At 41.0% G+C, this 144,179-nt stretch overlaps 2 protein-coding genes across 4 annotated transcripts; one reads left to right on the forward strand and one right to left on the reverse strand.

Annotated features, from left to right (window-relative positions):
• Positions 1-24,060: 24,060 nt before the first annotated feature.
• Positions 24,061-61,208, reverse strand: RBM17 (RNA binding motif protein 17). Of its 2 annotated transcripts, none has more exons than XM_080679137.1 (12): positions 61,064-61,208; positions 50,789-50,926; positions 45,947-46,063; positions 42,060-42,226; positions 39,250-39,347; positions 34,095-34,151; positions 32,309-32,450; positions 28,623-28,774; positions 27,269-27,342; positions 26,693-26,791; positions 25,523-25,595; positions 24,061-25,396 (listed from the first exon to the last, which is right to left on the reverse strand). In XM_080679137.1, the coding sequence occupies exons 2-12, from the start codon at positions 50,909-50,911 to the stop codon at positions 25,293-25,295; spliced, it is 1,206 nt and encodes a 401-aa protein (XP_080535263.1). In that variant the 5' UTR covers positions 50,912-50,926; positions 61,064-61,208; the 3' UTR covers positions 24,061-25,292. The 2 variants fall into 2 exon arrangements, with proteins under 2 accessions (XP_080535263.1, XP_080535264.1); XM_080679138.1 differs by lacking the exon at positions 61,064-61,208 and adding an exon at positions 53,397-53,539.
• Positions 61,209-66,985: 5,777 nt separating this feature from the next.
• Positions 66,986-107,724, forward strand: LOC308249024 (pre-mRNA-splicing factor 18). Of its 2 annotated transcripts, XM_080669606.1 has the most exons (11): positions 66,986-67,185; positions 82,916-82,993; positions 83,110-83,136; positions 85,679-85,783; positions 87,849-87,962; positions 93,057-93,203; positions 94,555-94,623; positions 96,015-96,155; positions 96,283-96,354; positions 99,337-99,492; positions 105,611-107,512. In XM_080669606.1, exons 1-11 carry the CDS (start codon positions 67,120-67,122, stop codon positions 105,689-105,691), a joined length of 1,056 nt encoding a protein of 351 aa, XP_080525732.1. In that variant the 5' UTR covers positions 66,986-67,119; the 3' UTR covers positions 105,692-107,512. The 2 variants fall into 2 exon arrangements, with proteins under 2 accessions (XP_080525732.1, XP_080525733.1); XM_080669607.1 differs by lacking the exon at positions 83,110-83,136 and having other exon boundaries at positions 66,993-67,185; positions 105,611-107,724.
• Positions 107,725-144,179: the final 36,455 nt, after the last annotated feature.

The raw sequence follows: 144,179 nt of genomic DNA on the forward strand, positions 1-144,179 counted from the left end.
TGAAAAAGAAGTTCAATATCTTAATCCCCTTTAATCCCTGGGAAGATGAAATATTTCAACACACATAAGCTCACTAAGGGCCATCAAACAGCACAGTGGATGTGATGGCACCAAACAGTTGGAAATGTTATTTCTGTCTTTGGAAACAACTTCTGGGTCTACCCAAAAGTTTTATCATTAGTTAGAGGGGACTAGCTGCTCATAATGAGGGGATATGTGGGTGATCGGTAAAGAGGCAAGTTTTTGTCAGAAAATACGCATTTGTCTAATAGCCTGGAGGAAAAAGTGTTGCTATTATTCTTGCATAGTCTTTGTTATAAAAATAACTAGAGGCCTGGTGCACAATTTTGTGCATGGTTGGGGTCAGGCCGGCTGGCCGAGGGGGAGGGGCCATGGGAGGTTGGCTGGCCACAGTGCACATAATAGCAACCAGTCATTCCAGTCGTTTCAGTTGCTTGGCTTTTATATATATAGATAGTTAGTGAGATGTGGCAAAATGTGGAAATTATAAACCACCCTTATTGCTGAGGTGAATGCATTCATGAGTTTTATTTTTGTTGTTGTTTTGTGTGTGTGTGTGTTTAGAGAGAGTGGAAGGGAGGGGGAGAGACAGAGAGAAACATCGGTGTGAGAAAGACACATTGATTCGTTGCCTCCAAGCTTGCAACCAAGGTACGTGCCCTTGACTAGAATGGAACCTGGGACCCTTCAGTCCACAGGCCAACGCTCTATCCACTGAGCCAAACCGGTTAGAGCCATTCATGAGTTTTTTGTTTTGTTTTGTTTTTTTTAAATATATTTTATTGATTTTTTACAGAGAGGAAGGGAGAGGGATAGAGAGCTAGAAACATCGATGAGAGAGAAACATCAATCAGCTGCCTCCTGCACACCCCCCACTGGGGATGTGCCTGCAACCAAGGCACATGCCCCTGACCGGAATCGAACCCGGGACCCTTCAGTCCGCAGGCCGATGCTCTATCCACTGAGCCAAACCGGTTTCGGCCATTCATGAGTTTTGACTCGGAGTGGTGAACACACAATACAGTGTGCAGATGATGTATTATAGATTTGTACACCTGAAACAATTTTATTAGTGTCACCCCAATAAATTCAATAAATAAAAAAATACAAAAGAATAGGCAGAGAAATAAGCAATTGCTCATATGAAGTCTCTAGAGAATCTGAGTCTTCATTAAAGTGAGAATTATTAGATTTTGTTTCCTCAAGGAAAAGGATGAATTCTGTGGTTAAAGCATCATTCCAATACACCAAGGTTGCAGGTCTGATCTCTGATCAGTACAAACACAAGCAGCAGCCAATGAATGCATAAATAAGTGGAACAACAAAATGATGTTTCTCTCTACCTTCCTCTAAAAGAATTTTTTAAAAATGTGTTTTTATTTATTTCAGGGAGAGGGAGAGAGATAGAAACATCAGTGATGAGAGAGAATCATCAATCGACTGCCTCCTGCACACGCCCTACTGGGGATCAAACCTGTAATTCTGGGGCATGTCCCCTGACTGGGAAGAACTTTGATTTCCTGGTTCATGGGTTGATGCTCAATCACTGAGCCATACCGGCCAGGCTCTTTAAAACAAAATTTTAAAAAACTTTAATAAAAATAGGTGGACAGCTGTAAAAAAAAAAAAAAGAAAAGAAAAGAAAAGAAAATCTTACCTTTTATGATAGCATGGATGGATTTGAGAAAGACAAGTAAGAGAAAGACAAGTCCCATATGATTTCACTTATATGTGGAAACTAATGAACACAATAAAATAACAAAATAGAAACAGACTCATAGATACAGCGAACAGACTGACAGCTGACAGATGGGAAGGGTTTGAGGGACTTGGTAAGAAAGGTGAAGGGATTAAGCAAAAATAGCAACAACAACACACCTCATAGACACAGACAACAAACAGTATGGTGATTATCAGAGGGAAAGAGGAGTGGGGGAGGTAGAAGAGGGTAAAGGGGGGATAAATGGTGACAGAAGGAGACTTCACTGGGAGAGGTGAACACACAATACAGTGTGCAGATGATGTATTATAGATTTGTACACCTGAATCAATTTTATTAATCAGTGTCACCCCAATAAATTCAATAAATAAATAAAAAATACAAAAGAATAGGCAGACAGAGAAATAAACACAGTGAGTCAGAGACGTGAGTAAAAGTGAAGATGATACAAAGTGAGGTGATTGGGAATTGAGAAAAATTCTATCTCCATCCTTGTCCCAGTCTCCCTAGGACTTTTTAAAGAGCTAGAGGTTTTACTTTTAGTAAATATGTCTTCATCAAAAGCAGTCTTCCCTTTTGTTTACTCTGATAATGTCAACTTATTTGATTGTTGCAGAAACCCTACCTCTTTTCCTTCTTTGGAGTGCTTAATAAACACCGCCTAGGAAGGGCATGAGAGAATGCATTTGGAAGAGTAGCACAGAGAAGACTGTGACACCCAGATGCAGGGAGCTGAGGGGCACTGATCCTATGAACTAGGGGAATCTTAGAGCAGGATAGGGAACACTGGAACTTAGACATACAGTTATGCTTGCAAAATTGTAGACATTAAGGATCATAACTTCCCTCAAGCTTCTAAAGTCATGCAGCAGCTATTAATTTCACTTAAAAAAAAAGTCAGTTCAGGAGTTCTTCGGCCATCTCTCTTTAAGAAAAATAAGAATTATACTTTTTAATTAACAGACTATTTTTGGAGCAGTTTTAGGTTTACAGAAATATTAACCAGACTGTATAGAGTTCCCATATACCCCTTCTCCCTCTCTTGCATATTTCCCTATTATTAACATCTTGCATTGGTTTGGCATGTTTACTACAATTGATGGACAATACTGATAATATTAACTAAAGTCCATAATTTACATTAGGGCTTACTTTGTGTTTTACATTCTAAGGTTTGAACAAATGCATGACATGTATCCATCATTATAATATCATACAGTATATTTTCACTGCCCTAATGCTCCACCTATTCATTCTTCCCTTCCTCCTCTTCCCAACCCCTTCAGCCATCTCTAATTCCTACAAACATGGATCACTTTTTAAGAGAAAATATTATCAACACATTAAGAAAGTCATTTAACAAGCACAGTAACTTTTGGTGCTTCATTTAAGGAACTACTTTCGTTATATGCTGTGGGGAAAAATAAGACAAGCCATTCTATGGAAAATTTTCTGGTTGCCTACCTAACATCCATTCACCCTCTTTTTCATAGGAAAAGAACTTCCAAGTTTTAGCAGGACATAGGCTGCCTGAAAAAAAAAAGGCTACATCCCCAGCCTCATTTGTAGCTAACCACTCATTTGACAAAGTTCCATCCAACGCAAAGTAGCAGAAATACTGTACTGCAGTATTAAAGAACTAGGATGTGCCCCATAAACTTTTCTTCCACCTCTCTTTCTCCTTCTTGTAGGGGGAAGGCATATATGATGGATGGAACTTACACAGCCTTCACAGACCAGGAAGTAGAAGGCACATGCTAAGGATGGCAGAGCAATTAGACAGCATGTGTTCCTGATACCTTCACCTGGCCACCTCTGGGCTGCTTATCTTAGAACTTTTATGTGAGGGTCAAAAACACTCGTTTATTTAAGCTAGTATACTGGGTTCAATGTTGTATCCCCCAAATATTTTAGCTCTTCAGAACCTCAGAATGTGGGAAATAGTGTGTCTGCAGATGTCGTTAGTCAGGATGAGATCATACTTGGTTTAGGGTGGGCCCTAAATTCAATATGACTGGTGGCCTTATAAAAAAAGAGACATAAAGACAGAACACCAAGTGATATATCTCTAAGCCAGAAAATGCCAGCGATGGCCAGCAACCACTGGAAGCTTAGGAAGAGGCAAGGAAGTATCATCACCTAGGGCCTTCAGAAAGCACCTTGACACCTTGATTTCAGATTTGCAGCTTCCAGAACTGAGAGAGAATTAATTTTTGTTGTTTTAAGGCTCCTGGTTTGTACGGATTTGCAATGGCAACCCCAGGAAACAGTTACAGCTACTGTTATAGTTTGTTGTCTTTGTAATATGAGGCCTCACTAACCCTTATATTGTCATCATGGAAAATGGACTGCTTTTCCCACTTGATTCTAATTGTCACTGCTCACTCAAGAAATGAAAGTTCTGCTGGAAAATGGCTGATTTCTTCCACTGATTTATAGGTGATAAAGAACTCTGCCCAGAACCTTCCTCACTTCACCTGCCACTGAGATTCAGCAGTCTTCTTTGTGACCACCTTTCTTCACAATTTGATAAAAAATGCAATAGGAGGGAAGGGGGGCAGACCAGGAAAACTAATAAGATTACTCTGTTTACTTTCTAATACATACCAGGTAGGTTCTCTTTCATTCTTGTTCCATCTTTCCTGATCACTCTTCTCCCTTCTCTATCTACCCCTGGACCCACCCATTCTGGGCAAGGAACCTTTGGGCTATCCCAGAAACCAATCAAGTGCTAACTGGGGCATATTATTTTAGACCTGGCTAAAGTAGCTAAGGGAACAAGGCCACGCTCCAAAATTTCAGATATATAATAGCATTAACTCCAAAAAGAAAACAACCAGTTTTAGTTGGATAATTGCCATGTGAAGTTAACTAGGTGAGAAGTGCTTTCAATGCAACTAATAAGATCCTCACTTTTTGCTTCTCATCATGATATAAAGACCAAGTGCCAACCTGAAGAGAAAACACAAGCTTTACTGACAGCGTGATCCATCAATGCCTCTCTGGTGCAGCAACAATGAAGGAGAATGTGTGGTTAAGTTCCTCCTTTCCCAACACTGCATGACTCCATTCATCTGTTTTCAATTACATTAATGCCTCAGGTGAATCCCTGCCACACTTCAAATGTCCCCTTAGGTACAGAAACCCTTTTTTAGTGATGGCAGAGTTAGAAGAGAAACTAAAAACGTTTTAAAAATAAAATCAAAAGTTTCCTTTGAGTTCACTTATATTTTAATTCACTTACTGATTGCTGTGATCTGCATGGCTGGGTGCAGGATCTGAAAGAGGGGCTGATGCACAAATGGAAACACTAGACAAGAAATATGAATTATTAAGGGGTGGGGGCCAGGTGGTGTCTCTTTCATGAAGAGCACACTCATCTCTGGCCGGTGTGCTTTTTATTTACTAGAATACACATTTGCCCTTTAGCGATACATACAGGCTTATCAAAGGTAAAGTTTGGTAAACAGTAAAAGGATTATCAGGTTAGGGCAGTGGTCAGCAAACTGCGGCTCGTGAGCCACATGCGGCTCTTTGGCCGCTTGAGTGTGGCTCTTCCACAAAATACCACGGCCTAGATGAGTCTATTTTGAAGAAGTGGTGTTAAAAGAAGTTTAAGTTGAAAAAACTTGGCTCTCAAAAGAAATTTCAATCATTGTACACTTGATATTTGGCTCTGTTGACTAATGAGTTTGCCGACCACTGGGTTAGGGAATTATCTTGAGCCACCACTATGTCAACAGATGAGGTGCTTAGCGTCAACCCTGCTAACACCCAAGGTCCATCGGCCTTCTGCGTTCCTTGGTGCACTCTCATGTTAGTGGGTGACTTCCTGCAACTGATTAAAAAAAGGTCAAGAATAATTTTTTATTCCTGTTCTTAAGGGAAATGGTTTTAGTTTTTGCCCATTGAGTATGATGTTGGCTGTAGGTTGTCATATATGGCTTTTATTATGAGATATGATCCTTCTATTCCCACCTTGCTGAGTTTTTATCAAAAATGGGTGTTGGATTTTGTCAAATGCTTTTGCTGCATCAATTGATATGACTATGTGGTTTTTATCTCTCAATTTGTTTATGTGATATATCATGTTTATTGACTTGCGGATATTGTGCCATCCTTGCATCCCTGGGATAAATCCTACTTGGTCATAGTGTATGATCTTTCTGATGTACTGCTGAATCCAATTTGCTAGAATTTTGTTGAGGATTTTGGCATCTATGTTCATGAGGGATATTGGCCTGTAATTCTCTTTCATTGTGTTGTCTTTATCTGGTTTTGGTATTAGGGTGATGGCTGGCTTCATAGAATGAGCTTGGAAGTGTTCCTTCCTCTTGAATTTTTTGGAATATTCTGAGGAGGACAAGTTTAAGTTCTTCCTTGAATGTTTGGTAAAACTCTCCTGTGAAGCCGCCTGGCCCCGGCTTTTGTTTGCTGGAAGCTTTTTGATGACTGCTTCAATTTCTTCCATAGTTATTGGCCTATTGAGTTGTTTAGATTCTTCCTGATTGAGTTTTGGAAGGTTGTATTTTTCTAGGAATATGTCCATTTCCTCCAGTTTGTTGGAAGAGAGTTGTTATAGTATTTTTTTAACAATCCTTTGTATTTCTGTGGGTTCTGTTGTTATTTCTCCTCTAGGGATGCCCACTCTCACCACTCCTATTTGACATAGTCCTGGAAGTATTAGCCATTGCAATTAGACAAGAAGAAGAAATAAAAGGCATCCAAATTGGAAAAGAAGAAGTAAAACTGTCCTTATTCGCAGATGACATGATATTGTACATAAAAAACCCTAAAGACTCCATCAAAAAACTTTTAGACTTAATAAATGAATTCAGCAATGTAGCAGGATACAAAATTAATGCCAAGAAATCTATGGCATTTCTATACACCAATAGTGAACTTACAGAAAGAGAGACTAACAAAGCAATCCATTTACCATCGCACCAAAAAAATTAAGATCCCTAGGAATAAACTTAACTAAGGAAGTAAAAGACCTATATGCGGAAAACTACAGGACACTGAAAAAAGAGATAGAGGAAGACAAACAGATAGAAGAATATACCATGTTCATGGGTTGGTAGAATCAACATCATTAAAATATCCATACTACCCAAAACAATCTATAGATTCAATGCAATCCCCATTAAAATACCAATGGCATATTTCACAGACCTAGAAAGAACTCTCCAAAATTCATCTGGAATAAAAAAAGACCCCAAATAGCCACAGCAATCCTGAGAAAGAAGAACAAAGTAGGTGGGATCTCAATACCAGATTTCAAGCTGTATTACAAAGCCACTGTTCTCAAAACTGCCTGGTACTGGCACAAGAACAGGCATATAGACCAATGGAATAGAATAGGGAACCCAGATATCGACCCAAACTACTATGCTCAATTAATATTTGACAAAGGAGGCATGAATATACAACGGAGCCAAGACAGTCTCTTCAATAAATGGTGTTGGGAAAATTGGATAGATACATGCAAAAAAATGAAACTAGACCACCAACTTACACCATACACAAAAATAAACTCAAAATAGATAAAGGACTTAAACATAAGATGGGAAACCATAAAAATACTAGAGGAATCCACAGGCAGAGAAATCTCAGACATATGTCGAAGCAATTTCTTCACCAATACCACTCCCAGGTTAAAGGAAACTAAAGAGAAAATAAACAAATGGAACTACATCAAAATAAAAAGCTTTTGCACAGCAAAAGAAACCATCAACAAAACAACAAGAAAGCCCACTGTATGGGAGAACATATTTGCAAATGCTATCACTGATAAAGATTTAATCTCCAACATTTACAGGGAACTAATACAACTTAATAAAAGGAAGATAAATGATCCCATAAAAAATGGGCTAAATAGAAACTAGAAACACCAATCAGAAAGGATATATGCACCCCTATGGTCATAGCGGCACAATTCACCATAGCTAAGATTTGGAAACAGCCTAAATGCCCATCAGCAGATGAGTGGATTAGAAAACTGTAGTACATCTACACAATGGAATACTACGCTGCTATAAAAAAGAAGGAATTCCTACCATTTGCAGCAGCATGGATGGACCTGGAGAGCATTATGCTAAGTGAAATAAGCCAGGCAATGAAAGAAAAATACCACATGATCTCACTCATTTATGGAAAATAAAGAACATTATAACCTGATGAACAAAAAGATAGATACAGAGGCAGTAAAGCATCGAACAGACTGTCAAATTACAGCAGGGAGGCTGGGGAGTGTTGGGGAGGGGGGGAAAGAGATCAACTGAAGGACTTGTATGCATGCATATAAGCACAACCAATGGACACAAGACACTGGGGGGCGGTGGGATGAGGGCATGTGACAGGGGTTAGGGGAAGCTGGGGGAAGGTCAATGGGGAATAAAAGGAGATATATGTACTACTATATGTAATACTTTAAACAATAAAATAAAATTTAAAAAAAGAATAATTTTTTACCCAAAAGCCACATCAAAAATGTTCAGAGCTCAAAGAAGTTGTTATTAAATAGATATTTCAGAGCCTACTATGTGCCAGCTGGTATTGGGCATATTGGCAGGATAGACATACTTTTTGCACTTGTGAATTTTATGGTCTAGTAAGGGTACAGATTTGCAGCCATGCAAGCTCCACAGTGTGACAAGTGCTATGATATAGGCTGACAAAAGGGTGTAATGGGAACAGAGCTCACACCTAGAATGGAGTGTACTCACATGTATACATATGACATATATACAGGCTGACATAGGTATTAATAGGCATTAATAAACTAAGCATTAAAGCCTGAAGAATAAGCAGAAATTACTCAGGGTGAAGTGGAACAAATGCTTTGAAGCCACATGAGCACAACTACGAGAAGTTCAGTGTGGCTGTCCTGGACCTGAAATGGGGGGGATGGTGAGAGGTGAGAATAGAAAAGTATACAGCACATGAGATCAGGGGTTTTGTCAGATATCTGAAAGATAATCTGGGAAGCTCTGAGTTTGAGGGCACCAACTCAAGTAAGGGGTATATTGGAGGTTTAAAAGTTTGCTGAATTAAATCGGGGGGGGGGGGGGGCAGGGATTCACAACCCAAATACCAGTTGAGGGATGTAGCCTTTTTTGAACAGCTTGTATCCAGCTAAAACTTGGGGCTCTTTCCAAGGAAAGGGTATATAAGTGTATATTAGGGTAAGCAACCAGCAATATTCCATAAGTCAGGGTGGCTTATTATTCTGTTGTTGTTGCTTATTTTGGCTACATATGTATTTCAAGTGCTTAGACAACTGCCTGTACATAGGAGCTATTTAATAAATATTTGTTGAAATAATAAAACAAAGAAAACCTCATTAATATCCTCAAAGAGATAAAGTATAGGGACAAAAAGGAGAGACCAGGATGCCAGGTTAAAAAAAGACAAATAAATAAATAAATAAAGGAAGGAAGGAAGGAAAAGAGACAGTATATCAAAATAACATTTCAAAAAGTTTAAGATCCAATATTTGATGTTTAAGAAAAATAAAACTAAATGAAACAATAATACTCAATAATACTTAATACATAATACAAGATTTAACTTCTCAGACCTTAAAAAAACAAGTTCCTAGATTGAAAGGACCAGCCACATCATGACGTTTCTGAATATTGAGAATAAAGATCCCAAACATTTCCAGAGATAAAAAGGCATGACACATTTATTTATTTATTTAATACATTTTTATTGTTTTCAAAGAGGAAGGGAAAGGGGGAGAGAGAGAAATAGAAACATCAATGATGAGAAAGAATCAATGATTGGCTGCCTCCTGCACGCCCCACACTAGGGATCGAGCTTGCAACCTGGCATGTGCCCTGACCAGGAATCGAACCCAGTGATCTTTTGGTCACAGACAATGCCCAAATAAGCCATACCAACCAGGGCAGACATGTCACATTTAAAGAAAAACCAGAGTAGCATCAGACTTCTCAACGCTAACCATAAGAACTAAAATGAAATGGAGTAATATCTCAGAAGTCGGATGGAACACTGTTTAGAAACCAGCCACATCCTATATAATAAACACCTAATATGCTAAGTGTCCGGTTGTCTGTCCAACCAAAGCATAATATACTAATGATATGCTAAGGCCGCTCAACTGCTTGCTATGACATGTACTGAACACCAGAGGGCAGACACTTCAACTGGTAGATTAGCTTGCTGCTGGGGTCCAGCCAATCAGGACTGAGCAAGACAGGCTGGACATGCCCTGGAGCCCTTCCGTGGTCCCTCCCCAGCTGGCCAACCTCCTCGTCCCTCCCTGGCCCCGATCATGCACTGGTGGGGTCCCTTGGCCTGACCTGCGCCCATTCACAATGTGGGACCCCTCGGGGGATGTCAGAGAGCCGGTTTTGGCCCGATACTGCAGGCCAGGCTGAGGGACCCCACTAGTGCATGAATTCATGCACTGGGCTTCTAGTATAAGTATAAAAATTGAAGATGTGGATAGAATAAAAACATTTTCAGACATACTAAAAATAACAACATTCTCATGAAGTTCCTAGGGAAATATATTTTGTTAAAACAAGAATGTAGCATGCCTGGGCCAGGTGTTTCGAGTGTCCTCCTGTATACCAAAAGGGTGCAAGTTCAATCCCCAGTCAGAGCACGTATGGGAGGCAACCGATAGATGTTTCTCACATTGATGTTTCTCTCGCTCTAAAGCCAATAAACACATCCTTGGGTGAGAACTGAAAAAAAAAAAAAAAACACAGGAGAGAGGAGACTAAAACTAAGGGACCAACACCAAAACAATCCAGAAAGTCTCAAGATGGCAATGTGCAGACCTAGAAAGTGATCTGTTGAATTGGGGCAGAAGGCCAGAGCACTGATGGGGGCATCTGCAGGAAAAATACAAAGCTGATAAGACTAATTGATATAGCTGACCTGGAGAGAAAAGAGTGAATGATAGATAAAAACCAATGGGAGAATGACAAAAAAACCTTAAAATTTTAAGTACATATACTAAACACTTTTTAAAAACTGGGCAATTATTATTAATTCTAGGAAAACCCAAAAGTTATATAAAAATAATCATAATCTATTCCCTGGATCATAAGTGAATTACACTTATGTACTAGTAAGTTAGCAGTGACTATTACTTTACCAAACAAACAAAAAAAAAACATCCTCATGAAGTTCCTAGGGAAAAATATATTTTGTTAAAAATTTGATGTAGCCCGCCCTGGCCGATTTGGCTCAGTGGATAGAGCGTCGGCCTGCGGACTGAAAGGTCCCAGGTTCGATTCCGGTCAAGGGCATGTACCTTGGTTGCGGGCACATCCCCAGTAGGGGATGTGCAGGAGGCAGCTGATCGATGTTTCTTTCTCATCGATGTTTCTAACTCTCTAGCCCTCTCCCTTCCTCTCTGTAAAAAATCAATAAAATATATTTAAAAAAAAAAAAAAAAAAAAAAAATTTGATGTAGCCGAAACCGGTTTGGCTCAGTGGATAGAGTGTCAGCCTGTGGACTGAAGGGTCCCGGGTTCGATTCCGGTCAAGGGCATGTACCTTGGTTGCGGGCACATCCCCAATGGGAGGTGTGCAGGAGGCAGCTGATCGATGTTTCTCTCTCATCGATGTTTCTAGCTCTCTATCCCTCTCCCTTCCTCTCTGTAAAATATCAATAAAAAATATATAAAAAAAATTTGATGTAAATATATTAGAAGAATTGAGGAGGAGAAATGGGACATGAAGAGTTCGGTTTAGAGAGCTGAATAAATCCTCCTCCCATAACAAAAAAATCATTAGAAATGTTTAAAAATAATAAATCAAGAAATAGTACTATAAGCAATGGAGTTAGAAATAGGGAAATAAATACCATAAAAAGACAGTTACAAGAGTGCAACGTTTTTCTATGGGAAACAGGACTGGTGGGGAAGAGGGCCGTTGTAATTTGCTGAGTCTTTGAGCACTCAGCGACTTACTATTCTGACTAAAATTAAAAACTGAAAATAGTTTTTATAGCCCTAAAGTTACTTTTCAACCCAAATTTCAGTAATAATTATGATTCAATACAGTTGGCTCCTCATAAAATACCTATATCCACACTCATCTAGGATGGTTTACTGACTTGCCATTAGTTTATTTCCGAAGTGATACAGCATCAGTATGGTTTTGTTTTTTTCGTTCCTAATAATGACCCTAAAAACAGTACTGTAAATAACTGCCAAGTGTGTCTTTGCTAGCTTAAGACTTTTTTCAAATTATCATATTTTGATTCTATTTGTTCCTTCTGTTTTTCCAAGATAAATCAGTAATAATATTCCCTTAGCAGCTCCATTACTGTGCACCTACTTCCTCCCTTCATGTAACTTCTAGTTTCAAAAGCCACACACCTGTCCCACAGGCTCTGTTATAAACCCTTCTATGGGGGACAGTGCCTTAGCTTATCAGAAACTTTGAAAAGTTTCTGCTTGGACAGGACACTTAAGCAATGGGAGAAAAGTGCAACAAGCAGAGGATAATGGTAGAGAGAAAGAGGTATTTTTAATATCATGTGAGAGTGTAGAGGAGGGGAAAGGTGGTTGCTAAAGGAAAAAAACCAGCTGTTACCAAATCTGGAAATAGCTGGTGTCCTGAAACATATTTAAAAATATCTGCAGACTTTATAACTTTTAAAGGGACAATAATGTAACAACACTGTTTTCCTCTGTTATCATAGTTGTCTGAACCCAAGGTGTTCTACTTATAAAATATTTTCCTAATCTTTCCCATTCTCACACTTTAAAAACAAAGTTTTAAGTTACTTTTAAAACATTAAATCTATTTTGTAACTCTAGCTGATAACAGAAACAAAGGAAGCTTACTAAACAGCATTTCACAGAATAGGGTCTATGTGTTGCTCTTCACTTAGCAATTATCTTAATAACAGAACTGGGTAAGAATACATTTCTAAAAGGAAATTGCTATTTTTTTCTATATTGTCAATATATGTGCATTTATATAAAATGTCATTATTAAAATTACTGGTCTTCAAAAGATCTAAAAATCCTTAGAATATCATGCTTTAAAAAATAAAACAGCCCAGCCCGTGTGGCCCAGTGGTTGGGCATCAACCGATGAACCAGGAGGTCACAGTTCGATTCCCGGTCAGGAAACATGCTTGGGTTGTGAGCTCAATCCCATGCGGGGTGTACAGGAGGCAGCCAATCAATAATTCTCTCTCATCATTGATGTTTCTATCTCTCTTCCTCTCTGAAATCAATAAAAATATTAAAAAAAACACACACATTCAGCCCTAGCTGATTTGGCTCAGTGGATAGAGCACTGGCCTGTGGACTGAAGGGTCCTGGGTTCGATTCCAGTCAAGGGCACATGCCCGGGTTGCGTGCTCGATCCCCAGTGGGGGGCATGCAGGAGGCATCCAATCAATGATTCTCTCTCATCATTGATGTTTCTATCTCTCTCTCCCTCTCCCTTCCTCTCTGAAATCAATAAAAATATATTTTTTAAAAAACAAACATACATGCAGCCTATAATTTAGATACATCTAGACTCTTAAGCTTCTGGTCCAGGACTCAGCACTTCTATATCTTATTGATCAGAGGCCAGCAAATAAAAAAGATAGAAAGGCCAATCTAGAAACAAACTGACTAATAAAAGCTCCAGGTAGAGATACAATGAAGATATTATGAAGGAGAGGAAATTATTAAATAAATATTATGAAAAATTTACAGCAAATGAATTCAAAGAACATGAATTTCCAGATGGAAAGAATTCATCCCTAATGCCCAGCAACATAAACAGATGCTCATCAAGCCGAAACCGGTTTGGCTCAGTGGATAGAGCGTCGGCCTGCGGACTGAAGGGTCCCGGGTTCGATTCCGGTCAAGGGCATGTACCTTGGTTGCGGGCACATCCCCAGTGGGAGGTGTGCAGGAGGCAGCTGATCGATGTTTCTCTCTCATCGATGTTTCTAGCTCTCTATCCCTCTCCCTTCCTCTCTGTAAAATATCAATAAAATATATTTAAAAAAACAAACAAACAAAAAAAAAACCAGATGCTCATCAAGACACATAATCACAAAACTATGGCTCCAAAACCTCCCAGAGACTAGAAAAAGAGATCATAAAGGATGGCATTGATTTTCTTCCCAGCAAAATAGGAAGAGGACAATGTAGCAATGCCTTCAAAATTTTGAGGGAAAATATTTTTTAAGCATGAATTACATATTTAGTCAAATTATCGATTAAGTCTGATAACAGAATTAAGATATTTTCAGATGCACGGTCTCAAAAAAAAAATTTATCTCTCATGTCTCTTTTTCCAGGAAACTACCAGAGGATAAGTTTCACCAAAAGGAGCGAGGAAATCGTATCTAATAAAAGAGTAATATGCAAATTAACCATCACTCCGCTACACCCACCAGCCACGCCCACCAGCCAATCAGGAGAGAATATGCAAATAAACCCAACCAAGATGGCTACGGCCACAGAGAGCAGGAGGGAGGCTTGGGTTTCCCCGGCAATGGAGGAAGCCAAGCTTTCCGCCTGCCCTTGCCGGCCTAGGCCTCCACTCAAGGCTACAAAGTTTCAATGATAGAAGATACATAAATCCCAACAGAAATGGCTGCCACCACAGAGCAAGCAGAAGGCTTGGCTCTGCTCCAGGCTACAAAGTTTCAACTGTAGAAGATAAATAAACCCCAGATACCAGGGCCTCCGCTTGGGTCACCAGGGAGTGTGGCCGGCCTGCAAACCACCACAGGCCCCTCGCCCAGGCTGCCCCATGCCCCAAGGGAACCCCCACCCTGATCCAGGACACCCTTCAGGGCAAACCAGCTGGCCCCCACCTGTGCACCAGGCCTCTATCCTATCTAATAAAAGAGTAATATGCAGATTGACCATCACTCCAACACACAAGATGGCTGCCCCAATGTGGTCAAAGATCCTGCTTTTATGTGGACACAAGATGGCCACCACAAGATGGCCAGCAAGGGAAGGCAGTTGGGAGGGAACAGGCCTGCAAGGGAGGGCAGTTGGGGGCGATCAAGCCTGCAGGGGAGGGCAGTTAGGGGTTACCAAGCCAGCAAAGGAGGGAAGTTGGGGGCGACCAGGCCTGCAGGAAAAGGCAGTTGGGAGGGACCCAGGCCTGCAGGGGAGGGCAGTTGGGGCAGACCCAGGCCTGCAGGGGAGAGCAGTTGAGGGGGACCAGGCCTGCAGGGGAGGGCAGTCAGGGGTGACCAGGCCTGCAGGGGAGGGCAGTTAGGGGTGACCAGGCCTGCAGGGGAGGGCAGTTAGGGGAAAACAGGCTGGCAGGGGAGCAGTTAGGCATCAATCAGGCTGGCAGGGGAGTGGTTAGGGGGTGATCAGGCTGGCAGGCAGAAGCGGTTAGGGGCAATCAGGAAGGCAGGCAGGCGAGCAGTTGGGAGCCAGTAGTCCTGGATTGTGAGAGGGATGTCCGGCTGCCCGTTTAGGCCTGATCCCACCGGGCCTAAATGGGCAGTTGGACATCCCTCGAAGGGTCCCAGATTGGAGAGGGTGCAGGCTGGGCTGAGGGACAAGCACCCCCCGCCCCCCCGTGCACGAATTTCGTGCACTGGGCCTCTAGTAAAAATAAAATAAAATAAAATAAAAATGAAGAAGTAGGATCCAGCACAGAGAATCCAACATGGGAGAGACAAAGAGAATTTTAATAATCCCCTAACTCCCTAGAAAATGGAAAGTTTAGCCTTCGAACACCCTTTCCTATCCCTCTCTAATTCATTCTTTCAAATTAGTCATAAAGCAGCATTAGAAAACAAATTAGCATTTATATTATTACATGTTATTCTCAGCTGAGCCAGTTGTATATCATGGTTTCTTTTGCTGGAAATAAGTCAGAGTATGTAACATATCAATTCTCACATTCCTTGCTTTCTTGCTTTCAATAACTAGCTAAGGACGGCAACAAGTGCAGTTTGGGATATATTAGTATTTGAGGTGGGTGGGGAACATCTAACAGGTATACAGATCTGAAGCTTTGTAATGATACTGAGATAAAGATACATGTTAGTCACAGTAGAAACTAAAGGCCAAGAGAGTAGTTACACTCATCTAGGAAGAGGGTGAAGGGTGAGAGATAAAGGGAAACACTGACAGGAAGAGTGGTCACAGGCTTCAGGAAAGGAGTGGTTAAGCGGTGTCAAATGCCTTAAAAGGTGAAGAAAGAGAACTAAACAGATCCCATTAGATGATCTTTAACAGTAATTGAGGAGGCCTGGTGGAAGCAGAGGTCTAACTCATAGTCCCCATTCCTTAAGTGTGGGATGAATCGAAGGGGTGACAGTAAAGTGTAGGTGATTCTTTGAAAAGCCTAGCTGTGAAAAGGAATAGGAGTCCTGGGAAGTAGACCAAGCTAAAAATTCAAGGGTTTGAGTTTATCCCTAAAGAAGGAAGAAATTTAAGAATGTTTATATGCTTCAAAAAAGTAGCCAGTACAGGAAGAGTTTGAAAATATGGGAGAAGCAAAGACCTTGTATGCATATAGGCATAACCCATGGACATAGACAATAGGGTGGTGAAGGCCTGGGGTAGGGGTGGTGGCAGGCTGAAGGGGGTCAATGAGAAAAAAGGGGACATATGTAATACTTCCAACAATAAAGAATTATTTAAAAAAAAATATGGGAGAGGCAAAACTGAACAGTCTAACCATACAATCCAGCAATCACACTCCTAGATATGTACCCAATTAATGTACAAACTGATGTCCACAAAACAACTGCACACAAATGTTTACAGCAGCTTTACTCATAATTACCCCAAATGGGAAGTGACCAAGATGTCCTTTAATAGGGGAATAAAAAAGTGTGGTAAATCCAGAAAACAGATTAATCACCAATAAAAAAAACAAGCTATAAAACAAAACAAAAAAAAAACACAAGTTATTAAGCCACAAAAAAGACATGGATGACTCTACAAAGCACAATGCTAAGTGAAGAAAGCCAGTCTGAAAAGGCTGTATATTATTCCAATAATATGACATTCTTGAAAAGGCAAAACTATAGAGATAGTAAACAGAGACGTAGTTGCCAGGCATGATGCGGGGGGGAAGATTTGGATACAGCACAGGGAATGTTTTCAGGGCAGTGAAACCATTCTGTATGATACAGTAATGGTGAATACAAGACATTAAAGCATTAGTCAAACCTCTAAAACTTTACAGCTCAAAGAGAAAACCTTAATGTATATACACTTTTAAAAAACTCATTTAGTTGGTTGGGAATCCCAAGTTGAAATGCAGAATGTGACAAATAATTCTAAATGTATTACAAACATATACCTTACTGAAGGATGGGTTCAGGGAATAAAGTGTTGACTAAGTAGTTTTGGAAACAAGTGAAGTCTGTTAGACTATAAAGGCATGATAAACTGTACATTAGGCACTGTACTCAGGTTGATAAAGTCATTTCCCACAAGGATATGGATCAACGATTCTGAAAGTGCTATGCATGTATGTATTGGAATTGAACAAGTAAATGGATGGCAGAAGGTGGGAGTTGGGTTTCTCACTGTTGGAATGGGAGGTTACAGATAAGCAAGGGGGAGGAGGCAAGATGATACATGTAGCAAGGAATCAGAGTTGGAAACATCAGTGTTAACTCATGTTTACCTTAATATACAGATGGTCACATATGCATGGATTATTCTACACATATTTCCTTGCTCTATTAGCTAAGAGGGTCTAGAAGCAAGAACACCTCAATAGCGATGAGCACACTTAATGCTCAGATCTTGGTGCCTAATACCATTCTCCAGCCTTGAAGAAAGGCTGATTCTAGGACTGGGGCAGGAAATAGACAAGATGAGCCTGAGGCATCTTGTAGTACCAGAGAGTAAGGAAGTACTAAGAACAAACAACTATCAAACACTACCCCATAAGGGGAATGTCAAAGGCCAAAGGGATCCAGTTGCCAACTGAAAAAGTTTCCAATAGCCAAAGCTGAAACAACTGGAGCCACAAAATAAAGTAATATTGGAGTAAAAGATAAATATCCCAAAGTTCATACTGATATAAATAATTGAATAAATAAAATAAATGGGGGGGGGGGGAGAGAGAATAGACAAATCTTTCATCAAAATTCCAAAAATATATATAGCTACTCCACCTTAAGGAGGTGGAACGTAACACCCATTCCTCAAGTGTAAGCATACTACGTGTACATAATGACTTTCTTCCAGAGCAGTGCATATAAAGAAAGAGTAACTAACAGTAGAGAACCCGACAAATACTACTTCAGTCAGTTGATCAACGTAAACATCTGTAGTGATGTTTAGTGTTACCCTTGATATTGTGTGATGAAAATGGCATTTCTCCTCTGTAGTCTCCTCTCAAAAAAAACAAAAAAAACATTACCCCAGTATGACCATGAGAAAAACATCAGGAAAATCCCAATTGAGGGACATTTTACAAAATACTTGACTAGTACCAAACCTCTCAAAGTTATCAAAAACAGGGGAAGTCTAAGAAACTGTCATAGCCAAGAGGAGCCTAACAAAATAAGTCTAAATAAATGGAATGTACTAGCCTAAATGGAATCCTAAAACAAAAAGAACTATAGGTAGACACTAAGGAAATCTGAAAAGTGTCTAATCCTATATAATAAAGAAGCAATATGCAAACTGACCATCACACCCTCGCACAAGATGGCCGTCCCCATGTGATCACAAGATGGCTAGCAGGGGAGGGCAGTTGTGGGCAGTCAGGCCAGTGGGGGAGGGCAGTTAGGGGCAACCAGGCTAGCAGGGGAGGGCAGTTAAAGGCAACCAGGCCAGCAGAGGAGGGCAGTTGGGGGCGACCGGGCCAGCAGGGGAGGGCAGTTGGGGGTGACTGAACCAGCAGGGGAGGGCAGTTGGGGGTGATCGGGCTGGCAGAGGAGCAGTTAGGTGTCTATCAGGCTGGCAGGGGAGTGGTTAGGCGGTGTTCAGGCTAGCAGGCAGAAGCGGTTAAGGGCAATCAGGCAGGCAGGCGAGTGGTTGGGAGCCAGCAGTCCCAGTTTATGGGAGAGATGTCTGACTGCCGGTTTAGGCCTGATTCCACAGGGATCAGGCCTAAACCGGCAGTCAGACATCTCCTGAGGAGGCCCAGATTGGAGAGGGTGCAAGCTGGGTTGAGGGACACCCCCTCCACCCCCCAGTGCATGGGTTTCGTGCACCGGGCCTCTAGTTAATCTAGTAATATACATATTCTATAAAATATATAATGTGCCAATATTGGTTCATTATGACAGATGTATCATACTGATGTAAGATATTAATAATACAGGAAACTCAGTGTAAGAGAATTGTGCTATTGTTACAATAATCCTTTGTATCTAAAATAAAAAGTTTATTTTTAAAAAATATGATAGAAGAGTAATAGAGATCAAATCAGAACTAGCCCAGTACTCAAAGACCACAAGGCAGCAATGACAGATAAGGATGGTGCCATTAATCCTGTTTTTCCCCTGCAGTTCCATCTGGAAAGCCCTCCTCTTGCCTTCCAGCTGGCAATCCCTACTCTTCCAAGACCTAGCAAAATCACCTCTTCTTGATTGTCACCTTAGACTTTACCACTCCTAACAAATCTGCTCAGTCATCTCTGAACTCTCAGTACTATATACATGCTAGAGGCCTGGTACACGAATTTGTGCACCAGTAGGGTCCCTCAGCCTGGCCTGCAGGATAGGGCCAAAACTGGCTCTCTGACATCCCCCGAGGGGTCCCAGATTGCTAGAGGGGGCAGGCCAGGCCAAGGGATCCCACCAGTGCACGATCGGGGCCAGGGAGGGACACAGGTTGGCCAGCCGGGGAGGGCTCCAGGGCGTGGCTGGCTCATCTCGCTCAGTCCTGATTGGCCGGATCCCAGCAGCAAGCTAACCTACCAGTTGGAGCGTCTGCCCCCTGGTGGTCAGTGCAGGTCATAGCGAGCAGTTGAGCAGCCTTACTGTATCATTAGCATATTACACTTTAATTGGCTGAATAGATGACCAGATGACTGGACACAGCATATTAGTCTTTCCAGATGCTGGGACTAAAGATAAAAACTGTCCATTAACCCTAAAAAGCTCAGTCAAGCCGCATCTTGTTTTGGCATGTTTTACCTTGTACTGTGTTGCCTTTGTGTGTCTGTCTCTCTAAAATAAACTATAATCTCTGAAAGCAAGGATTACTACCTTATTCACTTTTTTATTCCTAAAAGCAATACCTATACATAAAGCAATTGACAAAAAATGCTTGTTGAATTCAAATGAGCCAAGAAACTGAACACTATTTTAGCTTAGGTAGAGACTACTTATAGGAAAAGCAAACTATGAGAAAATATAGACTGCAAAGTGTTATACTAATAGGTGATTTTTAATTATCTGCAACCCCACCCCGCCCCCGCAACCCCTGCTTCTGATAGCACACATTTTGGGAAACAGATAGACTATATCAGCAAGAGGTAAATTTGCCTTCAAGCCTAAGAAACCACCAGACAATGGCTCAGTTTCTCCACCCAGAAGTTACACCTAGGGCTTTGCAGCACCTCACTAATGTGACCAGGCCTTTCCTCCCACCATCCTTGGCATGGTTAATCACCTGAAGTTCGCTAAATGGCTGCCATGGCTTAACCAGGAAAGTAAAAAGTATTTGAAAAACTACCTAAATGTAACCTACATTACCACTTACAATTCATTGGCTAGAAATGGCACATGGCCATCCCTAGCTCCACATAAGAACTTTTCCAGCCTTTAAAAGATAGGCGTAAGATGATGATGAGGAGGAGTTTGGGGATATGTGCTGTCTACCACAATTGACCTCTCTGGTTTCCCCCAAAATATTCATTGTTCTCCCCATACATAAACTTTAAGGGCACTCACCCCCAACCTATGGAAGATGACTTCAAGTCTCTTCCAGTCCCAAGTATCTGGGTGAAATGCAGTTTTCTTGATAGGTACATGTGGCCCTACATGGTGCTGACTTACAGCTAAAAAGCCAGGTTATCTACCCGTAACCAATGACCTAGCATACAAAGCAGAAAAGAATTAGGATACCTACACATTCCATGCTCAAGTCAACACAAAGATCTTACTCATGGTCTTTAAGCTGAGCATTTTGTCTTGAAGCACGTGGTATCTGGGGCTCTGTCCAGTCCCTTCTCCCTACCTTACTGGCTGTTGTCAATTCAAAGCCATCATTTGAAGTGGGAAAGTAACATCTTCAATCCCATGTTTACAAGACCACAATCTCTAATCTCAACTCCTGCTACAGCTGCTGCTGGGCCCCTTGGTTGTTTCAATTATGGTAGGTTTTCTCAAGTCAGCAGACTCTAAGCCTTGCAATTCTCAGTCCACTCAGACTACACAGGTTGCAAACAGAGTTTCTCTTAGCAAGGCTCTTGTTTTCTTCCCACTGCTTTCAAACCACCTTCCTTTAGTCTGACTTAATTGTTTTCCTGCAGGACTGTGCAGCTTGCAATGGCTCAGTTTCAACACTTTTGTGATACTGTTTTCCATGTATGAGTTGTTTAATCCTCCTTATAATCCTAAGAAGTAGGAATGATTAGCATTTCTATTTTCAGGTGAGGCACCTGGTCACACAGCAAAATAAGCCGAACCAGGATCTGAACCTATGCAATCTGGCATCAACACAGCTGCGTGGTCAGATATATGCCAACATTCTGCAGCTCCCCCATTATTTCCCTTAACAGCAGTCTGGTCTGTACCCTGAAGTCCAGTTAACAGTTTGGCAAGATGTTTTGCTAACTAATAACTAGTTTCACCAACTAACCTAGGATAATGGGTTCTCCTGTCCTATATCTTCATTTTTTAGGATTTGTCATTTGCAATTCCAGTATCAACTTGTTTATTAGTCAGTTGTTCTTAGTTGCAAATAAAGAGAACTCACTCTGCTTGTTTAAATTGAAAATAAATCTACCCTCACTCCCCCCAAAAAACAAATAAACAAAATAGCAAACAGAATCTCTAGACTAGGGGTGGGCAAACTTTTTGACTCGAGGGCCACAATGGGTTCTTAAACTGAACCGGAGGGCCGGAACAAAAGCATGGATGGAGTGTTTGTGTGAACTAATATAAATTCAAAGTAAAGGAGCGGAGGGGAGAGTAAGAGAACCCTCCGCTCTTTCGGCTCCACGGGCCAGATAGAACAGCTGAACGGGCCGGATCCGGCCCGCGGGCCGTAGTTTGCCCACGGCTGCTCTAGACAGACCCCAGTCACATTTGGAGGTTTTATATAAAGCAAGAAAACTAATAAATCACATCTAGAAACTGCTCCAAAGACTTCCCTGCAACACATGTGGCCCTACTACAATACATGCCACTATGAGATGACAAGGTCTCTGCTACCCCTGTCCAAAAACTAAACTACACTGTGCCAACCCTAGACAGTATGAGAATGGCTCCTGTACAAGCTCTGCTCCAAGTTGAAGCCTTGGGGTGGCACATCCTATATAATAAAAGGTTAATATGCAAATTGACTGAACAGTGGAATGACTGGTCGCTATGACATGCACTGACCACCAGGGGGCAGACGCTCAATGCAGGAGCTGCCCCCTGGTAGTCAGTGTGCTCCCACAAGGGGAGCGCCGCTCAGTCAGAAGCTGAGTTTGATGTTATTAAACTCATTGCCAGCTTAGACCTGCTCCCCACCATCACTCGGACATCCCATGAGGGCTCCTGGACTGTGAGAGGGTGCAGGCTGGGCTGAGGGACCCCCTCACCAAGTGCACAAATTTCATGCACCGCACCTCTCATCTGATATAAAGAGCCCAGGACACAGTGCTTGCCTTAGTTTTGAGACAGACTGGCAAAGCAAGTTTCTAGTCTCTATCTTAAGGAAGGAAGTGAATGCAGTAAACTCCCCAAACACAGGAAAGGTTTCCAGAAGATCACAGGTGGGCCAAGAGGGACAAATGTCTATTACACTGAACCTTTAATTTTTAATTTATATTGGAATTTTTATATTCAAGTTAAATTTGAATTTTAGTTAGCTAATATTGAAAATCTATACTAATAAAAGGGTAATATGCTAATAAGACCGGGAGACCTTCCAGACAAAGCCATGGTTGCGGGGTTGAAGCAGAGGCGGTTAGGGCGATCAGGCCATGAGGGGAGGGCAGTTGGGGGTGATCAGGCCAGCGGGGGGAGGGAGGTAGTTGGGGCAATCAGGTCAGCAGGGGGGCAGTTGGCATGCAGGCCAGCGGGGGTGGGGGGCAGTTGGGGGCATGCAGGCTGGCAGCGGGGGGCAGTTAGGGGCAAGCAGACTGGCAGGGGGGGAAGTTGGGGGCAAGCACGCTGTCGAGGGGGGGTAGTTGGGGGCATGCAGACTGGTGGGGGGGGCAGTTGGGGGCATGCAGGCTGGCGGGGGGGTGGCAGTTGGGGGCAAGCAGACCGGCAGGGGGGAAGTTGGGAGTGAGCAGGCCGGTGGTTGGGGGCGATCAGGCTGGCAGGCAGAGTGGTTAGGGGTGATCAGGCTGGCAGGGGGGACAGTTGGGGGCAATCAGGCTGGCAGGCAGAGTGGTTAGGGGTGATCAGGCTGGCAGGGGGGACAGTTGGGGGCGATGAGGCTGGCAGGCAGAGTGGTTAGGGGCGGTCAGGCAGGCAAGCAGTTAGGAGCCAGTGGTCCCAGATTGCGAGAGGGATGTCCGACTGCCCCAAGGAGTCCCAGATTGGAGAGGGTGCAGGCCAGACTGAATGACACCCCCCCACCCCATGCACCAATTTCGTACAATAGGCCACTAGTTAATTTAAAATCTCTCAAGCACTGTTTTGCAGACTTAAAAATTATTCCAATATCAGAAACTCATTGCAAATAATGCACTAAATAATTAATGTAGTCGTGGATAAATTAAAAATAATTAAAGACTGGGGAGAAAGATATTCACCAAGTTGTGTCCATGCTACTAAAACTTAGTTACTTGCATTTTACTTCTCTGGTTGTTGTTCATGAAAATGTTGGGGAAAGCCACCTAAATGCAAATGAACAATAATGTTATTATGCAACAAAATAATAATAATAATGCCGATATAAAAGGTAGTTTGGAACTTATACTTTAAGAACATTAGAGTTTATACAAATTAAATTAAGCCATCATATTAATCACGCAGCATAAGCACAGTTAGGTACTTGTAAGCCAAAAAAGGCATTATTCAGTAGCTATGTCCATAGGCAGACCCATTCAAGTTTCAGGGCTGCTGTTGATTCTTCAGTATTCAATTATGTAATCCTTTTGTGTTTTAATCTTTAACCCAACTTATCTTATAAAATACGTTCATTTTTATCACAAAAACCAAGTGTCGATTAAATTTTACTCAGTAAAATAATACCACAAAAGAGAAAACATTATTCTTTTATTTGTTAAAGTAAAAACATGAGAAAATCCTTTTTTAAAAAGGGTCAGAATATTCCTTAGGTCTTCAAATCAAGTCCATGGAATGTAAAGAAATGGTGAGTGCTTTCTTTCCCCAAAGGGTCACAACACGCTTTCATGTCACAATAACCTAGAGAGACAACACAGGTGCATGACCTTCAGCAATATTCGGGCAAGCAAGGACCAGAATACAGGCACAAGTATATTCTGGAAATACTTCCTGCTCTAGCAATGAACCCCAGTACCAAATATTTTTGTCTCTTTTCATGGTCCTGTTAATTTTTAAGCCACACATACCACTGTACTTCAATGGTACAATTTTCATAACTCTGGAATTATATTAATTGCAGTACAGTTTAAGTAGCTGATGTGGCTGAACTTTATAAATTTTAAAATATATATAAGAACTAACACTACTGCAAATGTGACTCCAAGGAACCACCATTTCCAAAACATTATGGGCACACATTTACAATGTACCCGTGAGGTTTTGAATTAACTTGCCATTTCTGATCTACCCTGAAGACTATGCTAGAATTGCTAGGTTCATGATTTCTATATCCTAAGTCCATCACAAACCCTACAGTCTGACTTAGTTTAATCGAAATGATTCATCCAAACAGGTCATGGTAGGTTCACAATTCTTTAACCATAGTTCGGGTCTTAAAGACTTTTTTTCTACGACCGGAATCATTAAGAATTTCTCTGTTAGAGAAAGCAAACATTTTCACCTTTGGCAGACTGCCAAGATGATAGTTTATTATAGAATTTATGAAACTACAGTAACTTGCAAGTTTTATTAAAAAGAATCAAAAAAAGAAAAAAAATGAAAGAAATGCAAGGGATAACTTAATACAACCCCATATCCGAGAACTTTCTAGATATTTTTAGTGCAAGAAATGCTGTATCACTGGAGCACTTGAGAATTATCATGAAATCCTAGCCAAAAAAAGTTAATTACCCAGAAGTGGTAATAAGAAAGAGAAACAACCAGAGAGGCACACAGATTGTTGTTTTTTTAAGGATTTTTATACTATATTAAAAAAACCACAAAATAAAAAAGGGATTAATCAACATTTATCTTAGCAGTCCTTCCAAGAGTCTCTGTACCCAGCCATGCAGACTGGCTGTCGCCTTTTTCTTCTCTGCTCAGCTTGCAGCTTGTAGCCCGTGCACGCTCTAGTTCTTAAAATCAAACTTGTTCTGCCAAATCCAACACCCTGAATTTATCCAAATTGTAGAAACATGCTTTTACCACCCGTCCACCAAAATACCTCCCATTCAGATCAACGACAGCTAAAAAGCAAACAAAAAGACAGTCAGTTAATACAGATTCTTTTAAGACATTACAAGAACATGTTTTAATTCTAACAAGATCACAATTTCAACTTTTTTATCTTTATATTTAATTATACAACTTACCTTTAATTGCTGATTCAACCCTCTCAAATTCTAAAAATATTCGTACTGCTTCATCATCAGGGGCACCAGGAATCTGGAAAAAAATGAAAGTAAATAGATATTTGAGATATCACTAAATATGAGTTTTCTTCCATTAATGATTTCTGTCAGAATAAGTGTGTCAATTATCAGCATATATGAGTAAGAAGTAGTCAAATACCAATAACTACAAATTGACATCAAAAATTTGTTGAAGATCTGTTTATGACAGGCACAGTGTTAGGTGCTGGGAATACACAGCTAAGTAGAGCAGTCTAATCTTGTAAAGGTCCTATGCCAGCTGACATGTAAACAAATAATTATATGGTCAACAAATGGAAATATGATATGGAAAGAAAGCAAAAGTGAGAGCAGAAATTTAAGAAAAAAAGATTTGTATTCTAACTGCCTCTCATTATAGGTTAAATTCCTTTGTCATACTCTCTACACCTTGCATATGGTTCCATTCCACCTATGTAAACATGTCTCCTGCTAATCCCCAACATGCCCAACCATTCCATTTTGTAGCCCTCTTCAGTCTCCCAGAAGCTGTGACCCTAATCTGAATATCTTTTCCACCTATCCAAATCCTACCCATTCATTTCAAAGCTCAGCTGGCATCTGATATTGTCACAAAACCTTTTGTTGTTGTTTTTTATTTAAATCCTTTTCTCAACTCCAGTACTTATAGTCAATAACTACTGAATCTAGCAACAAAAATATTGTCTATTTTTATATGTGTTTGTTTTGTTGTTTCAACTAACATATCACTGAGAGCACAGAACATCCCCAATGCTCTCAATACAGTATTGGATATATGAGAGGCACTAAATATATACTTGTCAAATGAATGAAATCAAAGGCATGTCCAAGTAACTAAACTATTGAGCATACTATAATCAAAGTCTTTAATCACCAAACTAAACCTCAATCATAAAATGAAATGTTTATTTCTTCTCCAAATAAAATTTGAAGTCCTTCTTGTCTTTATGTTTAAAATTTTTATAATTAAGAGAAGTATAATCAACACCTGTTACCTCCTGTAGTAAGACAATATGTTATTTAAGCACAGCACACATCTCTATTTGTAGAAAATGTTTTGTAACCTGTCAATCACAACAGTTTATAAACATCTAAAGAAAACTCTCTTACTTCAAATATCACACATTTTCCAACTTTGCCATATTTTTCACACTCTTCCTTGGTTTCAACTTCCAAGTCTTCATCTACCTCTCCTGCACCAACCATGTTCTATAAACAAAAATAAAAAAATTCAAGTATCAAGTATAATTTATTAATATATAAATAAGATGTATAAATAACTTTATGGTAGTAAATTCTCTCCATCTCAAATAACACAATAAAAATTTTCATCCCTGTAGTCCCCCAAAATTATTTCTTAAAGAGACAAAAATATACACTAAGCTCCATAGACTTACAAGAGCAATTATGCAACCATCAAAATACATAAACTAAGATAAACATCTAATAATTTCAAATATTTTAAAGTAATCACTATCGTCTTAAATATTATCTTTAGCAAAGAAACATTAGTAAAAAATTCTACTAGTCTTATGTGGAGTCTATCCAAAAGTATCATTTGCAAAAGTATTCTTTTCAGTTTTCTTTATCTATTATGGTATCAGTGAAAAGCATACAGCGATAGGTTAGGGTGGAGTGACACATAAATCAAGGTGGGCAAACAGTTTGCTTCCTTCTGCTTCTTACCCTTAGGAGGACCACTTTAGTAGGACATTTAAGTATTTCAGTTAATGGATTTGAATCTGACTTCTTGGCTGCATCTGTAGGAAAACAAATAATGAGATATAGATATGTTATAGCATTGAGTTCAAGTTACAATTAATAATTTATTTTTAATAGCAACCCTCTTATGTCCTGGAGTCATCTATAATCATCTATGGCTGAGAAAAAATATAGCCCTATCTGTAATGGATGCATATGCCTTGCTTTGGTATAGGTTTTTACTATAATTTCTGGAAATTTTTAGCTTCCCTGATTACCTACAATTTTTGCTTAGTTCACTTCCTAAGGGGTTGACAGAGCACATCAATCTCAGCCCTTATAGGTGAGAGTCTTGGCTTGGGAAGTGGTCAAAGGTCACTAGTCCAATATAATAAGCAGTTAATTAGCCAGCCACTGGCTGACTAATTGCAGATATTCCCACAAATCAGGGTGGCTCTAGGCTGACTGGCTACTTACTAAAGCTGTGTACTGAGAAAACAAAAATAAAACACCAAGTAGGCATAATCTACAAATAAGAACCCTTACAAATTGGAATACAGCAGATATAATCACTAATGTCCTGTATATGGCTCTGTCTTTCATGCTATAAACATATAACCATGGCCCTAGGCCAGTGGTCGGCAAACCACGGCTCGCGAGCCACATGCGGCTCTTTGGCCCCTTGAGTGTGGCTCTTCCACAAAATACCATGGCCTGGGTGAGTCTATTTTGAAGAAGTGGCGTTAAAAGAAGTTTAAGTTTAAAAAATTTGGCTCTCAAAAGAAATTTCAATCGTTGTATTGTTGATATTTGGCTCTGTTGACTAAAGAGTTTGCCGACCACTGCCCTAGGCAGTTTGGCTCAGTAGATGGAGCGTCGGCCTGGGGACTGAAGGATCCTGAGTTCGATTCCAGTCAAGGGTACATGCACGGGTTGTGGGCTCGATCCCCATAGGGGGGCATGCAGGAGGCAGCCAATTAATGATTCTCTCTCATCAATGATTTTTCTATCTCTCTCCCTCTCCCTTCAACTCTGAAATCAATAAAAATATATTAAAAAACAAAAAAAGATAACTATGATCTTATCAATTTAACAAGATTCTTTGCCTAGTAGAAGTAGCCACGAACTTATTTTCTTGAGTACTGTTCATTTTCTGCTGAAGTCATTATCTTTTCTCCTATGGGCCTTCCTATCTCTACATCTATTCTGAACAAATAAAGATGATGAACCACAACACAGGATTGGAATGCATCATAATCAGGAATTCTATTATTCTATTCAAGAAGGCCAGTCCTCTGCCTCTAGACTGCATCTCTCACTGCTTCTGGGGAGGACCCACCTTTCTCTGTGACTTCGCCCACAATGATCTTGCCTCCTCGCTTGCTTGTCTTCTCCACTGACAACGCCGTGCTCAGCCCTTGCTCGTGCTTACCAAGACCTTGGCCTTCCCGAAAGCCATACTTCTGCATGATTTTATGTGCTACAGTGCCACTGGGAGGAAGAAAAGAGGAAGGTCCTTTACACTTAAGGTCATCAGCTATAGCATAAATTGAATTTTATATCATAACACTTTCCTTCTGGAAAGGAGAATAGAAATTCTACAAGGGCTTTGATGAGGTCACACATAATTAACAACAGGCCATTAGACGAAGTTGTGGGGATCTTCAGAATGAAAGATATATAAAAAATACTGGACATCCTGAGATTACCTTTAAGGTAAGGGAAATATTAGTTTCTCTAATGAAATTTCCCCAGTACCTCTGTTACAAAACATTAGCGTTCCTATGTGTTCTAGTACCTGCACTGCTATAGAAATATTTTTTTCAATCACAGTTTGCATTTAATATTATTTTGTATCAGTTTCAGGCATACAGCACACATTGGTTAGACAATCATGTACTTTACAAATTGGTTCCCCAGAAATTTTCAGTACCCACCTGGCACCACACATAATTATTACAATATTATTGACTATATTTCCCATGCTGTATTTTATATCCCCATAACTATTTTGTAACTACCAATTTGTACTTCTCAATCCCTTTACCTTTTCCACCCAGTCCCTTCACTACCTTCTCTCTGGCAACCATCAGTTTGTTCCCCATATCTATGAGTCTGTTTGTTTTGTTTGTTTATATTTATATTGTTCTTCAGATTTCATTCATTGATGTATGTCTTAATACCACAGTTTACTTTTAAAATGTGCCTGTCGAGGAAGCACAGAGAATCCCAGACAAGGTGAACCCAAAAAGGCCCACACCAAGGAACATTATAATTAAAATGCCAAAGATTAAAGACAAAGAGAGAATCTCTAAAAGCAGCAAGAGAAAAGCATTCATCTACAAAGGAGCTCCTACAAGACTGTCGGCTGATATCTCAACAGAAACTCTGCAGGTCAGAAAGGATTGGTAAGAACTATTCAAAGTGATGAAAAGCAAGGATCTACAACCAAGATTACTCTACCCAGCAAAGCTATCACTTAGAATTGAAGGACAGATAAAGAGCTGCCCAGACAAGAAAAAGCTAAATGAGTTCATTACCACCAAACCAGTATTACAAGAAACATTAAAGGGTCTTCTTTCAGAAGAGGAAGAAAAAAAATAAAAAATATGAATAATAAAATGACAGTAAGTAAATATCTATCAATGATTAGTTTAAATGATAAAATCTTGCAATCTACAACAACATGGATGGACATACAGGGCATTGTGCTGAGTGAAATAAATCAGACAGAGGAAGACAAATACCATATGATGATTTCCCTTACCGGTATATGTGGAATCTAAAGAACAAAAGAAATAAGCAGAACAGACATACATATATATATATAGAGAGAAAACTTTTTGCCAGATGGGAAGAGATTTGGGGGGATTGGTGAAAAGGGTAAAGAGATTAAGAAGCACAAATTGGTAGTTACAGAATAGTCATGGAGATGTAGAGTACAGCATAAGGAATAGTCAATAATATTGTAATAACGATGTATGGTGTCGGGTACTAGATTTTTTTGGGTTATCACTTAGTAATACATAATGTCTAATCACTGGGGTGTACACCTGAAACTAATATAATATTGTATGTCAACTGCAATAGAAAAATAAAAATTACTTAAAGCCATAAAAATAAAAATTTTAAAATGTGCCTGTCAAAAAAGTATAGTTTCGCCCTAACCGGTTTGGCTCAGTGGATAGAGCGTCGGCCTGTGGACTCAAGGGTCCCAGGTTCAATTCCAGTCAGGGGCATGTACCTTGGTTGCGGGCACATACCCAGTAGGGAGTGTGCAGGAGGCAGCTGGTCAATGTTTCTCTCTCATCGATGTTTCTAACTCTCTATCCCTCTCCCTTCCTCTATGTAAAAAATCAATAAAATATATTTTTAAAAAAAGTTTAGTTTCATGATGAAAATTACTGCATTTTTCTAAATAGAGTTTACAATAACAGATTTTATGAAGAGATCCTAGAGATCATCTACTTAATCGATGGGAAAATAAACTGAAGCCCAGATTAGTCAACTAGGCTAGCTTAAAGCTGATTAGAAAAAAAAAACAAGACATAATAATTAGAAATTATTTCTATAGGTATTAATGGTAAAATTGTAATTGGGACCCACAACTCGTAGTTCTCAGTCCACTGCTCTTTCTCTAATACCGTAACTTTCAAACTGCACTTGGAGATGCCTCACAGGTCTCAAGAGTGTCCCCAGTGACCATTGCTACTCAAGGCTTGAATCACAAAACCCTGCTTCAACTAGAATTACACCTACATTACTTCATGTTTATGTGATTTCCTTTAAAATTTCATTTGAAACTGTTCTAGGGCTAAAAGGAAAAGACTGAAACTGCTGAATTGCACTACACTGCATCTTTCTTAGGCATAAGTTAAAGAATGAATTCCTGTTTAAAAGGGGATTCAGTAAGATATTTACTTACTGCAATTTTTATCATCAGCAGAAAAAACAACAACAGTTTCATGTCTATCCACCTTCCAGCATACATTCTAGGGCAGCCCAATGTACCTATTTTACAATGATGGGGACTGACAAATAGGGTAACTGTTAGCCTTGTGTCGTTATTGAGCACTTGAGATGAGACCAGTGATTGAGGAACTACATTTTAAATTGTATTCATTTTAAATTAATAGCCACCCATGGCTAGTAGTTACCATAGAGAACACAAGTCTGGGAAATGGATACCAAGGTCAGAAACTCAAAATCCTCTCGCAATGTGGGAACCCCAGCCATCTACTCCAACTCTTGACTAGTCACCTCTCAAGGGCTCTAAGAATCAAAGTATATGCACATAGGTGAGGGCAAATCAGTGTGATTACTATTGTCACAGCATTTCTATCATAGGCAGTGTCCTTCTAAAAACATAGAACAAAGGCCTTAGTGTAACGCAGTTTCACTTGATAGTCTCTCATTGCACGAAAGAAACAAAGTAAACATACAGCATTGTTTTAACCAAAATGCACAGCAAATCCAGTGGGGATTTTAAATTCCACAAGCCACACCTGAAAGTCAACCTTAAATTTGATTTTTACATGCACGCAAACACTCTAATTATAGTTTGAATGACTTAAGTTTTTAGAGCAAAGGTACAGAACCATGACCTTAAAGCAAATGGCCCATTTTATAAAAAAATAAAGATGTCATTCACCCTTTGGAAATAGTATAAGTCAGGTGTAATTCATAAGCCACATTTTACTTGCAAATGTTTTGAAAATAAATGTAAATAATTATGAGAAACTGTTCCTACCTAGAGAATATAATGTTCAGCAATGAAATCATCTGAAACTTACATCAGAAGGCTTTGTTTTGTACAGAATATGATAGCATTGTGCTGCAATACCCTCCATGTGACTCATATTCTCAAGAATGACACCGTGTGACTGAACACACCAAGCATCTTCCTACAACTAGAGTATGCCCTCACTTTCAAATAAACTGCATCTACTGAAAGGGCTGCCAACCCTTCACAATGAGTCTCGTCCTTTTTACACCTGCCAAGACGACAGCACTTGGAACCATTACCCCATGTTGGCGAGGAAGGAATTGCCAGGGCCCGTTGGAGATCTGGGTCTGTCCTGTTCCTCATACACAGGGGGAGGAATGGCAGCTTTAGAAGACTGTGAGCGAGGTCTTGAATCCTCTTCATAAGGAAATTCTCGGGGTACTATTGGATAAAAATAAAATAGGTTTACCAAAATACTACAAAAAAATTCCAAACTGCACTTGTATAAATCAGTTATTTTGAACTAATTTAACTGACATTTTTAGTTTACTATAAAGAGAAAAAACAAAATCCATTTTACAGCCTCTACATGACTTTTTAAAATTAGAGGTACAGTACTATTTTTCTAATTTTAGCTTTGTTCCAGCTATTATCTCAAATGTCCTTTTTATAACTTACTGAAATGTTATCCTTTAACAGTGCTCTAAATGACAATTTTTATCTGAATGCTTAAGAGTTTTGTATGTTCCAGATAGACCCAAATGAAATCTCTTTTGATTCCCATAGCATCCTGTATACCTGTCTTTGGACTCTAATCTATTTCATTAGCCTAGCATAAAATAAAGGTCATTGAGGTTATGGACCATGTACCAGAGCAGTGATTTTCAAACCTAGCTACAGCAATGATTTTCAACAAGGAAGCTTAAAAAAAAAAAAAAAGGTCTGGTTTCAATTGGGTTTATGGTTTGCTAGGTGTTTTTACACAAAAGATATTTAACAAACTTTTTAAATTATCTTCTTTAAAAAGATAACATAAATAGTGCAACAGGTATTAAAAAGCATTAGGGATGTTTATATTTTCTTGGGATAGTTTAGGTATGGTCCAACCCAGAGGATAGGAAAATGACCCAGATGATATAGCAAAGTTCAATTCCTAGAACAGATCATTGGGAGAAGAAACAGTGGGTGGGGCGTTCTGGCAATGTAAGTGAAGGCACACAAACTGTGAGATGAAATCAAAACTAATGGCAGAAAATCTAATCAGGAAGGTACTGCCACCTAGTGGAAGGTCATGAACTTAACAGCCTCTAAAACACAGAGGACACAAATTGTAACTGAGGAAGGAGCTATTATTGTTTTAGCCTAACTCCAAATACGAAATGTTGGAGAAGACAAAATGAATTTAAAAACAACAACAGTAGCCCTAACCGGTTTGGCTCAGTGGATAAAGTGTTGGCCTGCAGATTCAAGGGTCCCAGACTCGATTCCGGTCAAGGGCATGTACCTTGGTTGCAGGCACATCCCCGGGAGGGGGTGTGCAGGAGGCAGCTGATTGATGTTTCTCTCTCATCGATGTTTCTAACTCTCTCTCCCTCTCCCTTCCTCTCTGTAAAACAATCAATAAAATATATTTAAACAACAACAACAGTAGGACGAAAAGAGATAAACCAAAGAACTTATATACTTATATACATAGCTCATGGACACAGGCAATAGGGTAGTAAAAACCTGGGGTGGGAGTAGGAGGGGTAGGGGCTGGGAGGAGGGGATAAAGGTGAGGGGGGATGGGAGATATCTGTAATACTATCAACAAGTAAAAAATATATTAAAACAACAACAAAAAAGCACACCACTGTATAAAAATCCAAGTCTCAGAGCCTGGCATTAAAACTTCTAAAGTACAAGGAATGAAAGGGAACAGCAGTCTCAAGGACCCACACTGGGCCTCAGGGTTCAGGCCAGAGGACAGGCTTTGGGGCAATTTCCCTTTATATTCAGGAAACCTGGCTGATAGAAGCTAAGACTGGCCATGGCTGGGTTAAAGATTTGTATCAAAATAAAAGAAGGGGAGACATAGATACATACACTCTTTGTCTTTCTCTACAAGAGAAGTTGGTGGTGCGATGGCAGCTCCGCCCATACCTGCAAAAATATAAAATTCCACTGATTAAAGGAACATTTCAGATGCCAGACTCTCAAGGACTATGATATATACCATTTGTTACCGGGGCTGACTGGCAGACCCTGAGCGACGGATAAATGATTACTGTCACACACGTTTCTGTGAAAGAGAGGGCTAAGGGACTGCTTGGCTTGAGAAACCAAACAGCCCTGTTTACCTGCCTCCTTAGGCTTTTATTGTAGCAACAGCTTGAACTAAAATTAACGTCTACATACTATCAGCAGGGTAAGCATCCTTGAGATATCAGCAGGGTATCCTTTCTAGATACTATTAGCAGGATATCCTTGAGATATCAGTAGGGTATCCTTTCTCAGTATCCTTGAGAAAACGCATCTGCAGTGTCCTTTAAGCAAGGATGGCTAAAGACTAAACATAAAGATTCCAGTAAAACACCTGGGGGCTCAGACTTGTTTGGAAAAGTCAAGGCAGGGTCTGCCACCTTTGGCAAGGTCCCCCTAGAGGCCCCTGACCTTTCAGAGATGCTTCCTTATAGACTTTCCAACCAAGTCCCATATTTCCCCATAATTTGTCGTATCCCACAAGGAAGGAAGGGAGGAAGGAAGGAGGGAGCGGAGAGGAGAGAGAAGGAAAGGGGGTGGGGGAGGAGAGGGGAGAACGGAGGGAGGAAAGGAAGAAGGGAGGAAGATAGAACTGCTACTTTATCCCTCCAGCTAATATCTAAAGAACTTAATATCTGAATCTAGGATTAAAAATGTAGAAAACAAAAAAGCCAGACAAACACAATTATTTTTTTCATAGTAGGCATTCAAGAGCCCTAGAATCTGTACTAATAAAAGGGTAATATGCTAATTAGACCGGGAGACCTTCCAGACAAAGCCATGGTGGTAGGGTCAAGGCAGAGGCGGTTAGGGGCAATCAGGCCAAGAGGGGAGGGCAGTTGGGGGTGATCAGGCCAGCAGTGGGAGACATTTGGGGGCAATCAGGCTGGCAGGGGGGGGCAAATGGGGGCAAGCAGGCCAGCAGGGGGGCAGTTGGGGGTGAGCAGGCTGGCAGGGGGTGGCAGCTGGGGGTGATTAGGCTGGCAAGGGGGTACAGTTGGGGGCAAGAAGGCCGGCGGGGGGGCAGTTGGGGGTGAGCAGGATGGCAGGCAGAGTAGTTAGGGGTGATCAGGCAGGCAGGCAGGTGAGCAGTTAGGGGCCAGCGGTCCCGGATTGCGAGAGGGATGTCTGAGATTGGAGAGGGTGCAGGCCGGGCTGAGGGACGCCCCTGCCCCCGTGCACAAATTTCGTGCACCGTGACACTAGTGTAGTTAATAAATGAATTTTAAGATAAAAGAACATAACCCAGAGAATTAGAGGTTACTTAAAAAATAGTAACATAGCCTGGCCAGTGTGGCTCAGTGATTGAGCTTCAACCTATGAACCAGGGAGTCGGGGTTTGATTCCTGGTCAGGGCACATGCCCAAGCTGCAGGCTCGATCCCCAATGGGGGGTGTGCAGGGTGCAGCCCAACAATGATTCTCTCTCATCAATGATGTTTCTATTTCTATCTCTCTCTCCCTCTCCCTTCCTCTCTGAAACCAATAAAAATGTATTTTAAAAACAACAACAGTAAGTCCTAGCTTGTTTGGCTCAGTGGATATAGCATTGGCCTATGGACCAAAGTGTCCCAAGTTTGATTCTGGTCAAGGGTCCGAGCACATATCTTGGTTGCAGGCTCCTCCTCAGCCCGGGCCCTGGTTGGGGCACATGCAGGAGGCGACCAATTGATGTGTTTCTCTCACATCGATATTTCTCTCTGCCTTTCCTTCTCTCTTCCACTCTGTCTAAAAATCAATGGAAGAATATCCTTGGATGAGGCTTAAAAAACAAACAAACACAAAACCAACAAGTCACAAGATTCTCTGTTAATCCTCATCTGAGGATATTTTTCCCATTGATTTTTTTAGAGAGAGTGGAAGGAGACAAGGGGAAGAGGGAGAGACACACACACACACATAAGGTGGTTACTTCCTGCACACGCTCCAACTGGAGCCAGGGATATGTGCCCTTGACCAGGAATCGAACCTGCGACCCTTTGGTTCTCAGGCTGACACTACTGAGCCATGCTGCCCACGGTTGGTCACCAAATTTTTTCATATACATTATCTCATTTAGACTTAATAATCTTTGAATTAGGTATAACTGTGTCATTTCTCTTTCATAGGAGAAAATGATCAGAGGAGAATTAGTGGGCAGCAATAGCTCCCAGTGATTCCAAGCTTTTTCCCACAACACAACACACTCCTGGAACTAAACACCTATTTGGAAATGTAGGTACTTCTGTATAGAATCTGTTTTGTGTTGTCACCATTCCTGCTCATGTTTCCTGGACAGAGAACGGTGGACACAAACAAACCAAAATAACTCCATTTGCTAGCTGACAAGAATGGAGAATATAAGGAATTTTTCATTAGGTATAAGCCTTAACATATCTTACCTAATAATAGACAAACATGTAAATTGACCGTACCTCCGCTATGCCCACAGCCAATCACGAGTGAGTATGCAAATTAACCCAACAAAGATGGTGGGTTAATTTGCAGATGCGGGCGCAGAGTGGCCTGGCGGGGTGGGACGCCTGCTATGGGGGGGAGGGAGGAGTGGAGGGAGCTACAGGAGCGGTGCTCCAGCCGGGAGCGGGGACTTGGTGGCTACTGGGTGGCCGGGAACGAAGCCAGGGGAAGGAAAGCCTATTCTTGCACGAATATCGTGCAACGGGCCTCTAGTGTATTATAACTTAATCACCAATGCAATAGTCCAAAAAATAAGGTGTAAGCAAACAAACAAAAAAATTGATTACAAAACCAGTGCTGCAACAGCGTGAAACGTTTCACAGAAGAAATTCCTCCTAAGCCAGCGTACATGCATCATGGTTAACAGGCCTGGACTAGACAAAATACTTAAGGAGAAATAGGAATAAAATCTTGTATTTCTTTTGAAATACTTTTTTTTTAATCTTGCCAAGTGATTACTGATTGATTCTGAGATTAGCTCTAATGAGTTCAGTATGAAAAATTCAGGATTACTAAACATTTGACACTAATCAGGTTAAAATATAAACATCACCTGTTACCAGTAGTACACATAATGGACATAATTCCATCAATTCCCTACTACTCAATATTAGCTTCTGCTAATGTTCAAGAAATTAAACAGCCTTCACAGAAAAGGCATACTTCCTTACAAAAAGGGCAGCCAATCTATAAGCTGAAAAGATGAGACCAATAAGTATTCAACCTATATGCTGGATTCTAAAAACGTTAATCAAAACCAAACATTTCTTAATTGAGATAGCAGATATGAAATGCTTAACATAATACCTGACACAGAGCACACTCAAATGTTAACTTTACTCCCATTATAAAAACAATGTAATGCCTGATAATATTCAGCATGTACTAAGTATTATTTTTCTTTTTTGAGGCATAATTGACAAATAATAATAGTTTCAGGTATACGAGATAATGATTCAATATTTATATATATTACAGAATGATTACCACAATAAGTCTAACATTTGTCATCATACATAATTACAATTTTTTTTCTTGTGATGAGGACTTTTAAGGTCCACTCTCTTACAACTTTCAAATATGCAATACAATATAGTTAACTATAGTCACCATGCTATGCATTACACCCCCATGACTTATTTATAACTGGAAGCTTGTACTTTCTGAACCCTTCACCCATTTCTCTCACCCCCCACCAATCTGTTGTCTGTATCCATTAGCTTGTTTTTCTTTTGTGTTGTGTAGTAGGTATTCTATAAATACATTTAATTCATATATGCATTGAAAGATTAAGAATTCTAAATTATTATAGATTCATTCCTTTCCAACCCAATTAGTATTTTAAAATTTAAACCCTAAAACTTAGCTATACACTTGGGCAGACCAGGCTTGCCAAACTGCTGATCCTAAAATAGAGATCACGTATGTGGAAATATATTCCAGCTTCATGACAACAGAATTCTTAGGTCTTATGTTAAAGATGACTACATTATAATGAGGTTTTCAGGTAGATGAAGATTTCAGACAAGATGAACAGTAGACCTATTCTATATAATTCTATATAATAAAAGCCTAATATACAAATTGTCCCCTCTACAGGGAGTTCGACCAGGGGGCGGGGCCAGCCAGCCAAATGCCTGCGGCCCCTCCCTCGGGCCACCCCGATAGGCACTGGCAGCCAGACCCCACCCATGCACAAATTCGTGCATTGGGCCTCTAGTATTATATAAAGTGCTTCTTCCCTATGTGCCTCAGATTTCCCATCCTTAAAAGGGGGATAAATCATAGAGCCCACTCCAAGTTGTCATGTAGCATCAAGGAGATAATCTATGAGAGGGCTTAGAACAGAGACTGGGATCTAGTAGACAAGTAGAAGATTTAAATTTCTCAACCCTCAATCTATCAACCAAATTGGTCAATTAAATCAAGGAAATACCAGCAATCAAAACATGATGAAGCTAAAATAAGAAGCATTCCATTCTCCCAAGAACAAACACTGCTTAACTGTCCAGTAATCACTAAGGATTTAGTCTTAACTCAATTACAATTCAGCTTGTAAAATTTTAGAACTACAAGGGGCCTTATTAACTAGTTCAAATTCTCTATCTTCCTGCTCTTCAGATGACATTGAAAGAAACCTACGTCCAGAGAAGCTAAGTGATATCCTCAGATTCATGCATGTCAGTGACAAACGTTCTGGAAACGAATGCTTTGACTCTCCATTCAATGCTTAACAGCAATGAAGCTGGACACAGAGAATAGGTCAGTGTGACTATGCTACAGGTAAAGAAAAGTATGTGTCTATATTTCAAGGTATGCTCAAAGTATCTACTTAATAACTATTAGAAAGTGGGTGGGAAGCTCAAAAGAGAATATACGTAAAAACGCAATATAAATTAAGACTGTATGCAAATGTGGATTGCTGGAATTCCAGAGAGAAAATCACCTAAATCAATGTCAACTGAACTATATCAAATTGAATATGAAAAGCAAATAGTGGAATTGCACCTATTGGAAATATAATATTTATGTTCATGCCTTACTTCTTTTTCTCCTTTCTCGCTCATAATCTTCATCTTCATCAGAATCTGGATCTGGTCGCCTTGAAAACCCACTGGCTTCATGTCTGTCTTTACGCCTCCTGTGATAATAAAAGAACCCATATTCATTACAGATGAGCCAATTTAGAGATGTGAACTCAAGGACATCACCTTGACTTTATCTTGGCTAGAAAATACCCAAATCCTCTCTTTCACACTAAACTATTAATGGAAGGAGGGGTGTGTGCGAAACAACTGATTGAAGACTAAAGTAGCTCAAGTATGACAAGTGAGAAAAACCAGAAGATGAACTGAACACATTTAATGGGTATATAAGTAGCAGACAAAAGTATACCTGGTATTTGCCTCTTTCAATTTTAAAGCATATCAACATACGTAATAGTTTAACAATTCTAATTCTCTAGAACAATTTTCAACCAGTGTGTGAGGAGCACACTGGTATACCACAAGAATTTTTAAAACATGCAATACCTGACTATTTAGTCAAGGGCACTAACCTCTTTTCCCTTAGACTGTCAAAAAAAATAAAAAAGACAATACAATAGTCTGGTGTGAGTGAATCAAAATTATACCTATTGTTTTTTGCCAGATCATATTTTGTCAAATTATTTTTTTTTGGTGTGCCACAAAATTTTAGTAATTTGTTTATGTGTGCCATGAGATGAAAAGGGTTGAAAATCGCTGCTCGAGAACATGCCTTCATTGAAATGATTCAATAAATAATGAGTAATACTGTATTACTATTTTATAAACTTTTTTTCCTCACACAACGACATGTTCATTGATATTTAGAGGGAGGACAGGATGGATGGAGGGAGGGAGGGAGAATGACAGAGAGAGAAAGAGAGAGCAAAACATCCATCTGTTGCCTCCTGTACACGCCTCAACCAGGAATCGAATCCACAACCTTTCAGTGTACAGGACGATGCTCCAACTAAGTCACACAAGCCAGGGCATATTTTATAAACTACTTAACAATTAATATGCAATATTTTACAAAGAAGAAATGCAAACACATTCTTATTGCCCATATTTTATTTATCTATTTTTAAACTTTAATGATTTCGGAGAGGAAGGAAGAGGGAGAGAGCAATAGAAACATCAATGATGAGAGAGAATCATTGATTGGCTGACTCCCGCAGGCCCCACATTGGGGATTGAGCCTGCAACCCGGGCATGTGCTCTGACTGAGAATCAAACCATGACCTCCAGGTTCATAGGTCAATGCTCAACCACTGAGCCACACAAGGCGGGCCTTATTGCCCATACTATAAAAAAACATAAATAAAAGATGCATGTGTTGCCCTAGCCTGTTTGGCTCAGTCGATAAGAGTGTTGGCCTGCGAAATGAAAGGTCCCAAGTTCGATTCTGGTCAAGGGGACATGCTGGGGTTGTGGCCCGATCCCCAGTAGGGGGCATGCAGGAGGCAGCCAATCAATGATTCTCTATCACTGATGTTTCTATCTCTCCCTTCCTCTCTGAAATCAATAAAAATATACATATATATTTTTAAAAAGATGCATGTTTTAAAAAAATTCCTTCTGGCACAAAAATAGTTAAAAAGATAATTTAAGTATTTTATTTTTAGTTTGTGATTTTTTTTCATATTGGTATATCGGCTTATTTTTTAATGTTTTTATTGATTTTTTTACTTTTTTTAAGAGAGAAAGGAAGGAAGGGAGAGGGAGAGAAACATCAGTGTGAGAGAGAAATATCAACCAGTTGCCTCCCATACACACCTGGCCTAGGAACCAAACCCAAAACCAGGGCATATGCCCTGACCAGGAATTGAATCAGTGACCTTTTGGTACATAGGAAGATGCTCAACCAATTTAGCCACACTCACCAGGGCCAATTTAAGTATTTTGCATAGTTGACTATTGAAGAGTCATAACAAAGGAAAGAAACTATTGTTCAACATCAGGTTAAAGTTGTTCTAAGGCAGTGGTCGGCAAACTGCGGCTCCGAGCCACATGCGGCTCGCGAGCTGCGGTTTGCCGCTCGGTTGACTAATGAGTTTGCCGACCACCGCCCCTATCCCAGGGGTGGGCAAACTTTTTGACTCGAGGGCCACAATGGGTTCTTAAACTGGACTGGAGGGCCGGAACAAAAACATGGATGGAGTGTTTGTGTGAACTAATATAAATTCAAAGTAAAGGAGCGGAAGGGAGAGCAAGAGAACCGGATAGAACAGCCAGATCCGGCCTGCGGGGCCGTAGTTTGCCCAAGGCTGCCCTATCCGATAGGGGCTTAATCACAAGGAACAACAACAGCCTGTAATTATTGGAACCGAGAGTCTAGGTCAGTGGTCGGCAAACTCGCGAGCCGAAGTTTGCCGACCACTGTTCTAAGGTACTTTTCTAACAACTCACCCAAAATATATACTTTAAATTTTCTGCATCTATACATGAAATTTGCTCTAGACAGTGGTCGGCAAACTCATTAGTCAACAGAGCCAAATATCAACAGTACAACAATTGAAATTTCTTTTGAGAGCCAAATTTTTTAAACTTAAACTTCTTCTAATGCCACTTCTTCAAAACAGACTCACCCAGGCCGTGGTATTTTGTGGAAGAGCCACACTCAAGGGGCCAAAGAGCCGCATGTGGCTCGCGAGCCGCAGTTTGCCGACCACTGCTCTAGACTATGTTTTTTGTTTTAATGCTGGGATACTAAAAAACTAACTCCATAAAAACTAACTTCAGCCTTACAAACAGCAATGAAGTTCATTCATTAACATTCTAATAAATATTTCAAATGTAAAATAGCCCCGAATCCAAACAAGCCTTACTTTTCTCTCTCTTCTATTTCTTTTTGTCTTTCAAGCTCCCGCTGTCTCTGTCGTTCTTCTCGTTGGCGCTTCACTACTTTCTCATAATCATTAGGAAACATAGGATCATATTCATCAGCTAAGGGAATCAAAACTTCTCCTGCAGAAAATCCACTGGGTACAGGATCCTGAGGAAGATAAAAATGCCAAGGTATCATTCTCATGTCTTAAAATTTTAGAATTCAAGTAAAAAAATATGAGGTTTGAAAGGAGACTTGATGACATCTACATGCCTCCTTTGTTTTATAGATGAGGAGACAAATGTCTAAGGAGGTTTAGTGACTTGACATGGTCACACAACTTACCAGGTAGCAGCAAAACCATGATAATGAATTTAGTTCAGTATTAATTCCATAAATATCCTATGGTACTTTTCTGAAATTTCCAAATTGCCACTACTTTTAAGTAATAATTTTGATTATTTATATAGTAAACAATGAATACTTCTGTTTTTATATATCTCCGTGAAAACTTAAAAACCAAACAACCCATAAATAACAATCATTCTTTTGGTCATTAATAACCTCCGGATATTTTTCCCATTGATTTTTTTAGAGAGTAGAAGGGAGGGGGAGAGAGTAGGAGGGAAGGAGGGGAGCGGGGGAGAGAGAAACATTGACGTGAGAGAGACACATCGACTGGTTGCCTTCTACACGCACCTCGACCAAACTTGCAGCCCAGGTACATGCCCCTTGACGGGGAATCTAACCTGAAACCCATAGGTGCTTGGGCCGATGCTCTCTAACACAGTCCAGGGCCCCTTGGGCTTTTTGAAATGCTGTGGAATACATCCCTTCCCTGGTAGACAGCACTTTTTGTGCCGAGTCTGACACAGATGGATGTCATTCCCTTCATGTGTTCATTAATATTTTTTACATATGTTTTTATTGATTTTTTAGCAAGGGAGGAAGGGAGAGGGACAGGAAAATAGAAACATCAATCGGCTGCCTCCTGCACACCCCCTACTGGGGATCCAGCCTGCAACCCGGGCATGTGCCCTGACCGGGAATAGAACAGGCGACGACCTCTTAGGTTCCTAGGTTGACAACCACTGAGGTCAGTGGCCAGGCTCATTAATTTTTTTAAGGTCCACTAAGATCAGGTTCAGATGATAACATTACGCATTTCTCTTCTAAATATTTAGAAACTGGAGCTACTTACTCTTTGAAAGAAAAGAGGTAGTCTTAAAAAAGAAATCAGAAAGACAAAAGGCAGACAGTACAGCTAATTAGAAGATACATGATTAGAAATGGGGCTTTACCCTATGTTGGTGTTCTTGATCCCTATCTAGTTCTGGGAAGCTCCAATCTAATGTACAGCCTAAATTTCCTAAACCTCCATACTTTCTTCTTCCATGTTTTCTTAGCATAACTCTTTCTTATTATCTCTAAAAATAAGAGGCCTTAACTGGTCTCCATAGGCACCTAAAACAAACATAGCTTAGGACTAGTATTTTTGAGTGCCCATTCTGCATCTCTTTCGGGAGGCACACTGCCCAATACTATCAAAGGCAGAAAGGTTGTAAAATGTATTTCATTTTGAACACAAAACTAATATAAGAAGAGCTTTTGCCCTAGCCGGTTTGGCTCAGATGCCTGGGTTGCGGACTCAATCCCCAGCAGGAGGCGTGCAGGAGGCAGCCAATCAATGATTCTCTCTTATCATTGATGTCTATCTCTCTCTCTCCCTTTTCCTTCCTCTCTAAAATCAATAAAAATATTAAAAACAAACAAAAACCCTGCTAAGTTTAACAATGAGCCATCCTTCTTTAAATGCTACAGAGAATAAAGCAGCCTTAGCCGGTTTGGCTCAGTGGATAGAGCGTCAGCCTGCAGACTGAAGGGTCCCAGGTTCGATTTTAGTCAAGGGCACATGTCCGGGGTTATGGGCTCAATCCCCAGTAGGGGGCATGCAGGAGGTAGCCGATCAGTTGATTCTCTCTCATCACTGATGTTTCTATCTCTCTACCTTCTCCCTTCCTCTCTGAAATCAAAATATAATTTTTAAAACACACACACAAATTGGCAATGAAAATAACTGATTTCTTAATGCCACCTCAGGAAGTCCATCCTAAAAAAATAATTTTACATGCATAGAGCACTCTCTATGGAGCTGTGCATTACAGTGTTATGATGACAACATAAAAGCAGGTCTAGTTGGTTCTACAGTTAGGAAACACTTGTATAAATTACAATACATTCACTTGATGGAAATACTTTACAATTAAAAATTGGTTATGCCCTGGCTGGTGTGGCTCAGTTGGTTGAACGTTGTCCCCATGCACCAAAAGGCGGTGGGTTCAATTTTCGCAGGGCACATGCCCAGGGGTTTGATCCCTGGTTGGGGTGCATGTACTAGTAAGAGGCAACCAATCGATGTTTCTCTCTCACATCACTGTTTCTCTCTCTCCCTCTCCCTTCCTCTCTCTCTAACATCAATAAAAAAGTATATATTCTTTAAACAACTGGTTATGAACCCTGCCAGGTAGCAGTTAGTTAGAGCAGCCCAATATACCAAGGTTCCTGGTCAGGGCACATACTAGTACAAGAATTAACCAGTGAATGCATAAATAAGTGGAACAACAAATCAGTGTTTCTTTCACTCCTTCCCTCTCTCTAAAATAAATTTAAAAACTATTAAAACTAAAAAAATTAAAACTGATTATGAAAAAATGCTTGTTGATTAGATTTTTGGGGGTGAAAACAATATTATAGGTTCTAGAATCAATATACAATAACAAAAGATGATGAATCAGCTTCTGAGTAGATAGAGCTAGAAAAACTTAGGTGTTGAGTTTGTGGGAAAAAATGTTAAGTGGCTAAGAATCTGCCCCCCCCCCCCCGCAAAGCATCTCCACTGTGGGGTGCCTGTCCCTCTATACAGACTATTAGCCTATAGTAGTATCAGTTCTTCCAGCCAAGAAATCCTACCAAGAGCTTCAGCTATACTGTGCCTGAGAATAAAAGCAAGGTGGGGGGGGGCAAAAGAATTCCAAACCAGAACAGTCAAAACTGTGAGGAGGATGAGAAACTAAAGAAGGGAAGGGGCATACAGCTGGAACTGTGTCCTTTTTTGGGGGTGGGGGTGGTAGGAAGAGTACCTTGCTAAGAAATAGTCAGCAATAATAGCATATTCTATCATTAACCTTTGGTCATTTCTCAAGCAACCTGTGCGCCTGGTATGTTTAAACTACCGCAGAAATATTATTTGAATGCCATCTATAGAAGAATAAATGTGTATATATATCTAAAGAGTGGGTGTAATTTTAACTATATATTATGTTTAATTCATTTGCCCCCCATTCTGTGTAGTTTTAACTATGATTTGGAATTATTCTTTTCCAGATCTTCCTCATCCTCACTTAACCCATTGACAGAACTGTCCATGTCTGTTTCTTAGTTTTTAAGCTTATGCAAAATTATTGGGATAATAAAGGGAGGGCAGTAGAATTGTCCTTATTTTAATCCACAACAAAAGAATGAATACTAATATTCTTTATGATAGCAAAAATGGGGGGGGGAACTATATATCTAGCATTAAGAAAATTAACTACAGTATACCCTCACAAGGGAATACAGTAAAGCCATTAATATGAACATACAGTCCTATACTTTTTTAGAGATGGACAGTCCCAATATATTAAGCAAAATAGTTTCTGATTTTTCTATAATAAACTATTTTAAATAGCTAAATGCTTCAAACTTGATAAAACAGAGGTAAAAACTAAGTTGAAAATGATATTGACTAGGCTGCAAAGGTCTACTGAAGAGACCGTGTCCAGAGTGACATATGCATGAAATAAGACACAGTTAGCAGGAAAGACTGTCAAGGTCAGAGGACTGGCTTACCTTTAGGCCAGCTGCTACGTGAGGCGGGGTGTCCACAATCTGCCGGTCATCTGAAGAGCCGCCTCGCTTTAGGTCGATTACAGGGGCAAGGACTGTACTTTGTTTTGTTCTCTGGCTCTAAAATCATTGAAAAACAGTTTACTGAAGCTTCAAATTAAAATTCATACTATTTATAACAAAGCTTTTTTGGGGGGAGTCTTTGTGATGAACCTTTCGGATACAAGAAAATCATAATCTAAAATAGCCTTTTAATTCAATTATTACTATAACCACAAACTAGTTTCATTGGCTTTTTTTTTTTTTTAACAAAACAAATTTTCTCCACTGTAAAAGATTTATAGTAAACTTGGTCAGTTTTATTTAAGTTTGCATGTAAAATCATCTCTACAATGGATTCTCCTTTGACCAGGAGGGCAAATCTATAACAGCATGTTACGCTTTGACTAGTGTTGATCTTTCACAAGGAATGAGTATTTTTTTATGTCCTGGGCCAGTGGTAGGCAAAATCATTAGTCAACAGAGCCAAATATCAACAGTACAACGATTGAAATTTCTTTTGAGAGCCAAATTTTTTAAACTTAAACTTCTTCTAACGCCACTTCTTCAAAATAGACTCGCCCAGGCCGTGGTATTTTGTGGAAGAGCCACACTCAAGGGGCCAAAAAGCCGCATGTGGCTCGCGAGCCGCAGTTTGCCAACCACGGTCCTGGGCAAAACACGAGAGTTTTTTCCCCTCCCAGTAGAATATAAAATCCTGTCCTACCTATTTATTATGAACCTACAGAAAAAAATTTTTTCTAAAGAAAACATGATTATTCATATACCATCAAACATTGTTAATATTTTATCATATTTGTTTTACCTTACACCTATATTTTATGTTGAATCATTTGAAGAAAATTTGAAGACACCATGACACTATCCTTAATCAGCTAAAATTATGAACATCCTTTTACATAACCACTATACTATTACCACAACTAATAAAATCAATAATACCCTGTATCAGTTCCTATCCAATTCATATTCAAGTTTTCCAAGCTGTCCCTCAAATGTCTTCTAAATAGTTGATTTTATTTTGAACCAGGATCCTACTAAAAGTCCACAATGCATTTGGTTTTTAAGTCTTCTGATTTAGGAAAAATCTCCCTCCTTGCTGTCATCATTGTAATAATCATTTTTGTCTCCTCTTTTTCCTCTGATACTGTCTTGTAAAATGCTGCACATTCTAAGATCTGTTTGATAAATTCCTGGTGGTCTAGTTTCACTTATTCATCTATGCCCTACAATTCTTGAAAACTAAGTTAAATCTTGATTAGATTAGAGCAGTGCTCTTTGGCAAGAATATGTCATAGGTGAGGTGGTGTGCTTCATGCTGCTTCACCCCAGCAGGCACACAACTCAGGTTGTCTGTTAATAATGCTAATCATGACCAGATGGGTACAGAGGTGTCTACCTGATCTTTTGGTTATAAAGATTTAAGTTCCCTCTCCCTTTGCAGTTTTAAAGTGTTATACATTTTCATTGTTATCAATCACTACAAAAGGCTCAAAATAAGCCACTATCTCTCTTGAATTTAACATCACTTATCATTTCAAGCAAATAAATTTAATCTAATCAATAAGTTACAATTCGCAAGGTAAAAACCAAAGTTTAAAAGACAATGGAGGGGAGTGGTATCAGAATCATACATTTTTCTATCTGATATATGTTTTTAAAATGGAGATACAGATGAAACCACAATTTCAGTCTGTAGGTAACATTTTCTCTACCAAATACCTTTACAGATTTGGTTATGCCAACCTGGTACTGAGTAATTAATTAGTAAATTAAATAGTCTAAGAGAATCAATGAAATGTATCTTCACTTCCCTTATTGAAAAACACAACATTAATTTAGTGGTTAGATCGTAGCAATCGCAAAAGATATTAGAAAGTTAGAAAGTTAGCAGAAATGATTTTATAAGCAACTTTTTATTTTGACCGATTATAAAATCTATTTGAAATCTTAAGAGATTTCCTGAAGTTAATGTATTTGGGTAAGTGAAAAGATGATAAGCATAAATTAAACAGTCTGAAGCAGATACTACAGAGGATGTCTAAGAGTCTAGATTTCATATAAAAACATTATTCATTGCTTATCAGCACCCAATTCTTTAGTTTTCATGTGAGTAAAATAATGGTACAGAAAAATCAGTGTGTTATCCATAAATTTTATGAGTTTTTAATATATTTCTTTTTGGAAGAATCTATTTTTCTCAGTTTTATTTTATTCAAGCTGACTTTTAACCTATTTATAATTATACACTGGCTGGATAGAGAAAGTGATCCTAAAGTACTAGGCAGGAAGAAACAAATTATCTAGGATTTTAAAAGATTGGCTACAAGTAATTCACAAAGCTGACAATTTTTAAACTGTTAATAAAGAATTATCCCTGCCCTGACTGGTTTGGCTCAGTGGATAGAGCGTTGGCCTGCGGACTGAAAGGTCCCAGTTCGATTCCGGTCAAGGGTATGTACCTTGGTTGCGGGCACATCCCCAGTGGGAGGTGTGCAGGAGGCAGCTGATCGATGTTTCTCTCTCATCGATGTTTCTAACTCTCTATCCCTCTCCCTTCCTCTCTGTAAAAAATCAATAAAATATATTTAAAAAAAAAGAAAAGAATTATCCCAAGTAGTTTTTAATTTGTATATCTCTAGAATATTTTTATTCTGCTTTTCTATTTTCTGTTCCTAAAAGTATTTGTGTGTTTTTATAGGATTATTTTATTTATTTTTTATTTTTTTTCTTTTATATATATTTTTATTAAGGTACTAGAGGCCTGGTGCACAAAATTTGTGCACGGGGGGGCGGGGGCATCCCTCAGCCCAACCTGCACCCTCTCCAATCTGGGACGCCTCGAGGGATGTCCGACTGCCCGTTTAGGCCCGATCCCACCATCGGGCCTAAACAGGCAGTCAGACATCCCTATCACAATCCAGGACTACAGGCTCCCAACTGCTCACCTGCCTGCCTTCCTGATTGCCCCTAACCGCTTCTGCCTACCAGCCTGATCACTCCCTAACCACTCCCCTGCCAGCCTGATTGATGCCTAACTGCTCCCCTGCCAGCCTGTTTGCCCCTAACTGCCCTCCCCTGCAGGCCTGGTCACCCCTAACTGCCCTCCCCTGCCAGCCTGTTTGCCCCTAACTGCCCTCCCCTGCAGGCCTGGGTCCCTCCCAACTGCCTTTCCCTGCAGGCCTGGTCGCCCCCAACTTCCCTCCTTTGCTGGCTTGGTCACCCCTAACTGCCCTCCCCTGCAGGCTTGATCGCCCCCAACTGCCATCCCTTGCAGGCCTGGTCACTCCCAACTGCTCTCCCCTGCTGGCCATCTTGTGGTGGCCATCTTTTGTCCACATGGGGGCAGGATCTTTGACCACATGGGGGCAGCCATCTTGTGTGTTGGAGTGATCGTCAATCTGCATATTACTCTTTTATTAGATAGGATAGAGGCCTGGTGCACGGGTGGGGGCCAGCTGGTTTGCCCTGAAGGGTGTCCCAGATCAGGGTGGGTGTTCCCTTGGGGCGTGGGCGGCCTGGGCAAGGGGCCTGTGGTGGTTTTCAGGCCGGTCACGCCCCCTGGTGACCCAAGCGGAGGTCCTGGTATCTGGGGTTTATTTATCTTCTACAATTGAAACTTTGTAGCCTGGAGCGGAGCCAAGCCTTCTGCTTGCTCAGTGGTGGCAGCCATTTTTTGGAGGATTTATGTATCTTCTATAATTGAAACTTTGTAGCCTTAAGCAGAGGCCTGGGCCGGCCAGGGTGTGGGGAAAGCTTGGCTTCCTCCATCGCCGGGGGCAACCCTAGCCTCCTGCTCTTTCCAGCTCCGTGGCTGCCACCATTTCTGTTTGGATATGTATCTTCTATCATTGAAACTTTGTAGCCTTGAGTGGAAGCCTAGGCCGGCAAGGGCAGGCGGAAAGCTTGGCTTCCTCCATTGCCGGGGAAACCCAAGCCTCCCTCCTGCTCTCTGTGGCTGTAGCCATTTTGGTTGCGTTTATTTGCATATTCGCTCCTGATTGGCTGGTGGGCGTGGCTGGTGGGCGTGGCTGGTGGGTGTAGCAGAGTGATGGTTAATTTGCATATTACTCTTTTATTAGATAGGATTATATGTGTACATATCTTACCATTGCCCCACCCCACTCCCATGCCCTAAAAGTATTTGACAGTAACATTTTAATATCAAATATCCAGTGGGCACCTATGTTTTTAATGTTTTACATGTTGAATAATTTCAAGGATGCAGCCAATGCCCAACATGTATACAACTAGAACAAAAACAATGACTCCCACACTACATATACCTTACGCATTCACAACCAATCTGAGCCCTCAATAACACAAACACATTATTACTGCTTACTAGTTACTGCAGAGCTTCCTTTCTCAAAGTGCTGATTCCAAACCACCTACAACTAACAGCAGGAATATTACCAAAAATGCAAACACCCATGGGCCCCAACCTAGAACCAAAATTTACCAGAATATCAGGAATATGACCACCAAAGCAATATTTTAACAAAATTTTCAGTAATCTTAGACATACTGAAGTCTGAAAACCTGTACCACTGTTGGAAACCAAGAGTATTGCCTTTCTCCATTGGAATCCCTCCAATAGTTCTATTCCCAGGAATTGGGAAGAGCAAAATGACCCTTAGCTCCTATAGAGCCTCTCTCCCCATTAATGTTTAAGCCTACATAATCAATAAAAAGGCAGCAGAGCAAGCTAAAATCGTATTACTCTGAATCTAAGGAGAAACCTGCTCTGTAGACTTCTACTTTCACATTGTGGGCTTATCTTACCTTTGCTTGAGTGAGAGCTGCCTTCTTCACCTGAAGCTGAGACTGTAGAAGTTTGAAATTTTTGGACCAGCCTTCTGTTTTCGAGTCACTGGTCTCCACTCCCAGGTCATCATACAGTGACATCTTTTCAGTTTAATGCTGAAAGGCAAGGGGAGGGTTTAAAAAATGCAAAACACAGTAAAGATTTAAAATCTTTTCGTGTTGCCCTGGCCGGTGTGCTCAGTGGTTAGATCATCAGCCCATTTACCGAAGAGTCATGGGTTCAATTCCCAGTCAAGGGCATGCACCTGGGTTGCAGGTTCAATCCCGGCCCCAGGTGGGGTGCATGCAGGAAGCAACCAATCAATGTGTGTCTCTCACCTTTCTCTCTCTCTCTCTCTCCTTTCTTTCCTCCCTCCCTTCCATTCTCTTTAAAAATCAATGGAAAAAAACATCCTTGGGTAAGGATTAACAAACAAAAAAACTTTTTGTGTTAAAATAACTCATTTTCAAGGAATTGTAGAGGTAAAATGTATTTAAAGGGATCCTCTAGCCCAGGAACCTGGACAAAAGCCAAGACATTTGATATTACTAATAAACGTCCTTTCTAATATGCACATGTTATTTTAAAAATAAAGTTCTATAATTAATAAGATCATGTGGTCAAGGAATTCGTGAGTGAAATCAGTCTGTTCTACAGCATATAATGAGCTAAAGATGAAAGGTTCTAGATTCAGGACATTATTAATTACATATATCCAATTTTTAAAATTCTATTTGGTCTCAATAGCAAAAAGAAGCCTCCCAAAAACACTAGGTTCACTCGGCACAATTAGCTACCCTTTTTTTAAAAAAATATTTTTTTATTGATTTCAGAGAGGAAGGGAGAGGGAGAGAGAGAAACATCAATGATGAGAGAGAGTCATTGATCAGCTGCCTCCTGCACACCCTTAGTGAGGATTGAGCCTGCAACATGGGCATGTGCCCTGACTGGGAATCGAACCTGGGACCTTTCAATCCACAGGCCGATGCTCTACCCACTGAACCAAACCAGCTAAGGCTAGCTACCCTTTTATAGAGAAAAAATTTAAACATATGCCTAGAAATTAAAAAAAACAACAACAAAGAAATGATCTCACAGAAGTAGGTTAACCCAGAGTTCGGCAAACGGCGGCTCATGAGCCACATGCGGTTCTTTGGCCCCTTGAGTGTGGCTCTTCCACAAAATATCATGGCCTGGGCGAGTCTGTTTTGAAGAAGGGCGTTAGAAGAAGTTTAAGTTTAAAAAATTTGGCTCTCAAAAGAAATTTCAATCATTGTACTGTTGATATTTGGCTCTGCTGACTAATGAGTTTGCCAACCACTGGGTTAACCAAAGGATGTATTTTATTATTGCTTGTTAAGAGAAGTGTAGAGGGTTAGATCTTAAATATCCTGACTTCCTCATGACATTGGTTACAAAGAGATAATCAATCTACATGTGAATGATCAATACACAATATCCCTGCAGAACAGAAAAATAGAAGATTACAACAAAAATGAAGACAACAATGGTTGCCCTAGCTGGTTTGGCTCGTGGATAGAGCATCAACCTGCAGAGTAGATTTCGGTCAAGGTCACATGCCTGGGTTGCCAGCTCGATCCCCAGTGGGGGGAATGCAGGAGGCAGCTGATCAATGATTCTCTCATCATTGATGTTTCTCTCTCTCTTTCCCTTCCTCTCTGAAATCAATAAAAATATATTTTTAAAAAAGAAGACAACAATGGTTAACATTTTTTAAACCTTATCTGGCCAGGGTGGTTGTAAATGCAGTATTTGCTGAGGAAGCCTAGAACTAGGTTATAGATGGGGAACTGGGTGAGACTTCAGGAGATAAACCTGCCCCAAGTCATTTCAAACCCAGTCAGGTGAACACCACAGCCCTTGCAAGTAAATCCCTACTGCCAACTTTAAAAAAAAAACCCTTAACTTTCTGAAACCCACAACATGCCCCACTTCTCAAAATAAGATATAATCTTTCTCAGACGGAAAACAATTTTTTTAAATCCCTAAATTGCAAATAGGTAACTTCCTATTTATGAACACATCCAAAAGTCTGACAGTTTCCAGGCCCAGACAGCATTTTGCTGTAAAAACTGTGTTATACAAAACCTGTTCTGCCTGTGTCTGTGTCTCAGGAAGAGAAAGAGACATAGACAAGAAGGAAATTGCCCCCAGGGTTACGTCTGACACAGGGCAAAAATTTCTCTCAGGTGTATGCTTACTTCTCTACCCTTCTATGACAGATATTCTAAGACCCTGTTGCCCCAACACTTTAGCTGACCTTGGTTTCACTTTGTGTGGAGTGGGAGGTGACAGGGGTGGATACCAACTTTATTCCCTCAAAATAGCTGTTCTGGTTTTGAGCATTGTAGCTCTCTCTGCCTGGAAATCAGTGCCCCACTACATTGTTGCTTCTTAATATTCAAACCCTCAGATTACCTAAAAGCTCTGTTTTGATTTCTTAATGAAAGGGCCCCAAGGTAGCACAGAAGCAGTATGAATAAAAGCAGAGTCCAGGGTACTGGTGGCTGATGAATGACCTGAAAATCCAGAGATGCCTACATTAAGGCTTCTGTAACAACTCACCAGCTTAGCTGATAAAAGCACGTACAATTTCCTAGAGAGCACATCCAACAGGGAAATGTCCACTGCCTTCAGTGCCAGACACAGTGAACATTTTATTCAGGAACTTGGCAATGCCTTGTCACGTTACACTTGAGTCACTAAAACTAAATGAAGAAAAAGTAATGAACTCAATTTCTTAATTTAGTATGGCTGAAATACAACCTTGCCTTCAAAGCTTTAGAGGGAATCCCTCTGGAGTCTACTTTCCCCTAGACTACCTGGTATTCAGCACTAAGCATTCTTATCTAAATTAAAATTTAGACAAGATACCCTTAAACTTTAAATTTAATCTGAAAAACTCAGAGCAACAGCAAGAAAAAAAAATGCTGAGTGTTGAGTGTCTGGCTTAATATTGTGGTTCTCAAAAAAATGTACTTCAGCCCTAATTGGTTTGGCTCAGTGGATACAGTGTCGACCTGTGGACTCAAGGGTTCCAGGTTCGGTTCCAGGCAAGGGCATGTACCTTGGTTGCGGGCACATCCCCAGTAGGGGGCATGCAGGAGGCAACCAATCAATGATTCTCTCTCATCATTGATGTTTCTATCTCTCTCTCCCTCTCCCTTCCTCTGATAAAACAAACACACACACAAAAAAATGTACTTCAGAAATGACCATGTATCTTTCATCTATCCTACTTTAATTTTTTGAGCCCTCTTCATCCAATTGGTCACCAAACCAAAGACTAGTAAAAACTATGGGTTCATTTGTTCTGTCTGTCTTTATTCTTATAAAGACAAGGGAAGACTATCACATTCTGGGAAACAAATTTAAAAGAAGCTTTATGGGAGATCACAAACATAAAGACAAATTTTTATGATCAATATTGGTTTGCAACCCAAACTCTACTTTATTTTTTCTAACATCTCTTCATCAAAAACTTGAGAACTTCATGAGATAAGGTATTTACAAATGGAAATAGGTTAACCAAATGCCCACTAAACTATGAAGGGGAAAGATTAGCTTATTCATTTTTGCATCTCCAATTTCTGGCACAGAGCAGGCACTTAATAAACATTTGTTGAAATATTAATATTCAAATAAAGTCTATTTAGCCACATGAATCAGCAGTGAAACCACACAATGCCCACAAATTCCACTAGAAAGAGTAGTTAGGCAAAAGGTTCTGGAGATGGATGGTGGTAATGATCTCATGACGTGAATGTACTTAATGCCACAGTACTGTGCTTTAATTTAAACATGGTGAAAGTGGCAAATTTTATGTTATATATATTTTACTACAATTAAAAAAAAAAAGACTAGGTAAAAGGGAGGAAGAAGCCACACTGAGGAGGGGGTGAAAAATAACAGGCTGTTGTTTAATTAACTCTCATACATCTCCCAACCTGGAAGAATAATCTCTCAGAAATATTTCCCCAAATTTTGGAGTTAAAAAAAGAAAATCAAGCAGTGTAGCGCAGTGGTCGCCAACCACTGGTGGTCCGTGAGGTCCGAAATGTTGATGACTGCTGGTGTAGAGCATCTCTGCCACCAACCAAGTTCTTTCATCTAAAAATCCAATATTTAACAAGGATTTCGGGGCTGAATTAATAAAGTTTCATGAGACCATACTTCCTCTGTCTCTATTTCTAAATTGAAGATGGTTTATTGACAATTCCATTTGATTCACCTTTATGTGCAAACTTCAGAAATCATTATGCAGCAAAATCTTATGTTAAAGTTCCTTGCTTCTATTCTCAAAACCTTCAAAAACACACTTTAAATATTAAAACTGATGTCATCTTAGCATCATCTCCTAGTTTCTGCCACAAAGTGCTCATAAATCAGATCTCAGCATCACAGTAAATGCAGAAGAGCTTTCTTGTCTATACTAGACTTCAAATCTACAGGACTGCCCTAGCTGGTATGGCTCAGTGGATAGAGCGTTGGCCTGCGGACTGAAGGGTCCCGGGTTTGATTCCAGTCAAGGGCACATGCCCGGGGTTGTGAGCTTGATCCACAGTAGGGGGTGTGAAGGAGGCAGCTGATAAATGATTCTCTCTCATCATTTATGTTTCTCTCTCTCTCTCCCTCTCCCTTCCTCTCTGAAATCAATAAAAATATATTAAAAAAAACAAAAACAACAAATCTACTGGACTGCATTATTTACAGCAACAACACATTCATCATCCATCCACGCATGTATGGCCTGCTTTTAATTAATTACTATATTGCTACAAGCACCAGTGACTTTACCACCCAAAACAAGACATAGGATTTGAACAAGGACCTATACTCAACTCATATGAACCACTCCCTCCCCCGCCACACCATCCCATTCCAGTGATTTCCCTGGCCCTGGGGTGAGCAGCAACCTGAATCCCATTCTCATTAATTCCTTGCTTTCCTCCCTTTATGTAATTTTTTTTTACGTGGCTATATTGCATCTATTCATTAAGAGGTGTGCATAGTTTTTTTAATTTTAGGTGTTTTAAGCACTTATACAAAACTAGAGGCCCGGTGCATGAAATTCATGTACTCGGGGGAGTGGGGGGGTGGTCTGGGAACCCACGGAGGATGTCCAACTGACAGCTTAAGCTGTGAGCCCAGCTTCTGGCTGAGCGGTGTACTGACTACCAGGGGGCAGCTCCTGCATTAAGCGCCTGCCCCCTAGTGGTCAGTGTGCATCATAGCGACTGGTCATTCTGCTGTTGGACCGAAACCAGCTCTCCAACATCCCCCGAGGGGTCCCGGATTGCGAGAGGGCGCAGGCCAGGCCGAGGGACCCCACCGGTGCACAATCAGGGCTGGGCAGGGACGTGGGAGGTTGGCCAGCCAGGGAGGGACCACGGGAGGGCTACAGGCTGTGTCCGGCCCATCTCACCCAGTCCCAATCAGCCAGACCCCAGCAGCAAGCTAACCTACTGGTCGGAGCATCTGCCCCCTGGTGGTCAGTGCATGTCATAGCGACTGGTCAGTGATCAACTGTCTTCCCCCTAGTGATGAGTGCATGTCATAGCAAGTGGTTGAGCAGCCTTAGCATATCATTAGCATATTATGCTTTGATTGGTTGAATAGCCGACCAGATGACCGGACACTTAGCATATTAGGCTTTCATTATATAGAATATCATAGTTGATTTGTTCATTCTCCCCATTGCTACCACTGAATGTAACAAATGCACTGACAAACAGCCAGGACCTGAACTTAATTCAAGCTGAGATGTTAACTCAGATGACATAACACATTTACTTCATGAAGTCTTGTGCCAGGAAATAAAACAGCAGCACTTTCTAACATTTGGATATACCTTAAGAAGCCAGGATCAAATGCAAATATAAAGAGCTGATTTTTACAACTTAATATACCTGTTATTTACTTCTTTTTTATTGTAACTCCACCTTTTGGTCAACATATCATTCATATATGCTCCATTTAAGAACACAGTAAACATGGTTCTGCTAGAACAATGACTTTTCAAGAGTCTACCTAAGCTGGCAAACTATGCTTTTTAAAAATGCCTCACTGGCAGAAAAAGAACATGGAAGAAGTTTTCTCAGAAGCATCCCACCTATTTATCTTTCAAGAACATCTTGGAAGCCTTTGGTGACTACTACTCATACATAAAACTATCTCCAATTTTTTTAATAAAAAACACACACAGATGTTTTATTGATTTTTAGAGAGAGAGGAAGGGAGAGGGAGAGATAGAAACATCAATGATGAGAATCATTGATAGGCTGCCTCCTGCTTGCCACGTCCTGGGGATCAAGCCCACAACCTGGGCATGTGTCCTGACCAGGAATCAAACCAGTGACCTCCTGGTTCATGGGTTGATGCTCAACCATTGAGTCACACTGGCCGGGCACTATCTCCAATTTGTTTCCCCTGAACATAGTTGGATCAGGGCAACTTTTACATGTTATGCCTCAAATAAGGGCTGTTTTTTACTTCATCCTTGTATCTCTATCTTAGAACCATGTTTGGAAAATTGTAAGTGCTTTATAAATATTTTCTAATTATATCTGTGAATGGATGGAAAATGTTAATGTACCTACTTAAATCACATTGTTATGAAACAACTAGAGGCCCGGTGCAAGAAATTCGTGCACTGGGGATGGGGGAATCTCTCAGCCTGGCCTGCACCTTCTCGCAGTCGGGATTCCTCGGGGGATGTCCACCTGTCAGCTTAGGCCCGCTCCCCGGAGTCTGGGACCCCTTGGTCCTTACTGCCTGCCTGCTCACTGCTCCTTACCACTCAGATCGCTGCTCCTTAGTGCTGATGCAAAGGCAGGAGAGGCTCCGCTCCTGCCACCACCACTGCGCTCGCCAGCCATGAGCCTGGTTTCTGGCTGAGCAGCATTCCCCCTGTGGGAGCACAATGACCACCAGGGGGCAGCTCCTGAGTTGAGCGTCTGCCCCCTGGTGGTCAGTGCACGTCATAGCGACTGGTCATTCCGCCGTTCAGTCAACTTTTATTATATAGGATAAGATCTGCAGATCTGCCTTTTCAGGATATTAACTTATGGTAAGTGGCATTTTATACAAGTATGGTAAATTTTAAATAGTATATTATAATTAATGGGACAAAAAAATACTACAACCATACAAATAATAATAAATCAAGGCCGAGTTCTGAGCACCTCAAGAAGCAAGCTTGGTAAGAGGCCTTCTTATCACTAAATAGATATTCAGGTACCATGAAGGGAAAATGAAGCCTAAAGAATATGGGAAGTATATACCGACAGAAAGGAACAGGAGGTGCAATGCACGTTGATGTCCACAAAAAAATACAGGTAACATAAAGCATCTGCCTCATAGAAAGAGTTACAATGACTTTTTAAAGAATTTTAAAATTTCACTATACCTCCACCTCTCATACCCTTGGTACAGTTTAATATTCTCACTAATTTTCATAGACTCAATTATTACCAAACTAACATAGGCTGGAGTGTATTCCAAACAAAGTCCATGAGAGTCACCTGTAAGTTAGGTGTATAATAGAACATCCTTCACAATTTACTATTATGAAAGACTAGAGGGATTACTAGCGCTGGATCATGAAGATAATTTAAAACAAACCAGATAAGTCCTGTCCGATATGGCTCAGTTGGTAGAGCATCAAACTGTGCACCGATTCCCAGGCAGAGCACATGCCCAGGTTGCTAGTTCAGTCTCCAGTTGGGTGGGTATAGGAGGCAACCAATTGATGTTTCTCTCTCTCTAATATAAAAAACACATTTAAAAACAACAACAAACCAGGTAAAAAGAAATCCACTTGCCCTGGCCAGGTAGCTCAGTTGGTTAAAGCAGTAGTCGGAAAACTCATTAGTCAACAGAGCCAAATATCAACAGTACGACGACTGAAATTTCTTTTGAGAGCCAAATTTTTTAAATTTAAACTTCTTCTAACGCCATTTCTTCAAAACAGACTCGCCCAGGCCGTGGTATTTTGTGGAAGAGCCACACTCAAGGGGCCAAAGAGCCACATGTGGCTCGCGAGCCGCAGTTTGGCGACCACTGGTAAAGCATCGTTCTGATATTCCAAAACAGTATGCTAAAACTGGGCATATCAGAATGATGCTTTAACCAAATGAGCTACCTGGCCAGGGCAAGTGAATGTCATCATTCCCAGGATACATACAACCAATGAATGCATAAATAAGTGGTACAACAAATCGATGTTTCTCCCTCTCCCCTTCCTTTCTAAAAATTAAAAAAACGAAATCCACTTTATAAAGTTACATTTGGGAACACACAAAAATCCCCCCCCCCCAATTCTTATCTATAATAATAAAAGCATAATATGCTAATTAGACCGGATGTCTTTCCAGATGAAGCTGGAGCTACGAGGGAAGCTCAGGTCCCAGTGCCAGAGGGAAGCCAGGGTGGGCAGCCAGGGAAAGGAAGGCCTACTCTTGCATGAATTTCATGCATCAGGCCTCCAGTTTTCCATAAAAGCTATCCTTAGTCATCAGAGAGCTCCACAATCAGAATAGCTCTTCACTATTAACACTTTTATTACACCAGGTTATATTTCTGTCTATCTCACAATCTATTGTAAACTGTACAGCTTGCAGCACATTTCTTTTTTAAAAAAATCTATTTTTATTGATTTTAGAGACGGAGAGAGAAACATCAATGATGAGAGAGAATCATCTATCGGCTGCCTCCTGCACACCCCTATTGGGATCAAACCCTGATCAGGAAACTGTGACCTCCTGGTTCACTAGCCCAGGCTCAGCGACACCAGACGGGCTGCAACACATTTCTTTTTTAAATTTTTTCTTTAAATATACATTTGTTTTATTGATTCCAGAGAGGAAGGGAGAGGGAGAGAGAGAAATATCAATGATGAGAGAGAATCGTTGATTGATCGAGCCCACAACACGGGCATGTGCCCTTGACAGGAATCGAACCTGGGACCCTTCAGTCCGCAGGTCGACGCTCTATCCACTGAGCCAAACCCTAGGGCTGCAACACATTTGATTAAATTCTAAAAATAAAACACACTCCATTTTAAGTTACTAATTTATTACCCCATACTCCCTGAATATCCTTATAGCCAAAATGTCTGCAACCTTTATCCCATAATAATGTGGAAACTGAGTTGCATCCTTTAAAAACTCCACCTGCTGCTGGGAGATACAGTCGTCATCTACCTGCATATATATGTACATTTTGCCCTTATCCAGAATACATTTTCCATCCATTCGCCTGGTTCTAGCAATTAGTACCTTGAAAGGCTGGCTCTCCTTTACTGACTTCTCAAAGAATCTTTTAATCTGACCTGACTACCTCTCCTCAAACCTCTCTCTGCCTTGCTGGCAGTTCCCAGAATGCTCTATGGTGCTTCTAGTATCAGAAGCTACCTTTACACTTCTTTCCTCGGCAGGAAACCTTTCCCTATCTTGCTCATCCAACAAAACACCTCCAAGACTCAGTTATAAGCATCACTCCCTCTTGGAAGCCTTTCCAGACCCCACTCTAGTCCACGCATGGGTTTAGATGACTGTTTCCTTAGAGACCAAACTCTGAGAGCAGGGACAGAATCTTATTCATCTTGCAACTGCTGTTCATAACATATGGTCTGGGCAAGAGGTGACGCTTCAGAAATGCTTGAACATCGACGCTAAAACACCGCTTTAAAAGCACACAGACGGAGGTGACACCGGAGTCACGTCTTCTTGCCAGGAAACCCCTCGTCTCTGAGGGGTATGACTTGTGGAGTTCCACGGCCCAGCAAGGAAAAAGCTTCTCTCCGCTCCACCCCCCTGGCTCAGAGGGAGCAAGTGCGCTGGGCCACAGGTGACACGGGCCTGGCCACCCGGACCCGGCAACTTTTCCGAAACATGCCCAACGGAGGGGAGAGAAAAACGTCCTCGGGTCCAAAGCAGACGGAAAGCCAGACAGACGGTAAAAGAATGGGGAGAAGAGAGCAAGAGCCCGAGGCCCGGTGACCTGAGGCAAATAAAGGAAAGCGGCGGCGGGCGCGAAGGAAACAGGGGGGCCGGGGCGGGGGTCCGCCTGGAGTCCGAGGGCGCCGGCGGCTGGGGGACCGGCCCGAGACCTCCCGCCCCACTGCGAAGTGGCCTAAAGCCGCGGTCTCACGTCCAAATGCCCCCGGGGAGGCGCTTCCGCCCCGCCTCCCGCCAGGCCTCCCGTCCTGGTGCCCCCGGGGCGCCACTTACCCGGCCAGCCAGGCTGACCCTCCCCATGGGCCGCAGCGGCGCACCAAGGCCCAGGCGCCGCGGTGAGGGAAAACTGGGCGCACACGACGTAAGCCCGTGACGGCCCGGACCGCAGCCGGCGCCAACCCCTACGCCGAGTCCGCAGGGAGCGTGCGGGCGCGAGGTCAGGGAAGCGAGCGGCACGGAGAGAGGCACTCACTTTCGCCGCACTCGCCTGGCCATGGCGCCCCCTCCCGGCGGGAGGGCCGCACTGCATCTCCATTCAGCAGGCGTCCTCTTCTGCCCAGAGGTGTCACAGTGATGCAAGTTTGTGAAACTGAATTCAGACTCCCAGGAGAGCTTTGCTGAGGAGAAGTGGTCCTGGGCTGCAAAGACCGTCCTTGGGAGCCAATTGTGTTGTAATAGAAGGGAAAGGGAGAATCCCTCCCAGCCCTTAGTTCTCATTCATTCAAAATCATTCCTCTATATGCACAATGCTGAACATTAATCACCATAGGCGGGATAAATGGGAAAACTGCTAGAAAACAAATGGTAACAAGCACTGAATTAACTGTACGACTAAGGAAACACTAAACATGGAGTTTAAGGTTACATAAATATTATAAATCTCACAATTGAAAAACGATATAACAAATTTGAGAGGAAGCAAGAAAATGGGATTTTGTGTAATTATGATTTTCATATAAAAATTCTAAATAAAATATTTGTACTGCATTTGGACAGAAATCCTCAGTCGTATAATAATGCTATTCCCAGTGCTTCAGGGATCAGCACCTCCACCACGACCATGTGAAGGGGAACATTCTGGCAGTAAGACAGCATGCTTGGGACTGGAGTGTTCAGGCTAAGCTTTCAAGAACTCTTAAAATGTTATCAATAAAAAAAAGATAGGGAAAGTCGTTCTTGAAATATGATACATTCATTGAACATTTAAGAAATAAAATGAATGTACCGAGTGTCTCTGATAAGTTCTGGCTATGGGCCTAGAGAGCAAAGACAGAAAATGTCTGGACTGGGTCTCCTACCCTCTGATCAAAGCACAGGTGGGTGGGCAAGAGCCCTGAGACTGAGGAGGCAGGAAGCCTTGGGGACACTCCAGGTGGAATCTGCTGTCTGCCAAGACTCTCTTATTTGCGGGACATCTCCAGTTTGCAGACTTGACTACCACTGCCCTCCTCCTGCTTGTTTTGTGCATTTCCAAATCATTAAGTCACACACTGACAGGCAACTTTTTGATTTACAGGCCATAGATGCAGTCACCTTCATTTTGGGGGAGTTTTCTAGTTCAATTTTCAGGAGGAAATCTTTTTCCTTCTTATCTCTGAATATATTAGAGACATCATTCTTCCACTTCTTGTCCAAGGTAACTAATATTACTTTTAGTTTACAAACTGGGAATGTGAGGATTAATGAGATGGAGGACTGTAACCCAGGATATGCAATTAGAAGGAAGGATAAACAAATTGTGGAGATTCACAAGAGGGACAAGCGGTACAGGGGGCCAGTCCAGGCTGGAGAGCAAAGGTACCTAGTGACACCTAGAGAAACAAGTTGTGCTCAGCATCCTGGAGGAAGGAGGGCAGAAAGTAGATGGTAGAATGTGTCAAAAACGAGAAATTAGAAAGGCAGATGTTTTAGAAAGAAAGGAGATGAGGGAGATGCTTAGGCTGGCAGGAAGTGGCTAGAATGAATAGCCATCGCATTCAGGACAGACAGAGGCTGAGGAGGACCAGGAAGAGTGAAAATGAATGAGTGGCCACACACTGGGAAGAAAACACTTTAGTTAAGATGACAGTTTGACCGAAATTATAATTTGATAAAAAGTGATTATTCCCTGGAACTCTGAGTGTAGTGATACTTTTTACATACCATGAAGAATTATTTTTATTCACTTTTATGTAACTCTAAGCAGTTTTATCTATTTTTCAGAATTCTTGTCCACTCCCTACATTTTCTTTCTTTCTAAGTTGTCCTCTACAGTTATTCCTGATCTATAATGTTTACAATAGCAAAAATTTAGAAGCAGAACTAAATAATCAATAATAAAGACAGTGAAATTCAATTATTTGGGATGACAATTTATATGGAAGAATCCCATTTTTGTTTTAAAATTATGTAAATACTAGTGACCCGGTTCATGGATTCATGCACATTGAAAGGAAATTCATTAGAAGGTGGCTGGAGGGGTGGGACTGGGCGAGATAGGCTGGACACGCCCTAGAGCCAACCTTCCTCGGTCCCTCCCCAGCATCTGCGGAGTGAGTGGGATCCCTCTGGCAGATGGATTCCTTGGCCTGACCAGCAGGGATAGGCCGAAACCAGCTCTCTGACATCCCCCGAGGGGTCCTGGAGTGCGAAAGGGCACTTTGCAAAGTAGCTGTCGTATAGGGTGTGGAACGCAAATGTAAGTGTGCAGTAAACCAGATTCGGGGCCAACAGTGCCCCAGCAACAACATAACCCATAGCCGAAGGTGGAATCACGCAGCCCCCCACGAGGAATTGGGCTCCCTCCTCTCTGGTTTCAGGGTGTGTCACCCAAGAACCCCTACTGCCAAGTTACTGCAGCTCAGTAGCTCCTGCGTTGAGTGTCTGCCTCCTGGTGGTCAGTGTGCATCATAGTGACCAGTTGGATGGTAGGACACTTAGCATATTAGCCTTTTATATATATAGACTAGAGGCCTGGTGCACAAAATTAGTGCACTGGGGGGGGGGGGGTCCCTCAGCCTGGCCTGCACCCTCTCACAGTCTGGGACCCCTTGGGGGATGTCCGCCTGCCAGCTTAGGCCAGCAGTCAGACATCCTCTCGCAGTCCAGGGCTCTCACATTCTGGGACCCCTCGCGCCTTACTACTTGCCTGCAGCAGAGGCGGGAGAGGCTCCTGCCACCACCGCTGCACTAGCCAGCCATGAGCCCGGCTTCTGGCTGAGTGGCACTCCCCCTGTGGGAGCACACTGACCACCAGGGGGCAGCTCCTGTGTTGAGCGTCTACCCCCTATTGGTCAGTGTGCATCATAGTGACCAGTTATTCTGCTGTTCAGTCGATTTACATATTAGGGTTTTATTATGTAGAATATGCAGATAAAGTATATAAGGGTTGTCTGCCAATATGGCCTGATAGGTGGGGTTATAGCAGTTCTACATTTATATTTTTTGCTTATTTGTACTTTTCCCAGTAAAATTCTTAAATATATTTTAATTGATTTCAGAAAGAGGAAGTGACAGGAAGAGAGAGATAGAAACATCTATGGGCTGCCTCCTGCAGGTCCCCTACTTCAGATCAAGCCTGAAACCCCAGCATGTGTCCTAAGCCACACTGGCCAGGGCTGATATGTTATATTTCAACAGATTGAATCTATAAATAAATAGGAGGATCCAGCTATATACTAATAATCTAGATATTAAAAGGGATTTAAAACAAAGTAATTCTTCTTACTCATGTTTTGTTTTGTCAAATAGTTATTTTCTTATCAAAATATTTATATTAACAAGCATTGGGTATATTATTGCTATTTTAAAATGAGTCAATACATCTTCTTAAATTTCTCAGTCTTAAATTCTAAAAAGAAAAACATTGATCATTATTTGCTTATGACCCACATTAGGGAAAGCTCTTGGGATGCTCAAAAATTTTTAAGAGTGTAAAGGGCATGAGACCAACAAATTTGAGAATTATTGGATTATAGCATTCAAAGGAAAAGGATGGAGTGGGGGTGAGCAGCCCACATGGGTAGAAATGGTACTGTAGAGCCTTGCAAATTTTTCCCTCCTTTCCTTCTGAAATGTAAGCAGCACTAAATGGTTTTTTAGTTCAAAAAATACATGTTAGAAATATTTTAACAGTTTAATTTCTAAAATCAGTTACTACGACCTAGTGTTATGATACTACATCATCAGTATATTAATAATAATATCATGTTACTCAATACAACAAAGTCACTGTTCATAATTCTTGAGTAATACATTATTCATATTAGGTAATCAATCACATGTTTAGGCATGTAGTTTAGGTGGTATTATTTAAAAATATATTGATTCTGTTTCCTTAAAATACACACATATATATATTTACAATTTTTATGTGCTTTTGATAGCTAAAGTGCATCATCAAGATTATTGAGTGTTGACCCAAGAACCAGGAGGTCACCGTTTGATTCCTGGTCAGGGCACATTCCCGGGTTGTGGGCTTGATCTCCAGTAGAGGCCGTGCCAAGAGGCAGCCAATCAATGATTCCCTCTCATCATTGATATTTATATCTCTCACTCTCCCTTCCTCTCTCTGAAATCAATAAAAAACATATTTTTAAAAAAGTATAGAGGTTAATTGTTAAAAAGAATATTTATTATTATACAAAGTTGTAATTAGAGTGAGGATATAATATTCTCACATATTCTAACTTATAGAATTTACTTATGAGACGTTTCTCAGTAAGTCTAAAAGAAGTTTATTTACAATTGCAGAAAATTCTAGTAATTATGTTATTATATTTTAAGATTTTCAGTCTAATTTTTTTTCTTAGCCTAGCATTTAAAATTAATCATTATCAGTCTATCAACCCGTATTTGCTTCAGTTAGTGAGACTGGAGATTATATATATATATATATATATATATATATATATATATATATGTATATATTAGTATATGTAGTATCCCCCCCAAATGTATACATACACTTTGAATAATTATAAAGGCAGTGTTTATTAAAATACATTTCATTTTCTAAATTGAGCTATCAGCTGTTAAAGTGTGTATACATTTTTTGGGACACCCTTTATATGCAGAATTTTATGTTCCTGTGTTTGTTTTTTTTAGTCTTCTCCATTCTCAATTATCATAGGGTGTTTACAGAAGTTCCTCTAGGGCCTTCCAAATTTGATGCTTGGAAACCAGATAAGAACAATGACAAGCATAGTGTAGGGATATGGAGCAGTGATTTTCAATCAAGGTGCCAAAAGAATTTTTAGAACATGCAGTACCTGACTATTTAGTCAAGGGCACTGATATCTTTTCCCTTGGATTATCAAATTAAAAAAAATGACAACAGCCAACATAACAATAGCCATCTGGTGTGAATGAATCAAAATTACACCTTTTTCTTTGTCAGATTAGCAAAACATATTTTTGGTGTGCTGCAGAATTTTAGTAATTAGTTTATGTGTACCAGGAGATGAAAATTGCTGGTATGGAGACAAAGAGGACAAGGGCAACAGGCAAAAGCGGAGTTGGAAGGGAAGGATCCAGTTCAGGGTCTGGTGGAAAGCTCCTAGAACGAGGGAAAGATTTGGGTGGGGGTGTGCGGAGGGGGTTGGAGAAGACTGCAGGTGGGAGGGGTGATGTGAGCCACAACAGAGGATAAGGGTCATTATGATCAGACTTTACGTGAGGGCTACACTTCCTAGTTCAGAACTTGCTCTCACATCTGTCATCCTATGATTTTTCACAGTATGAGGTAGTTAGGGTGGGAAAGACAAATTTACTTCTGAAAAAGATTTCAATGGATGTAATTGGTTAATTTTAGATGGAATTTAACAGGCTAGCAATGAACACTGCCTTTTTACTTTATATTAATGAGCTGGAAATAGTGTTCAGATTTTTCCTCACTCACTAGTACATTAATTTTGGCAAGCAGGTAACTTCAGAAACTCTGATGTGAACCTCTGGTATAATAAGTAAGGATATGGTCTTACTTAACATAATTGGGGTCTTCTGCTAGGAAGTTTTTGGGCCTGAACTAGCAGGTATAATATCAACATTAAAATGAAGCTGGTAAACCTCCCCACAATTCAGAAGACTCATGTTCATTAAGTGAACACTGCAGGCGCGCTGCCCAATGGTGCCGCTAGGGGCCGCTCCTCCACAGCGGCTCTGTCAACAACGGGCGCCCTGGGTGCTCTCTCTCCTCCCGTCGCTCACCTCAGCTTCCGCCGGAAGCGGCTCCTGTCAGTGTAGGGCTCCAGTGTTTGGGCTGCGGTTTCCGTGCGCCCGCTGCGCCCGGTCCGGTGAGGCTTGGCCGGAGGAGCCAGAGAGAAGACTTCGAGCTTAAACCGGGCAACGATATGGACGTTCTGAAGTCGGAGATCCTCCGGAAGCGGCAGCTGGTGGAGGACAGGAACCTGTTGGTGGTGAGGAGCCTCGGGTCGTGGCGCGGGGTGTGTAGGGGGGCGGCAAGAAGGGAGCCCGGGAGTCAGGACTGGTACTGAGAGGATTGCGAGAGGCCGGGGGTTAGCGAGACCCCCCCCCCCTCCGCCATCCCCTTCCTGCCCTGGTTCTCCCCTACACTCCTTACTCGGCAGCCTCCGGAGGAAGTGGAGGAGTTGCAGGAAAACCCAAGATTTTGGCAAAAATTACCCCACATTTGCCCCTTATTCCCGCGCAGGTTCTCAGTGCCTTATACGCACGCCCACCTGTCGGTATTCTTCGGAATTCTGCCCCAATTCTTCTGGTCCTTCACCTGTGTGGTTTTACTAAGGGTTTGTGCCCAACTAAAACCTAGAGAAAGGGCAGACTCAGAATTAGCTTTTTAAAGTATTTGATTCCTTCCGACTAGTAAAACCGGTTACTTATTACATTTTCTATCACCCCCACCCGCAGTACAACATAGAAAAGTCTGTCGGTCAGCTCTTCACTGAAAGGGAGGCTAAAACTGTTGGAGAAACAGTGGAGAAAGAGGAGGAAGAATTAGGAACTTCCTTAAGTTGAGCTCCATTACTTTATTGCATAACAATAACTTAGATCATCGGTTCTCAAAGCTTTTGGTTTGAGGACCCCTTTACACTCTTCCAAATTAGTGAGGATCCCAAAGGGCTTTTAAGTGTTTATCGATATTTACTGTATTAGAAATTAAAGCTGAGAAGCTTTAAAGATATTTATATATTAATTCATTGACGATTTGAAAGTATTGGTTCAGAGTCATGCAGATCTTCCAGATGTTGATATATTTCATTACACCTTATTTTTAAGAATTACATATTTAATATCAACAGGGACATCACGAGAACTTTCTTTGTGTATTGGAACGCCGTCAAGCTCATGACGGCAGGTCTAAGACCTCCACAATTTTAGTTTTCACTTGAAAGTTGGAATTTTATCATAGGCAGCAAATACTATCAGTTGTTTCCCCGAAGTGGCAGGTTCACTTTGTTCACTTTTTGGAAGTTAAGTCTGAATTACTATAGTTTGTAGATATTCTTCCCTGTGAAAATGATATTCCATGATAAAAGCAGCTGGTTTAGCTTGCAGTTTAATCACGCAAGTGCTTTCTCATCAGACAACCATCATGCTTCCTTATAAATGAGAAGTCCTTTAGGAATACTTGACAAGGCACCAGGAGACTTGCCATTGCCTTTCACCCTCAGTACAAATGACCACGGAGGGTACTGGGAAGCAGTACCTTAGCATTGAAAAGAGTTGACTTCACAGACTCTCTCAAAGGATCTTCAGGATCCCAGGGTCTGAGGACCACACTTTGAGAATATCTGCTTAGGTCCTTGGATGTAATGTAATATTAATATATATGATGTAGTGTAAGTTGGAATTGTTTGGTGGATGGCTGATTTCATAATCAATGAAACTTTAAAAATACTTAGCAATACAGAGCTCATTAAATATATTATTTAGTAGATAGAGGGGGGAAGCTTGTCCATATTTGTAACTTAATATCTTCAGGGACCTTTTTCTTCAGATAAGTGATTTGAGGGTATTTGAAAAAAGTAATTTAGATGTTGGAATGCATAGTTGATGTTAGGAAAGTCAGGATGTTGAATTTTAAGTACTTTAGAGGGAAAATTGAATCACAAAAAAGCTGAACTCTCCCCCCAGGTTTATACATGATCAGGTAAGTGAATGCTCTTGAATAATACAAGAATACCTCGTTTTATTGTGCTTCACATTATTGCGCCCACAGATGTTGCATTTTTTACAATGTAAGGCGAAGACCCTCCACCAGCAAAAAAGTTACAACTCGCTTTATTGCAGTACTCATTTTATTGCAGTGTTCTGGAACCTAACCAGCAGTATCTTTCGAGGCGTGCCTGTATAAGAGAATATGTGTAACTAGACATGTTTTCTTGTATGCATGGGAATAGTCTTTTGAATTATAGCTGTATAATTTATAACTGTATAGAAACTGTTACTCTATAGCCTTTATCTTTCTGCATCATAGTGTCAGTAACTTTCATACGTTTTCACTGCTCCAGCCACAGTAAGAAATATTTTCTTATATTTTGTTCTGATATATATGAAAAAAGTTTCATGAGATAATTCTTACCTTAACTACATGTGATTCTATAATTAGTTTTATTATTTTGATCCATTCTGTTTCATATAAAAAAATGCTGATTGGAGATCACTGAATTGTTTTCATTGCTCTATCTTTAGCTGGAAAACACCTGTATTCTTGGTCATTTCAAGTGATGTCCTAGCTTTTTATTGTTAGTCTGACAGTTGAAATAGTAAACACCTTGTGACTGCCCCTTTGTTAAACTGCAGAAGCTCCTAAGATAAGCCTCCTAAGCTGCCTATAACCTGTCCTAAAACATTCTGTCTGGTGTAACTACTATGAGGTAATTGCTCAAATACCAATGCTTAGGATCCCCGGGTTTGGTGAATCTTCACTTAATACAACACCTCATTTATGTGGAGAACTAGGCTGTTGGGGCATAATTAGAAGTTTCATTAGTTATTAGTTATGAGGATTTGTGTAGAATTATATATATTGGATGTTTCTCGTATGCATGATACTATACTCTGCCTCAGAGGATTAAAAAGACAGTAATGCTTGATTCTTTATTTAAGGACCATGTATGCATTCAATTTTACAGAAAGAAAAGAAGCCAAAAGGCCAGAAATCTCTCCTCTGTTGAATAGAATGAGATATCAGCTACAGCTTGGGGTCAAACCTTTTGCCTGCACATTGGATCCCAGCTCATCTTTTTTTGCATCATCAGGAACCTTAGTATTACTTATCCCCTTTCTTCCTGTATCTTTGGTCTCTCTACTGGCTTATCTCCATCAGCACTGAAACATAAAAATGTCTCTCCCATTTTAAAAAAGGTTTGTTGTTGTGTGTGTGTTTTTAAGCAACATCCTTTTTCTTGATAGCTAATCTTCTTTAAAAAATATATATTTTACATGATTTCAGAGAGGAAGAGAGAGTGAGAGAGAGAGAAACATCAATGATGAGAGAGAATCATTGGTTGGATACATCCTGCCCACCCCCCACTGGGAATCGAGCCCACAATCCAGGCATGCGCCCTTGGCCAGAATCAAAGCTGGGACCTTTCAGTCCTCAGGCTGATGCTCCATCCACTGAGCCAAACCTGCTAGGGCTATTTATTTTAGGAATAAATATTCCTGTTAGGAATATTTATTCCTAAAATAAATTTTAATTCTCACTCATTCCTTCACCAGATACAAACTGGTTTCTGCCCCCACAGTGTTACTATGACATTAGTGACCTCCCTTTTTCTGACTAACAACAGCATTTGACACTCTTGGCTAGTCCTCCTCCTTCATTCTTCCCTTGGCATTTCTTCTACCATAGCTTCCTATTTTTCCTTTGACCTGTCAGGCTGCTTATTCTTGATCTTCTTGAAAGACTTTTTCTTCTTCTTTTTTTTAATTGTGATTTTTTTTGTCCCGTAAATGTTGGTTTTCTTTAAAGTTCAGGCCTAGGCCACTTTCTCTCCACATTAAATATTCTCTTATATTAATCTTATATCCACCTCTAGATTTCAGTTATCATCTATTTCAGGGTTTCTTAAATGCAGCTTTTGGATGGACTTCATAATATCCATCAGCTTCTTGAAATTTTATTAAAAAATTTAACATGTAAGTATATAATATAAATGCCCCCTCTTCCCTTTCTCCTATGTATGATATTATTAAAGGGATCTTTGACTCAAAAAAGGTCAAGAACTAGTAATTCTTAAAAGCAAAAAATAGAAGAAGAAGAAAAAAAGAACTAGTAATTTATATGCTGGTGAAAATCTCCACGCCATTACCTCCTAGCTCTACTGAACTTTTGAACTTTTTCAGTTCCTTGAACTTGCCTTTCCTCACACTTGTTTACCACTTTACTTGCAACAGTCTTCTATGAGACATCCCTGAGAAAGGCAGGAGGAATTGATAGAATACATTTGGAAGGGATTTGCCTTAGTTAGGAGGATGATTTCCCCTTCCATTCTGAAATGATGAAGGGATTGGTACAGATCCAGGTAGGTTTGGTGCTGGGAGGAATTTGGAGAAATTCTTGTTTCATGGTTTTTCATTTCTTTTTAGATTGGTTTAGTCATTTGCTGAAAATGAGGGGAGAAATGAAGGGTTAAGAGGTTTGAGAGAATAGAGAATGGGTAATGATCAGTGTAGACAATAGGACAGAAAACTGAACAGTGAATTACACCGGGATCAGTGAACCCCATTGAGGCCTAAAGGCACACTAGGTGTAGGTGGGGAGAATGCCAATAAGAAGAGTCTTCAAGGACAGTGTTCTCACTAACTGGTCTCAGGACCCCTTCACAGACTTTTTATTGATAGTTCTGAAGAACTTTTGTTTATGTAGGGTGTGTCCTATCTAATAAAAGAGTAATATGCAAATTAACCATCACTCTGCTACACCCACAAGCCACGCCCACCAGCCAATCAGGAGTGAATATGCAAATAAACCCAACCGAGATGGCTACGGCCACAGAGAGCAGGAGGGAGGCTTGGGTTTCCCTGGCAATGGAGGAAGCCAAGCTTTCCACCTGCCCTTGCTGGCCTAGGCCTCCACTCAAGGCTACAAAGTTTCAATGATAGAAGATACATAAATCCAAACAGAAATGGCAGCAGCCACGGAGCTGGAAAGAGCAAGAGGCTAGGGTTGCCCCCGGCGATGGAGGAAGCCAAGCTTTCCCCACACCCTGGCCGGCCCAGGCCTCCGCTTAAGGCTACAAAGTTTCAATTATAGAAGATAAGCAGCATAGACGCAGCTGATCCTTACAGCCAACTGGCCTGGAGGTCAATTCCTCCCAGTGATACCAACAACAATCAAGACTTAATTACAACAAGGCTGTACACACAGTCCACAAAGGGGTGCACCAAGAGTGTCCACCTCAGTTTAACTGAGGAGGCCGAACCACTGGGCCATATAGGAAACCTAGCACACAAATTTACCCTACCAACTCAGGGAAGCAGTGAAAATGCGGCGTCAAAGAAACAGATCACAAACGAAAGAAATGGAGGAAAACAAACGACTGGATATAGAATTCAAAACCACGGTTATAAGGCTTTTCAAAAATATCCTAGAAAAGGCCGATAAATATAACGATACCCTCGAAGATATGAAAAAGGACCAACTAGAAATTAAACATACACTGACTGAGATAAAAAAAAATATTATACAGAGACCCAACAACAGACTAGAGGAACACAAGAATCAAGTCAAAGAATTGAAATACAAAGAAGCAAAAAACACCAAACCGGAAAAGCAAAAAGAAAAAGAAATCCAAAAAGTTGAAGATAGTGTAAGAAGCCTCTGGGACAACTTCAAGCGTACCAACATCAGAATTATGGGGGTGCCAGAAGAAGAGAGAGAGCAAGATACTGAAAACTTTTTTGAAGAAATAATGACCGAAAACTTCCCCCACCTGGTGAAAGAAATAGACTTACAAGTCCAGGAAGCACACAGAACCCCAAACAAAAGGAATCCAAAGAGGACCACACCAAGACACATCATAATTAAAATGCCAAGAGCAAAAGACAAAGAGAGAATATTAAAAGCAGCAAGAGAAAAACAGTTAATTACCTACAAGGGAGCACCCATACGACTGTCAGCTGATTTCTCAACAGAAACTATGCAGGCCAGATGGGAGTGGCAAGAAATTTTCAATGTGATGAATAGCAAGAACCTACAACCAAGATTACTCTACCCAGCAAAGCTATCATTCAGAATTGAAGGGCAGATAAAGAGCTTCACAGATAAGAAAAAGCTAAAGGAGTTCATCACCACCAAACCAGTATTATATGAAATGCTGAAAGGTATTCTTAAAGAAGAGGAAGAAGAAAAAAGTAAAGATAAAAATTATGAACAACAAATACATATCTATCAACAAGTGAACCTAAAAACCAAGTGAATTAAAAACCTGAGGAACAGAATAATCTGGTGAATATAATAGAATCAGGGGCATAGAAAGGGAGTGGACTGATAATTCTCAGGGGGAAAGTGGTATGGGGGGTTCAGGAAGAGACTGGATAAAAATCATACACCTATGGATGAGGACAGTGTGGGGGAGGTAAGGGCAGAAGGTGGGGTGGGAACCGGGTGGAGGGGAGCTATGGGGGGAAAAAGGAGAAACAATTGTAATAATCTGAATAAAGATTTATTTAAAAAAATAATAAAAAAATAAATTAAAAACAAAAAGAAGATAAATAAACCCCAGATCCCATGGCCTCCGCTTGGGTCGCCAGGGGGCGTGGCTGGCCTGCAAACCACCACAGGCCCCTCGCCCAGGCCACCCCACGCCCCAAGGGAACCTCCACCCTGATCCAGGACACCCTTCAGGGCAAACCTGCTGGCCCCCACCTGTGCACCAGGCCTCTATCCTATCTAATAAAAGAGTAATATGCAGATTGACCATCACTCCAACACACAAGATGGCTGCCCCCATGTGGTCAAAGATCCTGCCCCCATGTGGATACAAGATGGCCACCACAAGATGGCCAGCAAGGGAGGGCAGTTGGGAGTGACCAGGCCTGCAAGGGAGGGCAGTAGTGGGTGATCAGGCCAGCAGGGGAGGGCAGTTGGGAGGGACCAGGCCTGCAAGGGAGAGCAGTTTGGGGGGACCCAGGCCTGCAGGGGAGAGCAGTTGCGGGGTACCAGGCCTGCAGGGGAGGGCAGTTAGGGGAAAACAGGCTGGCAAGGGAGCAGTTAGGCATCAATCAGGCTGGCATGGGAGTGGTTAGGGGGTGATCAGGCTGGCAGGCAGAAGTGGTTAGGGGCAATCAGGAAGGCAGGCAGGCGAGCAGTTGGGAGCCTGTAGTCCTGGGTTGTGAGAGGGATGTCCGACTGCCCACTGGGGATCAGGCCCAAACGGGCAGTTGGACATCCCTCGAGGGGTCCCAGATTGGAGAGGGTGCAGGCTGGGCTGAGGGACACCCCCTCCCCTGTGCACGAATTTTGTGCACCGGGCCTCTAGTTTATTAATAATGACTCTATTAGAAATTAAAACTGGGAAAATTAAAAATGTTTAGATATAGTCCATGTAGAAATACAATAGAAATCCATCATAAGTTAACATAAATAATACATTTTTATGAAAATGGACTATATTTTCCAAAACAAAAGAAATTTAGAGAGAAGAGTGGTATATTTGACAATTTTTCAGATCTCTTTATCTCTGGCATATTAGAAGATAGTTGGATTTCTCCTTTGTGTTTCTCCATTCAGTCTGCTACAATATGTTGTTTTTGTTCAATTATGTGATAAAATTTCATCCTCATACAGATAAGTAATTGGAAAAGGGAGTATTTTAATATCCTTTTCAAATAATTGTGGTTTTCCTTTAATATTTCACCAAAAATAGACAAATGGTAAGTTTCTAAAAGATTAGTTAAGACTGGATTCTGACACATATTAATGACTTTTTTATATGTAAAATCCATTGATATATTCTGCTCTATATCTGTTCTGATCTATTCTGCTCATAGATATTCTGCCTGTGCATGATTTTGTAACATCTTGCCTTTGTGACATTATGGTTTGCTGAGTTCAGCAGATCTTCTAAATGTTGATGTATTTCATTAGATGATATAAAATAAATCACGTTCGCTAATACTATTTTTAGTTCATCAGAAAAACCGTTAAGTATTGGGAAACCAGGAAGTTCACAGTGATGGATATATGTTTTCCACCATTCTAATTTTCGCTTGAAAGATGGAATTTTATCATAGCTGATAAGTACTGTTATTGTTTTCCTTAGTGTGAATGACAGGCTTGCTTTGTTCAGTTTTGAGAAAATGTCCAGTATGCAAGTCTGAATAATCAATTGCACAAGTGCTTTTCTTTGAGACAATGATCCCACTTCATTATGTAGCAGAAGTGCTTTGTATGTTTCATATCTTATTTCATCATATCAAATATTTAAAGGCTATGTACCCCTCAAGGGTTGAGATTTAGCAAAATTGTACTTTATCAAGACAAAAGAGAAACTGGCCTCTCTATTTTCCTGGCAGTGCATGGTGGTGAGGAATACAGTGACCACTGCTACATAAATAAGGTACTTAACCTTTATGTATGCTCAGATTCCAGTAGTTTTCCTCATCATTGCTTTAGTACCATTAGTACAAGTGTGTGCACAGTGAAAGAGTGGCACATTATAGTATATATTATGAAAATAAATTTGACCTCACAGAATCTCTGAAAAGATCTAGGGGACACCCAGAAGCCTGTGAACCACATTTTGAGAATTGATATTCTAAGCTTAAGATTTTGTTAGGTGTGTCAATGAAATTGAGACATGGAAGTAAAGGTTATCACTGATAAGGGTTTAATCTCCAACATTTACAGGGAACTCATACAACTTAACAAAAGGAAGATAAACAGTCCAATAAAAAAATGGGCAACAGACCTAAATAGATACTTTTCGAAAGAAGACAGAAGGAAGGCCAAGCCACATATGAAAACATGCTCAAAGTCACTAATTATCCAAGAGATGCAAATCAAAACAACAATGCGGTATCATCTCACACCTGTCAGAATGGCTATTGTCAACAAATAAACAAACGACAAGTGTTGGCGAGGATGCGGAGAAAAAGGAACCCTTTTGCACTGCTGGTGGGAATGTGGACTGGTGCAGCCACTGTGGAGAACAGTATGGAGTTTCCTCAAAAAACTAAAAATGGAATTCCCATTTGACCCTGTGATCCCACTTCTAGGAATATATCCTAAGAATCTAGAAACACCAATCAGAAAGGATATATGCACCCACCCCTATGTTCATAGCAGCACAATTCACCATAGCTAAGATTTGGAAACAGCCTAAATGCCCATCAGCAGATGAGTGGATTAGAAAACTGTAGTACATCTACACAATGGAATACTACGCTGCTATAAAAAAGAAGGAATTCCTACCATCTGCAGCAGCATGGATGGAACTGGAGAGCATTATGTTAAGTGAAATAAGCCCGTCAGAGAAAGATAAATATCACATGATCTCACTCATTTATGGAATATAATGAACAACATAAACTGATGAACAAAAACAGATCCAGAGACAGAGAAGCAGTGATCAGACTGTCAAACCTCAGAGGGAAGGTAGGGGAGGATGGGGTAAGGGAGAGATCAACCAAAGGACTTGTATGCATGCATATAAGCCTAACCAATGGACACAGACAACAGCAGGGTGAGGGCATGAGTGGCAAGGGTTGGGAGTAATGGGGGGATGAGGACATATACGTAATATCTTAATAAATAAAGAAATTAAAATAAAAAAATAAAAAAAGATGTCATTCTATATAATAAAGAGCTAATATGCAAATGATTGTCACACCATCACACTGTAACAGCTCAGACACTCAACACTGGGGAGAGACAAATGGGGACGAACCAGGGACAAATACACTCACAAGAGAGGAATGGGGACCAACCAGGCACAAATGAGCTCACAAGAGAGGAATGGGGATTAGCCAGGAACAAATGAGCTCGAGAGAGGAATGGGGGCTAGCCAGGCTGTGGCCCGGGAGAGGAACAAGCCCCATACCCTGCGATCCCAGGCACCAGTGGCTGGGGCTGCGGCCCGGGAGAGGAATAAGCCACATACCCCACGATCCCAGGCACCAGTGGCTGGGGCTGCGGCCTGGGAGAGGGACAAGCCACCCACCCTATGGTCCCGGGCTCCAGCATCTGGGGCTGTGGCCCGAGAGAGGGACAAGCCGCCCGCCCTGCTGTCCTGGGCACCTGTGGCTGTGCCTGTGCCTGCGGCCTGGCCCAGGAGAGGGACAAGCCGCCCACCCCGCAGTCTCAGGTGCCAGCAGCTGTGCCTGCATCTGCGGCCCAGGAGAGGGATAAGCTGCCCGCCCCGCAGTCCCAGGCTGCCGGCTGCAGCCCGGGCAAGGCCACCTGCCCACGGTCCCCTGTGGCTGCAGCTGGGCCAGCTGAAGCTGGCCCAGGTCCTGGGTGCCTGCATCCGACCAGAGGGAGGGAAGCCTATGTCCCAGGTGCCTGCGACCAGCTGGAGGAGGGAATCCTGGGTCCCAGGTGTGGGGCGAGGCGGTTAGGGGCGATCAGGCTAGCAGGGGAGCAGTTAGGGCCGATCGGGCAAACAGGCAGAGGTGGTTAGGGGCGATCAGGCAGGCAGGCAAGCAGTTAGGAGCCAGCGGTCCCAGATTGCGAGAGGCAGTCGGACATCCCCTGGGGGGGTCCCAGATGGGAGAGGATGCAGGCTGGGCTGAGGCCCCCCCTCCCCCTGTGCAAGAATTTCGTGCACTGGGTTTCTAGTCTATATATATATAAAACCCTAATATGCAAATAGACTGAATGGCATAACAACTGAACGACCAGTTGCTATGATGTGCGTTGACCACCAGGGGACATGCGTGGAACATGGCAGGCGTCGGCAGCAAGTGGCAGAGTGCAGAACATGGCGGGCGTTGACTGTGGCAGGATGGTGGAGCAGGTGAGCGGGGGCGCCAGACCAAGGTGGGGCACTCGTTGCTGTCATTGGGGCAAGCCTCTGGTGGTTACTGAAAATTCTTTGCTCCTTCATGCCACAGTCCTGCCTGGTGCTCGCACCTGCTGCCGGTGACGGCCCTGCCTGTACCCACTGCTAGCGCCAGCCCTGCTCACACCCACTGACAGCGCCGAGCGATCGGGACCGGCAACGGGCGCTGGCAGCGGGTGCAAGTGGTGGCTGCCGGCCATGATCACTCATGGGGGCTTCTCCACCTCCCCCTGCTCCTGAGGGGCTATCAGGACAGCAGCCGCTGCTTGTACCTGCTGACGGCGCTGGCCCTGTTCACACCTGCTGCTGGCGCCAGCCCCAATCACTCTGCGCCATCAGTGTGTGGGAGCGGCGGCAGTGGGACCAGGGTCTGCAGCAAGAGGGGCTGGGTGGGGGCCAGGCAGGGGCGTGGAGGATGGGCAGAGACTCGCCCCTGTGCCCATTGCAGCCTCGCAGCCCACAGTTCCTTTCAAGTTCCACGAATTTGTGCACTGGACCCCTAGTAGTTATAGATTACACCATGGACTCTGGCCTGGAGGGTCCTTTTACTTTCTTCCTTTATATCTGCTCTTTTTGAGAGAATACCATATGTATTTGTCAACTTATTTATTTGAAATATGTAAATTACCTGCTACGTACTCAAAAGGAGCAGTTTATGATGCTGAAATATCATTTGAGGAGTGAAGAACTGTAGCATGGAATCCTGTATAGTACAAAGGATTTAAGGACCAGAGTTGTAGTCCTGCCTCTGTTACTCATGAGGCTTACAAATTCTGAGAATGTTACCTGATCTTTCTTTTTTTTAATTCTCACCCGAAAATATTTTTCCATTGATTTTTTTTTTAGAGAGAGTGGAAGAGAGAGGGAAAGACAAAGGGAAATATCGATGTGAGTGAAACACATCGATTGGTTACCTCCTGCACAAGCCTCAACCACGGCCTGGGCCCGGAAGGAACCTGCAACTGAGGTATGTGCCCTTGACTGGAATTGAATTCTGGACCCTTCGGTCTGCAGGCCAACACTCTATCCGCTGAGCCAAACAGTATAGGGCATCTAATCTTTCTAATTAATACTCAAGTTTCTTACTTCTATTGTGGGATTAATATTTGCTCTACCTTTCTCAGGGTAGTTTTGATATTCAGATGATACCATCAGTTCCTTAACCCAGGTAATACCTTCTTCATCGTTAAATCTATAAAGCTGTGCTTGGTATGTGTAGATGTTTATTGAGTTTATGGACTTAAGAAAATTTATTACAAAAGTTTTAAACATACACAAAAACATAATCATAATGAGCCCCTGTCTACCCTTTCAGCTAAAGATTGGTAACTCTAGAAAATAAGAATATGTTTTTATATAGCCCTGGCTGGTGTGGCTCGTTTGGATCATTGTCCCATGCACCAAAGGTTGGTGGATTTGATTCTCAGTCAGGGCACATGCCGGGTTGCGGTTCGATCCCTGGTCAGGGAACATGCAGAAGGCAACCGATTGATGATCCTCAGTGCTTCTCTCCCTCTCTCTCCCTTCCTTTCTCTAAAGTCACTTAAAAAAATGTTTTTACATAAACAAAGTGACACCTAAACAAAATTGAAATTAGGTCCGTAATATCATCAGATACTCTTTTCATGTTCAAATATCTCCTATTGAATTAAAATATATGCATATATATCTTTTTATAGTTGGTTTGTTTGAATCAGATCCACACACTGCAGTCATTGTATTTGTTTATTATGACTTTTGGTTTCTTTTCATTGAGAACATTTTTATTCCTCCCAGCCCCACCCCTTCTTGATGCCATTAACTTGTTGGAGAAAGTGGGGCTAGTTTGTAAAACTTTTCAGTGTTTCATTGTTTCCTTTGGTGTTATTTAGTTTTGTCCTTTATTCCCTACATTTCTGGTAAACTGGAAGTCAGACCTAAATATTTTATTAGATTCATATTTACCTTTTTGGCAAGAATGCTGTATCTTAACAAATATCAAGCTATATTACAAAGCCACTGTTCTTAAAACTGCATGGTACTGGCATAAGAACAGACATATAGACCAATGGAACAGAGAACCCAGAAATGGACTCAAGCCATTATGCTCAATTAATATTTGACAAAGGAGGCAAGAGCATGCAATGGAGTCAAAACAGTCTGTTCAGTAAATGGTGTTGGGAAAATTGGACAGATATATGCAAAAAAATGAAACTAGACCACCGACTTACACCACACACAAAAATAAACTCAAAATGGATAAAAGACTTAAACATAAGATGGGAAACCATAAAAATCTTAGAAGAATCCATAGACAGCAAAATATCAGACATATCTCATAGCAATATGTTTACCAATATACCTTCAAGGACAATGGAGAAAATAAACAAATAGGACTACATCAAAATACAAAGCTTCTGCACAGCAAAAGAAACTATCAAGAAAATGAAACGGGAGCCCAATGTGTATGGGACAGTGGTCGGCAAACTGCGGCTTGCAAGCCACATGCCGCTCTTTGGCCCCTTGAGTGTGGCTCTTTCACAAAATACCACGGCCTGGGTGAGTCTATTTTGAAGAAGTGGCGTTAGAAGAAGTTTAAATTTAAAAAATTTGGCTCTCAAAAGAAATTTCAGTCGTTGTACTGTTGATATTTGGCTCTGTTGACTAATGAGTTTGCCGACCACTGGTGTGGGAGAACATATTTGCCAATGTTACATCCGATAAGGGGTTAATCTCCAAAATTTATAGGGAACTCATACAACTTAACAAAAGGAAGATAATCCAATAAAAAAATGGGCAAAGGACCAAAATAGACACTTTTTGAAAGTGGACCTACAGAAAGCCAAGAGACATGAAAACGTGCTCAAAGTCACTAATCATCCAAGAGATACAAATCAAAATGACAATGAGATACCATCTCATACCTGTCAGAATGGGTATCCTAAACAAATCAACAAACAACAAGTGCTGGGGAGGATGTGGAGAAAAAGGAACCCTCGTACACTCTTGTGGGAATGCAGGCTCGTGCAGCCACCGTGGAAAACAGTATGGAGTTTCCGCAAAAAAATTAAAAATGGAACTCCTATTTGACTCAGTAATCCCACTTCTAGGAATATATCCCAAGAAATCAGAAATACCAATCAGAAAGGATATATGCACTCCTATGTTCATAGCAGCACAATTTACAATAGCTAAGATTTGGAAACCGCCTAAGTGCCCATGAGCAGATAAGTGGATTAAAAACCTGTGGTACATCTACACGGTGAATACTATGCTGCTGTAAGAAAAGGAATTCTTACCATTTGCAACAGCATGAATGGGCCTGGAGAGCATTATGCTACATGAAATAAGACAGTCCGAGAAAGGTAAGTATCACATGATCTCACTCATTTGTGGAATATGATGAACAACATAAACTGATGAATAAAAAGAGATCCAGAGACATAGAAGCATCGAACAGACCATCAAACCTTAAAGGGAGGGCAGAAGAGGGTGGGAGAGGGGGTAAGAGATCAACCAAAGGTCTTGTATGCATGCATATAAGCATAACCAATGGACACAAACGGTAGGGGGATGAGGGCCTGTGCTGGGGGGTGGGAGTGGGCGGGGAGAGGTCAGTGGGGGAAAAGGGAGACATTAATACTTTAAACAATAAAGAATTTTTAAAAGATGCTGTGTCAGTGGTGCTGTATACTTCCTATGTATATCACATAGGGAGGTGCATAATGTTTTCTTGATGTCAAACTTGATCAGTGGGTTCAAGTATTGGCAGCCTGATCTTTCCATTGTTCACCATCAGCCTTTCTTGTAATGGTCTTAGCATCCATTATGGTCATTGCCTGAGTGAATGAGCTGTGGATTATGAGGTGCTAAATACCTGAGGTAGTATTGAGGTACTATTATAATTACTACTAATAAAGTAGGACAGTAGCTTTTAAAAAAACACGTTTTTATTGATTTTAGAGAGGGAGGAGGAGGAGAGAGAGAGAAACATCAATGTGAGAGAAACATCGATTGGCTGCCTCCTAACCTGGGTTCAAACCTGCAACCTGGGGATGTGCCCTGACCAGGAATCGAACCCGCCATCCCGTGGTGCATGGGACAACACTCAACCAACTGAGCCACACTGACCAAAGCAAGGCAGCATCTTTGAGCCAAGTCATCAATGGAATAAGAGCTGTAGATAGTAACAAGCCTCCAAATTAGTGAATGTAGATTTAACAGCAAGGATAGTTTTATATGTAGTACTAGTATAGAAAGAACTGTTTTTTTTTTCTCACCATTATAATAGATTTAGAGCTTATCTCTTTTGACATCAAATCATATTAAAACAAATGCCTTTAAACTGTCTTTAAATAAAAAAACTCGCCGAAACCGGTTTGGCTCAGTGGATAGAGCGTCGACCTGCGGACTGAAGGGTCCTGGGTTCAATTCCGGTCAAGGGCATGTACCTTGGTTGCGGGCACATCCCCAGTGGGAGGTGTGCAGGAGGCAGCTGATCGATGTTTCTCTCTCATCGATGTTTCTAGCTCTCTATCCCTCTCCCTTCCTCTCTGTAAAATATCAATAAAATATATTGATAAATAAATAAATAAATAAATAAATAAATAAATAAATAAAATAAAAAGACTCTAAAACCATTATATGCCTAGATTATTTTAAGAGTTGGTTAATTCAATTTTAAGACTTAAAATACAGTCAATTGATACAATATGATTTTTAGATGATGAAAAGAATTTGGACACACTCTTGGAGCTCTCTCTTGGTAATGAGATGTAAGATATTGGCTATAGATACCATAATTTCTGTTTGATTACTTCTGATAGAAAAAAATTAAAGCATTCTATTTTATGGGGTTCATAATAAATACATTTGTAGAGATTATCACTGAACTCAAATATTGGGAAGTTAAATCAAAAGTGTGGACATTTGGGAAAGATTGTTTTCTTCTCTTTGCTATTGGATATGCCTGTTAAAATGATACTGCAAGAAAAATATGTACTTCAAATTTAGACTAGAGGTTGAGGACAGGTGGTGTGTTCAGAAAATCAATGTAATTTCTATGCAACCAAAAACCTTTACCATTTCTTGAAAAACTGAAGAGTGTTTTCAGGTTGTTGATTAGGGGACATTAAATTTTATGCAAGGGTATATTATTAACTCACTTCTTCTTTGATAGGAAAATAAAAAATATTTCAAGCGTAGTGAACTTGCAAAAAAAGAAGAGGAAGCATATTACGAAAGATGTGGCTACAAGGTATGAATCCCTGCTTTTATGTTACATTGTCTTATTTCTGAGTTTAAATTTATACAGCTGTTGTTAAAGTGACAAAATTATTGATCTCTGTTCAATTTATCAATGTTATACATTAGCCTATAAATGAGAAGCCATCCGGAGAGGTATGAATTTTTGTTTTTGTTTTTCTTTATTTTTTTATCTTGAATTCAAAAAAATACATGCATGACTTTTGGCTTGGAATGGTTTGGCCTTCTGTGGACAGCATGAAGTGGCTTGAGATCAAAGCTTGATTTTCTTTCCTTTTTTTTTTTTTTAATTAAGTCCTGGATCTGATGCTGCCTCATTTTCATCTCTCCACCACTCCCTCACTCCACCTCTCCCAATAAAAGTCCATTTTTAAAGGGCTAAAAACATTTTATTCATTCAATAACAATGGTATTAGCAGTGGTATTTTCCCTGCTTTCTCCTGAATATTTTAAACCAGTTTTTACGTTTACATTGTTAATAATTCCTTTTGTCCTAAGCACCTCTGCCTGAAGTATATTGCCGTATAACGTTTATATACTTTTGTGTAATAAGGAACCACATTTCAAACACTGCTCAGTCTATTAGATAGAAAATGTAATATTGAAATATTTGTTCGAAACAAATGAGTTGTCTGGAAGACTGTACATTTTAGAAGCATGACTGAAATTATCTTTGAGATTACCTAGTTGAATAACATTGGGTTTTTTTATTGGGAGGGGTTAAAGGTTATGAGTGAAGTTACGTTTAAATTATTTTAAAAAGACTATATCTAGTTTAATAATTTTTAAGCCAAATTTCAGAAGGCTCTCTTTTGCTAAATCATAAGTTTGAAATCAACTTTTTGCTTGTGAAACACCAATATAAAAGAATACTCTTGTGCATGTCATGTTAAAAGTTCTGGAAATTAATTTATCTGGCATAGCATTTCTAGAGGGATGCATGAATAATGCAAATGGTATATATGTGCATTTGATTTTATTTTGTAGTGTTGGGAGAGGGCAAGTTTTAAAAATGTAGTTATATTTCTGATAGGTTTCTAAAATATGAACATTTATATTGGTATTTTGATATTTTCCATGAATATATTTATTTCATTTGCTTCTAATTTAGGAAATTAAAATTATGTTGTGTTAGTAACCATTGGATACATATTCAGAAAGAATTCTCATCTTTTGCTTGTCCTAACATTGTCTAACTCCAACTTGATTTGGAATAAGAATTATTTACCCTGGGTATAGTCTGCTGGCTTGTTGTTTTCCAGGATCCCTAAATTTCAACCTTTCAGCTTTTTGATAAGGTTGGAAAAGAATTTAAAACAATGGTGGCAGTTTGCTTTGCTTAGGTTGCTTCAGTGATAGTGCAGTACTTCCTTGCTTACATAGAGGAAAGCACTGAAGCAAAATAATTACTGTAAAGGTACTGCTTGTAATGTTAAGTCCAGCTGCCATTCTTTAATTAAAACTACTTTTCATCCTAAGATTTTTTGAGAAATGACCAGTTTTTATGCTTAAAAAGAAAGCACGCGTTCTTTCTTAAACATTTTTAGTATTTCCTTCTTGGTAATAATGAAAATATTGCATGTATTACTTTCATTCCTTTATAGAAACCAGTTCCCATTTTTTTAAGGCTTGATGCTGATTTGGTTTGTGAAAATATGAAAGTTTAGTTTTTATCTCAATTTTCTGTTACAGTCTTAATACTGATAAACTTAACTGTTAACCATAAACTATAGAATCATAAGTTATATAATTTTAACCATTTAGCCTTTCTTAGTTGAATGAATTTTTCCTTAAAGTTGATCTTCTTTTGTGTGTGTTTTTTATCTTCTTTTGGCATTTTAGATTTGTCTTATGGTCAGTTGGGAAACCATGTTTCAATATCTTTTTACAGACCACACAATGGGGCTTATAAATTGCTGAACTCAATTTTCCCAAACTGTGACTTGGGCGGCAGACTCAAGAAAATATATGAAGAGATTTTTTTCCCTGCAGGTTCATATCAACAAGAATGTTCACTCTTTTCTTTGTGTGGTATGAGTAGAGAGGTGCTGTTTTTCATTATTTTCTCACAAGGTTTGTAGCTCAGTTTTGTGGAAAAGTTCTGTGTAGCATTGGAAATTTTTCTACATGTCCAACAGTGATTTCTGTGCACTTGGAATAATACCTTTCAAAAAGTAGGGTAGGAAAAAGCTGGCTATTGAGGCTTCACGGGTTTCTGTTAGAAAGCAGTTCCTGTCTTTTGACTTTCATTTTAAACCCAGGGCAAGAATCAGTCAACCCTGTAGGATGATTTTTTCAAAGAGGAGAAGCAGGTTGATTGTTTTTCGAAAGGAAAAAAAAAAAAAGGTAAATTCTTTAGAGTCGAAGGAGAAAGTGAGTCTAAGTTTCAGCTGTTTTACGGCTTTTATACTTAATGTCACTTTTCTGTAGCAAAAATGCTGTCTCCGATGTGCATGCTTTATGTGTGCTGTCCCTGAAATTGACAAGTTTGATACTAGTAAACTCTTAAAAGCTGGATATTTATTATGAGCTCTTTCCTCGGAGGAACATTTAGGAGACCTTCAATATTTAAAACATGTTTAACTATCTTGAACAGCTAATCTAAAAGAATGATAAATATTAACTATATTTTAAAAGCTGAATTTCTTTTTTTTTTTTTTTTTTGCTGTTAATATAGATACAGCCAAAAGAGGACGACCAGACACCATTAACTTCATCGAACCCAGTATTAGAACTTGAACTGGCAGAGGAAAAATTACCAATGACCCTTTCTAGGCAAGAGGTAAGTTTCTATATAGAGTTTCATGAAAAAAACAAAACACACACACACACACACACACACACACACACACACCCACCCCAAAAAACTCTGTACAACATTTACATTTATCTTTAGTTCTACCCAATAGTTTTTTGTCATTATTTCCCATATAAAATGACTTACTGAACTCAGTTACTGTGCAGCTAGCCAGTTTTCTTCATGGAGTTCTACTAGTAAATTACCTCTGCTTTTCTTGATACTGTTATGTTAAACTTTTTAAAGTATCATCCTAAACTTTAAAAACTAAACACTGTTTTTTAAAAAATATATTTTAATTGATTTCAGAGAGGAAGGGAGAGGGAGAGACAGAAACATCAATGATGAGAGAGAATCATTGATTAGCTGCCTCCTGCACACCCCCTGCTGTGGACTGGGGTGGGGGTCGAGTCCACCACCCAGGCATGTGCCCTTGGCCGGAATCGAACCTGGGACCCTTCAATCGCAGGCTGGTGCTCTACCCACTGAGCCAAACTGGTTAGGGCTAAACACTGTTTTAAATGTATATATTCTAAATATTTATACTTAAATTATTTTAACTAGTGTACTATTTTATAACTTATTTTCTTTTAATACATCTTTCTAGGCCAAAATATATATATGTGTAATTTTTTATGACCATATACTTTCCCATATTTTTAAAGCCAGTTCTTTATTAATGGTCATTTAGATTACTTCAGCATTTCCCTCTTATGAATCATACTAAGAGGAAAATCCTTCTATAAACATGATTGCATGCATAATTATGATTATTTCCTTTAGAAAATCTTCTGGAAGTGTGATATCTGGAGTGTATGTACATTTCTAAGACTTTTGATACATATTACCAGAGTGCTCTGTCCCAGTTATACCAGTTTATACTCTCACCTGTAGTGTTTGCCCATACCCTAGTCAAGATCAATTATCATTTTCTTTAAAAATATTTTTTAAGGATATTTATGTGATATAAAGAATTCAGACTATTCAGAAGGTACAAAGCAAAAGTGAACTTTGAACAAAGGGAAACTTTCAGCGAAAAGGATGGCTAACTCTGGAAGCTGTCATGTGAAAATTAGAGAAAGGTATTTTGAATAATTAGCCTAAATACTTTTAAAAGAGTTTATTGACCACAGCTCTAATTTTGAAAAGGAATTGAGTATTCTCTGTGGTTCCATAAAGTAGAGCTAAGATAAATGGGTAGAAGTTTAAGGGAGGTAGATTTTAGTTTATTTTGAGAAGCAAAACATCCAGAAATGGGGTGGGCTGTTTCATGAAGAGATGTGATTCCTGTCATTTGTCAGACAGTGACCTGACAGTTGTTTTTGGGGGTTAATTCTGCATTGATTAGAGAAAGCATTAGATGACCTCTTAAGTTTCTTTTTAATATCAAGCTTCAGTTAATCCATTGGGAGCCCTACCAGTGGTTTCTAAGTGTGTTCCCAGGTGAAGTTCTTGGTATTTATTTTTTATTTGGATAAACTTATTAATTATAATTTTTGTTTCTCCTTTTTATTAACTAAGCATGTATATAGTGTATAAAACACATATGTTTAATATAATTGATAATTATTAAACACCTGTATAGCTATCATCTAAGAAGTCAAGAAATAGAGTGGTATTATCAGCCCCTCAGGAGCCCCGCATGTGCCCCATCCTGATCATACACACTTTCTCTCCTAAGGGACAGTGTTTGGTTTAAAAGTAGTATTGCAATGCTGACATTGGCTGTGGTCATCAGCTGAGTTACCAACTGACTCCAAACTTTTTTTCCTTCTTTATATGAATATTATCACTTGCTACCATCTTAATATTTTTCTTATGTATTTGATTATACAAATTGTTATTTACTGAACCAGCCAAAAAACCTAACCCATTAGGACTATTTAAGGTGTGACAATGACTCAGTATATTTTTTCATAGAAAATTAAAGAAAAAATAAACATAACTTTTCCAACTGGCATTTCAAAATAAGTGTTTGGTCACCTAAAATAGGAATTGCTATTACTAATAACATAAGGAATTACTACTATCTTTTGATTAAAAAAAATAGGTTATCAGAAGATTAAGAGAAAGAGGAGAACCAATCAGACTATTTGGAGAAACTGATTATGATGCTTTTCAGCGTTTAAGAAAAATAGAGATCCTGACACCAGAAGTTAACAAGGTAAGAAGTCAGACCAAAGCTAGAAGAATATCATTGTACTACATAAACTAGAATAGTGTGGAGTCTGATGTCTGACCAATTGCATTATTAGAGGAAAAAATGAAAAAGTTGCCAGGTGACTGCTGGTGAATATAAGTTTAAAAAAATTTTTTTTAAAGTACCTATTTTATGTATGTTCAGTGCATTTTGACAAATACATCCAAGTTTGTAACCACCAACCTTGTGAAGATACAGAACATTTTCATCACCCAAGGAAGTTCGCCAGCGCCCCTTTTGGCCAATCCCCTATTCCATCTTTTCTACTCATGGGCAACCACTTTTTAAAATTCTATCACCATGGATTAATTTTGCTTGTTCTGCTATTTCTTATAGATGAAGTCATAGTGTGTGGCTTCTTTTGATCGGCATAACATTTTTTAGATTCATCCATGTTATTGCAGTTATCAGTAGTTTGTTCCTTTTCATTGCTGATGGTATTCAGTCTTATGAATATACTGTAATATGTTTTCAACATTGGGCTGTAATGAATGAAACTGCTCTGAACATTCTTATTCAAACCTTTTGTGAACCTATGTTATTTCTCTTGGATAAATATGGAGAAGTGGAATTGCTGAATAGTAAGAGTAAATGTATGCTTAACTTTTTAAGAAATGCCATATATTTCCAAATGCCATCAGCATTTTTATTGTTAGTCTTTTAAATTTTAACAATTTTCTTGTAAGTGTAATAGTATCTCATTGTGGTTGTTTTCACATTTCCCTGATAACTAAAGATTATGAGCATCTTCTCATGGACTTCTATAGGCTATATTTTTCTCTGTGCAGTGTGTATTAAAAGTTTTTGTTCATGTTTTATTTAGGTTGTTTGTCTTTTTATTTTTGAATTGTAGAAGTTCTTCATTTATTCTGGATATAAGTCCTTTGTGAGATACAGATATATATTTTGTGACTATTTTGTCCTAGTCTACAGTTTACCTGTTCTCTTATTATTTCTTTTGTGGGGGAGTTTTAAATTTTGGTGAAGTACACTTTATCAGCTTTTGGTTTTATGGTTATTGCTTTTGGTATTTTACTTAAGAAACCTTTGTCCCAAGGTCTTGAAGAAATAGTCTTCTGTTTTTGTTTTTGTTTTTTTTTAAAGCTTAACAGTTTTAGCTTTTACATTTAGAGTTCTGATATTGTTTTATGGCTCAGCATATGGTCTCTTCTGGTTAATATTCCATGGGCTTTTGAAAAGAGTCTGTTTTATTTTATTTTTTATGCTTTGGGATAAATGTCACTTACAATAGTGTTGTTCAGAGATTCTGAAGCTTTATTAACTTATCTACTTGCTCTATCAATTACTTAGAAACAGGTGTAGTTATTTATGGCTATGTAACAAACCACCAAAAACTTAGTAGCTTAAAACAATTTATTATTATAAAATCTTTTTCAGTCATCTATGACTGTCACAAATCCTTCTGAAACCTAGTAACTTAAGGTAATTTACTATCTCCCACAGTTCTGTGGTTTGATTGGGCTAAGCGGGGCAGTGTTTGGCTCAGGATCTTGCATGTGATTGCAGTTAAGTGAGTGGTTAAGGTCATCTGAAGGCTCCACTGGACCAGTCTTCTAACTTAACATAAAACCTTTAAGGTTTTCCGTGTTGTAGCATGTGTCAGAATTTCTTTTTTAAAAATCCTCACCCGAGGATATTTTTTTTCCATTGAAAGAGTGTAGAAGGGAGGAAGGTGGAGACAGAGAGAAAAAAAAACATTGATGTTCGAGAGAGACACATTGATTGATTGCCTCCTGCACATGCCCTGACTGGGGCTGGGAAGCAAACCCACAATCCAGGTACATGCCCTTGACCAGGAATCAAACCCACAACCCTTCAGTCTGTGGGCCAGTATTCTAACCACTGAGCAATTGGCCAGGGCAGAATTACCCTTTTTGAAAAAAGGCTAAAACGTATTCCATTGTATGGAGGGAGAGCGACAAAAGGAAAGAAACATAGATGTGAGAAAGACAAATTGATTGGTTGCTTCCCACATATGCCCAACCAGGGCCAGAGATCAAGGCTGCAACCAAGTTATGTGCCCTTGACAAGGAAAGGAACCCAGGACTCTTCAGTCCACGCGCTGACACTCTATCCACTGAGCCAAACTGGCTAGGGCTGGAACAGTCTGTGTTAAGTTGGTAAGAACAAGTTTGAACAAGTTCTAAAGTTCTACATTTTTACTTCACCTAGCCCATGTTTTATGTTTTTTTGTTTTGTTTTTTTTTTTATATTTTATTTTTTACAGAGAGGAAGGGAGAGGGATAGAGAGTTAGAAACACCGATGAGAGAAAAACATTGATCAGCTGCCTCCTGCACACCCCCTACTGGGGATGTGCCTGCAACCAAAATACATGCCCTTGACTGGAATCGAACCCGGGACCCTTTAGTCCACAGGCCAACGCTCTATCCACTGAGCCAAACCGGTCAGGGCTGTTTTATGTTTTTGATGTCACATTTTACATCTTTTTATCTTGTGTATCCCTAAATTAATTACTGTAATTATAATTATTGCTTTTGTCTTAACCTTCATACTAGCTTTGTACATGATTAATTCACTACCTACTCTGTATGTACCTTTACTAATGAGATTTATACTTTCATTTTGTTTTCTTATTAATTAGCTCCCTTTCTTTCAGTTTAAAAAATCCCTTTAACTATTTCTTGTAAGGCCAGTTCAGTAAAGATGAACTCCTTTAATTTTTGCTTGTTTGGAAAACTCTTTATCTTTCTTTCAATTCTGAAGTATAATTTTGCCAGGCAGAGTATTCTTGGTTGGAAATTTTTTCTTTCAGTACTTCGAACATACTGTGCCACTGCCTTCTGGCCTGCAAAGTTCCTACTGAAAGATCTGATTGTCTTACGCATGTTTCGTTGTATATAACAAGTTTTTTTTCCCTCTTGCTCCTTTTAAGATCTCTCCTTGTGTTTATTTTTTGACATTTTAATTATAATGTGTCTTGGTTTTGGTATGTTTAACTTTCTGGGGTATTGCCAACAGTTTCCCACAGCAGCTCCACCATTTTACATTTCCAGCAGTGCAAAGTGTCCCATTTATTTATATGCCAGTTTCAGAGCAGTGCCAGAGCCCGGCAACAGCTCTGGTGCTCTGAGTGACTTTGAGTCCATATAGTCTTCTAAATTCTCCCATTCGACTATGCCAGGGCTGGTTCCTGCTTGAACCCTTACCACTGTACTAACTGTTGGGAACTTAGTCCAAGTTCCTCCTTTATCCTCTGCTCCTTAGATACAGGTGTTGGGTCTGAGCCCCCCTGCCTAAGGGCTGGACCTCCTTGAATGCTAGGTCTTAGACGGAGAAGCCATGAGAGGTTGTGGGTATATAAGAATGAGTCTTGATTGCAGAAGCCAGTAGCCATCAGACAAGAACAGTCCTCACAGGAAAGTCCATTTAGGCAGGCAGCCGAACACCAGCTGGTAGATCTCCCATAAAGTAGCATCAGTGTCTGTACCCATAGCTATTATCTGAGCAGCTGCACGCTGCCTCCTAGACTTACCACCTCACATTGTAGTGGTACCTGAGCTCTCCGGCTCAGCAGCTTCTCCTGTCTCTCCTGCCCAGCTGCTTTCTCTAGCAGACTTCTTCACACACTCCATCCTAGCTGTTCTCTCTCCATACTCCAGCCTACTAGCTGGTCAGTAACCTACTTTTATACTATTTAGACAAAGAAGGCTTTGTGCCAATAGTTACATCAATCATATTGGCTACCGAAGGGCACAGTGTACTATCAGAGTGCTATGGCCTTGCAACCACTCATGGTATCTTGGTCTGATTAGGATTCCCAGGTTTAGAGTCCTTGAACATCCCGTTTAGGCTCATGCTCAGAGCGGCCTTTGGCTATTCTGGTGTATTAATAACAAGGCCTCTGTGCTCCCACCAACCTTGACTATCTGGGGACCACTTGTTATTTTCTGTGTTTTTTGTTTGTTTTTATAATAGCCATCTTAATGGGTGTGAAGTGATATTTCATTGTGGTCTCCACTTACTGGTGATGTTGAGCATCTTTTCATTTGCTTATGGGCCATTTGCATGTCTTGTTCTATTTAGGTCCTTTGCCCATTTTTAATCCTGTTGGTTATTTTCTGTTTTTAAATTGTAGGAGTTTCTATGTATTCTGGATATCAATCCTTATCAGATATATGACTTGCAAATATTTTCTCCCTTTCCTTGGGTTATCTTTTCATTCTATTGATAGTGTCTTTGATGCATAAAACTTTTTAACTTTTCTATTTTTGTTGTAGTTGTTACCTGTGCTTGTGCTGTTGTATATAAGAAATCATTTCCAAATCCAATGTCATGAAGCTTTCCCCCTATGTTTTCTAAGCATTTTATAGTTTTAGCTCTTGGATTTAGGTTTTTTATCCCTTTTGAGTTAATTTTTGTATGTGGTGTAAGTTAAGGGTCCAGGTTAAAGCGTTTTTTTCTTTTTTTGTGTTTTGTTTTTGTTTTGTTAATCCTCACCCCTGGATATGTTTCCCATTGATTTTTAGAGAGTGAAAGGCAAGGAGGGAGAGGGAGAGAGAGAGAGAGAGAGAAACATTGATGTGAGAGAGACATCAATTGATTGTCTCCTGCGCATACCTCGACTGGGGCTGGGGATTGAGCCTGCAACCCAGATATGTGCCCTTGTCTGGGAATTGCACCCACGACCCTTTGGTGCTCGGGCCAATGCTCTAACCACTGAGTGACAACAGCCAGGGTTTAAGGCTTTCATTTTTATTAAATAGTCACAAACTGGGTGTTAACAGAATGTGGAATTTGCTGGTGTTAGAAATGTAGTTGCTAGCCTATGATATAGAGGAGACACTAATTTTATACTGTTGACATTTCGAAGGTTTTTGGAGTTCGTAGTAGCCTTCAGGTGGTTCTCAATGGTTGTTGTACCATTTAAATTGTAATTTTGATATGGTCACGGGAGGAGGCAAGTACAGTGTTTACCTACTCTGCCCTTTTGACTGGTAGTCTGAAATGAATTATACTTAGTATTAGTGAAAGATCGGTGAAATTTCAAACTAGGTATAATTTTTCACCTTTCTCAGGGATTGAGGAATGATCTGAAAGCAGCTTTGGATAAGATTGATCAGCAGTACCTCAATGAACTTGTGGGTGGTCAAGAACCTGGAGAGGAAGACACACAGAATGACTTGAAAGTTCATGAAGAAAACACCACAATTGAAGAGTTAGAGGTAATTTCTACATCCACCTTACCTCATCTCCCGTTACACCTTTCATTCCCTGCAACAAATGGTTGAGTTCATCAGATTACTCTGTTCAGAGCATACTATCATGCTTTCATTCATGCATTCTCTTTTTTCTCATTCTCTACTCTTATTCCTCTACTTTCTGCCGTTGAAAGTAGTCATTCAAATATGTTTGATGTGCATTATTTTATTTGTTGTTGGTCTTTTATAATTAGTAGTGTTTTGTGAGCATGTGTTTTTTATTTCCATAAATGGTATTGTACTGGGAAATTCTTCTTTCTGCTTTTTCCTTTTCATACTTAGAACTGTTTTTAAAATCCATCCTTGATGCCTTATATATGTCTAAACCTTTGCTGTTAACTGCTAATACTTTATATCTTGTGGTATTCACTGCCTTTTAGTTGTGTTCCCTCATAATATGGACAACTAGATTGCTCCCAGACCCCTGTTACCACAAACAGCTTTGTGAAGGATAATCTTGTACATCACCCCTATGGACTCAGAAGTGGGATCGCTGGGTTTATGTACAATTAACTTGTCTAAGCAATGCTAAGTTGCTCTCCAGATGGCTGTATTAGTCTGTACCCTACCAGTAGGGTGTGTCATACATCCCTAATCCCTGTCAACACTGGGCAATCTTTTGTTTTCTAATTTTTGTCAGTGTGTTGAATGTGGAGTGATATATGTAATCTCAAAGAGCAGTATTATATTATTTAAATATATACCTCAACAAACAATATGGCTTAGTTTAAAGCTCTTAATACTTAATAAAGTGTGAAGTGTTTTTTTTCCTTTCATTCCTTGCTCTTGCACATGCTGATGTTATAGCTGAGGAGGATGTCCTTTTAATTGTACTCTCCCAACCATCACCACAGCACCTATGAACTCTAAATTTTATTGGAATAACTGATGTGAGCAACCAGTTCTGAGTGTGTTGTTTTTTCTTCCTTTTAACAGCTTTATTGAGATATTCACATCTCACACAATTTACCATTTTAAAGTGTACAGTTCAGTGGTTTTTAATATATTCATGGAATGGTACAATTATCACAGTCTAATTTTAGAACAATTTTGTTGCCCTGAAAAGAAATCTCATATGCATTAGCAATCACTCTCCTTACCCCTTCTTCAGTCTTTTGATTCATAAAAGAGAACATGCTTTCAAAATTTAAATGGCAAATTAGTGTTTTTTAAATTTTTTATTTAGAAATTCCATTAGGTTTTTAAATAGAAATTGGACAGTCTGTGTAATAAAAAGCCATGTTTAGACTGGTGTTGATAACATATATTCATTTGTTGCTCTTTACTAATGAGCAGGAGCATTATTTTTCTTCAGGCATTGGGAGAATCTTTAGGAAAAGGTGATGATCATAAAGATATGGACATCATTACCAAATTCCTTAAGGTATGTACTTTCAAGCTAAGAAAGGAGGACATTTTGGTTAGTTAAATATTTTTATGTTTTTGGATTGTTAAGAGTTGAAGTCTGGGAAAGGAAATCTCAATAAACATTTCTGGCATGTACATTGTTTATGATATTGCTATGTACTTGGATATAGAGGTTAATCAAAGACAGTATATTTCTTTCCTCTTGGCAGTTTAAAAAAAAACTGACTTATTAACGTAAACACAAAGAAAAGAATTACAGCAGTGGAATGAACAAGATGTTTGGGGAGTTCTACATTTTTTTAAAGCACTCTAGGAAGGAGTGTAGTGAGGGTAGAGTTCTAGAACCTTTTATGAGAGGTGATGACAGTAACAAAAGGAAAGAAGTAAGAAGACATTGGCAGTGATAAAAGCAAACACATCAGTAACCTTTTAGGGATTTCATTTCTCATTTCTACAGATAGCTGTTTATTCTTCCTATGATATGCTCATTCTATCTTCTCAGCATTTCTGTCTTTAGTATTTTAGGTAGAGTGTGTGCAAATCCCAGATTCATTTCAGCATTTAGTCATAAATTATTTGTGTTCAGGCCATGAGATTTAAATACAAGATATGCTTTTACTTGCATTTACAATTTAAATACAACATATTAGTCAAGATTCTGCATCGATTGAGGAAATGATAGGGAACCAGATAGGGCATGGGAACAGGGTAATATGAACTAAATTTTCTCTGAGAGTGACAGCCTGTCCTTATATAGGATTACACAGGGATTGCCACTAGGGGAGTATGTTCTCCTCAGCCTTCACTGTTTAACTGCCTCTAGAAGGGTGCTCTGTGTATAGGTAAACCCAACGGGCATTGCGGTAGTTTACCGAGGAGGGACAGGAGGGTATGGGTCATAGTTTCTTTTATTTCTTTTCCTTTTATTTCTTTCCTGCTCTTTTAGTTAGGCACTTTAGTGGGAATTTTTAATTGAATTATTGTCTCTACTATAAAAGTAGAAAGTCCAAATACTACAACAACATACTTGGGGGATTCATTAAATATCACAGCACATATGGTAATATGGCTGATGATCTAGGTAAACTTTATGTAATAAAAATGCAAATAAAAGTTTATTTCTATCAGATAGTTACTCAGGTAATATTTTTAGGGGAAAATGGATTATCTTTGAACTAGGAATATATAGAGAATAGGAAAGTTTATGAATTGCCAAAAGCACTTCTTCAAAACATATGACCGAATAAGCAGGTATAGTTCATCCATTAAATATTAGTGGATGGTATTGTAATCAGTTGAGAAATTTATTCTAAGGATGACAGTTAACTGTTTTGTGTGTCAGGGAACTTTAAATTTGTTCAACAACTGGATGGCATTGTAGTCTAATATTACCCATTCTTTCATTAGTTTCTTCTTGGTGTTTGGGCTAAAGAATTGAATGCCAGAGAAGATTATGTGAAGCGCAGTGTGCAGGGTAAACTGAACAGTGCTACTCAGAAACAGACCGAGTCCTATCTCAGACCCCTTTTCAGAAAGCTACGGAAAAGGGTAAGCTTTCTCAAAAAATGCTTTTATTAACTGATTTTTAAAAATAGAACATATAAAATTAGAATAAATGCAGTCTGTAACTACAGAGTAGCTTCCAAATTTAATTATGCTTTTTTTTCTTTTCCAGAATCTTCCTGCTGATATTAAAGAATCCATAACAGATATTATTAAATTCATGTTACAGAGAGAATATGTGAAGGTACATTATCATGCTGTGCGTTGGAAGTATGGTTATTTGTCTACATTGTGTACATTATATTTCATTTAGTTTGGGAGAGTTTTACATAGGAAACTGAAGAAGAAATGTAAAATGAATTAGTAGTTAAAAAACAAAAATCTTTTGCCCTGGTCAGTGTGGCTCAGTGGTAGAGTATTGGCCCACACAACGAAGGGTCTCGGGTTCGATTCCCAGTCAAGGGTACATACCTCCACTGCAGCCCTGGTCCTGGCACGTGCAGGAGGTAACTAATCGATGTGTCTCTCTCACATCAATGTTTCTCCCTCTCTCTTTCTCTCTCTCTTTCTCCATCCCTCCCTTTGAGTCTCTCTAAAAAATCAATGGAAAAATAGCCTCGGGTGAGGATTAACAACAAAACCTACCAAAACCAAAAACCTTTTATTTTCTTATGTATTGTCAGCTTTATTGTGGGGCACCCAATGTTAAACTTTCAGACCACACTGTATTTTTTGGTCATTTTTAAAATAGGTGTAAAAATTCTTAAGATCATGTACTGGATGTGGGCAAAGTACATTTCATGAGTGGGACAGAATTTAGAAATTTGTAGATTGTTGGTTATAGCTTGGAACAAATTTTCCCATAGAAACAATGCTGTGTAGCTATAAATACCGACTTAATTCGTAATATAGCTGAAGTGTTGTACTAATGATACAGTGGAATTTGACCACCCTTTATATATGTTTCTATGAGAAATGTTCCAAGTCAGACTCCTCGCGCTCATCTCCCCTGTTTCAGGACTGCAGCAGTAGCAGACCCCTTGTAGGGGAAGACTGTTCCCTTGTTTCAGTGTCTTTCCTCCTGGATGGGCTCTGGGAGGAGGTGGCATGGGGAAAGAGCTCTGGTGTCCAAGTGCTGCTGGGGCAGTTTAGAAAGGAGAGAGTGGAAGGCTGTCAGTTGGTGGAGGGGACCAAGAAGAGAAGGGCCTAGTGCACCAGTAAAGGACACTGCTTGGTGGGCCATAAGCTGAAGGTGAGGAGGGAGATTCAGGTGGCTGTGCCTCCTAAGCGAGTAGCAGGTAAGAATTTCAGTGCAGTTAGAGTGACAGTTCAGAACAGGAGACAGGCCCTGACAGAAATGTGGGAATGACATTGCTTATTTCTGTGCTCTGAGTATCTGTATTCACGAGAAGGGACCGCTGGCATTCCTGGGTGATTGGGTGGTCTCCTTGATCAGAGCCTCATGCTAATAAACCTAAGGTATTGTTTTTATTTCCTCTGTAGGAGAGCCAGTTAGTTTCATCAAAGAAAATGTTTTTGTTTTATGGCTATAAACTTTATTCTTGGGTAGTTTCTGTTAATTGCATGCTGCTTACTAAGGACTGCATTGGAATGGATGGTTAGGTCACATCACTGCAGAAAGAATTTAGATCACTTGCCTTTACTCTTGTTACATTTCTCATTCTCATATATGAGAATCAAGTGCAAGTTTATTTTGTGTAAACTACAGAAAGAACCAAGAAATAACCTATTTGGGCAGTTTTCTTTGGAAATTTAGGGAAACTAAATATTGGAAATTTTCAATTAATATCAAATATTAAAATTAACATACATGGGAATCAGTGATAAAAATGTATACACCCCCCCCAAAAAATGTATACACCCTTTTAAAATTAAGCTTTAAAAAAATTGAGAAGTTAGGCCAGTAATGGGTGGCAGGGGTTGCAGAGTGGGAGCAGGAGGTTGGTATGGGGGTGCTGCAGCGAGGGTTGTATGGCAGGGGTGTCCCCAGGTCCCCAACGCAGACCCCAGATGAACCCACAGTATTTTCCTTATGTGACTGGGTCCCTTATATAATTGGCAGTGACGCTTGCCCAGAGCCTAAGAGGATTATAACAGGTCAGGCGAACCGGGGAGTGGGACGGAGAAATGAGCAACCCCTTAGGCTAGAGATGAGGGAGACTTAAGGAGACCTCTTCTGCTGTAACTGTTAGCCCTGGTCGATGATGACAAGACCACTGCGCAATCTGAGTTCTGGAAACCAGATGATGGAGTGTGTTCGGACTGAGACTGGGCGAAAAAAGTAAAAAAATTTGAATAGAGCAAATTCAAATTTATCTTTAGGGTAGAAATGATCTTTCAGTTAACCTATTTGTAGTACCTGATTTTTAAAAAAATCAACACCACATATCAAACACAAAGGTGCTTGATGTTTTTAAATTAAAATCTCTGAGGCCTGGCTATGTAGGCTTCTCTGAGACCCTCAGTCTTTTAGAATTTAACTGCTTTCTATTTTGTTTTACTACTTCTTTCCCTCTTCACAAATCGCCAGGCTTGGTTTAGAAAAGGAGCCATTTGTCTTCACTGGTTTCTGTCTTTATATTTTGTAGCTTTTATTTTAAGGTTCTTGCCAGGTGGGAAGTTTGGAGGGCCACTCTCATCCTTTAGCTATTTGACTCATGGGTCAGTATTTAATCTCTGTTTACACATCTGCCATGGGCCTTATACCCTGTATAACAGTCCTAGCGTGCAGAGCTCCCACTGCTCTCAGTTCTGATTGCTGTTCAGGGAGTGGACATAGTTTCAGGTTGGATTATGGAAAACTAGTTAGCCTCTGTCTTCTGTGTGACCACCTGTTGAGAAGACTAGGTTGAAAGGAGATCCACACTAGAGTTTCTGTCAGTACATCAAATTACCTACCTGATAATTCCAGATCTGAAATGCATCAACTGTCAGTGCACAGAGGCTGCAGAGGAATGTTTGTCTTTTTACTCACAAGGTTAGCTTTGGTTTCTGTTTTTCCATGGACATTTGTGGCCTGGGCAGGACAGTCAGTCATTCCATATTTTAATTTCTTTTGTTTGAATAAGGAGGATGGTAATATTTTCAACATGCTTAAGAAATGGATGAAAATTACAGCATCAAAAGTTGTGAAATACTTGAAATAAAAATTTGGACCAATACATTATTTCTGCTTTTCTGATCTCTTCTTAATCTTTCTTTCTAGGCTAATGATGCTTATCTTCAGATGGCCATTGGAAATGCCCCTTGGCCCATTGGTGTCACTATGGTTGGTATCCATGCCAGAACGGGTAGGGAAAAGATTTTCTCCAAGCATGTTGCACATGTTTTAAATGATGAAACACAGCGGAAATATATTCAGGTAAGCAGTTTGGATGGAAAGGACATTTCTCTGGAGGTTAACATTCTCCAATTCCAAAGCAAATAGGATATAGCATGATAGGATTTAAGTTCATTTCTTTTTGTTTAAATATTTTTATTGATTTTAGAGAGGAAATGAGAGGAAGAGAGATAGAAACATCAATGATGAGAGAGAATCAATGATCGGCTGCCTCTTGCACGCCCTGGACTGGGGATCGAACCCGCAACCCGGCCATGTGTCCTTGACCGGAATTGAACCCGGGACCCTTCAGTCCGCAGGCCGACGCTCCATCCACTGAGCCAAACCAGCCAGGGCTTAAGTTCATTTCTTATAAATACTTGTGATTAAGACATCTTCACTGAATAAAATAAAAACTTTTAAAGTTTCATATATGATGCAAGAGGGGTACAGGGTTATGCTTTTAGTTACCTTAGCATTGAAATAAGACTATTGCAGTTTGCTTTACAAGTTTAGTGATGAGCAGTAAATTTAGAGTATTTTGCAATCTTGTTATTTTTAAGGTAGATTTAACATCTACTAGGATAAAGGGTCTAAATAGTATAAATTTGGCCTTAATGAACTTAATTTTTAAGTGACATATAACAACAATACTTCTCTACACAAATAACTTTAAAGTGTTTATAGTTTATTTTCTAAGTTGTATATACCTCACATGAACTCATGTGCACTGTTACTGGTTCAGTTTTTCTTTGTAGTGGGAAAAATCAACTCTTTTCTTAGCATTTGCCAAGTTGTCAAGAATCCCAGGTTGTATCTGTGTAATGGCTTTTGCTGGATGTTAATTCTAAAACTTGAAGATGATATTCTGAAAGTTTACTTAAAATTTAAAATTCACTTAAAATGCATAAAGTGCTTTCAAATCTATGCCAGAGAACAATTATTACCATATTCATGGATTATTTTTTCTGTTTGTATTTCAATTCCAAGTGATAAATGTTCATTTGTGTTAGGCCTTATTCACATATATTAGCATTTTAAAAGCTTGTTTGGCTCAGTGGATAGAGTGTAGGCCTGCTGACTGAAGGGTCCTGGGTTCGATTCCAGTCAAGAGCACATGCCTGGGTTGCAGGCTTGATCCCTAGTAGGGGGTATGCAGGAGACAGCTGATCAATGATTCTCTCTCATCATTGATGTTTCTATCTCTCTCTCCCTCTTCCTTCCTCTCTGAAATCAATAAAAATATATTTTTTTAAAAATGATTTCAATCTGATTCCCTGATATGTAGAATTTGTAGAGTTCAAATATACTTACGAAAATTTTAGGACATTTTCATTTATTCAAATAACCACCAGTGACTGAATTGAAGGCAAAAAGCTTTTAGTTAGGAAAAAAAGGTTTTGGGCTTTACCAATAGAAAACAATTCCAATGATTAAATTTGCTTAGTTTGTTCAGCTATACACTGGTCAGAGCAATAGTGTAAGAGTTCATATAATTAGATTAATTGTCTTAATTAAAGAGCATCTCTTTTTTAAATAATGGTACATCCCCAGAAACTGTTTTTTAAAAAGTATACCTAGTATTTATTTATTTATTTGTTTATTTGAGCCAAACTGATGACATATGATGGAGAGCAAAATCTCAAATGTTAAGTGACCATTACCCACTTACTTGTTCATCCATTTTAACTACTACCTTCTCATTAAAAAAAAATTCTTTTTGTCCCCAACATGGTTAGGGAAAATGGCAAACATACTATATCTGAACTTTGGGAAGGTGTTTGACCTAAACCCAGTAATATTTTTGTCGACAGATCTAGACATGACAGACAGTATAGTCAGATGACTTATAGCTTGTTAAGTGAAGAAAGCCATGTCTACTTTGGTGCATGCTAGTAACATACACCATTAGTTCTTAGTGACCTCAGTACTGTCCCGGTCAACATTTTAATGACTAATTCAGATGATTATACAGAGAGGTATATTTATCAGATTTGTAGATAGCAAGAAGCTAAAAGGGATAAGGTGTGTGCTAAGGTAGAAAAGAAATTGTTGTTGTAAAAATTCTTGACAGACTGAAGAAAAGGACAGATTGCATAAATAAATTTGGATCCAATAACCTAGTTTCTCAAGCATATATATGATATGAGCATTGTATAAGAGGAAAAATTGGGGAATTTAGGGGCTATAAATATAAAATTAGTAATATGATATGGCCACTGTAAAGCCTAATGATAGCTTATGTTACATTATTATACATAATAATTTACTGTTGGTTCCACAAGTTAAGAATATAGTTCACTATTATACCCCCAGAGTATGGTGGGTGCTCACTGAATATTTGCGGTTGAATGAATACTCTGTAGAACAATGCATAGAAATAATTTATATTTGTGTTATCTCCTTATTATGGGACCAAAGAGATTTTTCAGGAATTTTTGTTATGATTTGTTTTATTATTTTGAGCTTAAGAGTTGTTTGAATACTTAGGTAATTACAGAGTAATTAAGAGTTCTAAATGTTTGATGATGTTTCAGGTACCTGTTATTCACATATATTAGCATTTTAAAAAATGATTTCAAGGTGTTTCTTTTATCCTTCCTCCTTAGATTCCAGATATGCTCTTCTGGTGCTGGGTTGTGAAGTTATAGCCACACTAGAGGCCCGGTGCACAGATTTGTGCACCGGTGGGGTCCCTCGGCCTGGCCTTTGGGAATCGGGCCAAAACCAGCACTCCAACATTCTCCGAGGGGCCCCGGATTACGAGAGTGCAGTTCTTGGGTGATGCACCCTGGAATCAGGCTCCCTCCTCTCTGGTTACGGGTGCATCACCCGAGAACCACAGTTGCCAAGTCACCACAGCTGGGCAGCTCCTGCATTGAGCATCTGCCCCCTGGTGATCATTGCACATCATAGCTACCAGTTGGACGGTTGCTTAGGCTTTTATATATATACTAGAGGCCTGGTGTACGAATTTGTGCATGGGTGGGGTCCCTTGGCCTGGGTGGCCATTGGAGCCTATTGGGGCCATCTCGCCCAGACTTGGGGGAGGGACTATGGGAGGTTGGTTGGCAGCGGGGAGGGACTGCGGGAGGTTGGCTGGCTGCACTGATCAGGGACAACTGGGGCTGGCCGGCTTGGGGGTAGGGATCGCGGGAGGTTGGAAGGCCATGGGAGGTTGGCTGTGGGAGCGCACTGACCACCAGGGGGCAGCTCCTGCATTGAGCATGTACCCCCTGGTGGTCAGTGTGCGTCATAGCGACCAGTTGACTGGTCTTAATGGTCACTTAGGCTTTTATATATATAGATAGATACTCTGCTTTTCCACTAGGTCATGTAGCTCTTTCTTCTTTTAAGAACAGAAAATTAATTTGGGGGTAATACTAATTAAGTATCAGGCTATTCAATATCTAATATAGGCCTGAACATAGTCAACCAATGGATTTCATTAGTCTTGTTATTGTGATAGAAATTGGGTGATTTTAATTTTTGTGAACCAAACTGAGAAACCTTAAAATAATTTGTGCCAAAAATGGCATTGGAGGTAATTAAAATTAAGTGCTGCTGTCCTTGCTAGATATTATTTTTAATGACTAATCAATATTCCTGTAGATACATAGATTTCAGTAAGACATTTGACAATGGTTCTCCTTGCAAATAAGAACATTTGCAGGCTGGTAGATAAAATAGTTAATAGGATTCATTGCTGGTTGCAGAAGTCTTCCCAGAACTATTCTATTTTGCATGACTTAGAACTGGTGGATGAGAAAGTTAAAAGGAATAACTGAAAACGGAATGCCAACTAAGGGTTTTAAAAGATCACAGACTGAAGGATGAGTTGCAACAGACTGAAAGAATTTTAAGAATGACGGTTCTTGTCATCAGGTGTAATTATCACTATAAAGTTATAGAGTAGAGAATAACTGGCCTAATTGCAGAAGAGATAGAAAGCACTTGAAATTTGTGAGGTCATGGGAATTTGTGGTGTGTATTGTAGTTGTCTAAAAAGAACTGAAGGCCATGGTAACACAGATGCCAAAGGTATAGAACAAAGGCCGTGCAGTAGCATAATACTGAATTCTGCAAGATTGGCCAGATCACATTTGGAATGTTGTACTCAGTTTTTACACTATTAAAATGTTTTTATTGTGTAGTATCTCGTGCATACAAAAGAACACATGTATTATGTAAGTTAAAAGTAAACAAAACATATCTAAAGGCCTTGCCCTGCCGGAGTGGCTCAGCTCAGTTGGTTGAGCATAGTCCTGTCCATCGAAAGGTCGAATCCCATTCAGGGAACATACCTAGGTTGTGGGTTTGATCCTTGGTCAGGTGTGTACAGAAGGCAACCAACTGATGTATCTCTTTCTCTCTTTCCCTCCCCTTCCCTTTCCTCTCTCTAAGCATGTCCTTGTGTGGGGATTTTAAAAATAAATAAATAAATAAATAAAGGCCTAGTTTAAGAAATAGAACATTTTGATGTTCATGGATCTGTATTTTCCTTCTGTACTCCAGAAGTAACCATTATCTTGAATTTATGTTTGCTTTTTCTTTTTTCATATATTTTTATTGATTATGGAGAGGAAGGGAGAAGGAGAGAGAGAGAGAAACATCAATGATGAGAATCATTGATTGGCTGCCTCCTGCACATTCCCTACTGGGAATTGAGCCTGCAACCCAGGCATGTGTCCTGACCTGGAATGGAACCATGGCCTCCTGGATCATAGGTCTACACTTAACCATTGAGCCACACCAGCCTGGCTTGTCTTGCTTTTTCAAAAATAATCCTGCCATGTTATATCTGTATTTCTAAGCAATATATTATTTTTTTCTTGTTTTTGAGTTTTATTAAAATGCTATTATATTGTATGGAGCCTTTGCCACTTGTTGTTTTTTTTTTTAAAGCATTTTTTTAATTGATTTCAGAGAGGAAGGGAGATGGAGAGAAAGATAGAAACATCAATGATGAGAGTCATTGATCGGCTGCCTCTGGCATGCCCCACACTGGGGATCGAACCTGCAACTCAGGCATGTGCCATTGACCGGAATTGAACCCGGGACCCTTTAGTCCGCAGGCCGATGCTCTATCAATTGAGCCAAACCGGCTAGGGTGCCACTTGCTGTTTACATTCAGTATTATTTCTAAGATTTACGTCTAGCAGTTGTTTTCAACCAGAATTCCCAATCTGGACCACAAACACAGATGATGATTTGACTGCCTATTTTCTTTTAAAATGTTTTTATTGATCTTAGAGAGGAAGGGAGAAGCATAGAGTGATAGAAACATCATTGATTGGCTACCTCTTGCATGTCTCCTACTGGAGATTGAGCCTGAAACTCGGGCACGTGTCCTGACTGGGAATCAAACCAGCAATCTCTTGGTTCATGGGTTGATGCTCAACCACTAAGCCCCACCAGCTGGGCATGCCTATTATGTTTTTTAAAGATGGTACATATGTAGCACCCTTTAGATACACAGGAAAGGAGCTGTCTCATTACGTACAATGGATGCTTTATGCTAGGCAGTGGGGCTTAATTCTCTACTGGAACCTGGTGGAGAAGGGCTGAGCTGATTCATGTAGGTCTAGTTAATTCATTTTGACTGCTGTAAAATGTTCCATTTGTGAGCATACTTTTTCATCTGTTCTCCTATGATGGACATTTGGGTTATTTCCAGTTCTTTTGCTATTATTGTTGTTATTGTGAACAATCCTGCTATGACCATCTTATACATATCTCTGGGTATACATACATGAATAAACATTTCTCTAATTATACATCTGAGTGGTATTACTGGGGACTGCCATATTTTATTTTATTTATTAAAATTATTTTGATTAATTCTGTTTTTAAATATTTTTTAAAATTGTTTTTAAAGAGAGGAGTATGGGAAGAGAGAGAGAGAGAGAGAGAGAGGCAGACAACGATGTTTAAGAGAAACATCAATTAGTTGCCTCCCATACCCTGACTGGGGATCGAACACACAACCTGGGTATGTGCCCTGACTCGGGATTGAACCAGCAACCATTCAGTGCTTGGGGTGACGCTAAACCAACCGAGCCACACTGCCACATTTTAATGGGGATATTGGTAAACAGGAGTGAGTATAGGACATTTAAGAAAAGTTTAACTGTATCATAACCAACCTTTATTTTCTTAGGGATTGAAGAGGTTAATGACGATTTGCCAGAAGCACTTTCCTACTGATCCATCAAAATGTGTGGAGTATAATGCACTGTGAGATCTGTGTATAATGTGAAGATAAGAATAAGAAACTTAAGGGAGCATGATATGGACTTCTGGAATTTCCAATAGGAATGAAGGAAGAAGAAAACTGGAGTTTCTAGACTCTGGGTTCTACCTAATGCAACTCTTGGTTTTAAGAACTGTCTTGGCTCTCATATCACATCTGACTGCATACTGATTTGTGTCTTGCTTTTATTTTAAATAATTGAAAAGCTAAGTTCTAACAGACTCTTCCCCATAATTTAAATGTGTAAACAGTGGTCACAGAAGGAGGTTTAAAATGACTCTTTCCCTCTAGACCTGAAAGTTGCAGTTAGATTATTAAAAAGGAACATTTGAGGATGAACTTAAATGTTTCTGTATAATATGAATTTTACATTGTCTTTTATGTCATATTTTTAGAAAATATTTTTATATATTTCAACAAAAATATGGAACCATTTAATGAAACTTATAGTCCTTAAATGTTTCTTGCAATAGAACTTGAATGTAAATGTTATGACTGTTTACTCAAATGTTATTTTTCTTGCATTTCAAAGCTTGCTTTTATCTTTTAATGAATGTAAATTTCATATATGTCATCTCTTGGAACAGATAGAATTAACAGGAAATAGAAATTTGAAAATCAAAGATAGACCCACAGAAGTTCAAACTAAACCACAGTGTATAGAGGTCAAGGTGGGAAATGGACTGTCAAGCCAGCCAAGAATGGGGACATTTTGATGCTTCTGGTTCTTCCTAGAATAAGACTACCTGTAAGTTTCATCCTCATGAGACCTGGGGTGGACTGCTACTCCTGGCTCCATCCCTCTAAGCAGCAGAGAAGGGTGCCATCATATTCACTGCCTGAGACAGTAGGTCCTGGGTCTGATTTCAACAAATGAGAACTTCTGAATCTTGTAGTGTCATACCCAGAGAATTGTGATGAATCACTGTGCCTGGGGAGTTGAGAGGGCTCAGTTAATAGAGGAAAGTTGGTAATAAAATGTTAGCAGACCAGGTGGAGAGGCGGTACCAGATAGTGGTAAGAGTGGGGCTCTGTCTGAACTCAGAACTTCTAGCTTCAAATTTTAGCTCTCCACCTGACTGAATGACTGTGAGTGAGTAACAATCTTTCTGAGTCTCAGTTTCCTTATCGGTAAGTAGTAGTTAGTAATAGTAGTCCATGCCTCCTGGCATCGTTGTTGTGTTGTAAGTAAAAAAAAAAAAAAATGCTTGGTACACTGCCTGGCAAATAAGAGCTCAGTCAACATTAGTCCTTATTATTAGAGTGAAGCCAAAGTAGCTGTCATGAACCCTGTGGTTAAGGGCAGTGTGTGTTCACATAATGTAACAGTGGTGGTGGTAGCAGCAGCTATGGTAATAGAAACTTTGCACATTTACTATATGCAGGCTCTGTGGTGCTCCCAGTTAGCCAGCTCTGTGCTTACAAGAATAGAAAATATGGGAGCTAGAGTCAGCTGAGTAGGTAAGTGGATGTAGCTTCACAGCCACTTATTCGGGCCCCTCTGGGGAAGGCTTGAAAGCTGGTTTTGGCTACTTGTGGTCCGTGCCTGGGCTTGATTGTTTCTGCTGGTTACTTGCATGGATGGTGGCTGAGGCCTACTGTGCTAGATTGAATCAGGTTCCTCATCCCCCAACCCATCCCACTTCCCATTCTGGACACTGTTTCTTAGACTTCCCTAAAATAAGGCAATCTAGACCAGGGATTTTTCAGCAATCTAGCCTCAGCACACTGGTGTGCTGCAAGAACTTTTAAAACATGCAGTACCTGACTAGTTAGAGCACTGATCTCTTTTCTCTTAGATTGTCGAGTAAAAAAAGACAGTCAGCACAACAATAGCTGTTCAGTATGAATGAATCAAATTAATACCTATTTCTTGGTCAGATCGACAAAACATATTTTTGTGTGTGCTACAGAATTTTAGTAGTTTATGTGCCATAAGATGAAAAAGGTTAAAAATCGCTGATCTAGACTTTTGCTATGTAGTCATATTGTATAGGACTTGTTTATAAATATTGTTGACTGAATACTCCCACATTACCTTTTTTTTTAAAAAAATATATTTTTTTGATTTTTTACAGAGATGAAGGGAGAGGGATAGAGAGTTAGAAACATCGATGAGAGAGAAACATCAATCAGCTGCCTCCTGCACACCTTCCACTGGGGATGTGCCCGCAACCAAGGTACATGCCCTTGACCGGAATTGAACCTGGGACCCCCCAGTCTGCAGGCCAACGCTCTATCCACTAAGCCAAATCAGTTAGGGCTCCCACATTACTTTTTGTTTATTCACCAGGCCACACACAGCATGGCAGTCAGTTAATTTCGCGTTCCTTCCTTTTCGTTAGTTAATAGGCCACATAAAGAAGAAACCACATCACATGACAGCAGTACCTTCTAAAATTGATCAGTATGGATAAATAGTTGTAACATATTCTACTGGGCTGTGAATGTCAACCATTTTTGGCTTGGTTAGAGGGGGGCAGGTTCGAACTTGTAGATCCCTCAAAGAAAAGTTTTCCATTTCCCTGAAACTAAAGATTTCAGATGACTACAAATATCATATGGGTATATTAAAAGAAAGACCTCTTACATTCTCTGAATCATAAAAATTGTAGTTTAGCAGTTACTACATATTGTTCTTGGCTCTTTCTAAAATAATGAAGACATATCTTAAAATTAATCACAATCCTGAAATAACTATATTCTTCCCCTTCTTCTTCCCCACCTCCTCAGACTCATATCCAAAGAAGTTGTTTCTTAATTCAAATTTAAACACTGATTTCCCCTCAAAAGCCAATATTCTACATTTCCTAGGAAGGAGTATTCTTGTCAACTGTAAAGACTGAGCAGTATTTTTCAGCATTTCAGGACAGAGCCTGTGGCAATCTAGAAGTCATGGCTGTGACTTCAGTTTTTGGGGAAAATAAAGCTGAGGTCAAAGATAGTTGACACATATATATATAGAGAGAGAGCCATCCACTTCTTGTAGGAAGAAGGGGGAGGTCCTGAGAGTCCAGAGCAAGGAAGGAAGCTGTCACTAATAAGAGACGTTAGGGATTTGCTGTGGGCTCTGAACCCTCAGAATTGGAGGAATGGGAAATAGGACTGATAGCAGTACATTTTTAAAGATATGTTTTATTGATTTCAAATGAGGAAGCCTGTCCATAGAGGGAAAGAGGAAGAACCAAGACAAGCAGCATAGAAGCCATCTATAAGAAAACTGCCAGTCAGGGTAGGCTGACTGTAAATTATGTAAAGCAAGATTAAGCAAGGTATTCTAAAATAAATGGGAGGTCATGTAAAATTAAAAGACTACTATATCATGATAAATTTTTCAAAGTGAACATCTCCCAAGTAACTAGCACCCAAGTAAGGCAAGATAATGTTATTAGCACCCCAGAAATCTTTCATACCTCTTTCTAGTCATAGCCATGTTTGTTGTTAATCCTTACCTGAGGATAGTCTTTCATTGATTTTTAGAGAGTGTGTGGCAGGGAGGGGGAGAGATGAGAGAGAAACATTGATGCGAGAGAGACACATCAACTGGCTGCCTCCCAACCAGGGCCAGGGATTGAACCTGCAACCTGAGACATGTGCCCTTGACCAGAAGGGAAGCTGAAACCCTTCAGTCCAAAGACCGATGCTCTATCCACTGAGCCAAACTGGCTAGGGCATCATAGCCATGGTTTTGATTAAGCTCACAGGTTAATACACAGCACTTTAAAAAGGAGCCATAAGTATATATGTTAGAGTAGTAAGTAGAGATACATACAAAGGGCTACTCTAAATGGACAAATAGAACCTGGTACCTCTGTCCTATCAGTTTCCAACTATCCTCCCTGCCATCTCTAAAAACCCTAAGGAAGCAACATAGGGTATTGACTCAATGTCTCAGAGAAGGTCTGAGTATCTCAGATTACTCTGCTAGATGATACACGGCTGTTGTCATTTTTTTAAAAAAAACATATTTTATTGATTTTTTTTTTTTTACAGAGAGTAAGGGAGAGGAATAGAGTTAGAAACATCGAAGAGAGAGAAACATTGATCAGCTGCCTCCTGCACGCCCCCTACTGGGGATGTGCCCACAACCAAGGTACATGCCCTTGACCAGGAATCGAACCCGGGACCCTTCAGTCTGCAGGCCAACGCTCTATCCACTGAGCCACAGTGGTCAGGGCTGTTGTCATTTTTTTATCTGACAGTCTAAGGCAGTGGCCGGCAAACTCATTAGTCAACAGAGCCAAATATCAACAGTACGATTGAAATTGCTTTTGAGAGCCAAATTTTTTAAACTTCTTCTAATGCCACTTCTTCAAAATAGACTCGCCCAGGCCATGGTATTTTGTGGAAGAGCCACACTCAAGGGGCCAAAGAGGCGCATGTGGCTCGCGAGCCATAGTTTGCTGACCACTGGTCTAAGGAAAAGAGTTCAGTGCCCGACTCAATGGTCAGGTATTGCATATCTTAAAAATTCTTGTGGCACATTGGTTGAAAATCACTGACCTAGAGGGGTAAGAGAAGAAAAAGTTCAGGGAAGCACTTTGGTGGATGTGGCATTTGAGCCTTGCAGGCAGATCTGTACGGATCTGATAAGGGGGAGAAGGACTTGCAGTCCTGATGGAGCAGCATGTCTGGGAAACAGCAAGCATTAGCTGGCACAGTCAGTGCATGGAGAAATCTAGTGATACAGCTAGAAATACAGGTGAAATCCAAATTCGGGTTTAATAACATTGTTTCAAAAAGCTATCTCATAGTATGGAAGGATAGAATACAGAGTTAAATGACCAACTATCTCTTTAAGAATATTTCCAAACTTCTCATATGGTATAGAAGTCTCTTCACATTTGAGCACCTGAATTCCCTCCACTATTTATTTTGCTTGGAATGCTTATACATACTCTTTCTTTCCCACTAGCTAGCTAGCTTTTATGCATCCTTTGATACTTGGTTCAAATGAAAGCATCTGTCACTTCACCAAAGAGTTGAATTCCTTCACTTCCCTAATTACCAAACCAAGGCCAGTTGCCTGTGGGGTTCTTCCCATAACATCTTATCTACACCAACACCTATCACACTATATTAATTACTAACTTCTGTTTTTTACCACTTATATATGAGCTCCTTGAGATTCATCTCTCTACCTTTGCATCTAAGATGGGATAAATGTTAAGTGCAAATTTATCAAATACAATAAAGGAGGAGGCTTTTTTAATAATCTAAAGGAAAGGTTCTAAAGCATGAAAGTGGGAAATGAAAAGTTTAGGGCAGATACCAAAGCTCATGTGTTTTACTCATAGGAGAAACCTTCAGGATCCCACCCTAAATCTATTCTCTTTTATTAGATAGGATTCTTATTTTAAGAATCCTATCTAATAAAAGAGAAACATGCAAATTGACCGTACCTCTGCTACATCCACAAGCCACGCCTACCAGCCAATCAGGAGCAAGTATGCAAATTAACCCAACCAAGATGGTGGCGGCCACGGAGCTGGAGCAAGCAGGAGGCTTGGGTTGCCTCTGGCAATGGAGGAAGCCAAGCTTCCCCCCTGCCCTGGCCGGCCCTGGCCTCCGCTCAAGGCTACAAAGTTTCAATTATAGAAGATAAATCCCAGATACCTGCTTCCAGCTGGCCCTGGCCTCTGCTCAAGGAGGTGCTGAAAAAAAAAAGTAAAAAAGGAGGGGCTGGGAGCTTGGGTCACCAGGGGCTGTGGCCAGCCTGAAAACAGCCGTCAGCCCTTCATCCAGGCTGGCCAGGCACCCCAGTGGGACCCCCACCCTGATCCGGGACACCCTTCAGGGCAAACCAGCTGGCCCCCACCTGTGCACCAGGCCTCTTATACTAATAAAAGGGTAATATGCTAATTAGACTGGGAGACCTTCCAGGAGACCTTCTTCTGGACAAAGCCATGATGGCGGGGCCGAGGTAGAGGCAGTTAGAGGCCAAGATGGGAGGGCAGTTATGGGTGATCAGGCCAGGATGGGATGGCAGTTGTGGGTGATCAGGCTGTTGGGGGGCGGGGCTGTTGGGGGTAAGCAGACCAACAGGGGGGCCAGTTGGGGGTGAGCAGGCCATCAGTGGGGGTCAGTTGAGGTGATCAGGACAGCAGGGGGGCAGTTGGGGGTGAGCAGTCCGGCAGGGGAGGCAGTTGGGGGTGAGCACACTGGCACAAGGGGCAGTTGGGGGTGATCAGGCTGGTGGCAGGGCATTTGGGGGTGAGCAGGCTGGCGGCAGGGGGCAAGCCGGCTGGCAGGCAGGTAGGTGAGCGGTTAGGAGCCATTAGTCCCAGATTGCGAGAGGGATGTCCGACTGCCAGTTTAGGCCCAATCCCTGTAAACTGGCACTAGGACATCCTTCGAGGGGTCCCAGATTGGAGAGGGTGCAGGCCGGGCTGAGGAACACTACCCCCCCCCCCCCACCGTGCACAAATTTCGTGCACCAGGCCACTAGTAATTTTAATAAACACGATCATCAAATTTTATAACCTACAAAAATATAGTTTCTAATAAAGAACCTGAATCATTAAGGTTAAATTACAGTTGAGCATACTTCAGCTTAACAAGATAGAGACATGTACTATTTCCAAAATGTTTTCACCCAAATAAACAAGAGGCACTTTTTTTTTTGCACACATCAGTTTACTGACATTCTGTGATAGACTAGCAAAACAGAACCTCATACACTGTTTGTGAGAGTGTAAATTGACACAATTTTTATGGATATTAATGATCAATAGCTCTAGAAATTTAAAAGGAGGATATTCTTTGGCCCAATAAATCTACTTATATAGTTACCTTGCAGATACACAGGGTGTCCCCCCAAAAACTATATACACTTTGAATAATTATAAAGGCAGTGTTTATTAAAATACATTTCATTTTCCAACCCTTATTGAAGAGACTATTGTATGTTGCCTCCTTTTTCAAATATTAATTGAGCATAATGGCTTGGGTTGATTTCTGGGGGGTCTCTGTTATGTTCTACTGATCTATATTCCTGTTCTTGTGCTAGTACCAAGCTGTTTTGATTACAATGGCTTTGTAGTATAATTTGATATCATCCCTCCTACTTTGTACTTCTCAAGATTGCTGAGAGTATTTGGGGTCTTTTTTGGTTCCATATATATTTGGAGTATTTGTTCTTCAAAAATGCTGTTGAAATGTGCCATTGGTATTTTAATAGGAATTGATTTGAATCTATAGATTGCTTTGGGTAGTATGGACATTTTGATTATGTTAATTCTTCCATTCCTTGAACATGGTATATTCTTACATTTGTTTGTATCTTCCTCTATTTATTTCAATGTCCTGTAGTTTTTCTGAATACAGGTCATTTACCTCCTTGGTTAAGTTTACTTCAAGGTATCCTATTTTTGTTGTTGCAATGGTAAATAGGATGTTTAGTTTTTAAAGACCTGACCTTGTAGAAACATATACTTTCTCAAGGATACTTGCCCTAGATTGTATCTAGAGGTTAATTTGAGTTCAAGCTGTTATTACAATAAAAAGCCAATGAGGCAGGCGAACAGGACTACTTTTACTACTGAAGTAAAAGAGTCCCTTAGCCCTCTCTTTCACAGAAACCTGTCAGAGTAATCTGTTCATCCGTTGCTCAGGGTCTGCTGGTCAGCCCTGGCAATGTTCCACCATAACATGTGGATTATCAGGTCCCCAGTAGGTGCAGTTGTTGTGGTTAATCGAACTATTTAATTTAAATGTAGCCTCATTATTTCATTCAGTCTTGGTTGGAAAGTGTGCATCTTCTACACATCTTGCCAAGTACCATTCATAATACTCCACTCTTAGGTCTGATCATCTTCATTGATTGCATGGACTACTCTTGGAAGTCACTTTTCCAATAGTAGTGCTTTAAAATATGATAGACAATTTTGAAATTTCTACATCACGACTTGTTTGTCGCACAGATTTTCTTGGACTTGGGTGATTCATTTCCAGTACCTTTTCTTGCTTTGTGGGGCTTGTCGATGTCTGTGGTCTTCCGGAATGCTTTTTGTGGACATTCTGAAAACTAGTTCCATTGGCTTCAAGTGATGGTAAGTTTCATAGGTGGACCTGTTTGAAAATCCCTCATAAATTGTCTTTGTTCTTCAACTGCATTTTCAAACTTCCAGTAGCATTTTAGGATGAATTTCCTTTGTTCAAAGCTGAGTCTGGCTGCCATTATTAATTCCAATGGGTTAAATCTGAAAAGAAAGAAACATCAATGGAGCTATCAGCGGTTAAAGTGTGTTTACATTTCTTTGTTGTTAATCCTCACCCGATGATATTTTTTCATTGATTTTTAGAGAGAATAGAAGGGAGGAGGAAGAGACAGAGAGAGAAACATCAATGTGAGAGAGACACATTGATTGGTGGCCTCCCACATGTGCCCTGACCAGGGCTGGGGATTGAGCCTATAACCAAGGTACATGCCTTTGAGTGGAATTAAACCTGTGATCCTTCAGTGTGCAGGCCGGCACTCAATCCAGCGAGCCAAACCAGCTAGGGCATGTGTATACATTTTGGGGGGACACCCTATAGTTCTGGTGTTCTAAATAAAAGACAATTCATTCACTTAGCACTCTTTGTAACAACAAAAGACTACACAACCCACAAACCTATCAGTAATGTTAGAGCTAATCTATTTCACCCATACATTGGAAAATTATAGAGCAGTTCAAAAGAATAAGATAAATCTATAGATACCTACATGTTAGGTGAATAACAAAATTTGCATACACAAATAATATCTTTATGAAAAGGATATATTTATTGTTAATCCTCACCTTGATGGGGCCAGGAACCGAGCCTGCAAGCAAGGTATGTGCCCTTGACTGTAATTGACCTGATACCCTGCAGTCTGCAGGCAGGTGCTCTAACCACTAAGCAAAACCAGCTAGAACGAAAAGGATATATTTTGGTATGTCTGTAAATTCATAGAAAATGGTTTGTCAGGATAAACACCCACTTTTTTTTATCCTCATCCAAGGATGTTTATTGGTTTTAGAGATGAAGTGAGTGAAACAGAATGAGAGAAACATCAATGTGAGAGAGAAGTATAAATTGCTTGCCTCCTGTATATGCCTCAACCAGAGATCTAACCAGCAACCTTTCTGGTATATGAGGTGATGCTCCAACCAACGGAGCCCCCTGCTAGGGCAACAACCACTTCTGAACACTTCCTTTAAGAAGAGGAATAGAAGGAAGGTTTGGGGTTGGGTTTTGGAGGGTTTTTTTCATTTTGCATTCTAACTTTGTATAAGAAAAATATATGTATATATTACATTTGTAGTTAATAAAAATAATAACAGACAATAGTATGGTGATTACCGGAAAGAAAAGAGGTAGAAGAGAGTATAGCGAAAATAAATGGTGATGGAAGGAGACTTGACTTGGGGTAGTGAACACACAACACAATATACAGATAATGAATTGTAGAATTGTACACATGAAACATAATTTTATTAACCAATGTCACTCCAATAAATTCGATAAAAATATAACTAAACTAGGTAGAACCAGTTCACAAAAGCCTTACTTGAAAACTGTGCTACTGAATGATCCCCAGAAAGGCAAAAGCTGCCACTCAGAACACAGTATCTGTGCCATTTGTATGTGTGTGTGCACCTGTGAACAAGCCAAATTTTCCCAATAACTTGAGGGTCACGTAGGACAGGCATACATATTATTCACATTTAAAGTGTTTCTTATATTACCTGAACTCCTGAGAGGACAGGCCCTCCACAGGCCCACAAATTTAAGGCTAGTCAGGTTACCAGTCACCACGTGCTCCCCAAGAAGCATCAGCAGCCAGGCGCAAGCAGACTTCTTAGAATTCTTCAGGAAACCATGGGCTCTGGTGGAGATAGGTGCTTGATCTAGCAGCTACTTTCCAATCTGCTGTGGTATTTGAGAACATGACCTTTCCTTCCCAGAAATTAGCCTCCATTCCTCTAAGGTTGCCCCAAAGATATCCAAGCCAGAGTTGCAGAAGCCAGAGGGTGGGGTTGGGGGGGGGGCAAACTCAGATGTGGGGGTGCAGTGCTATGTCAGGAATTGTTAGAATTTCTCCAGAAAACTTTCGGCTGAGGTGGGGATAGTGCTTGGTCCAGCAGTTACACTCCAATCTGCTGTGGTGTTTGAAAAAGAGCCTCACCTTCCTTTGAGAAGTCACATTGAGAAGCCAGGTTCTGATTCCCAGAAGGCCTCCTTTGTCTGTTAGGGATTACTATCCTATTGTAGTTAAGCAAACTGAGGCTCAGAAGTAGTAGAGTGACTTGCCGAAGTTACCAAGGCAAGTTTGTGCCCAAACCCTGAGCTTTGAACATTCCCCCTATGTGCTATCTCCATAAATACTAAGGTCCGTGATCTAGGTTAGGACTTCTGGAGCAAAAGATCCTCCCCTCTTACTCCACTCTCCTTAACTCCCTAACTCCAACAGCAGTTTCTCCCCAGATAGGTCTCAATGATTTCTGGAACTTCCAAAAATACTATCCTTGAAGAAGCAAGATTTGTCATCCAAGCACATACATATATGTATGTCTTCTTCAGCTCACATATACTCAAAACTGTCACACCTTCCAACACCCTGTGTCTCACAGGCATCTCACACTCACACCCACCACCCTCATTCACAGAAAGAACACAGTTGTTTTTTTTAATATAAATATATTTTTATTGATTTCAGAGAGGAAGGGAGAGGCGGGAGCGGGGGGAGAGACAGAGAGAGAGAGAAACATCAATGATGAGAGAGAATCATTGATCGGCTGCCTCCTGCATGCCCCCTACTGGGGATCGAGCCTGCAACCCAGGCATATGCCCTTGATCAGAATCGAACCTGGGACCTTTCAGTCCGCAGGCCGACACTCTATCCACTGAGCCAAACCAGCTAGGGCAGGACACAGTTCTTTAGGGTGCTTATGGAAGAGGTGACTGAGACACTCGGGCCCTGCACTTCAGTGACTTTGTAAACAAGATGTCAGTACCAGTGATACCATTATAATTAACTTAGTTATTAATATCAGGAAAGGAGCAAAGGGAAGGCCAAATATAGGCATGTAACTTGTGCAGCTTTGCTAGGAAGCTGCAGTTTACTAGTAACACTCCCCAGTGAGCCACAAGTCTATTCCCTGCAGATCCTGGGGGAAGGGATTGAATGAGGGGGGAAGGGACTGAATGAGGGGGAGAGGGAGGGGAGATAGACACATGCCCAGTAAAGTTTGGGTGAAATAGGGAAGGTACTTTTGGCTGTCAGTCACACCTGGGAACAGATCATTGACCAGAGCAGGCATGGCCCACTGTAAGCATCGTAAGATTTGGGATATTTAATCCCCTGAACAAAGGAGTTCACTCTCTTGGCTCTTGGCCTTCTTGATTCTTTTGGGACTCTTGTTGCAGGGGGTGTGCTCTTTGCTCCCCTGCATTTGTCCACATGGCTCACAGCTATGTGAACCACACAATGGACTAATTGGCTGCAATTAGCCTAATGCTAAACCGGACCCAATTCCAACATGGAACAGAAGCTCTGGACACTGGCTTTGCTTTTAGCTCTACTACTAGTAAATCCCCAGCTGCACTTATTCCAGGCCTGGATTAAGGGAAATGGGACTTTGGAAAACAAGGTATGTAATTCCACGCAAATAAAAATCACTCATCCTCCAAAGAAAAAAAGAAAAAGAACCTCAATCCCTCTGGAGGTGGAGTCTGAACCCAAAGCAAAGCAAGAACTACAATCTGTGACAGAGTTGCGGAGGCCAGCAGGGCCTGGGTTAAACTCAAATGTGGGGGCATTAGAACTGTTCCTGGACTTAAAACAGAAGTCGGAGCTACTCTTGGTATCAAGTCAGGAACAGGAGGTGAGGTGGGCTTCAGGGCAGTGTGCAGAGCCACTAGGAGTGACGAGCTGAAGTCACATTCTCTCAGAGTCCGTGCCAGTTGTGGAAGCCAGCTGGGCCTGGGCCAGACTGGAATGTGGGGGTAGATAAGGGAACAGCGCCACATCAGGACTTCTTAGAATTTCTCTGGGAAACCTTCGGCTGAGGTGGAGATAGGTGGCTGCTCCAGCAGCTACTTTCCAGTCTGCTGTAATTTAGGGAAGTTGGCCTTTTCTTCACGAAAATGAGGCTCAATCCCTCTAAGGTTGCCACAGAGGAAGCGTCCGAGCCCTCAGCAAAGCAAGAACCAGAATCTTGGGCAGTGCTGTGAAAGCTGGCAAAGCCTGGACCACACTCAGATGTGGGGGCAGATCTCCCAGCCTCAAGGTACAAGTATGAGTAGCTCTTGGTGTCAAATCAGGAAGAGAAACCCGAGGTGAAATGGCCTTTAGGGCAGTGCCCAGAGCCACTAGGAGCCACTGAGCAGGAGTCACATTCTCACCTGGTGTTGGTGAGGTGGGTGTCATCTCTGCCAGAATCAGTCAGTCGTTAACTGAAGTGTCTCACAGGTGCTGCCACCACACCAACTGCCTAGAGGCTTTGCTCTCCTGGGCCTTCCAATGGCTGGGATGGGAGGTGGGCTGGCATCCCTGGGTCCTCCTGCTGGCACCCATACTGCTGATGGCCTCTGTGGGCAGTGGCTTGATTTACCAGCCCAAGGATGAAGAAGAGGGCCTTGAGGAGCAGTACACCCCAATTGGAAGCCCGGCCGAGGCTTTGTGCAGGGCCATTTCATGTCACTGACGACTCTTACCCCTTCTCCATCTCCTTATTTCCATTCACTACAATTGTTACCTTAAAGTGAACACCTATTGTTGTTGCAAGTTCTGGACGTCTGTGAACCTCAAGAGCAGGCTAGCCTTGCCCACACTATTCTTCCCAATGATGATGATCTTCAGGGTGGCCGGCACATCCTTGTTCATCCTGACCTTTGTCAACTTTGAACCTAGCTGCCCCATCTGGCTCTCAACCCTTCACCAGGGAGAGCTGCTTGTGCATGAGGTAGGGGTCCTGCAGATACACTGGGGACCCATGTGCTGGAGCCAAAAGCAAGGAGGGCTGGCCAGGGAGTGCAGAGCAGGATGGGGAAATGCTGGTGCCCTCCAACCGGCACCCTCTAACCAGTGCCAACAGGGGGAATAGGGGTGGTGCATGCCAGTGGCAGTGGCGGGTGGTGGTGGTGCATGAACAAGCTCCTGCCAAGGTGCCAGCACCAACCAGAGGGGCATGGGATGGGCGTGAAAGGGGTGCATGGATGCATTGGGGTCCCAGGTATCAAAGCAACAGGCAGGGCAACTGGAGCGGAAAGAGGCGGAGGGGTAGCACTGGCTGTGGAAGCAGCAGCAAGGCTGAGATGTACAGGAGGGACTGGCCCAAGCACCCAGCTTTGATTTGTGTCTGTGGGATGGGCCTTGTGGTGGAACTCGTGGCCAGAGGAAGGGTCTGACCAGCACACCCAAGGGTCTGAGGGACCCTTTATTTTCTGGTAGAACTTTTGGCAGAGAGCAAGATGGAGGGTGGACAATGGGGCCCAAAAAAGAGGATTGGTCCTGCCCACCTCGAGTGCAGGGTTCTGCTCTACCCTTAGGTGCCTGGAGGCAAGGGGGAACGACTGGGCTGGAAATGCACACTTGCAGCTTGGTCTGGCAGTATGGGGGACTCAAACATAAGGACTAGCACGAGCCTGGGTGGAGGCCCCACCCAGCTGGAGCCAGCCATGCTGAAAGATTCGAGTGCCAAGTAGGGCCGATTTTTAAATTTACTGTTTAATCCCCTCCTACATAAGGTGGAGGCGAGGGGGTGCCAGCACCTAGGCACAGTTGAGGCATTGGAAAGCAAGGAAATGCCTACCTCACCCTCCTATAAGCTACAGGCACCTAACACCTGTGAGAATGGCTACCATCAATAAACCAATAAACAAGTGCTGGTGAGAACGTGGAGGAAAATGGAACCCTAGGTACATTGTTGGTGGGAATGCAGATTGGTGCAGCCACTATGGAAGACAGTATGAAACTTCCTTAAAAAATTAACAATAGAACTGTCGTTTGACCCAACCCACTTCTAGGAATATATCCTAAGAATCCTGATTCACCAATCAGAAAAAATATATGCACCTCTATGTTCATGGCAGTGCAATATACAATAGCTAAGAACTGGAAACAGCCCAAGTGCCCATCAGTAGATGGGAAAAAAAGCTGTGGTACATTTACTAGTATACCATGGTATACTATGCAGCAGTAAAATAAAAGGGTCTCTTACCCTTTGAGACAGCATGGAGGGGCCTGGAGAGTATTATGCTAGGTGAAATAAGCCAGTCAGAGAAAGACAAGTATCACATGATTCACTCATATGTGAGACTAATGAACAAAATAAACTTATGAACAAAATAGATCCAGAGACACAGAAGCATGGAACAGACTATGGAATCTCAGAGCGAAGGTGGGGGTGGGTGGGTGGGTATGAAGAGATCTTATTAATCAATGTCAACCCAATAAATTTAATAAAAAAGAAAATGTATTTTAACATATCCCAAAATGAGACAGGCTATAAATATAGGAGTTTATTTATTTATCTACTTATTTAAAATACTAGAGGCCTGATGCATGAAATTCATGCAAGGGGCTTGGCCCTCACAGCCCCGGCCGGCCCTCACAGCCCGGGCTTCATCTGAATATCTGGACGGTCGTTCTGCTGTTCGGTCTAATTAGCATATTAGCTCTTTATTATATAGGATACTAGAGGCCCGGTGCACGAAATTTGTGCACGAGGGGGGCGGTCCTTCAGCCCGGCCTGCACCCTCTTGCAATCCGGGACTGCTGGCTCCTAACCGCTCACCTGCCTGCCTGCCCGATCACCCCTAACCGCCTCTGCCTGCCGGCCTGATCGCCCCAACTGCTCTCCCCTGCCAACCTGATTGCCCCCTAACTGCTCCCCTGCCAGCCTGATCACTCCTAACTGCCTCTGCCTCGGCCCTCACCACCGTGGCTTTGTCCGGAAGACGTCCGATCTATCTGGTCTAATTAGTATAGGTTTGTATTGATTTCAGAGAGGAAGGGAGAGTGGGAGAGAGAGAAATATGCATGATGAGAGAATCACTGATTGGTTGCCTCCTGTACACTCCCCACTGGGGATCAAGGCCACAACCTGGGCATGTGCCCTGACCAAGAATCAAACTGTAATCTTTTGGTTCTTAGGTCGACACTCAACCACTGAGCCATGCCAGTCAGGCATAGGAGTATTTTAAATATAAAACAGATTGGGTAGTGAAGACCTGGGGGCGGGGGAAAGAACTGGGAGAAGGCAGTAAAGGGGAGAAAATGGGAGATATCTGTAATACTATCAGCAATAAAAATATATTTAAAAAGAAAAAAATATATAAACAGCATTGATTAAGCATATAAGCATAAACAATAAACCAATTATTCACTGAAAAAATGCAATAAATTCTACCATTGTCTAATTCATACTTATAACTACTATTTTATCACCTATTCACAGTAAGAACCATCTAGTTTATTTGCCCTGCTATAGCAAAATACTATCTGGTTGTTTGTTTGTTTTTTGGTTAATCCTCACCTGAGGATATTTTTTCATTGATTTCTAGGAAGAGTGGGAAAGAGAGGGAAAGAGATGTACAGGAGGGACTGGCCCAAGCATCCAGCTTTGATTTGTGCACGACGGGGGGTGGGGGGGGTGGTCCCCCAGCCCGGCCTGCACCCTCTTGCAATCAGGGACTGCTGGCTCCTAACCGCTCACCTGCCTGCCTGCCCGATCACCCCTAACTGCCTCTGGCCTGATCGCCCCAACTGCTCTCCCCTGCCGAGCTGATTGCCCCTAACAGAAACATCGATGTGAGAGAAATACATTGGTTGGTTGCCTCCTGCATGAGCCATCACTGTGGGCCTGGGCCAGGGAGGAGCCTGCAACCCAGGTATGTGCCCTTGAATGGAATCGAACCCAGGACCCTTTGGTCTGCAGGCCGATGCTCTATCCACTGAGCCAAACCGGGTAGGGCGGAAAATACTATCTTGTTCTCTTCTGATTTCTACCATGAACATTTATACTTTAAAATTTACAAATAGGATTATATAAATTATTCTTCCCCTCCAAAATAATAATGCAAAAGCACCACAGAATGTCCTTCACAATTTACTATTATGAAAGACTAGAGGCCCAGTGCATAAGATTCGTGCACTTGGGGGGATAGGGGACTCTCAGCCCGGTCTGCACCCTCTCGCAGTCCAGGAGCCCTTGGGGGGTGTCCACGGGGAGCGGGACTAAGCCGTCAGTAGGACATCCTTAGCACTGCTGCAGAGGCAGGAGAGGTTCCTGCCACTGCTGCTGCACTCGCCACGGCTTCTGGCTAAAAGGCGTTCCCCCTGTGGGAGCCCAATGACCACCAGGGGGCAGCTCCTGCATTGAGCGTTTGCCTCCTGGTGGTCAGTGCAAGTCATAGCGACCGGTCGTTCCGCTGTTCGGTCAGTTTGCATATTAGCCTTTTATTAAATAGGACAGGATGGATTACTAGCCCTGGATCATCTGTTCCATGAAGATAATTTAAAATAAACAAGGTTAAAAGAAATCCACTTTATAAAGTTATATTTGCAAACAAACAATAATTCTCCCCCAATTCTTATTTTCCATAAAAGCTATCCTTAGTCACAATCAGAATAGCTCTTCACTGTTAACACTTCTATTATACCAGATTATATTTTTCTCTATCTCACAATCTATTGTAAATTGTACAGCATACAGTACAATTTCTCAGTAAAATTCTAAAAATAAAACACCCTCCACTTAAATTACTAATTTATTTCCCCATACTCCCTGAATATCCTCATTATAGTCAAAATGTCTGCAGCCTTTTCCCCATAAAAATGTGGAAACTGAGTTGCATCCTTTAAAAACTCCACCTGCTGCTGGGAGATAGTCCTCATCTACCCGAGACTGCATAAATTTGCTCTTATCCAGAATTCATTTTTCATCCATTCGCCTGGTTCTAGCAATTAGTACCTTCAAAGGCTGGCTCTCCTTTACTGACTTCTCAAAGAATCTTTTAATCTGACCTGATTACCACTCCTCAAAACTCTCTCTCTGCTTTACTGGCAGTTCTCAGAATGCACTATGGGAATGCAGGCTAAGGCAGGGAACCTTTTCCCCATCAGACTCAGTTATAAGCATCACTCCCTCTTAGAAGCATTTCTAGACCCCACTCTAAGGCCTTCGGATCAACCCAGGCATGTTTTTATTATTACTGGAGGCCCAGTGCACGAAATTCGTGCACAGTAGGGTCCCTAGCAGCTGCCGGCTGGGGCCTCCCTTCGCACCCACCTTGGCCTAGCACCGACCACTCACCTGCTCTACCATCCTGCCATGGTCCCGCTCTTGTCAGGGCCCATCGGGACAGGCAGCACCTCCACTGCTGCCTGCTGCCTGTGCTACATTGCCAATGCCCGCCATGTTTGAGCTGCCCCCTGATGGTCAACGCATGTCTAACTCCTGGTTGGTCGAACTCCCGCCATAGGGACAATTTGCATATTAGCCTTTTATTATCCTATCTAATAAAGAGGGAATATGCTAATTAACCATCACTCCATCACAAAGATGGCTGCACCCACAGCTGAGGCCAAGTTCCCATAAGGAGCCTTAACAAGCAATCAGCAGGGACCTGAGGCTACATCCTCCCCCACCCCCATGGGGCTTGACAGGGGACCTCAGGCCGGAGGGCTTGACAGGGGACCTCAGCCCGCCTTCTTCACGCGGCAGGGCTTGACAGGGGACCTCAAGGTGCGCTTCCTGTCCTGGTGCTGGGCTAGGGGACCTCAGGCTGCTCCCCCTGCCCCAGCGCCAGGCCAGGGGAACTTCAGGCCACGCCCCCCACCAGGTGGGGCTTGACAGGGGACTTCAGGCCACGCTCCCCACCCCGGCACCAGGCCAGGGGACCGCAGGCTGCACCCCCCGCCCCAGCACCGAGCCAGGGGACCTGAGGCTGCGCCCCTCTGCCTGGTGGGGCTTGACAGGGGACCTCAAGGTGCACCCCCAGTGCTGGGTCAGGGGAACTCAGGCCACGCCCCCCGCCCAGGGGGGACCTGAGGCTGCACCCCCCTGCTGATGGGGCTTGGCAGGGGACCTGAGGCTGTTCCCCCCTCCAGGTGCCCGGCCAGGGGACCTGAGGCTGCGTCCCCTCCCCCCACCTGGCGGGGCTTGATGGGGGACCTCAGGCCATGCCCCCCACCCAGCAGGGCTTGACAGGGGATCTCAGGCCATGTCCCACACCTGGCGGGGTTTGACGGGGGACCTCAAGGCACACCCCCTCACCCCAGTCTGGGCTGGGGGACCTCAGGCCACGCCCCCTGTCCTGGCGCCGGGCGAGGGGACCTGAGGCTACGTTCCCTGCCCAGCGGGGCTTGACAAGGGTGGCACTAGCCAGATCTGGATCTAGCCCAATGGGGGGAGGGAGGTGGCCGGGTCTGGGTCTCACGTGATTTTGAGGCACATGTGGGTGGGCGGGGACTTGATTCTGGGTCCCGTGGTGTGCCCCAGACTCTGACAGGAGGAAGGTTTTAATATTCATTTTACTAATTTTCTTTCAGCTCTGACACTTCTATTATAGAGAAAGGGCAAATAGCAATATTAAAATATTTCCTCTAATTAATCCCCTTTTAATGTGTACGAATTTCGTGCACTGGGCCACTAGTATAGGATATATAGGACTAGAGGCCCAATGCACAAAATTCGTGCCTGGGTAGGGTCCCTAGGCCTGGCCGGTGACCAGGGCTGATCTGTGGGGTGACCGGTGGGCCAATTGGAGGGGGGGGGCACTTTGGCTGGCCTGAGGCCTGTGGGCAGCTCCTGCATTGAGCATCTCCCCTCTGGTGATCCGTGTGCGTCATAGCGACCAGTCATTCCACCAGTGATTCCACTGGTTGTTCTGCCTTTTGGTGGATTTGCATTTTAGGCTTTTATTATATAGGACTGTTTCCTTAGAGACCAAACTCTGAGAGCAGGACAAAATCTTATTCATCTTGCAATTGCTGTTCATAACATATGGTCTGGGCAAGAGGTGACGCTTCAGAAATGACGCTAAAACACCGCTTTAAAAGCACACAGACGGAGGTGACACCGGAGTCACGTCTTCTTGCCAGGAAACCCCTCGTCTCTGAGGGGTATGACTTGTGGAGTTCCACGGCCCAGCAAGGGAAAAGCTTCTCTCCGCTCCACCCCCCTGGCTCAGAGGGAGCAAGTGCGCTGGGCCACAGGTGACACGGGCCTGGCCACCCGGACCCGGCAACTTTTCCGAAACATGCCCAACGGAGGGGAGAGAAAAACGTCCTCGGGTCCAAAGCAGACGGAAAGCCAGACAGACGGTAAAAGAATGGGGAGAAGAGAGCAAGAGCCCGAGGCCCGGTGACCTGAGGCAAATAAAGGAAAGCGGCGGCGGGAGCGAAGGAAACAGGGGGGCCGGGGCGGGGGTCCGCCTGGAGTCCGAGGGCGCCGGCGGCTGGGGGACCGGCCCGAGACCTCCCGCCCCATTGCGAGGTGGCCTAAAGCCGCGGTCTCACGTCCAAATGCCCCCGGGGAGGCGCTCCCGCCCCGCCTCCCGCCAGGCCTCCCGTCCCGGTGCCCCCGGGGCGCCCCTTACCCGCCCAGCCAGGCTGACCCTTCCCGTGGGCCGCAGCGGCGCACCAAGGCCCAGGCGCCGCGGTGAGGGAAAACTGGGCGCACACGACGTAAGCCCGTGACGGCCCGGACCGCAGCCGGCGCCAACCCCTACGCCGAGTCCGCAGGGCGCGTGCGGGCGCGAGGTCAGGGAAGCGAGCGGCACGGAGAGAGGCACTCACTGACCCCTGCCGGCGAGAGGACCGCACTGCACCTTCCTTCTGTGGGCGTCCTTCTCTTCTGCCAAAAGGTGTCGCAGTGGTTCAAGTTTGTGAAATTTCAGACTCCCAGGAGAGCTTTGCAGTGACCTCAGATAGTGAGGAAGTGAAATGGTCCAAGGCTGTAAAGATCGTCTTTGGGAGCCAACTGTGTTCTAATCGGAGAGAAGGGGAGAATCCCTCCCAGCCCTTCATTCTCATTAATTCAAAACCATTTCATTCATCTGTAGGCACAATGCTGAACATTAATCACTATAGGCGAGATGAATGGAAAAGCTGATGCAAAAGAAATGGCAACAAGCATTGAATTAACTGTACGACTAAGGAAACAATAGATATACTAGAGAACTGGTGCACGAATTCATGCACGGGTAGGGGGCTGTGGGAGGTTGGCCAGGGGGAGGGGCCGCAGGAGGTTGGCTGTGGGAGTGCACTGACCACCAGGGGACAGCTCCTGCACTGAGCGTCTGCTCCATGATGGTCAGTGCACATCATAGCGACCCGTTGTTTGGTCGCTTAGGCTTTTATATATATAGATATGGAGTTTAACGTTATATAAATGTATAAAGCCTCTCAATTAAAAAATGATATAACAAAAGTTGAGAGGAAAAAAGAAAATGGGATTTGTGTAAATATGATTTTCATATCTATAATTGGGGGTTAAATATTTCAAGCTGATAAGTCAAAGAGTAGAGATATAAGTATATATCTTAGGACAAAGGAACATACTGAGAAAGAATATAATCAACTAAAATCTGGCAATTAAGAAAAAGGAGAAAATAAAGAAATATAGTAAGAAGTCAATAGACAATCTAAAGAAATAGATAATTAAGGACATCAGATAACATTATAATTATTATGGTAACCTAGAACAAAAATACAAACCCTTCAAATTATCAAAACACATACACACAACTACAACAAATCAAACAAAATCACATAGTGAAATCTTTGAAAAAATTACAAAATAGAAAGCATAACAAAACAATATGACAGACTAAGATCAAACATCTTACATGAATAAACATAAATGAGCAAAATTGGCTTATTTAAAATATACAGCTTTAGATTGGAACACAAACCATAACACAACTTTATGTTGTATACAATTTAGAGTGATTTTAAAAGTTGGAAAATACAAGAATAGAAAAACTATACCAGGAATATGCAAACATAAAGAAGAAACCAGGGATCACAAACTTCCTATTACACAGGGTTGATTTCATGACAGAAAGCATTGAATGAGATTAAGAAGGGCATCTTATAATCATAAGAGTTATAATTTACAATTAAGAAGATATAGGAATATTTGTGCACCAAACAACATAATTTCATTATTCATAACAAAAATGATAGGAGATATAAAGAAAATAAAAAGACAGAAATAATTGGTATAGTTCTTGCCAGCTTAAGAGCACAAGAGATAAATGAGGATAGAGAAGAGCTAAATATATAATTAATATGGTAGACCTAATATATCAAACTCATTACATCTTTTTAAGTGTCCTTGGAACACTCAGAACAATTGGCCATATTTTGGGTCACAGAGAAAATCATAATATATTCCAATAAGTTCTACTTATTTTATGGATAATATCTGATCACAATTTAAAAAAAACAACAACTAGAAATTAATGACAACTGTGGTTCAGTTGGTTGGCCATTGTCCTGTGTACCAAGGAGTTGCTGGTGTGACTTGGGGCACATGCCTGGGTTTTGGGCTCCAACCCAATGCAGGGCATGCAAGGGGAGGTCAAATCAATGTTCTGATCTCACATTGATGTTTCTCTCTCTCCCTTCCTCTTTTGGAAAAAAATCAATAAACATATTTTTAAATAAAAATGAAATAAAATAAAACATAAAAATATAGACTTCAAACAATAAATCCAAGAACTGATTCTTTGACAACAAATAGGTGAGTTGTTAAGTAAACAAGAAAAAGGGGGGAAATGCACAAATATACAAAATATGGAATAAAGAGAATTAACTCCAGATGCAGAAAGAAAAGTACCATTTTCTTAAGAGATGACTCTGTTTAGCTTTAGCAAATAAATTAGGAAATCTGGATAAAGTAAATAATTTTAGGACAATATAATTTCTCAAAATGTACTCTAAATGAGTTATAAAATTTAAACAGACCAACTATCATAGGAGAAATGGGGAAGAAGAGGAAAGAGCTACTCTCCAAAATAGCGCCAGGTCCAGATGTTTCCACAGGGGAATTTTACCAGGCCTTTAGGGCCAATGAATTCTGATGTACTGTTTCAGATCCTAGAAAAAGAAGGAAAGCTTCAAATTTCTTGTGTGGAGCACAGTAGTGATTCCCAACACATATAGCCCAAAGAAAACTGTAGGCCATTCTTACTTATGACTCTCAATCCAAAAATCCTAAATAAAATATTAGTACAGCATTTGCACAGAGACCCTCAGTCCTAAAATAATGTTATTCCCAGAGCTTCAGGTATCGGCATCCCCTACCAACCACCGTCACCATGGGAAGGGGAACATTCTGGAAGTAAGACAACATGCTTAGGACTGGAGTGCTCAGGCTAAGTTTCAGGAAGACTTAAAATGTGATTAATAGCCCTGGCCAGAGCGGCTCAGTTGGTAGGAGCATTGTCCCATGCACTCCGGTTCAATTCTGGATCAGGGCACATACCTAGGTTATGGGGATTATTCCCCATCAGGTACAAGAGGCAACCGATCCATGTATGTTTCATATCAATCATTTCCCTCTCTCTATCTGTCCCTCTCTCTCTAAATCAATAAAAAAAAAATTTAAAAAAAATCTGAGAGGGGAAAGTCAAACATTTAAGAAGTGAAATGAATTTATCAGGTGTCTTTGATAGTTTCGGTGGGTGGGCAAAAAGCCCTGATGCTGAGGCCAAGAGCCTTGGGGATGCTCCAAGTGGAATCTGCTGTCTAGCAAGCCGCCCTCATTTGCTGGACATCTTCAGGCTCTTGTCTACTCTGCCCTCCTTCTGCTTGGAGTTTTGTGTATTTCCACATCATTAAGTCACACATTGACAGACAACCTTTTGATTACAGACCATAGATGCAATCACCTTCATTGTTTGGGAATTTTCTACTTTAATTCTCAGGAGGAAATCTTTTTGCTTCTCATCTCTGAGTATATTAGACATCATTCTTACTTCCATTTCCTGCCCAAGGTAACTAATATTACTTTTAGTTTACAAACTGAGAATCCAAGGCTTAATGACATGGAGGACTGTAACCCAGGACATGCAATTAGAAGGAAGGATAAACAAATTGTGGATCTTGGACAGAAATAAGTGAAAAGATAGTATTAAAAGAAGGGAAAATATTCAAAAGATTTTCCAGATGCTTTAAAACCATAGCGAGCATTTAATTCTGGTTCCATCTGGGATATAAATTAGTCCACTTACTTTTTTCTGAATCATACAACTGGTTCCTGAATTGAATGTTCATCTGTGCCCTTGTGAACAGTTCCACCACAGTTAGAGATGAAATTATTGGAGAAGTTTCCACAAATCTGAGTCACACAAGGGTAATTGTGTTACTTTTGTCCTTTTCTCCTCTTCATGATTAAAAAAAATGTAATAAAAGCATTGTTTTTGCCACAATTTCAAAGACAGTCAGAACATTTATAGATCTTGGCAAAGGTGGATCATTTAGGTAACTACTTATTCCAACTTTGAGATAGATGTAGAGTAACATGCTGTAGGTGTTGTCTGTACTTAAGAGCCTCATGAAATAGAAAACCCATTCATTGTTCAAAAAAAAAAAAATAGGCACAGGGCCCAGTCCAGGCTGGAGAGCAAACGTGCCTAGTGACACCTAGTGAAACAAGTGGTGTGGTTTTTCTCCAGCAGTGCTCAGCATCCTGGAAGGAGGTGGGGCAGAAAGTCGATGGTAGTTAGCAAGGCAGATGTTCTAGAAAGAAGGGAGATGCTTAGATTAGGCTGGCAGGAAGTGGCTAGAATGAAAAGACATAGCATACAGGACAGAGCCTGGAGGAGGACCAAGAAGAGTGAAAAACACGTGGGTGCACTAGAAGAAAAACATATTAGTTAAGATGACAGTTTGATCAAAATTATAATTTGATAAAAAATGATTATTTCCAGGGACTCTATATATAGTGACACTTTTTATATATCATGAAGGATGATTTTTGTTCACTTTTGTTAACTCTAAGCAGTTTTGTCCATTTTTCAGATTTTTTTGCCTCCCCCCATTTTCTTTCCTTCTAAGTCATCCTTTACAGTTATTCCTACTCTGTAAATTTATAAAAGCAAAAATTTGGAAACAAACTAGGTAGTCAATAATAAAGACAGTAAAATTAAATCATTTTAGGTGACAATTTATATGGAAGAATCCCATTTTTGTTTTTAAATTATGTAAATAGATGCAGAGAAAGTATGTAAGGGATATTTACCTATATGGCTTTCTCTGGGTTGGTGGGATTATAGCAGTTCTGCATTTATATATTTTGCTTATTTGTATTTTTTCTCAGTAAAATTTAAAAAATATATGTAGAATTTTCTGAAATTTTAAACAAAGTTTTAACTCCCTTTCTATCAATTGATGTCTTTTCTTGTTGACAAGATTTTCCATAAAATGAATAGTTTTGATTTGTTGAAAACGAATCTTCAATTAAGAAATTTACATTAAAAAACTATAACTTTTCCTGCATTTGTAAAACTTTAATGAGGATATACTTTAGATGCTGAGTTTACATGTGCACACACCTAAAATGGTCAGTAAAATTAGGAAATGTTTTTATCACCTTCCAGCTGTGATGTTCCTACTTTTCAAGCAGGGAAACTAAGACCTTGATCTAAGAGAGAGACTCCGTGGGGGTCTGTTATCTTTTCCATCCTGTAGTTTGGTGCCAACCCAGAGTGTGTGGGCAGAAGCAAGCTTCACTTCAGAACTTTGATCGTGAGTACAGCTTTGAGTGACAACCTTAATGTGGTCCTCAACGTGTAATCGGGTCATCAAAGCCAAATCAGTGATTTACGTGGCAGGATCGGGAAATGAGTTTGTCATAAGAGGGTTTCGAGGGATTAGTAACCCTTTCAAGTTACCCTCTCTCCCTCTGTGGAGCAGAGAGAAGTGATGACAGCTAACCGCAGAGATAAAACTTTCATAGAATGGGAGAGAGAACTAGTGCCAGCCGAGTGCTGGGAATTTTAATATAAATCATCCCATTGATCCCTAAATACCCAACAAGACAGGTGTTATTATGAACAGGAAACTGACTCTCAGAGAGGTCAAGTAATTTGCTGAAATTACACAATTAGTAAATGGCTGAACTGTGATGAGAACCCAGGTGTCTCTGACTATCTGAAGCTAGAATGTTTTTTAATATATTAAGCTGCCTCCCGATGAGAACGCAATTTAAGTAATGATTAGGACAATGATACTACCCCAGATGTGTCTCTAGCACTCTATGGTTTATGTCACAGTGTAGTCTCCTCACTCCCATTGGAACTCCCCTGTCCTTCCCCCATTGACCAACAGTGCCATTTATCAATCACTTTCTATGTACCAGGCTCTGGGCTGAGTAATTTACATATGCTATCTAATTAACTTCTCTAAGAGACCTATAAGGTAGTCATCATCATCCCCATTTACAGATGAAGAAATGGCACTTTGGAGAAATTACTTACCTAAGGTCCTAACTACCTGCACCCAGAGCTTCCTAATTCCAAAGCCTGTTCTCTTAAACTAGTTAAACATGAGCAGAGAGCAAGTTCATGGTGAAATGCCAGCTCTATGAAATGAAAAATATTTGTAAGTTTGAGATAACATTTTATTTCTAACAACATTGCAGTAGGACTTAATATCCTTGGGTGCTTCCTTAGATTTTATTAAGTTCCACCTTGGAATTTCTGAGCCCGGTTTCATAGGAACTTGTCCAAGATCGTTACTGTAGTTTAGAAAGTTGGTATATTCGAGCCAAGGCTGAACAAACAAACCCTTCAGTTTTAAAAGGGAACGGGAGAGTTGGCACTGCTCTTCATCTTCTCAAGTGTCACCGAAAACCACAGATAGACTCAAACAGAAGTGCGAACTCCATCTTTACCCAGAATGCATCCCTGACTCTGGACTGCGGGGAAGGGCTGCCATATGCAGGGAAAGAAAAACAGCACAGGATAAAACTCTCTGCAGCCAACCATCTCAGACACGGAAGAACTCAGCTCTTCAGCGTACAAGGCTTATACTGATGAGCAACACTACATTTCCTTGTTTGGACCAGTAGAAATGAAATGTAGGAGAAGCAGAGAAGGTGGGGTGGAAGGCACTTTTGCAGGAAGCTGTAACTGAAGCAGGGTAGAGGAGAGAAATTGCATGTGCGTATGCTTGTAGCTGAGTATGAAGAGAAATAAAGGCTAAAATTAAAAAACAAAACAAAACAAAAACAGATTCTAATACAAGTTCTCTGTGCCTGAGAATTTCTGCTACTCTGGACTACGACCCCAGAATAGTTCTTATCCAAGCCCCTGTAAATGGATTGTTTAAGAAGGACTTATTGAAATTTCCACCAAAAAAAGGAAAATATACCCCAAACAGATCAATGCAAAGTTATACTTTAAAACGAAAGGAAGGAAGGAAGTTACCCAACAAAAATATTGTGAGGCAATAGGTGAGTCCTGGAACCAAATACATTGCCATGAATTTTAAAAATGTAATGGAGCAATAGCCTCTACAAATAAGAGCTCACAGAAGATTTAAGAAAATGTAATGTATATTTTTAAAAAGAGGTAAAGCACGGGGTGTTTGTGCTCAGGAAATTAGTGTGAAGGTCACAGTGGAAGCGGTACATCTGATAATAGCCCCAGCTGCAAATACAGTTTGAGGCCTAGATGGCAAGACTTTGAGAAAATGAGAAGAAACCTGAATGGGCATGAACAGAGTTATAATTTTGGAGAACTTTCTGGGTGAATTGGAATAAGTATATCAGTGGAAAGAAATGAACTATCTGGTGTGAGATGTTAGGTATTTGGGAAAGTCAAGGAAACAGAATTATAAAGACAATAGGATTGGATGGTGTCTTAGTTCATTCAAGCTACTATAACAAAATACCATAGATTGGGTGGTTTATAAACAGAAATTTATTTCTCATAGTTCTGGAGGCTGGTAAATCCAAGATCAAGGTGCCAGCATATTCGTTGTCCGGTGAGAGCCTACTTCCTGCTTCACAGATGGAGTCTTCTAGTTGTGTTCTCACATGAAGGGGCTAGGGAGCCCCATGGATTCTAATCCCATTATATAAGTGCACTAATCCATTCACGGGGTCTCCACCCTCATGACCTAATCACCTCCTAGAGGCTCTGCCTCCTAATACCATATCAAAGGTTAGGATTCCAGCATATGTGTTTTGGGGACACAAACATTAAGATCATAGCAGAAGGCTATTTCTAGGTTACATTGGCATTTTATAAAAAAACAACAACAAAACTGTGGGATTTTAACAAGCAACTAAAAGCCAAGTTTAAAATTCAGAGGATAGTTCAAAATATTTTTAATTTCTCTTGAGATTTCTTCTTTGACCCATGTGCTAACCTCCACACATTTGGGGGGATTTCCAGTTATCTTTCTGTTATTGATTTCTAGTTTAATTCCACTGTGGTCTGAGAGCAGACATCGTATGATTTCTATTCTTTTAAATTTGTTAAGGTGTGTTTTATGGCCAAGAATGTAGTCTATTTTGGTGAATGTTTCATGTGAGCTTGAGAAAAATGTGTATTTTGTTGTTGTTGAATGAAGTAGTCTACAAAGCCATTATACCTAATTGATTGAAGGTGTCAAGTTCAGCTACCTCCTTACTGATTTTCTGCCTTTCCATTTTTTTAATGTGTGTGTGTTTTTTGTCTCTTTAGAGAGAGAGGAAGGGAGGGGGAGAGGGAGAAACATCTATCAGCTGCCTCCTACATGCCCCCTACTGAGGATTGAGACCACAACCCAGGCATGTGCCCTGACCAGAATGGAACCAGCAACCTCTTGGTGCATAGGATGATGCTCAACTAACTGAGAGAGGGCTGTTGTCTCCAATTATGATAGTAGATTCATCTATTTCTCTTTGCAGTTCTATCAGTTTTTGCCTCACATAGTTTGATGCTATTGTTAGGTAAGTACACATAAAGAACTGTTATGTCTTCTTGGAGAAGTGACCTCTATCATTATGTGATGTCTTGCTTCATCCTGGATAATTTTCCCTGCTTTGAAGCCTGCTCTGTTTGAAATTTGTATAGTTACTCCTGCTTACTTTTGACTAGTGTTAGAATGGTGTATTTTTCTTCATGCATTTACTTTGAATCTGTATGTGTTTTTATATTTAAAGTGGGTGTCTTATAGACAACATAGAGTTCGAAGACTTTTGACCTAATGTTAAAAACTTCAAAGGTGAAGGTGTTGTAAATATTTACTTGGTTCTGGAAGAGAGCTGAGGACTCTCACCATTGAGTTCTGCTGGTGGGCATACAGGAGGCCCTTAAATCATTCCTGGTGCTATTGCCATTTTAAGACAGTGTGCCCACATTCCAACTTTTCAGGGTTTCATCATCATCAATTGTAAATTATGTGCACTGTGTATGTTATATGATTCATCTCTGGGCTGATATAGAGAGGAAACTTGCAAATGGGTATGAGGTACACAAAGGGGACAATGGGATGAGGAACCCCAAGTGCATTAGATGGGTCACTGAAGTGGATATGTTATAACACACATGAAACATACCAAAATATACCCCAAGCAGATTTCTAGGAACGCGTACCAGCTGTAATTTCACTCACGTTTTCTCTTAAAAGAAGAGCCATACACAGGCCAGTGGGAATGAAGTTCTAAGGATAACTATAGTCTAATTTATGAAACTGGTGAATGCCAGTGTTTTGGTAACTGATTACTTGCCACATTTCTCACCACAGGTAAAGACCCACCAATGTGTAAAGACAGTACCATTTCAAGTCATGGACTTGATGACCCCTTTTACTTAAGACTCTACTTCTGATGTTTTTTAAGGGACGGGTAATGAGAGGAGAGTCTAGAAGAGGAACCTTGGAACCTAGGAGGAGAAGGTAAGGCCAAGCAGTAGACAAATTATCTAGAGCTGACTCTTACAATATTGCCTGTGTCCATCTCCCTCCACAAAAGAAGCACTCTCATTGGATGAGTAGAGCACTTTCTCCTTGGAAAACAAAGTCTTGTTCTTTGGGCTTCCTTTCAAAAACTTTCTGGAGTCAATCTTCCATTTGTTAGAACATTCTTTCAACAGGCAACCAAAAAATGACTAGTTTTTAAGTTTTTAAAAATTATATTCACATTTCAGCTCTCCTTACCTCTTACATACACATTATCATCTACATTGGACATGTATTCCCGGACATTCACGGCAATAATTTCTGATTTGACTTCTATAGGGGCTTACATTCCCCTGTTAATTTTTGTTTCAGGAGCTAATCTATTTCTAAGCTCTAGTGTTTTGTGTACTGGCCACATGCATACTACTTAGTATCTTATATAAAAATGTCTTTTGCAGTAAAAAATTCAAGAAATTATCTCCTACTAGAGGCCTGGTGCATGAAAATTCATGCACTGGAGGGGGGTCCCTCAGCCCAGCCTGCCCCCTCTCACAGTCCGGGAGCCCTCAGGGGTGGGAGGCAATCCGGCAATCAGGGGAAGGTGACGCCCCATCACACCTCTGCTGCTGCCACTGCTGGCAGCGCAAGACTCGGCCTGCCCTGGTTACCTGAGCCTCGGGCGGCCCTGGGCAGCTGGGCAGCTGCCATCTGAGGCTTGCCTGCACCTCAGGCTGGCCCTGGGTGGCTGGGCAGCTGACATCTGAGGCTTGCCTGTCCCTTGGGCCAGCCCTGGGTGGCTGGGGGGTTGAGAGGACTGGGGGACTCTGGAGGCAGGCACCCTGGCGGGCTGAGGGGCCTGGGCACTGCCATCTTGTGGCTGTGGGCGCTGCCATCTTTGAGGGTGTGGCAGTCAATTAGCATATTCCCTCCTTATTGGCTGTGAGCACCGCCATCTTTGAGGGCGGGGCAGTTAATTAGCATATTCCCTCATTATTGGCTGTGGATGCTGCCATCTTTGAGGGCAGGACAGTCAATTAGTATATTCCCTTCTTGTTGGCTGGGGGCACTGCCATCTTTGCGACAGCGTGAGGGTCAATTAGCATATTCCCCTCTTTATTAGGTAGGATTGTTATTGGTGGGGTGCCCCCTGTGTCCCCACCACCTGATATATATACACACACTTTTTTTTTTATTTCAGAGAGGGAGGGAGAGGGAGAGATAGGAACATCAATGATGAGAGAGAATCATTGATAGGCTGTCTCTGCACGCCCCCTACTGGGGATTGAGCCTGCAATCTGGGCATGTACCCTTGACCGGAATCAAATCTGGGACTCTTCAGTCTGCAGCCAATGCTCTATCCACTGAGCCAAACCAGCTAGGGCCCCCACCACCTGTTATTGGTAGAAGTGGAGCTCTTGGGGTATTGTGGGAGAAAAAATTTTCTGAGGCTCCCATGGGAAGATGAGGTATCATGGAAAGCTTTACTGATGAGGTAACATTAAAGGAGTTTCCCTTCAAGGTCCCATTTCCCTCTGTCCCACCATGGAAAAAGTCCCATTTTATCTTTAGCAGAGATAGGATTAAAGCCACTGCCCAGAGTTTCTGTTCCATATTAAGGTCCAGTCCAGCATTTGAATAGCTTAGTTTGTGTTCCCAACTGCAGTCCATTGCATGTGAGGTCTGAATGGCCATATACTATGGGGCTTATAGAGCCACAGGGCAGGCTAGTGGGGGTCACGGAGCAAGCGAGTGCAAGAAAGCAGAAATGAAACAAGGGAAACGAGAGTAAGAATTCTTTGGGGATTTCAATCTTTTAAGATTTTTTGTGCCTTCATCCCTTTAGCCAATTATCTTTTTTTTTTTTTTTTTTTTTTTAGGTTACATTGACAGGCAAGTACCTTCCCTAGGTCACCCTGTGCATGTCTCCATCTCCCTTCCTCCAGTGTTTTACAGGGAATGGACCAGTGGTTCCCTGGGGAGTGTAAAATTGCAGCTTCCTGGTGAAGCTACCCAGATGACTATGTTTATAATGTCTGGCCTCCCCTTTGCTTCTTACCTATTATTATTTTTTAACATATTATATTGCTTTTTTACAGAGAGGAAGGGAGAGGGATAGAGAGTTAGAAACATTAATGAGAGAGAAACATCGGTCAGCTGCCTCCTGCACACCTCCTACTGGGGAGTGCCTGCAACCAAGGTACATGCCCTTGACCAGAATCGAACCTGGGACCCTTGAGTCCGCAGGCCGATGCTCTATCCACTGAGCCAAACCGGTTAGGACTTCTATTATTTTTAAAAAATATATTTTTATTGATTTCAAAGAGGAAGGGAGAGGGGGAGAGAAATAGAAACATCATGATGAGAGAGAATCATTGATTGGCTGACTCCTGCATGCCCCCTACTGGGGATTGAGCCCACAACCTGGGCATGTGCCCTGACAGGGAATCAAACCGTGACCTCCTGGTTCATAGATCATGCTCAACCATTGAACCACACCAGTCAGGCATCCTATTATTAATATTAGCTAGATAATTACAATGGTAACAATATAATTTCTTATATATTTCATTATAAACTAAGTGATAGATTATTGATTTATTCAATGATTTGTTCATTTTTTAAATTTAATAAATCTTTATTGTTCAGATTATTACAATTGTTCCTCTTTTTTCCCTCCATAGCTCCCCTCCACCCGGTTCCTACCCAACCCTCTGCCCTTACCTCCCTCCCACTGTCCTCATCCATAGGTGTACGCTTTTTGTCCAGGCTCTTCCCGCACCCCCCACACCCCTTTCTCCCTGAGAATTGTCAGTCCACTCCCTTTCTATGCCCCTGATTCTATTATATTCACTAGTTTATTCTGTTCATCAGATTTTTTTATTCACTTGATTTTTAGATTCATTTGTTGATAGACATGTATTTGTTGTTCATAATTTTTATCTTTACCTTTTTCTTCTTCTTCCTCTTCTTAAAGAATACCTTTCAGCATTTCATATAATACTGGTTTGGCAGTGATGAACTCCTTTAACTTTTTCTTATCTGTGAAGCTCTTTATCTGACCTTCAATTCTGAATGATAGCTTTGCTGGGTAATCTTGGTTGTAGGTTCTTGCTCTTCATCACTTTGAATATTTCTTGCCACTCCTGTCTGGCCTGCATAGTTTCTGTTGAGAAATCAGCTAACAATCGTATGGATGCTCCCTTGTAGGTAACTAACTGTTTTTCTCTTGCTGCTTTTAATACTCTCTCTTTGTCTTTTGCTCTTGGCATTTTAATTATGATGTGTCTTGGTGTGGTCCTCTTTGGATTCCTTTTGTTTGGGGTTCTCTGCACTTTCTGGACTTGTAAGTCTATTTCTTTCACCAGGTGGGGGAAGTTTTCTGTCATTATTTCTTCAACTAGGTTTTCAGTATCTTGCTCTCTCTCTTCTGGCACCCCCATAATTCTGATGTTGGTATGCTTGAAGTTGTCCCAGAGGCTCCTTACACTATCTTCATATTTTTGGATTCTTTTTTCTTTTTGCTTTTCCGGTTGGGTGTTTTTTGCTTCTTTGTATTTCAAATCTTTGACTTGATTCTTGCAGTCCTCTAGTCTGCTGTTGGATCTCTGTATAATATTTTTTATTTCAGTCAGTGTATGTTTAATTTCTAGTTGGTCCTTTTTCATATCCTCGAGAGTCTCACTAAATTTATTGGCCTTTTCTAGGAAATTCTTGAAAAACCTTATAACCATGGTTTTGAACTCTATATACAGTCGTTTGCTTTCCTCCATTTCTTTCATTTGTGACCTGTTTCTTTGTCTCCACATTTTCGCTTCTTCCCTGAGTTGGTGGAGTTGCTTTGTGTGGTAGGTGTCCCATAGGGCACAGTGGCTCAGCCTCCCCAGTTACCTGAGGTGGACACTCTTGGTGCACCCCTTTGTGGACTTTGTGCTCAGCCTTGTTGTAGTTAAGTCTTGATTGTTGATGGTATCTCTGGGAGTAATTGACCTCCAGGCCAATTGGCTGTGAGGATCAGCTGTGTCTATGATGGGAGAACTTCTGTGCTGGAGACACCCTTATGGGACAAGACTTGCAAAATTGCAAAAGCCTCTGTGCTCAGCTTGGATGGGGCGGAGTTTCAGGGCGGAGCCGACAGCCTTGGCTTCCTGTCAGCCCGGCCCTATGAGGCCCCTGGATCTCAGTGTCTCTCGGTAATCATTGCAAGCACCTCTGAGAGAAAGCCGCCCTCGAGTTTTGCCCGCTGCCAGAGAGTCCAGTTTCTCCCCAAATGAGTCGGGGTTCCCAGAAACTCACCCAGAACTGGAGTTCAGCGCAGTCGGGAACTTCCGTCTCCCTCCTGCTTTAGAAAGCCAGCCGCACACTCAGCCGCCCATACATTCAGCAGTCAGTCCTCTCTGCGCGTGCGCACCTCCAGACCTCTGCCTTCAGCAGCTCCTGAGTCTCAGTGTGCTTTCTCTTTTCCTGACAGTCCAGATTCCCCCCGAATGAATCTGGTTTCCCAGAGTCTCGCCCGGGACTGGAGTTCAGCGCAGTCGGGAGCTTCCGTCTCCCTCCCACTTTAGAAAGCCAGCTGTGCACTCAGCCGCCCATGCATTTAGCCGCCCGTCCTCCCCGTGTGTGCGTCTCCGTACCTCAGCCTTTTGCAGCTCCTCTGAGTCTCAATGTGCTTTCTTCTTTCCTTCTAGTTGTATTTCCACTCAGCCAGCTTTCCCGTGGTTCTGGATGGTGTCCATTTTGTCTTTTAGTTGTAGTTTTGAAATTGTTGTGCAAGGCAGCAGTTTAGGTGTTTACTTATGCCGCCATCTTGGTTTCTCCCCTATTCAATGATTTGTTTATGATCCTACCTAAAGTTCTCTTTCTAGTCTAATAATTCCAAATAATGATTGCCCACAGTCCACTCTCATATTCCAAAACACATTCTTAAATGAGGATTGTTTTCTAACAGGGAACATGAGAATCAAGATGAAAATTTGGAGTACACATATATGTGTGGTTAGGAAAATGATAAAGATGACCTCGAGGAAAAAAAATCTTTAAAAAAAAATCTTTTCTTCTGTTTTCCTCACCTGCTACCATTCACTATATCTCAAGGTAAGGTGGCAACTCTGTGGACTAAACAGTACCAATTGTATCTCCCTTATCATGTGAAAAAACCACACTCAAAATATCTATAATTGTGATCTTTGAAGAAACAGAACGAGAAGTGCTAGTGAATTTTTTGTTTTCCAACAGGTATCCCTCCTTTCTTCCTTGCCTTCATTTCCTTTAGGTAAGACTTCTTCCTTAACCAAAAACATAGTTTCTCTCTATTATAAAACAGTTGAAAAATAAAATTCAATTTGTTTCTATCCATTTGTTTCCCTTTTCTATGATGGCTGGTTTTCCCTGCTCTAAGAAGAGACATTTTGTTTGAACATCATCCCAATAAAGAAAAGAAAATCTGAAACATCTTCTTCAAGCCTGATTTGGAGAAGGCCATAAAATAACTCTCCTGCATTCCTCTATGCTTTCTTGAGTCAGAGAAGAGGATGGAATTGAACAGTCAATTTTGAGTCATATAATCGTAGGGTTGAAAGAAACTATAGGTCCTAGCATTTTATTCAATACTTAAATCTTTTCTGTTACACCCACAATATTGGGATTGTAGGGTGTTAATTAATTATATCTCTCTCCCCTCTGAGTTTTGAACTTGTTGTGACATAAAAAGAGTATGTTGCTGTAATTTAGAATAAATATATATTTGGTCTTCAACATTGGTTCTGGCACAGAGCTCCTAAACCCCTTGGAATTTCCTCAGAGATGAGAGTGATATAGGTGTCTTCTGTTATGTTAATGAGTAACTTTTGGAAAGCCCCTAAGGATGGAGACTGGTAACCAGGGGAAACAACCACATGATGTGAGGATTGGAACTTTCAATCCAACCCCCTAACCTTGGGGCAGGGGTTGGAGATTAAGTTCAATCAGCAATGGCCAATGATTCAATCAATGATGCCTATGTAATAAAGCCTCTATAAAACTCCAAAAGGACAAGGTTCAGAGAGCTTCTGGGCTGATGAATTCAAGGAGATTCAGGGACAGTGGCATGCTCAGAAAGCACCAACCCTACTTCAACTAAAGTAACTCAGCTTTTGTTGATTTAAACACTGGTTTCCAAATTTATTTATTTTTTCTTAAAAGAAGAAGAAAGTTTTTATGCTTTAAAAATTTTTGAAGTGAAAGCTGACATCTGAGAATGAAGAAGACCAAGACTGAGCTGAGTTTTACTCTACCCTCATGGCAGAGCTGTAGATCACCTTCAGCTGACATACAACATGGTGAAACTTTTTGTTGTAAGCCATGAAACTTTGGAGTCATTCATTACTGAAGCAAAATAACCTAAGAGTCACTCTCATCTCTCATACTTTCTCTGATCTACTAGAATGTAAATTCCATGAAAGTAGGGACATGATTTTGTTCACTGCTATTTCTCTAGATCCAAAAATGGTGACTGGTACATAATAGTGACTTCATAGAACTTGTTGAATGAACCCTCTCATCTAATATGCTCTGTCCTCCCTGTCTCTCAGGTGATGTCCTTGCTTCTCATTTCACTGAGAAAATTAAGCAATGAGAAGAGAGTAATCTCACCACCACATTTATCAGCAAACCTACCTCTGACCTATTCACCTATTCATTATTCACTATTGTCTACCAATTACAGTAAAAGCTGCCTATGCTGGTATCTCTGGCTGGTTCTTTCATCTATGCACCAAATCCTCTGGTTTTTCTCATATTCAAAAGCTTTGTGCCTGCAATAATAATTCTCTCTCTCTCTCTCTCTCTCTCTCTCTCTCTCTCTCTCTCTCTCTCTTCCTCCCTCCCTCCCTTCCTCCCTCTCATTTTCATCAGCATACCATTATACCATAACTCCCTTCTTTATAAAAAAGTAATTTTTTTAAAAAACCTCACTAATTGCCAGGTGTTAGAGGGATGGAGGGATGAAAAGGTGGGGCACAGAGGATTTTTAGGGCAGTGACACTACTCTGTATGATACTTTAACCAGGGGTCCTTAAACTACGGCCCGCGGGCCATATGCGGCCTGCCGAGGACATTTATTCGGCCCGCCGGGTGCTGCTGCCTGTCCTGCTTAGCAGCCGACTCGTCCCGGGCCCGCAGTGCGCATAGGAATTTGTTCATAGTTTTTTTTTAAACTATAGTCTGGCCCTCCAACAGTCTGAGGGACAGTGAACTGGCCCCCTGTTTAAAAAGTTTGAGGACCCCTGCACCCATAGAATGTACACCACCAAGAGTAAACCTTAATGTCAATTATGGACTCTGGGTGATGATGATGTGTCAATGTAGGTTTATAAATTGTCATAAATGTACTACTCTGGCTTGTTCCCTTACTTCACTGAGATCTCTGGCCAAGTATCACCTTCTCAAAGGGGTTTTTCTTGACATCTTCACCTATAAAAGCATCATTTCCTCCCCTGTCTCAAGCATGCTTTACTTATCTACATTATTTTTATTTGTAACACTTACACCACAGAACATTACACTATATATTCATTTGTTTATTTGCTTATTGTCTGTCTGCTGCATCAGAACTTAAGCACCATAATAATGACAAGGACTTAGTCTATTTTATTCTCACTTAATGCCCATGCAATGTGCCTGGCACATAGCAGGTACTTGATAAATAGTAGCAGTAACAGAGCACCAGAAAATGGATAATTCTCTTCTTAATGTAAAGCAGATAAACAAGTCATCAACATGGGGAAATATGGGTAATAATAAGAGAGGTATGGGTTTTTCAAAAAAAGATAAACAGGTGAGAAAATTAGTATTGTCTTTACCATGGATAAAATTAACCTAATCTCAACAGATCTGAACCTCTTCATTTATCAAACAAGAAATAGAAAATTTCACAGTAGTTTGGGGGTGGGGGAAGGAGGTAACTCAAACAAAAAGTTCTGAACTTCTCAGAAAAAATGAATTTCATCAATTCCAGGTATTGTTAATACCCCATTTAGGCACGACTGATGAAACAGATATGTGGATTCCATGAATTTAACCACTTGTTAATGTCACTTCTAGATTCTTCAGACAGGTTCTTTTGTTCTATTTTAATTCTCCAGGTGTCACATAAAAAAAAGTTGACCTATTATGAAATTACCCCCAAATTCTCCATTTTGTTTCTGTTTTTATTTTATTATCTCAAGTACTGAAAGTAGAAGTTGCTGGAAAAATTGTGGGGAAAGCTGTCAGTTTTTATGGAAGGGCAAAGTTGCTCAAAATCTAAATAAGCAAAATGTTATCCTCCTCTCTCTTTACCCTCCCTGGGCCCACACATTCAGAAGACAAGGCTACCCAGCTCAGTTTATGGAGGCCAACCTGCTTTTAAGAAGAGGCTAGTCCAGAGCCAAAGAGAACACACTTTGCTCCTAAAAGAAAGGAACTTATATCAGCTAGCTAACTGCATCCAATTCTCTGGATTCATGGTTGAGAATACTGACCATCCTAACTCCTGAAACTAAAGATACAAGTACATCAAACCTGTGTAAATACGTTGCCTAATTGTGGACTCGGATATACCACAATTGAATATTTTCCCTCAAATCCAACTCCATAAAGTAAAAGCCTGAGGAAAAGTAAAAACCAGTTGAGGCTGATACTATATTAATCTTGTCTCCCCAAAGGGATTCTCCATGCAAACATTCATTCAACAGACACTTACTGAGCATCTATTATGTGCATGGTTCTGAATTAGGCACTGGGAATAAAAAGGTGACTTAGAGGCATTTCCTGCCTTTAAATACATGTTGGAATGATCAACCATGTCTCCAGAAACCAATAACACAGTTATAAATTTGAAAATACAGAATGATGGAACAGCAGCATTGTTTAAGAGGTAGATCTAGACATGCTACCTGGGGATCTAGACATGATACTAAGTAATTGTGTGAGTGTGGGCGTTTCACTACCACAATGAGATTCAATGTCTTCATTTATAAAATGGAAATTGTGATAGTACACTGATCTCATCTAATTCCTGTGAGAAGTCAATGAGATAGATAATACATATGATATGCTTAGCACAGTGCCTGCCATATAGAATGTGTTTAATCAATGCCCAGCTTAGTGCCTGCTATGTAGTATGTTTAATTAATGCTAGTGATTATTATTGACTAGAGGCCTGGTGCACAAAATTTGTGCATGAGTAGGGTCCCTAGGCCTGGCCAGTTAACAGGGCCCATCAGAGTCTTCCTTCCCCTGGCTGCCTTCATTCTGCGCCATCCCCCTGGTGGTCAGCACACGTCACGCTAGAGTGGTCAAACTCCTGGTCAGTTGAACTCCCGAGGAGACAATTTGCATATTAGCCTTTCATTATATAGGATATGACTGAGACAGAGGAGAAAGGATACTTCCCAATGTAGGGATAAAGTGAGATTTCTTTTAGGAGGTGGCATTTAAGCTGGATCTTAAAGAGTGAGTTAGATTTGGACTTAGAGATTTGCAGAGACAACCAAGAAAAGAGGAGGTCATGCTGGGGTATTATTGAGCAGTTGGTTTTTGTTGTTGTTTTGCTGTTTGTTTTTCTGAAGCAAAGACTTCATGAATGAG

This window comes from Plecotus auritus (genome assembly GCF_963455305.1).
Source record: "Plecotus auritus genome assembly, chromosome: 1".
NCBI classification, from domain to species: Eukaryota; Metazoa; Chordata; class Mammalia; order Chiroptera; family Vespertilionidae; genus Plecotus; species Plecotus auritus.

What these genes read in the sequence shown, in the direction of transcription:
- LOC308249024 (XM_080669606.1), top strand. Translation starts at nt 67,120, where the DNA reads ATGGACGTTCTGAAGTCGGAGATCCTCCGGAAGCGGCAGCTGGTGGAG. An exon ending in AGGACAGGAACCTGTTGGTG is followed by an intron (nt 67,186 to 82,915) that starts GTGAGGAGCCTC and finishes CTTCTTTGATAG; the next exon opens with GAAAATAAAAAATATTTCAA. An exon ending in CACAGCGGAAATATATTCAG is followed by an intron (nt 99,493 to 105,610) that starts GTAAGCAGTTTG and finishes TTATTTTCTTAG; the next exon opens with GGATTGAAGAGGTTAATGAC.
- RBM17 (XM_080679137.1), bottom strand. Translation starts at nt 50,911, where the DNA reads ATGTCACTGTATGATGACCTGGGAGTGGAGACCAGTGACTCGAAAACA. An exon ending in CAGCTCTCACTCAAGCAAAG is followed by an intron (nt 46,064 to 50,788) that starts GTAAGATAAGCC and finishes CAATGATTTTAG; the next exon opens with AGCCAGAGAACAAAACAAAG. An exon ending in GGGCGAAGTCACAGAGAAAG is followed by an intron (nt 27,343 to 28,622) that starts GTGGGTCCTCCC and finishes GTTTTCCTACAG; the next exon opens with ATGCAGCCAAGAAGTCAGAT.